General features: G+C 40.7%; 1 protein-coding gene, 1 long non-coding RNA gene and 1 other non-coding gene across 3 annotated transcripts; 1 reads left to right on the top strand and 2 right to left on the bottom strand.

The window, feature by feature from the left end:
- Positions 1–18,324: 18,324 nt before the first annotated feature.
- Positions 18,325–108,453, bottom strand: LOC107533182 (uncharacterized). The gene is made up of 3 exons (XR_001602841.2): positions 108,420–108,453; positions 89,206–89,296; positions 18,325–18,412 (listed from the first exon to the last, which is right to left on the bottom strand). It is a non-coding gene; the product is annotated as an uncharacterized LOC107533182 (long non-coding RNA).
- On the bottom strand, positions 24,169–24,272 carry LOC148091340 (U6 spliceosomal RNA). The gene has a single exon (XR_015715814.1). It is a non-coding gene; the product is annotated as a U6 spliceosomal RNA (small nuclear RNA).
- TNFRSF11B (TNF receptor superfamily member 11b) lies at positions 72,492–100,688 on the top strand. Its single transcript, XM_087825162.1, has 5 exons — positions 72,492–72,547; positions 91,022–91,391; positions 94,955–95,146; positions 96,736–96,960; positions 99,466–100,688. The coding sequence occupies exons 1-5, from the start codon at positions 72,518–72,520 to the stop codon at positions 99,852–99,854; spliced, it is 1,206 nt and encodes a 401-aa protein (XP_087681288.1). The 5' UTR covers positions 72,492–72,517; the 3' UTR covers positions 99,855–100,688.
- Positions 108,454–123,934: the final 15,481 nt, after the last annotated feature.

Genomic DNA, 123,934 nt, shown 5'->3' with positions numbered 1-123,934 from the left:
TTGATGTGAATTTTACTGAATTACAAGTTGCCAGACAGTTGGCTAAACATTATTTCTGGGTATGTCTGTGAAGGTGTTTCCAGAGGAGATTAGCATTTGAATTGGTAGGTTGAGTAAAGCAATTGACTTCCCCAACGTGGGTGAGCCTTATCCAATCTTTAGAAGGCCTGAGTAGGACAAAGAGGCAGAAGAAGGAAGAATTTGCTCTCTAACTATGGACTGGGCCTTTGGTCTTCTCAAGTACTTGGACTGGAGCTTACAGCATCATCTCTCTCAGTTTTGAGTCTTTTGAGCTTGGACTGGGACTCACACCATTGCCTCCCCTTATTCTCAGGCCTTTGGGCTGGGACTAAAACTATGCCACCAGCTTCCCTGGGCCTCCAGTCTGCAGATCGTGGGACTTCACAGCCTCCATTATCATGTGAGCCAAGTCCTTATAATAAATCTTTCTCTCTCTAGATAGAGATATACGTAGATAGATGCAGATATAAATATATATGTATATATAGATATTGATACTGAAATTGATATATCCTGTTGGTTCTGTTTCTCTGGAGAATCCTGACTTATAGTTACCCATTGAAAAAGGGACAAAAAGAAATTTAAATGCAAATTATTTCAAAAATCCCTGCTTGAAAATGCTATTTGGTTTCTATAAAGGTCAATGTTTTCAAGTTTTGAGGATGCATTAACTTTCACACATGCTTAAAATGTCCAAAGTACATGCATTTGTGATGTTAACAGTGACAGGAAAATAGTGGGAATTAGTAGAATGGTGTTAGGAGCCTCAAACTCCACATCTGTCATAACCAGATATACAATTTAGAGCAAATGACTCAACTTCAACCGCCAAAAGATATATAAAGTGAGTTGGGATGATATTTAATGGACTGTTTGAATTCCATGATTCTTTGAAAATAGGTATTCTTTCCGTTGTTTAGGCTATTCTAAATCTATTTTACTTCTTTCATTTATTTTTCAAGCATTTCATGACACATGATTATCTCTGCAGTAATAATTAAGCTAAGGATCTCATGATGAAATAATTCTGGATTATCTAGGTTGGCCCTAAATCTAATGACAAGTGTCCTTATGACACCCAAAGGAGAAACACAGGGACAACAGGAGAAGGCCATGAAGACAAGTGCTGAGGGTGAAGTTATGCAGTCACAAGCTAAGGGGCACCTGAAGCCACCAGGAACTAGAAGAGGTGGCATCTTTCCTTGAGGCTTCAGAAGCAGCTCAGCCCTGCCGACGCCTTGATTTGGTACTTCTGTCTTTCGTAACTGCAAGATATAAATTTCTGTTGTTTTAAGCTATCATATTTGTGGTAATGTGTTATGGCAGCCCTGGGAAACTAATACACCATTCTTCAGATACTCATGCACAGTTACTGGGAGGAATGACACATAAAAAAACCTAGTGCCTGACACAGACTGAGCAACATCTGTTCTTGTGCATTTTAATTATTATGTATCCAGCTTAGAAGATATCTGGAGGGAAATAAAATACAGGATATGAAACAAGCATATCCTAAGGCAAAAGTGTTTACTAGTTAAAACAGGATAGCAGCAATATGACAACCTCGCCTCCTGGAGGAATCTCCTGACAACTTGAAAGAACTCAACTTCGGACTTGGTTTTGTCTTTGTTCATCACGTAAGTATCACATTGGATTACAGTTCTATCTTGTGAGTTAATTTAATTAAATGCAATTTGTAAAAACTGGAAATTAGTCGGAGGGCTTTAAAAACGACATATTTAGAAAGCAACATGATAAACACGCTCATACGTTTATATTTTATTTTTTGTTTTGAGTTTTATACTTATAAAAGCATATTTTAAAAAAAATCAAGTGGTTTGGTTGTTTTAAAAATCTTCACCGAGGATTCGTAGAGGTGAGAGAGAAACATTGATCGGTTGCCTCCCATACGTGCCCGAACCGGGGATTGAACCTGCAGTCCGGGTATGTGCCCTGACTGGGGATTGAACGCAAAACCTTCTGGTGCCTGGATGACTCTCCAACCGGCCAAGCCACCCGGCCAGGGCGAAAATCAGATGCTGTTAACCGGCACAGGAGACCAAACAGGAGCCTCCTGCAGCTCCCATCCCGCTTCCGAGTTTCACTTCCCTAAGAAAACTATTCCAATAATTTTAGTGCTTATTTGATCTCTTTCATATTTTTAAATAACAAATCTTTTTCATCCCTAGCCCTGCCTCCCGCTCCTCACACATTTCCTTTCTTTATCTTTGTAATTTAATAATATTATCATTCTAATACAAAATTTAATGTTCATATTATCATGATGTTATAAAACTAATTCATAGCTGAATCGCATGTGCATTATAATTACATTTTGTTTCTTGTACTAATTTCATTTTCACGAGGTTTAATAATTGTATTGTTTTCTTTTGCATAGCTTTCTATGTACAAATGCCACAATAACTATTAATTCTTTGAGACTTGTCAGTTCTGTGGAAAAACGTAAAACGTGCAATTAGTTTTCATTGCTTTCCTTAGAAATATCTCTTTTGAAATTTTCAAGCTTCTTGTTTCAGCTGGATATAGTATTTGTAAGGCTTGTATAGAGATATTATCTTAAGACTTGTCTTTATCATTGTCTAGGAATCTGTGTTACAACTTTTTCTGTATCCAAAAAAATTTTTTTTCTTGGTTTCATCCCTCATTTTATTGTAGCATGCCCTCCAGTCATTTCCTAAAAGAGAGTGAAGCTGCACATACATTTTGAGACATTGCATGTCTGAAAATCTGATAATTCTACCTCCAAATTACGTAATATTTTGGCTAGGTATAGAATCCCAGGTTGAAAGTAATTTTCACACTAAGGTGTAAAGATGTTGTTCTATTTTCTTCTAGTTTCCAGTGCTGCTGTTGAGAAGTTCGATGTCATTCAAATTCTCTACTGAATTCTTTGTACAGAACATTTCTTTTCTTACTCTGGAAGATTTTAGGAGCTTTTCTTTACAGCTTGTGTTCTGAAATTTTAGTAGTATGTCCTTAATATTGGTGTTGTTTTTTTTTGCATTCACTGCATTGGATTATTTGTAGTTACTTTTCTGTTGCTTCTTCTAGTCTCTGTCATTTTAGATTATTATTTTTTTATCCCAATATGCTATTTTGGTGACATTCTGGAGGGAGAGAGCATAAATATGTAGAATCAATCTTCCACTTGGACTCAGATATTCTGAAGATTACCTTTTAATATACTTTCAAAAAACTCCTGTGTATACATGTGTTAAGTTAAGGTTCAACATGTCTATTCATTCCCCTAAAAATGAGTCTTGGGGAGAGAATTCCAGGTATGACCATGTGAAGAGATCAGAGCATCCTTTCCACATAACATCAATGAAGCTAGACAAAATTATAAAAAATAATATCTACAAAGACAATAAATAGCTAATATATGTATAAAAAAGTGCCCAAAGTCATTATTCATTCAATTCCAATGAGATACTACTACACACAGAAAAGACTGGTCTTAATAATAAAAAATGTGAAAGTACTAATGTCGACGGGGCGGTAAGGAAGTAGAACCTTCATTCACTGCAATACTGATGTAAAATGGTACAGTCATTTTGGAAAACAGTTGGCAGTTTCTTAAAAATGTAAATCTAAACTTAAAATTTAACCTAGTAATTCAACTCCTAGATACTTACCTAAGAGAAATTACAAATACTTGTACATAAATGTTCATAACAGTATTATTGATAGTAAAAAAGTGGGAACAACACAAAAGCCCGCTTGTGTTGGATTTTGTCTATCCAGTGGAATATGACTGACTCAGTTATAAAAGAACAACTACTGATACATGCGTCATGGATGATGTCTCCTCTCCAAGTGATGCTAAATTAGGGAAACTGGAAACAAATCACTACAGATTATGTATTTCCTTTTACGTGAAATTTGTAGAAAAGGCAAGGCTCTAAAGACATTAAGGAGATGAGTGGCTGCCTAAGGCTGGGGGTGGAAGCAAAGATTAATTGCACATGGGCACAAAGGAACTTTTGGGGGTGATAGTTGTGCTGAGAAACTGGATGACACTGCTGGTTGCACAACCATATACATATACTCAAAAATCTAACTCTTTACTTATGGTTGGTTAACGGTATGGTATATAATTTATACCTCCATAAAACTGTGTGAAAACCCTAATATTAAAATTGCATCCCAGAACTCTTGGAATATTTTAATTCTCTAGTAAGGTTTATAAGCCTGGAAATTATAAGACAAACTTGGTTTTGCCTCTACTTTGGAAAGCAGTCTTTGTAGATTTAGTAAGTCATTAATCTTAAGACCGTTTCCAGTTCAGTAGGTACTGGTTTAGTAGTACACCTAAAAGGAGTGTCTTGATGTGAGGCTTTTTCAGTTAAAGCAATCAATAGAAAATCAACAGAGAAAAGGAAAAAAAAAAGTTAACATAGATACATAACTAAGGGTTGTTTTAAATTTTTAAGTATAAATTTAATTACAAAAATTAATTACCTTAAAGAGTGCAGGTATCCCCAACCTCTTTTATTTACTAACAGATCAATACCTTCTCCTGGCCCTAATGGAGTTAGAGGCAAATTCTTGATTTTCACTATTTTTACTCTGTGATTAATTGTATACAGTAATCTCTTGAATAATATTGGATGAATTCAAATTGATAATTGTAAAGGCACATAATGATGGGAGTCTGAGTTTACATTATAGGAGTGTGTGTTGAAAATGCATACATTCATCTACTCGTCCAATATCTAAATGGTGGTAACATCTGAAGCTGCAATAGTCCATTAGAAAGTCTTTTCCTTAAGGAACTTATCATCGTTTTGCTGAGAAGACAGAGAAGTTTAAAAGTAGTGGCCATTTCTTTTCTTTTCTTTTTCCATTTTGATAGGGATAAATACAAGTATCCAGTTCTCATGGGGACCCAGAGGAGAGGCACCTGACTTAGGCTTGGTGGATCAGGAAAGGTTCCTTTGGGGATGTTTCCTGGCAGGGTTTTGGAAAACCTGTTCAAGTTAGCCAACCCAAGTTGAAAAGGAATAAAAGGAAGGTATTTCACAAAAAAAGACCAGCATCTGCAGTCTGGTTGAGAGAAAGAATGACGCGTGTGGGAACTGACAGTAGTCCACTGAGGCTAGAGTGTGGAACTTGATGGGGGACACGAGGCTCAGGCTGAAGGTAAGGACCAGGTCCTGAAGGGCATTGCCTGTGCTGCTCAGGAGCTGAAAAATATCCTAAGGGCAGTGGGAGCCCATGAAGGCTTTTAAGACAGAAGAGGTCACTATCAGACCTGAATCAGAATATGAGAGCTGTGTCAGAGATGTAATAGAGACTCAGCAACAGTGATTTACTGACTTAATGAAATAAGAGATGTTTTGTTTGTGTGTTTGCTTGTTTGTTTGTTTTGAAATAATAAGAAATCTGGAGGCAGAAAATCCTAACATATTAGTAGTACCATGTTATCACCAGGGACCAAGATTTCCACTTTCTGCCTTCACCATATTTTATATGTGGCTTTCCTCCTCATTGTCACAAAAGGGTTGCTACAGTTTCAAACACTGCGCCTACATTCTAGATGGGACGAAGGAAATAGTTGTGTTTAAAGGGCTAAGAAAACGAGACAGCTAAGTTAGCCACCTTTTTAAAGAACCTTCCTGGAAAACCTCTGTGGGGAAATCCACTTACATCTCACTGGCCAGGATTATGTCCTCTGGGAGCAGCAAGGGAGGCTAAGAGATGAAATATTTTAATAGGTGAATCAGGGCTTTGGAGGTAAGAATATTAAGGAGGCAGCCTGTAGCCTCACTCTATGAGCACCCTGAACTTGAGCAGTGGCAATGGGAATGTAAGGAAGCAAATAGGTTTTGTAAAGAGTGGAAGTAATCAGACTCGCTGATTGTTTGGGAATGGAGTGTAAGGGAAAGGAAGGGGTCAGGGTGATTCCCAGGTTCCTTGTCCTGAGCGCAGGGAATGCTAATTTTGGGGAAAATATGATTAATTAAGTTTTGGATGTGTTAAGCTCAACACCCTTCTGGAATATTGAAGGGGAGGTATCTGATGGCCTAAAAAGTATAGATTGGAAAGTCATCCACATATAGATTGTAGTTAAAGCCATTGGGATGGATGAAGTCTCGAAAGAATAAAAAGTGTGAAGGAAAGAGTCAAGGTATTTTTTTTTTTTTTTAAGGAAGAATCAATAGAGTTTGAGAAGTTGTCAAATCTGTGCAGAGAAAGAAAGTTCACATTTTATAACTGGGAGATTCTTTGATGCTTTTGGCAGCACACACAAAAATTAATAGTTTATAGCACTTTTTTTTTTCTTTTTGACAAGGCATTTTTATTCTTTGTAGTCAGCTCAAATACATGATCTCTTTTAAATTGCTTTATGCTCTCTAGGACAAATAGATGATTAAATTGAATATGTTTAATAGAAACTATGTTAAACAGCAATCGTGACTTGACATCTAAGAGGCCTGAGCCCAGCTTTCAGTTCCATCACAGATTTCGCCTCTGGGAAGATTATTTAGTTGTTCCGCATCTTGGCTCTCCATCTTTCAAATGGAGATTCATGCTTTGCTTGTAGAGATGGGTCTAAAAATGATTCATGGTACCTGAGATCTGGGAGACAGGCGCCAGATGCAGGCTGAGTTACTAAAGGACATCTTTGCCTCTCTCCTTGGTATATCCAGAGGTCTGGGATAGGGATTCTTCAAGGTAATTTCTGCTGCTCACTCTTTCTTTACCCCTTCCTCTGAGAAGCCTGAAGCAGCAGGGTTTCCACACAGACAGAGGAGTATGTGGTTGACCTGTCCTTGTCTGACACCCAACACAGAAGAGTTAAGAGAGACTATCAGGCATCTGTATAACTGATGAAACACAGAATACAACCTATTCCTGGGAAAATAGTTTCTGCCCTATGGAGATAAATATTTATTCCAGCTCTGCTGGGAAGCATGTGCCTAATGAATGGTATGCTCATTTTTTAATGGTCTGTTTATGTTTTAGACTTCACATCATGAAGTTTGGTCACTTACATCTTATGTAACTCTCAAAACATAGTTTCATGAAATACTTTTGAAAAATCTAAACTTAATTATCAAATAAATACCCTTCATTTTCTAAAGCTCCCCAAAATGATTCTAAAATTTCTACTTCAGAACATGCATAGATAGCGAAGTCTCTTTTACTCAAATAATTACTTTTTCTTTCAAAAGATACAAAAGCTAACAAGGACATGTTGCAATGTATACAACACTGAGTGATGATTTTGTTGAAATATGAGCATTCTGTTGATAAAACTATTTTTAAGCATGTTAGTTTTAGACGCAAGAATACATCACAGAAAATGGAAGCCCAAGTTTAGGGACTCCCAGAAACGAGGTGGGGTGTCTTTCTCGATACCATGGGGATATGTGCTCAGGCTCATGTTTTCTAGCAGGGCCATCCCCCTGAGCTCAACTCAATTTGGATTTTGTTCTTTCCTTCAATTTCAGCTCCATGATGTTTCTGTTAAGTGGCTCCTCATCTGCCACATGCTTCCTGTATGAACATCTTAAGCACATGTCTGTTAAAATATAACCATCCTTTCATGACTTGTTTGAAATCTGTTGATATGGGAAAATTTCCCTGATGAATAATCGCATTCATGAGTTACATCCTTAAAATAAATTATTTCCAGCTGATAGACTGAATTAAGAAGGAAGGGAAAAATAGATGCCACTCTGTAAGTTCGTCTGTGTGTCATCCATCACACGAAGGACCTTTATTTCATTTTTATTAATTGCAGTCCTGAGCAGTGGATAATATCTGCACTTTACAAATGGGGAGTTGGCTTTCGAAAGGTTTAGCACCTTGCCTAAGGTTTCAGGGAACAGTGCTGGAGGCAGGGTTCACACCCTGACTGTAGACACCTGCTAAGAACAATGGCACACTGCCTCGAGCACCCTTCATCACTGTGGGTGTTAACCACACAATCTGGAGGCCAGCCACCTGAAGGTCCTCAGGTTTCCCTGCTTGTGGGGGTCACAGTGCTCTTTAATAAAATAAAATTGTGTTGAGCCTCCGTCTTGCAAACTTCGCCAGCTATTGCCCTCACTGATATGGCTGAGAAGTCAAAGGAACTTGCCTTCTTAAGCTCTAGTTACTCCCATGGCGGCTGCAGCCGTCTCTTCAAGCCTCCGGCCTCTGTCCCCTGTAGCTGTCCCCTGTTTTACCACATACAGAAACCAGTCCTACTCTTTGATTTCCAACACAAGGTAGCTATAGGCAGCATTTTTCTACTGAAATGCTGACGATAACAGAGGGTGATTATTTCAAAGGCACATCAAACAACTTAGAATTGAGTCTTAGCCATTCCTCTTCTTCCAAGAGCTCTAGCCAGCAACGACGCAGGAATTTCCTCTTTGCTGTCTTCTCTCAGGCCTTTCCTTCCCAACATTTTTCTCTAGAAGGTTACTTCTGGTCCTTCCTCTTGGTTCCAGGTGCCCCCAATCTCCCTCTTTCTTGGGCTGCCAAAGAAGCTTCAAAAGTTTTTGTTTTATTTTCATTTTGCAGATATTTTTGCTGTGTGCCTTCCATTAAATTTGCCCAGTGACTTCTAAAATCAAATACCCCCCTTTTTCCCTTAAGATACTCATTGCTATCAGCAACACTTCTTTCATTAACTTAAAATGTAAATATACTTATTTTTCCATTCTCTGAAAATGGAATGGGCACAAAAACATCATCGAGGAACCTTGGGAGAGAGAACTGGCTTGCTCTGCTGATTGTAATTTGTTCCCAGAGCTATTCTATTAATCTGAGATCCTCACTGACTCTGTGAGGAAATGGAGACTCGGGGACTTTAAGTGACATAATGAATTCATATAACTAACAAGTGAGTTCAGAGCTTAGAAATGAAGGTCAGTAATGATAGCTATGGTAGCTTTCAAATTAAATGAGATAATGCCTTGGATAATGGAAGGAGTTGTCATATTTATCTATAAACAAGTCACTAAATCCAGGCCAGAGTCACGCAGATATGCTTCCACAGCTGTGGAGAATTCCTTCACAGCAGTGACCAGGATGTGGACTGATTTTTCTGCCTTTTAATCTCGAAAAATATATATATTTTTAAAAGGGCCTTAGACTCACACGGTCATTTTATTTAATTTTGCATTGTCTTAAAAGGTAGCAACTTTATTAAAGTAAAATAAATTACTAAGCCAAAAAAATGTTTTCCTAAGAAAAATATCCAGACATTGAATTAGACTATAAATGTGTATATGCTGTTTCTTGCAGCCTCTTTCTAATGATTTATAAGATTCCTTTGGAGAGAAAAATCTCTTCACTGGCCAACTCCTGGAGAAATCGTATCACTTTAAAGCTCCCAGAAGATGATTTCAGCAGGAAACCATGAAAATCAATTATTATCGTTACTGTAGAAATTCTTCAGAATTATGACAAGAGCTTTGAAAGCAAATGCTTTACTTCCAGTAATCTCATAAAAAATACGACAGTCAAGACTTATGAAGTGCTATGGACATTCACTTTTACAAGTGCTTTACATATATGAACAAGGTTCTCACGGAAAGCCAAGTAGGCAGGCACTCATCGCCAGGAAGCAGGCCTTTAGAGGTGGCTTCCATGACTGGTAATGGTGATCTGAACTATGAGGACCAGCAGTCAGCTTCAGAGTCTCAACTTCAGCCTTGAAAGTCCTACTGCATCCCCTGCAAAAGCTAGTTCAATGGTACCAATAGTGTATTCTCTGAAAAACGGGGGAAATTGAATGTTCGATAGTTGAATTCTTGGATTACTGATGGAGACAGAGTAGTGCTAGAAGTTATAGTGTGGTTCTTTTCCTGGTGCGATCAGTGCCGAGATGACTTTTTGTTTCTTCTTTGGAACCAATTATACAGCCTCCTCTAACTGGTTTTATTTACTGATTTTAGAGATTGAAAGGAAGGAGGGTGGGGGAGAGAGAGGAACATTGACTTGTCCTGCTTATCTATGCATTCATTGGCTGCTTCTTGTATGTACCCTGGCTGGGGATAGAACTTGCAACCTTGGCGTACAGGGACGACACTCTAACCAGGGCCTAAAAGGAAATTCCTTTGATTCTGCAGGAATTTATGAGTACCTACTCTGTGCCAAGTACTTAATCTAATCATTGGAGATAGTACAACAAACAAGACTTAGTCCTTGAACTCTGTATCTATGAGTGTTTCTGTTTTGTTTGTAAGCTTATTTTACTCAATAGATTCCACATATAAGTGAAATCATGTGATAGTTGTCTTTCTCTGCCTGGCTTCTCTGGCTTAGCTTAATACCTTCCAGGTCCCTCCATGCTGTCGCAAAAGGTAAGACATCCTTCTCTTACAGCCAAGTGGCATTCCATTGCGTAAATCTACCACAGCTTTTTATCCACTCATCTTGAAAATCCCTTTCTGTTCAAACCCAATCAATAACAGAGACCAAACTTTAATAATATTATTTTGCTATTCAAAAGTGAGTCAACTACTATTAAGAGCCTGAAAAGGAAAGTCCAAATTGCATTTTGAGCTTTCGTTTCTCTGCCTTTCTACTTCCTGATCCCTATAATTCAATTGACGCTTTCTTGCAGGTACACCAAATAAAAGACTCTCCTAACTTGATCTAGAAGGCTAGTAGCTGGATTTGACACAGCATATGTTGTAACATACTATTGGTTACTGAGTACACACAGAGGCTTGAGACAGCTGGCCATGGCCACGCTTTTGGCTTGGAGTTGCGCCCTGAACTTCCACAGTTGAAATGAATCCATGATTTTCTGGCTGCCTGATCCACTACCCATGTGGCAAGAGAGCCAAAGTGGTAAACCAGTTTCACCAAGGCTTAGATGTACCCCAAATGTTTACCTTGTACACTGATCCATATACTCTTCTATTTGAAGGTGGCTGCTCCTTTGTGATAATAATGAATTATCTCTTTTGAGATGGGGTCTATTAACATCTATTGGTATATATTCCTCCTCAAAATACATTTTTGAATAAAGTCCAGGATAGGCATGCTTGATTACTTAAGAGAGCTAAGTCAGCTTTCTTAAGGGGCTTCCCAAGAAATGATGTTTCTAAGGGCTCATCACATTCTTGGCTGACTTCTTGACATTCAAGTTCATGCCTGTCACTTCATACCAAAGCTAAAGGTAAGGTAGAAATTCTATGGTTCAATGTGTGTAGGGGCCACTGACTAGCCCATGAAGCCTTAGGAAGGTAGTTTATGGCTCAGGACTAGGTTTAAATGAAAAGAAACTTCATTCCTAAATGGGCAACATCCTGGAATCCGTTTTTTGTTTCCTTGCAAGCATTTAAAGCAAGTATCACATAAAAATCATGAAAGACTAAGATAAAAATTGCAATTGTTTGAAAATCAAGCTTTTTTTTTTCACATTCAGAAGAATTCTGACATCTCCAGCTTCAATTTAGAGCTGAGATGTGTGGGGTCAACCGTTTGAACTTTCCATTGTTTCTTTAAGAGGCACCATTAAAAGGATGGGTTGGCTCCCATAAAATATGGGCAAAGCAGCTGTTGAAATCAGATGCAGCCAATATTTATCTGGATGATAAATTCATGTCAAGAATTCCAATTTACTGTACATCTATGGACTTATGATACCCACCATTAATCACACTCTTACTGAGAGAGCCCATTATCATCTGTACATAGCTGCCGATAAAGCAAAAACAAGGGTAAAATACAAAGAGGTTGCTATGTTGAAGGCTGCTGATTCCAAAGATGAGTGACACATGTTGGGTAGGATAAATCTACAAATAGCCTGGATCAGACATCAGGCATTATTTGAAATGAAGAACTTCACACTAACTAAAAGATAAAAAGAAAAAGATCATAGCTGGAGACAGACAGTGGTCCTAAAAGTTATACAACAGCATGATTCATTTCCAGGAGAAATCAATGTCAAGATGACTTTTTTCCTCCGTCAGAAAGAATAATGAGCCTCCTATAATTAGGTAAACTTTCTCTGTCCTATCACAACAAACCATTAAGCCACAGTGAGGCCACTGACACATCTAGCCCTCAACCAAAGCTATAGTATTTTAATCTAAGTACAATGCAAAGATGCATGAGTCAATCTACCGTAAATTTTCAGCAAATAGTATGTGTCATTGGAAATAACTTCTGCTTTTCCAAAGACCGTAGATTTATTCTGTAGGAGTTTTAGAAACAAGCAACAACAATTTTAGCTAAAGCAATTCCCTGCGCTCACTAAACCATAACTGTCTGAAACTAGTTATTTCTAGAATTACACAGAACCAAAATAGCAAACATGTAAACAGAGAGCTATGGGTTAGAATTCATCAAATGAGGGGCGGGGGGAACGTTTTCAATCTTAAGGTATAAAATATCACATCTGTTAACTATTTATAGATGCCCAATTTTAATGCACAATTCAAGCACTAATTAAAAAAGGTTCTCCATAAATAGAAACCAATTTGCTGTGTGTGCAGAGTGAATTATACAATCAACTTCCCCTAGCTATCTGTTTTCTCTTCAGATGCTGGGTCAAAATGTAATTGACCTTTGGACTTCTCATTAAAACTCAGCAATAGAGGCTGGAAAAATGAAGTTGACTCTATTCATGCCATCAAATAGGATTATAAGCATATCTAATCCCACCGTCTTAGCTTTCTCTATTGTCAACGGGTTGCTAGGCTGTGGTCTCAACCAACTGGGGGAAAAAGCAGGGTTGAACTGCTTGGCCATGATGCATTTTGTCGATTCCACACATACAGGCAGTCTTAAGTTTGCCACTGAGCTAATAAAAATGTGAGACAAGCAAGTGATATCTCTCCCAGCCAGGACACTGGGATGGAGAGATGGGCTTTCATTGTTCCAACCTTCTGTTGTTAGATTGTATTAATGCCTCAGGCAAATTCCAGGAGGAGAAATTCTTTGTAGTGCTCGTTTCCCTTACCTTCTGAAATTTCTGTGGAAATACTTGTATCACTGAGAACTTGGGACTAATTGGTGGGGGGAAAGGAAGGCAATGCATTTTCCTGGGAAGAAATAAAATTATGGAAATGTATTAACAAGTCTATAGAAGTCAAAAATTGGAGCTGGAAAGAAGCAGAGATAGTCCCATTCAATCTCTTTAATTTATAGATGACAGAAATGATAAAACGCAGAGATAAAGAACAACTAACCTCAGGTCACACTTTGCTAAGACATGAATTAGGGTCTCAACTACACGTTCAGTTTTTTCAGCCACAGCATAGCTTTACTTGTTCATGTACTTTCATTTTGTTGGTTAAAAACCAACAAAAATAAAAACAGAAGTAAAATTCTCATTGAAGACATCTTGCAAAGCCACACATACGTGCTTGGGTCTTTCTGGCAAGGGTTAGCTCTACTGTGGCCATTGCATGTGGTCTTGCTTATTTTCAAGTACAAAGTATTCCCTGCCCCCTTTTTGTAATCCCAAACTCTTAGGATAGTTTTTGTATATTTCCTTACAAGAAGTCAAATTTTAGAATGTATCTTCAGGTTCTTTGCAAATGAAATATGGATCTTTACATTGAACATGACACTTGTGCTTTAATTAGGGTGACCATATAAGTTATCTCCCAAACCATACATTTGTGAAAGCGGATGGGGGTGCTATTGATTATTACAACAGGCAACAGGTGCAGACCTGGCCTATTATTGGCAAACTAGGACATGTGATGTCCCTAGTTTTAGTGTTTTCAACATCCGTAATAGGAAAAATTCCCCTGTACACTCAGGTATTTGTTTCTATTTTTTAGTTTTCTTGATTTTTTTTTTTTTTTTAAGGCAGCATTAAATAGTGGAAAGGTAAAAAGGAATAGACAGGGAAAGATCTGGTGGTCAAAGTTCTACCTCTAACTGGGAGACCTTTAGCAAATCACTGCCCTCTTTTGGACTCAGTATTTGCATCTATTAAAGGATGGGGTTGGATTAAGTCACCATTAAGTTTTCTTCTAGCCATAATGGTCTAGAACTTCTATGCTCTCCAAATTCCCACTCAACATGTGTATCATGTATCCATATGTGTATATAAAAGAGAGGTCAATTATGAAAAAACAGAAAGTTTCAATAAATAAGAAAATAACCAGATTTTCAGCCCAAAAATATTCTGTTGGTAGTTACCTTTGAGAGGAAAGTAGAATTGGCCCTGGCCGGTGTGCTCAGTTGGTTGGGCATTATCTGGTGCACCAAAGGTTGCCGGTTCGATTCCTGGTCAGGGCACATGCCCAGACGTGCAGTAGGCATGCAATCACATCGATGTTTCTCTCTCTCTTTCCCTCTCCTTCCTTCTGTCTCTAAAATTCAATAAAAAAAAAATCTTCTTTAAAAAAGTAGAATTGTTTACCTATATTGAAAGTCACACCAGACACAATGTTATAGCAACTTGGTAGCTCAGGGACAGACAGGAAATGTGTTTTTATGGGTGTTTTTGGCAAAACTCTACAGCTTAGGATACCGGTGGTTTTTTTGTTACAACAGAGTCTTTTATGTGGCACAGTCACATTAGACGCTGTCTGGTTGCTCTTGGTTACGAAGGCTTTTTCCTATTTGACTCACCTGCAATTTTTAGGCAAATTCTTTGGCTTCCTGCTATTGTTTCTGGGCGTCTGCAAGACCTTGCAATTGTTATGTGTCTTCTGAAAGGAAAGACTGGGTGGTAGGAAAGTGTTACGTGGCCCATGTCACTTAAAAGGTGTGAATTATTAAAAACGTAAAACTGGTTGGGTAAGAAACACAAACAGAATTTATCAAAAATTCTAGATCTTTATCTAGTTTAATAAAGCTCCCCTTTTAACTGATAAGCGATAAGGCTTATCTGCTTTCTGCATATGTTACAGGCACAATTTGGGGCAGTTCTGTCTTTTCATATTGCTTGTCTGAAATCTAACATTTCACGAGTTTCTCAAGTCATCTTGCTGAGCCAGAGAGACAAATACAAACATGAATTTTTCTCTCTGTTATGACTCTTTAGAGTAAACTTTAGGCTCAAGATTGCTTCTTCATTTGATTACTGTGATGCATTCCTAGCCAAACTGCAGTATGAGGAATAGTTAATAAATAGAGTTGATTGAGCTAAGAGCTTGCTAATGCACTAGCATTTTATATGCAGAGTCTCAACCAATCCTCAAGATGATCCATTACACAGATGAAGGAAATGAGGCTCAGAAAGGTCAATTACTCAAAGTTTGCACAGCTAGTAGGTAGCAAAGTCACAATCCAAACCCAAATACAGTTGACTCTTGAACAACATGAGAGTTAAGGATGCTGACACTTGTGCAGTCAAAAAATCCACGTATAACTTTTGACTCCCCCAAACTTAACTACAGCTGGCCTTTCGCATCCGGAAATGCAACCAACCGTGAACACACTATTTTCATATTCCCAACCATAGTTTCTGGCACTGGTTGAACCTGCAGATGTGAAACCAGAGGACAAGAAGCACCATTTATTGGGGGTGGGGTGGGGAAGAGCCTTCAAGTGAACTGGTGCAGTTGAAACCTGTTTTGTTCAAGGGCCAACTGTATATGTGAAAGCCAACACCTGTGCCCATAACAATTGCAGCGTTATCTCAGAGTATATCCTGGGGTACCAACTCTCTTCACATTTGCACAAGACTCTGACTGGCATATCCATTTAGCATATTTGGCACTCATGATGTTCCATGAGGGCAGCCAAAAGGGCGTATGCTAGGTTCATGTTACAGATGGTAAATCCACGCTCAGGCAGGACGACTCAGTGTCCCAAAGCCAGCAAGTAAGTAGTGGTGCCAGCGACTGAACCTGTGTCTTTGGGCTGCTCCCTACTGCAAATTCCTGAAAACCAGAGTTATTTTTTTCAAAACAAAACAAAACAAAAAAATGAAGTAAAACCAGAAAAAAATTGAAAGCAGAATTAGTCAATTATAAATAAACAGGGAACAGTTGCCATACTAATTACAAATACTGGAGGCCGGAGGTACCATTTAACAAATCCTTTCTCCCCCTCTTGCCTGTTTCACATCCCAACAATGTCTGGCAAATTTGAATTTGTGACAACCTTGATATATCTTTAGTCTGGAATAATACATTGGATTAATATAACCCAAACCTCTATGACTCCCTCTGTCTTCCATGCACCATGTTATATTGACTAGTCTGGTTTCCCTACCAAATTTCTTACAGGGCTTCCCATAGAATGGGTGCCCATTAAAACTTTGTTAAATAAAAACAGAAGGTATTTTAGCTAAGACATGCAATAATAAGATTTATTGAGTTCTTAGTTTTTAATATATGCCAGGAATTCTTGTAAGTACTTTAGGTATATTAAAATATTTAATCCTAACAGCTATCTTATTTTACCCCAATCTCATGGGTACCAAACATGAGGCACAAAGAATTCAGGTAGTCTGCTGGAGTAATATTATAGCAAGAGACAAGGTTTGAACTTAGTGCACTTAGTGCACTTTAGAAAAACTAAGATTTTAAAGTTAAGACTTAAGGATTCTGTTAGGCAGTATTCTTTCAGACACTGATCCATTTTATAAAAATATTAAAAGTATATCAACAGTATTTTGCTCCTAAGTTGATGTGTTGGGTGAAGTATGTAAAAAAGACCTTCAGGTTTTCCTACCAGAATTAAATAGTACTCAATCTTTGGAGATCAGAGCAGGAAAAAATGCTGCTGTAACAGATTGTCTGCTGAGGATATGACAGCAAGAGCCAGCATTAGGCAGTAAGTAACAACACGGGCCTTGGAGCAGGTAAAACTAGGCTTGAGATCCAGGACCATTTCTGTCTGGGGCCAATTTCCCCAGAGTCAGCCCCTAGACAAAGATTTTAGTGTCCCTGGGGCATGGTGCCAAACTAAACGTGAAGCTTCACCCAGGTTATGTCCAGGCACACAAACTATGATCTTCTATGTTTGGGACTCATTTAGTGTTACTTACTATCCATTTACCCTGTTCTTTTTTTCTGGGGGACTGTCCTCTTTATTTACTTTATTTTATTTTTAAGATTTTTTATTGATTTTTTAAAGAGAGAGGAAAGGAGAGGGAGAGAGAGAGAAACATCAATCAGCTGGCTCCTATACGCCCCCTATGGAGACTGAGCCCTCTCTGGGCATGTGTCCTGACCTGGATTGAACAGCAACCTTTCGGTGCACAGGATGACACCAAACCAACTGAGCCACACCAGCCATGGTGTGACTGTCCTTTTTAGACTGTGTCACACTGTCATTTGCCCTGTGGCTTCCAGGTTTGAGCTTGCCAAATAGGGGAGCAGCACCAGTTGAAGATCAGAAAGTGGGGAGAGAGAGAAGTCAAAGTATTCCCTTCGCAGTCACCCTGCAGGGCCAGAATTTGACAGACAGCGGTCCTTCCCTGTTAAAAAGAGAATATGGCGCAGATGAGGCTGTTGATGTCAGCAGGGACCAAGGAACTGGTCTATACTTGTCACAGACTGTGACCCTGAGACTTTAGGAAGAGAATTTGGTGATATAATTTAATGCTGTTAGTCAAATGGTTGTTGTTATATATTTAATCATTTATATTGTAATTCTATGTATAATAGTTATTAAGCAGTCACGTACAATTGCAAAGAACTTAAAGAAAGCTAATGTGATTGAAGATGAGAGAGAGAGAGAAGCATTGGAGGGGCTGGTGAAATAGCAGGGCCAGACAAGGCAGGGTTTGAGAAATGAGCTCTACAATCAGGGGTGTGGGCTGATTAGCTCATGAATAAAATATTAATGACTGATCTACAAGACAAGATTTCACAAATGAGTGAGTGAGAAAGAGAGGTAGACAGGTGTTACATTACCATTCAGACACCAACACCCACTGATTCACACACATTGCTAAAACAAGGTTATATACCACCTTGCATAGGAAAAGGAAGGGTGACTATAACATAAACTCCTGTGGTATTTTAATTGGTTGTTTCTTTAGTTCAAGTAGTACTAAGATGAAATTTCCTCATCCCACGGATAAGAAAATTTAAAGGAAGGTTGATTCCCAGTACACCCTTTCTCTAAAATGACAAGAAGCTCCTAAATCACCTATTTAAATCCCCTGGTCCATTCTCTAACCAGAGCAGTTTTTGACATCCTTAAGGGGAAGGTGATAGAGGAAGCAAAGGTAATATTTTCTCAAGTGTAGTGTCGGGGAATTTACTGTGTATGCGAACCTATTACATTCTCCCAGCAACTTCAGAGAGGTTGAACAGTGCTCAAGGTTATCTAGCCAGAAAGGGCAGAACTGTGATGTGAGCCCAGGCTGTTCTCATATCAAAGCCCTAGTTTATTCTGTCTCACCATGTTGATTTTCATGCTCTCTCTTCAGCATCAGAAGAGTGAGAACCCACTTTCTTGCTGCATCTCCGAAGTTAAAGGATGTGTCAAGAAGAGCCTAGAAAAGGGAAAAAGAATGTTAATCTCCTATATAAATTCCACCTCTACTTGTTGAGTTTGTATTATGTGCAGATTCCAAGATAGGGTCCAAACCCTCAGGCAGCTAGACAAACAAGTTGTTATAGTTAATACAGTCATTTAAAAAATACAATTCAATGTGACCATTGCTTTTATAGAATGAGTGTTTACTGGAGGTACAGAGAAAATTTCCAAGAATAATAATCTAGATTTACATGAACAAAAGAAAATAAGTCTCCCTCAAGAACTTTCATACAATATATAGATGCCTGAGATGATCAATTTAGGGTTTAGACAATCTTGGGGACTGAGGATTTATAGTACAGCATGGTGACTATAGTTAATAATACTATGTTGTATACTTAAAATTTGCCAAGAGAGCAGGTCTTAAGTAATCTCTCACACACACACACACACAGAGAGACACTCACTCACTCACACGAAAAAACATCAAAAAACAGGTAACTATAGGAGTGGCGGCTGTGTTAATTAACTTGACTGTGGCAACCATACCGCAAATCATCACACTGTACAATTAAATATATAAAATTAAATTTTTAATGAATAAAGCTGGAGTTTTAGAAAACTTTGGAGACTGCAGGAATGGAAACCTCCCATCACCTAGAATGCCATTTACACATCTGTAACTCTTCCAATCACTATATAGGAGAACCCATTGGAAAAGCAGAGCTAACTATGGCTTCATCTCTAGGGCTCATCTCTCATAAAGGCATTAGAGCCTAGCTATTTTCCAGAAGGAAATCCCCACCACCAGTGCTGAATAATTCATTAACAATGAAGAAATTGTCTTAACTAACAATATAGAACGTCAAGTTCAGAAATAAGAACCATTTCTTTCTGGCATTTATTTACTCATGCATTTATTAAACAATTAGTGAGGTGCTTCATCTGTGTCGGGCACTATTCTGGGTTCTGCTGAAACTGTGACGAATAAGCTAGATATGGACCTTCCTCTCAGACAAATTGTAAAATAGCATAATTAAGAAAATGAACAAGATAATGTCTGACCAAAAAAAAATTACAGACTTTGCTCCTAGGTATGTGTAAAAATTGTATGGCTTCTTATCAGGTTTGCGATGGGTAATTCTTGAATTCAGTGATGACAGAAATAATGCCTGCACTAAGGTGACTTGAGATTTTTGCCCCTTGGAGGCGCCTCGTCACCCTTTCAACCCTCCTCTTCGCCTTGGGAAGCTGAGCAGGGTGGGCCCCATCGGAGGGCATGTGCTCTGGCTTCTGCTTGGCTAAGCCAGTGGGAAGCCCAACAACACTGGACTCCTGTGATCCCTTGGCCCTCAGCTGGAGGTTACCGCTCCTCTCCGTGACCCCTGAGGTCCCATAGGTGCCCCCCCTCCAGGGCGACTCACGGGTGGCAGCACCCAGCGCTGGGGCCGGCCCGGGTCAGTGCAGGGCCCCGCGGGCTCCCCTGTGTGCACCTGCACCTCGCAAGCAGTCCTGCAAACGGCTCTTTCTCCAACTGTCCTGTTCTGCGGTGTCTTCTGCTCCCTGCTGGGACCCTGGCTAAGACAACACCTTTGCTGTATCCCAAGTTTCTGTCCTTCGCTTATTTATTTTGCTGTTGATTGAAACCATCCTCAACCAGGGGGTAGAGGAGGGCTCACAGATAGAGATGATTTAATACCTGCCTAAAATAAGCCTTCTGAAATACTTAGAGGGAACTTAATATATCTGTCAAAACCTAAAATTCACTTACCTCTTTTCTCAGAATTCCATGCAATAAATTTACCCTGTTCATCACAGCAATATTTACAATAACAAAATACAGAAATCACTGGTTAGATACACTACGGTTCTTCCAAACAACAGAATGATTTGCTGATGTTAAAAGGATATAGTAGACTCTATGTAATATCGAAAGTCTCTAAGATATGTTAAATGAGAAATCAAAGTACTCGATAGTATGTTATATAGCTATTTGTGTAATGAACAGCATACATGTGAGTGGGTCTATATATAAATATATATTTTGGGGTTTTTAATTAACACTTGGAAAAATTTTTTAAAGGGAAACCTTTGGGAAAAGATGCTAGGGAAAAGAGATTGTTATTTCACATTCTTTTAGCTTTCTGCATCTATTTTATTTTTTTAAAAAACCATGTGCTTAAATTAATTTTTTAAAAAATGTAACAATATAAAGAAGCAATCTCAACCCCTTATTTGCTTAGCTTAATAGAGGAGTTCTGATTTCCACAATTGTAGTCATTCAGAGGAAATAAAATAATTCCCTAAAACAAATTTATAAGGAGCAACACCAGTACATTAAAAGATGTCATGTGTAAAACCTGAAATGGAAACATTTTACTCCACTTATTTCACATGAAAATCTATTGAAACTGACTTCAAAGGCTGAGCCACATGTCCTGACAGCCACCCAGGGCCTGTTAGCAAAACCTCTGCTTGTTTCCTCTCTTATTATTTCTGCAATACAATTATAACTGGAAGTCCCTAAACCGTGTAATTGTCAACTAACTTTTGGAAAATGCAAATGGTTGACCAGGAATTTAAAAGGAAGGCCCCTCCTACCCCTCTGAACTTTGTGGTGGTCTTTGGGTGCCAAATGACCTAGCTCAGGCAATCCTCAAAGATGAACCAAAGAAGAAAATAATTTTCAGGAAGGGTTTCTCTGTGGGCAGCAAAGATCTCTGAGAAGGAATCTATATAGTATTATTTCCTTTTCCCAGAATTTATTGGCATCCACCCATTTTCCACCGGAAATTAACATCCTCATGTATACAGATAGGCCTGATAGCTGAGCTCAGCTGGGTCAGCCCATTTTTGTACAAAGTATATTAATATTCTGTCCATGCTTCAGGCACTCATTAATCCATCACAGTTTCATATCTTTTCTGCCTGTTCCTGCTTTTCACAAATAATAACAGCCAACCCTAGATAGAAGATATTCCGGCGTGTACACAAAATACTAGCTAATGCAATACAAAGCCATTCCAAGCTCAAATTGCCTTCTAGAAGAATTCCTATGAAAGGCATTGTAATTCCTGATGAAACTTACATGCATGCAAGCTTACCGCATTAATTATTTTCCATTCTGTTTGCTTATTGGTGCAGCATCTGTTGCTGTTGTTACTCATGTTTGCTGTAAAGGGGCTAAACATGCAAGACAGGCAAAAATGTCTTGTGGATGTCTTGCCCAATGGACAGGGAGCACTGTGCTATTAGTATTACTTCTGGTCACTCAGATTACTAATCTTTGCTATTTTAAAAAATGTGATTAGTTCTCACCTATTAAACTTCAGCCAGGCACTGGACTAAGTGGTTTATATATATTATTGTATTTCAACTTCATGACAACCTGTGAAATAAAGATTTTGATTCCCATTTTACAGATGAGAAATGGAGGTGTAGGAATATTACCTGGGGCCAGACAGCTAATAAGCAACAGAGCCAGTGTTTTGACTTCAATGTTTTTCTGTTTGTTTTTTAATCCTTACCTGAGGACATGCTTATTGATTTTAGAGAGAGGGGAAGGAAAAGATAGAAAGAGAGAGAAACATCTACCAGTTGCTTCCCATACACACCCTAACGGGGATCAAACCCAAAACCTTTCGGTGTACACGGGACAACGCTCCAACCAGCTGAGCCTGAGCCACACCAGCCAGGGAATGACTTCAATGTTTGTGTCTTTTCTTCTAAACCCCAAGGGTAGGACTAACATCACAGAGCTTTAAATGACAAAAGGGTTCACTTTTATAAATCTCCAATTAAGGAAATTACCAAAAGCCCCAATAACTTGTTTGTACCCAAATGAGGCAGCAATTATAAAAGACCAATGTTAGAAACTGCTGATAACTCCAGCCCTCACTTTTCTGTCCCCACCTGCAGCTTGAAAAGACCCTTTCTGTGGTTTTCCTGGAAATCTTCATGTTCTCCAAATCTTTACTCAGAAGAGCTGTTACTCTACCAGATTTGGGCAGCGAGATAAAAGAGAGATGACAAAATTCAAGAGAACACTTCACAGAAAGTCCCTTTCTGAATTGTTTTAAAACAGACAGAGACCAAGAAGACCTTAGTTTATGGACGACAAGATTTTCCTCTTCTGGAGAAACTCACTGCTCCTCATAACAAGAAAAGAGCAACGATCCAAATAATTCCTCAGGCTGAGAATAAAGGCACAGCCAGGACAAGGCCTTTATTAAATGGATGAATTACGCCAATGATAAAATTTACTGGGCAACGGTCTTTCTTCCTTCCAGCGACATGCCTGTCCTCTCAGTATACAGTGTAGATCAGTCACCATACCCCTGAGCTCAGAGTCACTGCCAGAACCAACATCCCATTATGCAGTCAAAAGCCATAGAATGTCAATGCTCGAAGGGGCTACCCCCCCATCTCTAATTTCAACTTTTCCAATCTCTCCCTTCCCCTTCCATACCTCAATTTATATTTTTACATATAAAAATGGTGACATGACTGTTGCCCTGCCAATAAATAGCTAAATAAGGGCTCGAAGCCAGGTTTCTAAATTCCTAATCCTCTGTTCTTTCCCCCAACAAAGGGAAGACTTCGCTTTGAATCCTGGCTAACTTCTTAACAGAGTGATAAAACTCTCTAAGCCTCAAATTGCCCCATCTGTGAAATGGGAAGAATAATGGTACTTGCCTCAGAGGTTTGTTGAAAGGCTTAAATGAAATGATGCCGGTGAAGAGCTTAACATAATGTTTGATACACAACGTCAATTTAATATCAATTATTATTATTATTATCATTATTAATTCAATGCTTTCCAAATCAAAGTCTTATTCTCTAAGATGTGACACATCTGGGCTTTAAAAATTCCATTTGTCCTCATGAATGTGCAATTTCCATTGCAAGTTAATTAAGGTCAAGATAGATCATAGAAATCTGTCTGTAATTATTCCTCCTTTTCAATCTTCTTTGAATTAACTTCATCATAATCAGAAGAAAGGATTCTGGATGACCAGAGGAAGCATTTGCAGTAATACACAGGGGAATGGGAAGTCACTCTGGAGATGGTCTTGACCTTCGTTCAACTTCCCATCGCCTTCAACTCCATGTCCCTTGGCGCTTATCAGCACCACCGTTCACCAGATGATTTACCGAGGTCAGAAATATGGTGATCTTTGACTTCTGCTTTTCTGCTTTTTCATCCAACACTTCAGGTTAATCAGGGACTTAGTCCTATAAGTTTTATCACCGGAGTCGGTGTCTAATTCATACTGTCTCTCCATTTCCACCACGGCATAAATGTTGACCCTTAATATTTATCATTGTAATTATATAATAATCTCCTATTGCTGGCCTCTAGACATTTTCCACACTGCAGACAGACGGATCTTTCTAAAATAAAAAAATATGATTGTGTTGCTGCCTTGTCAAAAATTATTCAGGGGCCCTAATTTTCCACAGAATAATGTCTAAAATCCTCAGCAAGACATATAAGACAGAAGTTCCTCTCCAGCCTGAATTCTCACTAACACCCATCTCAAATTGTATGTTCCAAACATACAGCAATACTTATAGTTACCCAAACATAGGAAGATTTCTGACCTTTATTCCTTCTAACTAAAATGCTCTTCTCATGACACTATCTTATTGGATGATTAACTTCCATTTGTCTTTCAAGACTCAGCTCAGACTCTACCTCCCTGAGGGCAGCTTCCTCTGCAACTAACAGCACCCTGTTCTCACTTCCCTTGCCTCATTGCTGTGAATTTTACATACTTCTATTATTGTACTATTTTGGAATTTTTTTTTTAGGGGCCATGCTAATCTTCTCTGTATCGTTCCAATTTTAGCATATGTGCTGCCAGGGCGAGCACTTGGAATTTTGTACTTGTCTCTTTCCTCCACTAATGGGAACGTTCTTGGCTAGAAGATTGATGTTTTCTTATTATTGGTACCCTTGCATCTGTCCTAATACCTGTCAGAGAGTATGTACTCCAAAGATCTGTTTTAACGAATGAGAACCTTCCACACTCTGGTGACTAATAATCATTTGTCACATTATATTTCATTTGGTCTGCATAGTTCAGAGATGGAACTTTGGAGGAAGTTCCATGTGCCCTTAGTTGTGGAGTGGCTTCTCACAACCCAAAACAGGGTGTGTACAACCACAACTCCAAGACCTTTAATCTGGTCTGGAATATGATGCAGTGGCCCCACCCTACATCTTCCCTTCCAAAGAATACACTCAGCCTTTGGGTATGGTTTCCATCTGGGATGACTACAGCCCCAAATGATGTGATGTTATCTTACAACTTCCATCCCGCCACCCCAGTTATCAATGTAATTTTGAAATCTTTATAAAAAATAGGATGAATAATTATATATACTTTTCTACATAATATCTCAGAATTGTAGGTAAGGGGTAAGGTGGTAATTGCCTTTAATATGAAATATATTTAGTTCCATGTTTCATAGCTTTATGAAAATTATTGATGGGTAAGACCCTATTTTCTCAAAAAAAAATTTAAAACAACTATATAATAGTAAGTAGTATTTATATACCAAATGTTTATTCTAAGCTCATTACATGTATTGACTCCTTTAATCTTCCCAATAACCACAGTAAGGTGACTACCATTAGTACCTATATCTTAGCGATGGAAACAAATGCACAGAGCCAATAAATAATCTGTTTATATTCATATGGTTAGTCAGTATTAGAACTAGGATTAAGAATCCAGAATGGACCACTGCAAAGTATTGACACACTTTTATACTGTGGACTGCATTTTTTAAATTTAGAAATATTTAAGTTACCTTACAAATATTAAATTATTAATGATAGGTTAAAAATCTAAAACTACCTATGCTTCAAAATACAATTTTTATTGCAGTAAAAACATTATACCCAATACTACATATCTGATAACCTTAAAAGTCTTGTTAAAAATGATGATCACAATTAAAATATTTCCACAATATCCAACCATGTGGCTTCACCCTTTCATGCTTTCATAATCCATTGTCTGCACTGGTAGGAGGTAGATATGTGAGTCCAAGCCACCAATCATCTGAATGGGATTTGGACCCTACACAGGGAGGCGCTAAAGGAAGATAAATAGGGATGTATTCTTACCCCATCCCTATTTCCCCAAACTGTACATTTAGCTGAGGAGGAAACTTTAGAATTTCTTCAGACATAATAACAAGAGGCTTCCTGGTCAACCTCTGTTGCCGGCTATGAACTTATATAGATTTGTTTAGAGTTGAAGGGGACATAAAGATTTTCCATTAATCAACGAGGGCCCGGAGAATGCTTAGCTAGAGCAGTAGAAACACAATTAGCCTTATATTCATTCTTGATCTTTGGCTCCAAGTTGCTTAGGGATAGCTCTTTGTCTTCTTCAATAATACTCAAAGTTCCTTGGAACTAGGGGACATGTCCTCCATTTATTTTCTGTTGCCCCCGGGACATGGTATGATCCAAGGCACTTGGATCATATTTAGAGTGGGACTTGGGGTGAGATACGACCTTTGTGAGTCAAAACTTCTCCATCTAACAGTGAGAGTGGTGGACAAGATGACTTCTAAATGTTCCTTTAAAATTAAGTTGCTTTTCTTGTGCGATTGCAGTCCTTGTTACCATCATATCTGTGATACCTCCTCCTTATTATCACAGTACCGCAATACTTACCCCTTGAAACACGAAGAGTGAATGGAGATTCCCATTCAGAGTTGGAAGATCCTATTGTCCACATTGCTGGTGGCTTCCCAAACAATCTTTCTGGCTTCAGTTTGGGCCTTTTAAATCCAGTTTTCATATATAAATCATAATGGCCCTTGCAAAATGGAAATCAGATTTTTTACTCCCTTGTTTAAATCCACATATTGCCTTTGTATAAAGTTTAAAAGTTTAATATGAATTACAAAGCTCTTCAGGATCTCTGTGCTCTGAACCACGGTGCTATACTCTCCTCTAGCTTGGGTCCCTCCAGACTAGTTAAATGTTATCTCTGTTACATGGTACTATAGCATCCCACACATCTCCTATGAGAGGTCTTAGCACACTGACTGTCATCATTTTCTGCTGTGACAGTCATCCCCCACTAGTTAAGCTGTAGGCTTCATTGGGAGAAGAACCATATTTGCCTTTGTTCATCTTTTAAGTGCTTGCTTGCACCTAGTAAGGTTAACGTTTAGTAGATACTCAACAAATAATTATTGAATGAATGAACAAATACCATACTACCATTAACAGTCATTATGATTTTTATTCCTGTCAGCAAGGAAAAATAATGTTTATCCACCTGAGATGATATGACCACATGAGTTAATCTTTGAAATGGCTCTCACATTCTCAAAAAAAAAAAAAAAAAAGATTATGACACATTCTCATTTTAGACTAGAGATAACAACTCTTCAAGTGTCATACACTTGACATTTCACTTTTTCCAAAAGTCTGTCCTTTATACTACTGTGCAATTTCAATATGATATACGATATGTATCAAACCTTTCCTTAGTCATTTATCCAGCAATTATTCATTGACTATGCCAGACACTCTCCTAGATGTCAAGGAAACCCAGATATATAAGACAAGGCTCTTTTTCTTGAGGGGCTCATACTAAATGGAAGAGACAGGCAGATAAAGACAATCACACTCATATGTTCTAAATACTAAAATACATTTTCTCATTTAATCCTGACGTGGACCTTCCAATGTAAGCTAAGACAAGGCTCTTTTTCTTGAGGGGCTCATACTAAATGGAAGAGACAGGCAGATAAAGACAATCACACTCATATGTTCTAAATACTAAAATACATTTTCTCATTTAATCCTGACGTGGACCTTCCAATGTAAGCTGAAAAAAATCAAGAGTACAATTGGCCCAAGTCCACTCCATTAATAGGAGTTAATTTAGGATTCAAACGTAGGACTGCCCAATTGCAGACCTTACCATATCACATTGTGATACATTATGTTAGGTGCTTTAATCCAGAGGCAGGATAACAGAGAAAAGAGAGAGAACCATTTCCCCACAGGCAGAGAGGGAAAACGGTTCGTGTGCATTTGTGCACTTATATAGATGCGCTGGAGAAAGCTTCATAGAAGGGAAGATATTTTACCTGTGGAGAGAAATTAAACTCACAAAACAACTGAGCAATTCAAGAGCCTGATAAGATGAGCTAAAAGTTATTAGCTGTTGCTGGAGAATTAGCTACACAGAAGGAGGTAGGAAGAGATGAAATGGTTGTCTTTCTGCTACTTTGTCTTATTGGCAATGAGATTTTAAGAAGGAAAACGATGGATTTGAATCTGTATAAGAGATTGTTAGCTATTTATAAAGGATTGTTTGGAAGGGAGAAAGACTGAAAGCAGAACATACGATACAACAGCAAATAAGAATTTGAACTAGGGAAGTGTTGTTGGGCCTGCAGAAGAGGTCGCTAATAAGAAAGATGTTTTAAAAAAGCATTAATAGGATTTATGAGTTGAATGTGGGCATAAGTCTAGGCTGAGTTTAAGGTTATAGTTTGGCAATGTGTTCAATTTAGCTCTGGAACACAAGCTTATTTCTGCAACTGTCTTGAGTGGTTATGAAGTAAAACAATAACACTTACTATGTGCCAGATATCATTTTAAGCAATCACAACAAACCCATGTGATATGTACTATCATTATTCCTACTTTCTAGCTGTGTAAAGCGAGGCACAGAAAATTAAATAATTTTTAATAGAGCTATGGTAATGAAAACTGTGAGGCTCTGCCCAGACTCCCTTTAGGACCAGGACATCTTTCCTTAACGGCTGGCAGTACTGTTAACAGCCCTCAGCTCTCAGCCCCATTAAGGAAAGAGAACCACTTTGCCCAAATAGCATTTGATCCCAGATCTATTGGTTGTAATAGCCATGGTTTTGAACACTTTTCTATATAGCTTTGCAAAAGCAAAGACCCTAGGCAATGCCCAGTACTGCAAAAATGATTCATAAGTAGACAAGGCGTGACTTCTACCTTTTGTAATATTCAAGGTGTAGAAAAGTCATTCAATAATGTTGCACTTGAAATGAGATGAGAAACTAAGAAGAGGTTGGACCAGTCACCGTCAAAATCAAGGGAAGGAAACATTTCAAGAAGTAGGAGCTAGTCAAGTCACATCACCGAAGGAAAATTAAAAGGCCTAAGGACTAAATCATGCCCAATGGCTTTGGCAATGGGAAGGTTGGAGCAGAGAAGCGACCTTGGTTGATGTGACACAGTGCAGGCATCAGCTATGTCGCTGTGTTACAGAAAGAATGGGAGCGTAAAGATGAGGAGTGATTGTAAACTATGGTGTCAAGGTGCTTGGCGGGCAAGGGAGCCAGGGTAGAGCCGTAGTGTTTTTTTTAACATTTCCCACGTGTCAAGGTTGAACCAGGTCCATGTCTGCTGCATACACACAGGGCACCTAGAGTAATAATGGCTTGAATCAATCTTAAGCAAACAACTGAGCCTCTGTGAACACTTCTTTGGCCTCGCATCTCCTTTCTCAAGAACTGGAGGTTCCCAAAAGTGAATTCCCAAGACCCACGCTGTGATGTGGTCAAGCTGCGTGCTTAGTCACTCTGTGCCTGGTGTCCGCACTGTCCATTTTTTGCAAGCCAGCCTTTCCCTAACGCCTTGCCCTGCCATTAGCTCTGAAGAACACCAGGAACTGTTTCAGGTAAGAAGCCTCCGGCCTAAGGCCACAGGGGTGGGTGGCCCAAGGGAATTAACCACAGAAAGTGTTTCCCACGAACCCACAGAGCACAGAATCCATGTCTGAAATGCTGGTGTTTTTCTGTGCTTGTTTCTTCTCAGCACAACACAGGACCAGGCGTTACGTAACAGAGGCAACAGCAGCAAAACCTTTAAAAAATAATCTCCGTGGTAAATTTGAAAGCAAATGTAGAAGACTGGAACATTTCTCATTTTTCCACTCAGTAGACTAAATTGCCACATACTTCAGTATCACTTTCTCTCCATTTAGCTTTGGAGAGCAAAGATCAAATGCATGACCTCGCAGTCAATTTCAAAATTCTGGAGGAAATAGACTCTGCAAATTTCAGCTGGAGACCTGAAAAATGGTACCATGCAGACACATGTGTTACTGCAATTGTATGAATATCATATAAAAAGTGGGATCTTTCTGTTATTATGATAATCCATGGAAATTCCCAGCTCACTGTAACTTCATTGGGTTGAGAGATTACATGTCGATGGTCTTGCCTAGACCTCTTGTGGTTCAAAAAAGAGTAGTGTGAGAACTCTTAACTTTGATAAGTCATACATCTTCCCTCAGTTTCCCTCCTGAACCATTGTAGTTAGATATAACTTTTATTCCATAAAACTTGGAAGCAAAGAGCTTCATACTAATCTCTTTCAGTAAATCAGATGACCCATTCTGGGCTTCTATGTTTCTGGCAAAAGTGAGAAAATGTAACCAGGTTTCAATATGACACCTCCTTAGTGTCATGCAGGAAGAGTAGAGGTCTCATGCCGTCTAAAGCATTTAATGAAGGGCCCTCAGCCCACCAGTCCTAAAGGCAGGTGGCTGCAGATCATTGACAGGAGTGTGTGTGTGTTAGTGTGTCCATGTGTGGGGGGTGATTCTACCAGTATCCAGCATCCAAGGTGCTCCAACCAGCCATTCCCATCCTAGGTAACACACTTATCCTGGCCCTACAAGGAATCCCATCATTAGAGAAAACTAGTAAACTGTTATCTGCCCCAATCTCTGGGAAGCTCTAAAAACAATTAAAAATATATTTTTTCCTAGTTTGTTCCACTTCCACCTTTCCCAATCCTTGCAGCCTTTGTTCATAAAAGGTGAGACCAAAGATCCCAAAGAATCTCCTGGGGGTGTATAGAAAATAAATTCTGGGTACCCTTCGATTTTGTCCTTTGGCAGTAGCTAAGACTGCTACGCCTACCCAACCAGAAGCATTGGAAACACAAAGTTCAAATCACTTTCCTGGAATGAGAAACCATGAGAACAAAACAGACTTAATATCTAAACTGGACTATTTAATTTTCTCCTCTCAGCCTTCATCACATTGGCATGTGAACATGTGTCTGACAAATGCCCAGAAAGCATAAGCATCCCTGTGGGCTTTTGACCTGCGGTGCCTAGCTCTGGACAAAGCAGCTGGAATACAAGACTGTCATGCACGGTTCTCAAACAAAGCCGCCACAAAAATCCTGCTTCTGCCTATTAAGAAGCTATTCATCTGATTTCAAGCGATGATACATAATTGCCGCTTTCACAGAATGTGTTGACATCAAATAAGTTGATTAAAAGACACAGAATGTGATGCTGCTTTTGCTGAGAGACTTAATGATTGCAATATGAATTCTAACAGAAAGAGCATCATTGTTCTGTGTCACTAAATGCTATCCACTCTTTCAACATCACTGAAATTTAAAACCAGAATATTCTCCAATTTTCATAGAAAGCACAAAGGGAGAACTATGCTGACTAGTTAATGGGTTTAGAAACTCGAGGTTTTAAACAAGTCTTTGGAACATTTATAGCCTCAGCTTTAGTTCTGTTCATTAAATTCTATTGCCCCATTTCTCTTTCTAGATCTCTCTCTCTGTCTCTTCCATTTAAAAAGCATTCTATGCCAAGCTCTGTGCTTCTCTCTAAAGTTTTTCTTGAAAATACCACCGTCAAAAATATCTGGCCAGGAATAGCATCCGTTTATTCATTCTACAAATGGGATACACAAATGAAACAAATAGACATCACTCCTTGCATTTTTTGGAATTTGTATTGGGAGAAATTGATAGAAGATAGGCAATAAATAATACACATAATAGATAAGTAAATGATTATATCATGATAAGTGCAACAGAAAAAAATGCAGCGGCGTAGGTAAGCACTATCAGGAAGCAGGGAGTGGGCGGGCAGCTTGCGGTTATAAATAAGGGGTTCAGGGTGGGTTTTATTGAGATGGTGATGCTTTGGCGAAGGCCTGAAGCAGCTGTAAGCACAAACCATGCAGGTGTCTGGGGAAGAGCATGGATTACAGAAGCTGCCCCCAGCAGAGCAAAGGGCCAGTGCAAAGGCCCTCAAGCAGGGGAGGCCTATTAAGAGGAAGGTCAAGGCACCCAGGGTATGGGAGGGAAGGCTACAGGTGGATGATGTCAGGTAAACAGAAGTGGGGTATGGGGACCCTCCTGGACACTTTGAGGATTCTGGCCTTTACTCAGAGTGCAATGGAAGCCACCAGAGGCTTTTCAATAGAAGACAGGATTCGTTCACATTTTAAAAGGATTATTACTCTGACTGCTGAATTGAGGACCAGCTGGGGAGGCAGCCACAGTGGGGAGGACTAGTTAGGAGGGTGAAGAAGAGGAGGTGGTGAGACATTCTCACGGGGTCACTTTCTCTTTATCGACTGATTGATCGATTGATCGATTGACCGATTTTTTGAGAGAGGAGGAAGAGAGACATTGATTTGCTGTTCCACTCATTTATGCATTCATTGGTTGATCCTTGTATGTGCCCTGACTTAGGGTTGAACTCACAACCTTGGGGGATCAGGACGGTGCTCTAACCGACTGAGCTACCCAGCCAGGGCACTTGGTCACTTTCTCAATCTGTTTTGAAAGAAGAGCCAACAGGATTTCCTAAGAGATTGGACGTGGGGTGTGAAAAAATGGCTGGCCTTTCCCAATTCCATTGTGCTGCATGAATGATGAACTCTCCTCTCTTTCTCACTTTGAGCATTTCTTCCGCCTAGTATTGAAATCATTGTTATGTAATGCTAATATTTATATTTTTGTATCTTTGCTATTTCATGCATCACAGACTTAACAAGGAAAAAAAAGGTTTAAGACTGCCTGAGTATAGGGGTGGGCCCCCTTTCTAAAAGAGGGTGTTTATAGTCTCTTTGGTTTTCATTTGCTCTCCTTTTAAAAAAACTGTCCAGTGTTTGAACTGTCACAAAAACAATAGAATCCGTACTTGTTTCGCAATTTATGTAGCTGATTTAATTTCCTTTTGACAATTCCATCACAGTACTGACAGTTACAGCTTTTATTTTTCCTCTGAAACATCAAGATATTATATTTGGATGTTGCTGGGAGAGAGGGGAGAGGAATCTTGGCATCTGAACAAGATGACTGCCAGAGGGAGGAATACTAACCGTTATATGGTCTTCCAGTTTTTGTCCCAGAGTCAGTTTTATGGGTGATGATGATATTACCTGCCAAGTGTATATAGATTGCTTCTCGGTTGACTGTGCTGTTTTACCTGTATAATTCTCACAGCAAACCTGTGAAGTAAGTAGTTTTGGCTGCATTGTGCAGAGGAGCATATTGTCTCAAGGAGGTGAATTGATTTCCCCAGTCATATCACTAATAAATGACAGAATCAGGCTCAAACTGGGTTCACAACTTAATTCTCATCACAGTTCTTTATTTTTTTTTAAATTCTCACCCGAGGATATTTTTTTCCCATTGCTTTTCAGAGAGAGTGGAAGGGAGATAGAGAGAGAGAGAGAACCATCGATGTAAGAGAGACACATAGATTGGCCACCTCTCACTTGCACCCCCATCTGGGCCGGGGATTGAGCCTGCAACTGAGGTACGTGCCCTTGGCTGGAATTGAACCTGGGACCCCTCAGTCCTTGGGCCAACGTCCTAACCACTGAGCCAAACCAGCTAGGGACCTCCTCACATTTCTACTATGGGATCTAGGCATGTTCCTCCTTGTTGCAAGTTGATAGATCTGGAAAGAGAAGGTAGATCATAAATGAACTTTGTTCAGTTTTACAGTCTTACTAGGATTGGTCTTTCCAAAAACAAAAGGTGGTGGTGTTCAACAGGTTTATAGGATCTCAATGACCTTGACCCGAGTTGCAAACTCAGCCAGGACGTAACACTGCCTTTTTCATTTGCCTCCAGGTGGAAGTCTTCACCTCTAGCAGCTCCAGCAGGAGTAATTCTTTCTGGTGTCTGTGCTTTGATCACGGAGGACATTCACTCCCTGCCCCTAACTGCATTAGCGAGCCCCTGTCTTAGCTATAATCACCGTTGTGGTTCATCCACAGGGAGTCAAGTTCTGTGATGGATGAGAGGACCTGTTTATGAAGTCTGCAGTGCTACAAGGTCCTTTAAGAACAGTTAAGTCCTGTTAGCATAAATCTGCAAATAATTGGATACATGTCTCCTTTACAGGCTAGGAGAATAAAAAGTCACCATCTGCCTTTTCACAAAATAATATGAATGGGCTAATGCCATGGATTTAAATTGAGGCAGCTCCTGAAATTAGGGAACTAGAAGGCACAAAATTCGCTCCATCAGGAATTTATTGATTTTTCCAATTAATATTGAAGGTTTGCTCCTAAAATTTTTGCTTACTAGCTCAGAAATGAAGTTTGCCAGTGGATTATAATGGACATGAATTGCTATATGCCATGTATCATCTACAATGTCAAAATGACTGACTATGAGCAACTCCTAGTTGCTTAAACACTCCTCAACTAAGGCAGCATTATCCGAAAAGATAAGAATTTCACAGCATGGAATTCTTGTGAATTTTTAATGACCCCAGCTTAAAGCAAACAAATGAAAAATCTATTTCTGGGTGAATTTAATTTAAATATAATAAAAAGAAGATTATTTTCTTAAGAAGGACTTGGTACATTTTTAAAGAAATGAAATTTAATTAAGTACAATTTTACAATTTTTGGAACAGACTTAAGTTTGCCAAGCTTTCAGCCTAGGACACTTAAGGATATATATAAGGAAAAAAACGTAAAGAACCTTCACCATTATTACACTGACATTTGTGCCCATGGTAACACTGGTTAACACAGAAAGTATTTGATAACTTAGCTACTTCTTGTATTTTCCTTACTGAATTTATTGTATTTCTTAGGTAAACAGAGTTACAGAACAAACCTGGAAAACATTTTTCTGACTTTGGAAAAATGAAAAACTTCTGTTTGAATAGGAGATATTTTATTGATGTATTCCAATGCGCTAAAACAGTGCATGGTAAACAGTGAGGTCCTCAATAAATATTTATGGAGCGTTGGTTAAATAAATAGATGCCCTCTTTTTCTCGCCAACATTCCAATCGTTTCAGCAAATGTGAGCACCTACCCTTCGCTAAGCAACATGCTAGGTCCTAGGAAAAGTTGAATAAACCAAAGAACTAGAGACGCAGGTCCCAGCTAGTGACCAGGGAGAACAGGAGAAAAGGCGATAAAGCAGAACCTGGGCTACGAAGGAGCCCTCTGTGGTCACGGAAGAAAAAGCTACAGTCTGTCTGTCTGTCTGGGGAAATCAGACATTCAAAGAGGGTAGGATGCTTGATCTGACCTTTGTGAGGCCTACTGACGAATGAATGAAACCTCACAGGATCAATAATGAATCTGTTTACTTTTTCTTCAAAAGTCAGTAGTTGGTCGCTCTCGAAGAAGCCAAGTAACATCACATGGAGACTGTAAGGGGACTGTCGAGCTTTGTTGGGTTTAGATGAACATGTACTAAGTGCCAGGCGGTGTCTGTGCCCGGTGCTGGGCACACCCCTGGCCTAGAGGAGCTCCACCCTGCAGTGTGGGCCCGTCGCCCCTCTGTGGGCTGGACAGAACTCCCCTCCCGCAGGAAAACAGTGCAGCTGAGGCCTGAGGAGGGAGAGGGGCCAAGTGGAAAAATGGGAGGGGAGTGGAAGGAGGGGCGGGCTTCCAGGAAGGGGGGAGATCATTGTGTGAAGCCGCCCACTCCCAGAGCATCCAAAGACCAATTTCTTGGGAGTTTTTAAAATGAATGAGTTCAAACGCAAATGGAAAACCGGTTTTCCTGTCACTCCTCCCCCACCCTCGGGCCCTCCCTCCGTGGAGCCAGCTGACAGGCAGCAGGGGCCAGGGCTTGCTTTCGGGCACTCTCCTCCCACTGCCCCCGAAGCTGCAGCCACAGGTTTCTTGGAACCGCCAGGGCTGTTTGAACTCCGGCTAAAACTGGCCATGTGTTTTGAGTCACATCGTGCAAGCATATTTATACCATCTGTTTATGACACTTACAGGTGGACATTATGATTCATTACACATACGGCGCACTAAACATAGACGCTGGAAAGCCCTGGGCCCGGTGAGGACCGTTCCTTAGAACTGTCCAGCTTCTCAAGCAAAACCCTTAGCCTGGTGAAAATGTTTCTGAGTATTTCATAAAATGGCCATGGCAGGGGAGGGTGAGAAGGAGGGTGGAGGAAGGAGGGTGACAAAATATATACTCCGGTGACCAGCTATGGAAGATGCCCCTTCCTGGGGGTGTGCACTTGTGCTAAATAATCAGAAAACACTTGCTCACTCTGGGGTGAGAAGGAAGGATTCTGTTCTAAGACAATTACTTCTTTCTCCACAGTAATGTTGCCTTATGATTTGGACTTTATATATAGTTTGTGGTTTTTATTTCATACACAGATAATTCCTTCATTTTAAAAATCATATTAGGACCATTTGGTGACAATATACACAGACCTAAAAAATCAAGCTACAAGACGTCATCTGTTTCATTGTTTTCAGAAACTATTCCCCTGTCCATAAATTAGGGACACTGCCACCCCACGCCAAGGTCCTCTGTTTCAGCCAAATGTGCAAACTTTTAACAGTTTCATTAACATCAACAACTCTGAAAGCAGCTTCAATACGCAAGTATCTCAAAGTCAAGCTGTCTGAGGTGGACCCTTCCCCGTGGGGTAGTAGAAACATCCAAGAGCCAAGAAAGAAAGAACTCACTGCTGTACTCAATTAGTGAGAGACCATCAAAGTAAATAAGGCAATACCTTTAAGAACACACACAAAGAGGGGGCGGTGAAGTGGAACAGATTAAAAGAAAAAAGAGAAATCTGTTTTTGCGACCAAGTGACCCCAGGGGTGAAGAATAATTTCTTCTTTGGGACAATTTTACTTAAGGTCTTCTAGAAGGTGGCTCAGGGGAAAGGATTTCTTTTCATGTCTGCGGGGAACTGATGAAGTTTGCAGGAAACACAGGCAGTTGAATTCCAAACCAAGTACAGGAGGTCAGTTAAAGGAAGCGACTTTAGAAGTTTTTACTCCCTCCTAGAATACTAATGGCTTTGAAAAGCCCCGTGGTCACGAGGTAAGTCATTTACATTTTAGGAATAAGAGACAGTTCAGAGGAGAAGCTCATTAACCCCGTGTCAACTCGAGATGGCTTTCACAGAATTTTCCCGCTCCTTAAACAGACAGCTCATCTTTCAGAATTGCTGTTAGTCATAAATACTTCAATAACTATTTCTGGTGTTCTAATATGTGGCAAGGTTTGAGTCAGGCTGAAGGAATGTCCAGATTACGGAGTAATCGGACTTCAGCTGTGGTTTCTGGCTTCAAGAGGGACAGTGAGAAAAATATTAGATAGTTATATAGTTAGAAACAACGAATCACAGAAGTATGAGCATAGTGCTGTGGGCTCCTAAAGGAGTAACTGTATCTGGAAGAAGCAATGCGTAAGATAGCAGTTTCCTAAACTTAAATCTCAATCAGAAGTTCAGTGTATATGTTGCAGGTATCGCTAAACCACTGCACATGTACCTGTGAAAGGGGAGACTAATCCATCACTCACTCACCCCCACGCAGCTGAGTTTCAGCCTCAGAGTCCTCAACACAGTCGCCCACCGCCAATAACTAAGAGCTGGTATGGAACCTACTGCTAATCTGGCTCTCTACAAGTGTAAGGGGTTGTTATAGTTTCGAGAACAGTTGCCCACTGTCAAAGGCTATCAGTTGGACAAATTATTTAAAGGGCACAAGACAAGAAACCAGATGATGCAAATTCACGTCCTAGCTCTGTGATGGTCGCCAACCCTTTTACAGCAAGAACTTCTTTCCTTTTCAGAAATGGGAAAATGTTGCCTGCCGGAGGAGATTCTGGAAGTGTTAGATGCTAAATGTAAAAGTATCATATATGTAAGTACTTTGAAAGCTGAAGTGCTAAACCAGCACACGAAGTCAGTTATCATGATATTGTTCCTCAATTACAGGGTTACAGGGTGGGGCAAAAGTAGGTTTATAGTTGTGAGTATATTCTTGTATTATTATTTATTAATTATTGTATTATTTTCCATAGGAATAGCTGTAAACCTAATTTTTGCCCCACCCCATACTCTTGATATTATGGTTTTGACTAATCTTTCCATAGGATTCTGAGAATTCTCCCACAGCCTGACTCCCCTTAGTTCCCACCTTGCAAAATCCAGGATGAGTACAGTGTGTTAAAATGAAAATCAAAGGTAGCCTTAAAAGGGAAAAGAAGTTTAAAAGGTTAAAAAATGAAAGAGGGAAGAGATGGGGGAATTCCTGTGTAATAGCTTAGTGATTAGCCAGATTATGTGGATGTGAATCCAGCATCTGCCACTAGCTGTGTGACCTTGGGTGAGTTACTTAATCTCTCTGGCCTCATCCACAAAATGAGGTTAATAACAGAACCTCACAATAGTTTCATAATAGTGTTGTAAGGCTTGAAGGATATAATGTGTAAAGCTTACAGAACAGTGCCCAAAACAGCACACAGTAAATATGAGCTGTGTTTTTATAGACTAAATAGGAATGTATGGAGTACCTTCTACGTGCCAGACCCTCAGCAGGGTGCAACTGCTTCCCCCAACTCTTGTCAGACGCCAGGTTTATTCAGTGTAGGATGAACACCCCAATATGCTGAAACTGAGGACAGTCTGCTTTTCTCATCAAGAGAGCTTTCTTGCTGCAGGCAAAGATCAAGGCTGTGTACAATCTGTGACCTTAAAGATGCCTAAAGATAAAATGCTGTGTAAGAAGATGCCAGCTTCCCTCCCTCCCTTCCTATAATTTTCTTTACGAGTTCATTATGCATTAGAGGTTGTGCTAGAAATCTCAAAATTTTATATTATGGTGAATCCCTCAGAAATATTGGTAGCTTTGATATTGCCCATAAATTCAGCGAGTCTTTAGAAGACAGTTTAAATCATTCTGTGAAAGTGTAAATTGATTCCTTGTAATAAAGCACAAAAGGTCAGTTTTCTAAATTCTAGTTTCTAAAACAGTGGTCTCCAAACTTGTTTGAATATTCACATCTGTAATACTTTCAACAATAAAGATAAATTTTTTAAAAAAGAACCATCAAATATATGGTGCCGGAAAATGATCTGAATTTGGGTGGTAGGCATACAATGCAATATACAGATCATATATCATAGAAATGTACATTTAAGGCCTATATAATCTATTAACCAATGTCATCCAAATAAACTTAATTTAAAAAAAGTTTGAGGATTCATCTCCAATATAGTTATAGAATTAATTTATAAATTTTATAGGACTATCGGTGTAGGTGAAGTCCTGGACATACAGAGTTCACTCTGGGTATGTAGAGCTTAACGGATGGGATGGAAATTTGGAGGTATATATTCAATAGAGAATTGGGAATATTAGTGTGGAGTTCAAGAGAGAAACCTGGGCTGGGTAGAGTTGGAATTAACAGGTGATAGCATACAGGTGATATGCTGAGAGAGCAATAACAACAACCTCAGAAAAACTGCTACTCAATCATAGGGTTCTCTTAAGAGTAGTACTTAGCAGATGTAAGTAAAAATGGAGAAGACTGGAATTGAAGCAACATAGGTCAATGACACTAGAAAAGGTGACACAGGATTCCTGGGATCATAGCTGTTGGGTTCCCCCCTCCCCTTGGATCCTATAGTTGGAGTAGCTAGAATAAATGGTGGGCCTCATCGCTGAATTAGGACCTCATTTGGAGGGAACTCTTTCCCTAGGGGTCAAAACAGTTCTCCAGCCCAGAGAACTGGCTGTGGTTGAGCCTCGACCCATGAACCTGGAGGTCACAGTTCGATTGCTGGTCAGGGCACATACCCGGTTGTCCCCGGGTTGCCGACTCAGTCCCCAGTAGGAGGCATGTAGGAAGCAGCCAATTGATGACTGTCTCTCATCATTGATGTTTCTATCTCTCTCTCCCTCTTCCTTCCTCTCTCTGAAATCAATAGAAACATAAAAAAACAAAACCAGTTCTCCACATTTAGATTTCCTATACATAACAACAGCTAATCACTCTGGAGTGCTTAATATAACAAGGTATTGTTTGAGTCTGGAGCTTCCCCAAAAGTATGCTGCTTGTTGTGAGAGGGTTATCATTAGGCTGAACATATGTCCTGGTTTGCCCAATAAAATGCCAGCTTCTGCCTAGTGTACCAATCCCAGTGTTATTATTCATATGCCCAGTTTCACTTTCAGAAAGGTCCATACCTGCATGATAGAGTATACAGTCCTCCTAATTATAAATGTGCTGGGATGCTGATCCCCTCAAAGAGGCTGGACAGCTTAGGATACTTGGGAGCTCCGAGCTGGTTTCCTGGGGCTCCATCCATTCCCTTCAATGTGTTAGGTGAATATTACAGTTGTCTATGTGCGCTAAGGTGCGGAAAGGGTAGAGAGCCTGGACAATGTGCTTGGTCTCATTATCTGAGTTTTAGAGACAAGGATATGGGGTTAAGTGGCCCCACAAAAATCAGACAGCAAGAGAGAAGATAAACATCCAGATCTCTTTAGATGACTGCGCTGCTTCCCAAGCATCCTCCTCTGAGGAGGGCATCCAGCTAATCCGTCCTGTGCTCAGTGATGCCATTCCCAGGCTCACTCTGCTTACGCTAAAATAATTTTATGATGATGACAAGAGAAAGCATTCATCTTTTCCCACTACCAAAAAGAGAAATCCTCCTTCTTACTTTTTAGAAACAATAGTGCCATTTGGAGCCCAACAAAATATTTCAGAAGAGCCTTAAAATCAATGAACTAGAACTTGATAGAGTGTAATTTATTCTGCACACCATTTCGTTTATGTGGTTTCTGACATTGAATCTTCAAGTCACATTGAAACGCAGCTTTCTTATCAAGCACACTCTGAAAGTCGCCTGACTTAGAAGATTTACAAAAAGTAGTGGAAAAACACAGCTGGTAAAGACTTAGAGTTCTTCTCTTTATTGCAATTGGTCACACAATTCTTTTAAATATTTACCGATGTATTTCGGTCTCTAAAACTAGTTATGTTATTTAGCCAGAATATTTCTCTTTGTAAAGGGCAAATTCAATTGGAACTAAATCAATGAAGAGAAAATGAAATCATATATGATTATGTAAAGAACTTGTCCAAGGTTACTCAGTTACTAAGTGACAAAGGAAATCAAAGCCAGGGTTAGATGACTACAAAAGCCTGGGGCTTTCAAATGATGTTCACAGCTGTTTTCAGTGATTTCTGTCCCTAACCTGGATTCCCTTCCTCATGAGACTCAATTCCTCAGAACGGATCCAACTCCTTTTCTTTGAATTCTCCCTCTAACTACAGCTTCTTATTGTTTCTCTTCCTAATTCCAACTGAATTTTTTCTTCAACATCATGAAAATTGTGAGCTCCTCTATCCCCTCTGTCTCCCTAATAATTAACCTATTTCTGGCTTCACTTTCCTGTAATAGCTAGATAGTATCTTTTGGCCAGCTATTTTACCAAAGTTTTCCCAAAACTGTGATCCTGTCTTCTAGCTAAGCTGGGCAAACTTCACCCACATTTTTAACCAGATTGCTTTGTAACTGAGCAGATTAGAATTTACAGAGACTTAGAGGCATTTGATCATTGGGAAAGCACAGTAAAGCATTGTAAATAAAATGCCATTACCCAGAAAATCTGGTCTATGTGGCCTTTTTATTCTAGTCCATTAAGTGATTGGTTAAATATGTTTAAGAGATAAGTCTCAGTACCCCACCCACGGTTGTTCAATAACATTTGAGAACAAATATTATTTAATACCTTAATGAAAAAGTAATTTGTTTACTCATAAAATTTAAAAAGGCTCTCCTAGTCATATGAAACTTCTCTTTTAATAACCAAACATCTTTACATATTTTATTAGGAAATGTTTAAATTAAGCTGCACTATTATGATATAACAGTCTTAAGAAGTAGTAAACTAATGATGTTTTCTTAATATTATTTTAAAAGATCTTTCTATTAAATTAATAAAATTTATCAAAATAAATAACACACACTTAAAGTACTAAAATTTTGTGAATATCCACACTAAAAGTTGTATGCATTCACACATATTATCATGTCAAATATATAGTTGTATGTTGATATTTATAAAGAGGGACTGTAAACAACTGGACTGATTTTTCCCAGACCACCCATAAATATAATCCCAATTTTATTATTCCCTGAGCCTTGGCTTGTAAGACACAGGATAACAGAACTAAGCTCATATTTGTAAATAGAAAACAAAATCTAGAAAAAAAATTGATCGGCAACATGAATACGGTTTTGTATTTTGCCTCTGCCAAAACCTGACTGATCTTTTGGTGTCATAAACTCCAAATCATGAACTTTAAGATTATAGAGGAGTTGTAGGTTATTCCAAGTTTCCAATTTCAAAAACTGTAAGTAGTTATCTTTACTTCTTCCTTCAAATTTGTAAACGAATACGTGAAGCGTAATGTTAAATAATAATTCTTACTTGTAGCATTACTGTTTTGGCTCGTGCCTGGTAAAAGTAAAATAAAGAACCAGGTTTAGGGCTAGATGGATTCAAAGAATCAATAAGCTTTGCAAAGCCTCCTAATCAGGTAGAATTGTTCAATGAACATGTATTTTTTGAGCACCCCAGACTGAGAAGCCACACCTACCTGTGCTTTAGCCTACTGTACATAAGTTTTTATGCCATGACACATGGTCCATGAACACTTGAGAGTTTCCATACGGTGGAAGACACCCAAACACTCACCAGGTATAAAGTGTGTTGTGACCAACCAAGGAGAAAGGTCTATGGCAAAAGCACAGCCTGCAAATAGATTCCTTTATGAGGCAGTGAGCAGAGCTCAGGCTCAGAATCGTTCAGAGCTGGGTCATCACCACCTTGCTATGTCCTTTGAAGTACAAACACTTTGAATCTGTTTTCTCATTTAAAAATGAAGACGCTAAGGTTTAATTCATTCACAGGATCCAGTGAGGATTAAAGTGCCTCCCCCATTGTCGGTGCTTAATAAGCAGTATTTGTTTCCACTGCAGCCCCCTCAATAATCCTAGTTCATTTTGGTTAAAGATGTCACCCTGCAGTAAGAGAGAACAGTAATCCCAACTGGACATTTCCTTAAAAGTGCAGTGGAGAGTAATTAAAATCAAATATGTACTGTTGTTTTGCTCTTTGTTTCAAACGTATTCATCTTATTTTATTGTTGACACTATTACGGATGCCCCCATTTTCTCCCCTTTACCCCCCTCCACCTAGCCCCTGCTCCCCTCCCTGGTGTGTGTCCATGGGCTAGGCATATTTGTTCTTTGGCGAATCTCTTCACCTTTTTTTTTTAAAAATCCAGTCCCCCCACTCCCCTCACTTCTGACCTTTGTGAGTCTGTTCCATGTATCCATGGCCCTGGTTCTATTTTGTTCATCAGTTTATTTTGTTCATTAGATTCCATATATAAGTGAGATCATATGGTATTTGTCTTTCTCTGTCTGGCTCATTAATTGTAAATTTCAAGGCCAGAAAAACTATATGGAAGGCATTAGAATGTTTGTATTCCTCAGCCCACTTAAGGCATCTTTTCAAAAGTAATTTGATTATGCTTGGTTTGAAGAGGAAATTGCCTCTTGGATAGGTATTGCTTTGATTTCCCCAAGAGGATTTTTGCTGATAAGTGAGCATAATCTCATGTATCAAATGCAGAGACTTATTTAAAAATCTGCCTCTTTTATTCTTTTAAAAATGCCATCCTTTATTCATCCGCATAATGTTTTTTCTCCCTCAAATAGCCCCTACCTTGTTAGAAAAGACCGAAGAAAAAAGATTAGAAAATGAACTGTATTAATTTTCAGAATCTAAAAATCTGCTTAAGATTCATTTTCATAATTACAGTTTACACAGTTATCTTGGGAGAGAAAAAGCTGAGTGTTTCCAATTCTCTTATATTTATAAAATTAGAAGAGGAAATGGCCAAAATACTTAAATGAGTATCCTTTTGTGATAATCAAACTGATAAAAGAGTCAACAATCTTTATCAGTAGAAGAGAATTTTCACATATCAGTGGCCTCTTAACTTTTTACATTGTTTTAAAATTGTAATTCTTAATTTGTAAAAGTTAGAACTTTTAAAAATTGTCTTACTTCTAACTTTTGTAAATTGATTTCTAATCTTAGAAGGCACTTTAGGTTTATTGTTTCATTTTGTGAACAATCAGCAACAGGGTGTTGTCTTTATACCCATTTAGCAGATGGCTAGAAACTGAGTCACAGATGTAAGGAATCTGTCTAGAGGACACTTCAAACAAACAGAACAAATGGCTAGAACTTGAGCCTCGGTCTCTTGACCTCATACACCAAGTTCTTCTCACTACCCACCTTACTTTAGATTTCAAAGACCTTGATTATTGCACTGTGTGCCCACCACCCAAAGTCAAACCATCTTCGGTCACCATATATTTACAGATCATGTATCATAGAAATGTATACTTAAAATCCATATGATCCTACTAACCAATGTCACCCCAATGAATTTAATCAAAACGTTTTTTAAAAAGACCTTGATTAGAGTCCCACATTAGTTATTTCTGGGTAAGCAACTTTGGATAAGTCAACTAACTTCTCTAAAGCTCAAGTATTTTTTCTTCAAATGGGGACGATGACATCTAGTTTCCTCTCAAGGTTTTAGAAAGAGCAAAGGATTTAAAGAATGTGAAAACACCTTGTGCTAGTTTTTTGTTTTCTGGTTCCTGAAGTCAAACATCTGACATTTAAGTCATTGGAGGCTGATTGTCCAGCAAAATAGAAGGAGCATGACCAGTGGTGAGCCTTTGGTCTAGAATCAAGTCCATGTTTATTACTTCTTAGCTTTGCAATCTTACCCAAATTTCTCATTTTCTGAGGCTCAGTTTCCTCACCTGCAAAACTGACACACACAATAAATACTGATCCATGATCTATCCATATTTGCTTTTTTTTTTTTTTGGTTGAAATGGCTATTACACAGGATAGCCATTTATATTCAGGATATTTGTTTAAAGAGACATTTAATATGTACTCGGCAAAGGCATACTTGCCTTCTCTAGTGTGTCCGAGTTTCATTTTTTAACTGCAAATTCCATCCTCATGTTACAGAGAGGTTAAGCAAATTAAAATAGAAATAATTCATATTCTTCTCAGTTAACAACAAAACATAACAAGAACATATCCCAAAATACAAACAGATGATAGAAAGACCCAAGAGAGAAAAGAAAAGATCTCTATGAAAGCGAAACCTTTGCTGGGATGTAAAAGGATGGAGAGAAACAGTGGTTTTGCTTGCTGGGTGACGGGCAGACTGCTGGTATGGTTTCCTTGCACCAAGTTGTAGACTTGGGCCACCTCAGGAGGTGGGAGGCCTACAAGCCACAGGAATGACTCAGGTGCCATGACAGGTCTCAGAGCACCTTGCTGATGCAATTAGCTTCTTCCTCAGACCCAGTAAAGCAAGCCACCTATGGCCAAGGTTGAGCACTAAAATATCTATTTGCATTCTTTTAAAAAAAATGTATTGAGGTAACATTGGCTAATAATATATAAATTTCAGGTGTACAAGATTATAACTCGGTATCTGTATACTCTATTGCGTGCTCACCAACCAAAATCTACTTTTCTTCTGTTTCTATATATTTGACCCCTTCACCCAATTCAGTCTCCCACCACCCCTCCTCCCCTCTCATAACCACCATTCTGTTGTCTGTATCAATGAGTTTGTTTTCTTTAGTTCATTTCCTACCTTTTCGTTTAATATTTTGTTTTATGTTTACATATGAGTGAAACCATAAAGTTTTATATTATTTGATTCTCAAACATTCCTTCTTGCTAAAGCAGCACATGGTAAAATAACAATTCTGTAAATACAGCAGTAGCCAGGATTTGTAACTGGCTATCACCCTCCCAAACAACTTTGAGGGGACCTGGCATCCCACCATGAAACCTGCTGACACTCTGGCAGAAAACAGTTCGCTTCAGGTATCTGCAGCCGAGTTATTTTGGGTCTGTCACTTACCAGCAATGTGGCCTTGGGTGGGTCACTTAACCTTTATGGGCTCCTATTGCCTTATCTATAACTCTATGAGGCAGGGGCTAAGTATTGAATATCTGCCAGATCCCTCCTACCCTAATATTCTCTGATAGAACATATGAACCGATAACAAGGATTCTCAAACTCAAATTCAATGTTGTATCCAATTCAGAATGCACTGACCTGCTGTTACTAGATTTAGCATATCTGTGGAGAGGGGGGAAAAGAAAAACAGAGTTTACTGGCAGCATGGGTGAGTCAAAAGGCCAAGCTATTTTTGGTAAAGACCACTAAACTGGCTCAGGCATTTATATGCATTTTCTCAGCAATAGGACAAAAGCATCCTGCTCAAATTCCGGGGAAAGACCTACCTACACCTTCACTGCAATTCAGTAGTAAAATAAATATGCTTAGCTGCGTAATGAAAACATGCGCAGTGAGCAGTGGCTTTGCAGCACTGTTTGTTAGGCTTCTCAGTCTGCCAGTCTTTAAGTTTGTCAAGTGACCTAGTCATCAGACAGGACTCATAGCTTCAGTAAAGATAAAGAAGCATTTTTGGACTCTTTTTTAACTGAATTGATAAGTCATCGCCTTAGGAAGACTTCTGTGGCCAGTGCTATGACCACTGTATATGGAGTTTGGAAGACAACTTGGCAAACTAGAGTCAGGCAGTGGTATTTCTAGTGCATGTAGATAATTATAATAAATAATAGTGTTTTCCATTCATCCCCAACATTGCTGTCATATCCAGACTACTGACATTCGAGGGCAGCCAGCTCTGCAGAAGAGAGCTAATTCTGGGAGAGAATATACATCATCACTCTAGTTAACGCTGCTGTATGGTGTATTTGAAAGTTGTTAAGCGAACTGACCCTAAGACTTCTCATCACAAGCATAAACCATTTTTTTTGGTATCTATATGAACTGATGAGCGATAACTAAACTTACTGTGGTAATCACTTCACAGTATATGTAAATCAAGTCATTATGTGCATACCTTAAACTTACACAGTGCTGTAGGTCAATTTTACCTCAATAAAATGGAAAGAAAATAATTACAAGGAATAATCATTAATTAGTTTTTTAAAAAGAGAGAGAGAGCTAACTCTGATAGCTAGTATATTAATGAGGCAGCAAAAAAAAAAAAAAAAGAGTTTTAGAAGCAGGAAATTTAAAACCAAAGTGCTGAGACCTGAATCTCAGCTCTACCTCCTTCACTCGCTCCACTGTCTTGGCAAGTGCCAGCCTCTGGGAGATGTCTGTACAGTGGGGAGAGTAATGTGGACATGTACACACGTGGGGCACTCGGCATAGAGGCTGAGGCACAGAACACACTCAGTAAACACTATCAGTGCTTTTAATCTATCGCTAAAGTTGACTTGAGGGGACTGAGAAATGAAGGCGACACAGAGAAAGCAGGTGAAACAAACAAATGTAAAAGGAGACGCTATATTATCATTTATACTATAGTATCACGCTATAGAATCATTTAGGCTCCTAATCTAGGTACCCCTAAAACCTTAATCACAATAGCAATGTTCACTTGTGTAAGCTAACAAATTTTCTATATTGATTAAGCCGTCCTGAGATAGATCTTATGCTTCTTGCAAAAGAACAAGTCCTAACTATTAGACACTTGTCAAAAATGCAACCCCCATGACCTAATGAATCCTTCTTCAAGAGTGGAGCAGAGCAGTTATGAATCTTTAACCAGGGCCCCAAGTGATTCTCCTAAAAAACCAGCGTTGTGGACTGAATTGTGTGTCCCTGCCCCCCAAACTTGTATGTTGAGGTCCTAACCCCCAGTACCTTAGAACAGGGCTGTATTTGGAGACAGAGTTTCTAAAAAGGTATTTAAAGTTAAATGAGGTTTAGGGTTGGACCTAATCCAATATGATTGGTGTCCTTATGAAGAGAGGAGGTAAGGACACAGACACATACAGAGAGAAGACCATGTGAAGACACAGGGAGAAGATGGCCATCAAAAAGCAAGAAAGAAAAAAAAAAGGCCTCATAAGAAATCAACCTTAACAACACCTTGATCTGGGCCTGGAGAAAATAAATTTCTGTTGTGTAAGCCACCCAGTCTGGGGATCTTTATTATGGAAGTCCTAGGAAACAAATACAATCAGCTTTGAGTAACGTGAATTCTGGGGCTCCCCATCCTATGCTAACGTCTGTTTTGCAGCCTTCCAGGCAAGCAGCCCTGCAGCCTCCGAGTCTCTGCAAAGGGAACCCACAGCATCCCGGTGCGGCCCTTCTGTCTTGGAACTGCTCGCTCCCTGAGGAAATCTTCCTTACTTGGTGCTGAAATTCATGTCGTCATAGCCATTAACGTCCATAACGGTAACGCTAGCGCCCTAACAGTCTAAAGTGGTCCCAGAATAACTGAAGACAACATTTTACTCCCTGGAAGTTTAAAGTTATGTATACTATTTACAGTATAATGTTTGATGTGAACAGTCTAGCTTTTAATCAATTTCAGAAATTGGATAATATCATTACTTATAACTAGCACTTTCATTTTACTGATCATTCTGGATCAAAGGTAGTTTATCACAGTTTCTAAAAGTAGATGGAGATGAAAATATTATGTGTGAGATTTTCCTCCCCAAGGGATTTTGAACTTGTGAAATGCAGTTGCCAAATGATGATAAAATCTCGATAGGTTTGGCTTCACAGTCCTTTTAGAGGTCAGGTCCTTTTGCTCGAGAAGAAAGCTTGTTGCATAGAGATGTCTATCTGCACAACACACGGTGTCTATTCCCTTAAAGTTATAGGCAACACCCAGTCAGTACATGATATTTTCACTGTTTTATTTAAAACAGTTCTACCAACTGTTTTACTGAAACAATGATTGTTTTGGACAGGTGCTGTCCAGTGGAGTTGTTTAAGCTAATTCTATTACCTGTATAATTGACCCCAAAGCCTCTCCATTTTAGAAAGGATATTTCTCAGTTTAAAGCAGAAACTGATGGTCAGGCTAAAATTAAGTGAAGGTTCTTTTGCTTCAAAGGACTCTATTGAAACTCATGTTAATCGTGATAACAGCAACAATAACAATAACTCACACCTATCGACTGCTTACTGTGATTCCAGTAGAAGACATTCAGTATACTGCCTCGTTTGGTACAATTATCCATTGAGATAGGCTATATTTACTATTTGCATTTTGCAGATGAAACTCAGAGCTTCAAAACTCAAAATGACATACTTCAGCAGAATCAAGTTTCTTACCAAGTTTCATTTGGCTTTAAAATCCTGCTCCCAATGACTGTGCATTCCACAAGGAAAATGCATAGTCAGAAGAAAGACAAATTGATCCTCTAGGCAACACCTGGAAAACATCTGTAAAACAGTGATATTAACACCTGCCTGTTGAGATTGTTAGATAAAATATAAATGTAATTTATCTGCGTATCTGGCCATAGTTCCTGGCAGATATTTCTCAAGTGCTTTATAAATGTCAATTTTCCCTCTTTCAGCAATATTTACTATGTATTTCCAGTGCACTGAACTGAGCCACACAGGAAAACCTATTACAAGTAGAGGGTACAGTTGCTCCTGCCTTCCTAGAGTTTATATCCAAGTGTAAAGGCAAAAGACTGTAATATGAAAAGGTTACAAAATAATCTATTTCAATGAGTGTACAGAGCCAGGGTTTGTCTCCAGACTCCAGTGGATTTGCATGTGTAAAATCTTGTGCTGGTGACTTTCTCTCCCAGGGTCTCAGCACCCTTATCCATAGAATGCACATCTATCTCACGGCGCTGATACGGTGATTTTAACAGATATTCTTTGTTGGTATTAATTTATGCCAGGGAAAATTGTGAGACACTTGCTTATTGTATCTCACTCATTTTTCACCATGACTTGATGAAAGGGTACTGGGTCACCATTCTCAAGTTGAGGTAACCAAGACACAGGGAGATGGGTTTTTTTGTTGCTGTTGTTAATCCTCATGTGATGATCTTTTTCCCATTGAATTTTTTTTTTTTTTTTTTTTTTAGAGAGAAAGTGGAAGGGAGGAAGGGAAGGAGAGAGAAACATTGATATGAGAGAGATCCATCAATTGGTTGCCTCCCTCATGAGCCCCAACCGGAGCTGGGGATCGAACTTGCAACCCAGGTACACGTCCTTGACCAGGAATCAAACCCAAGACCCTTCGGTGTGTGGGCTGATGCTCTAACCACTGAGCAACACTGGCCAGGGCAGGGAGGTAGATATTTGACAAATGTCACATGGCCAGTTGTGGTACAGTTGGAAAGCCATCCTAGGCAGTATGGCTTTACTGGATAGTCTCTTAACGCACTATACAGAGTCTCTTAACACTCTAGATTATAAATGATATATGTGAAGTTCCAGAAATATTTTAAATGCTCCAAAATGCCATATTTATTGTAGTGCAGTCATGCACCACTTGACAGGCTACTTCCTGTGCAATGCATCATTGGCAATTTGGGCCTCGTGCGACCATCACAGCGACAGCTCACGCACTCCTGGGCCACAGAGCCCCTGCGGGAGCTGCACGCACCGTGCTTTCCGTGGCTGGCAGTGCAGCAGGGTCGCTCCCACTGGCACCACCGCAAGCACATGGGGCTTGCACTGTGCTACGGCACTGCGACAGCTCAGTGACCAGGCCACAGGGACTCTTCAGCTCCATTACCATTTTACGGAATCACCATTGTATACGTGGTTCTTTGTTGACTGAAGCATCGTCATTCGGGCACAACCGTATCAAAGTGTAAAAATAAAAACAAACTCATTTAAAAATTCTTTCTTAGGCTGAAGGGAAAGGGCAAAAGGCTGTCCGAGTTGTGAAAGTGGTAACGGCCTGGAGCTCACTGAGCAGCACGGTGCTCTTTTGACTCCCTAAAGGAGAGAAGGCTCTAAGCCTCTGAAATTGACGGCATTTCCTGCCTCTATGTCGTTTCAAAGAATGACTTTTGACTTGATGACTTTTCCCACTAGCTCTGGGCCACTCGGCAGGCTTTTTCTAACAAAGGTCCACAGATAAATCCTGTGTGGCTGACGTGATTTCCTTGAAGTTCTCAGTGGCTAATCTGCCTTGATGTGGTTCCTTTCATGGTTTCATATGGCACTTGTGGTACATGAGTGGGCATGAGGTCCCCAGGGTCATATTGCACCCATTTGTTTTCTTTTCAAAATGAAGATTGTGTTTAAGTGAAAAAATATGTTCCAGGAACAAATTATTTCCCTTTGAAGCTCTATCTCCTAACGTGACATTTGAAGGTTTTGTGGAGAGAAATAATTTGTATTTTTACATATTCCTCCATGTTAACTTTGCCCTTTTATTTATGGTGGAGAGTGAGAAATCCAAATCCACCCTCCTTTCTTTAATATTAAGACGGGTTCTATTCAGAGACGCTTGTAGTTTTTAAAAGTCACTTTCCAAATTATATAAGCTATACAGTGAGTCCCTATTCCTGAGTTTTACATACATATTTCTGTAATTAAATAATATACTTATGATGTTTTAGAAGAGAAAGGAATACCTACTAGTATTCCATTTATGAGTGATACATTTTGACAGGCTCAATTACCAAAAGATGTCTTAAAACAGGATACTGATCAGTGAGAGGAGGGTGTAGTACCTAAAACCATAGCATGGTGTCTTACTTCATTCCAGCTGCTATAACAAAAATGCCATTAACTGAGTGGCCTATAGACAACAAACATTTATTTCTCACAGGTCTGGAGACTGGGAAGTCCAAGATCAAGTCACTGGCAGATTTGGTGCCTGGTAGATACCTACTTCCTCACAGGTAGTATCTCCTCCCCGTGTCCTACATTGTGGAAGAGGCAAGAGACCTTTCTCAGGCCTCTTTTATAAGAGCAATAATCCCTTATAAAAGTCTCCACCATCATGACTTAATCACCTTCCAGAGGCCTCACCCTTTAATACCATCACCTTGGGGGTTACTATGTCAACATATGAATTCGGAAAGATGTAAATAATCTATAGCACATGGGCTTCATAACCATTATCAAGGAAATGAAAAGGCAAGCCACAACCTGGGAGAACTTACTGACCCCACATATAGCTGACAATGGATTGGCATCTAGAATACATAGAGAACACTTACAACTCAATTATAAGTTGCAAATCCAAAATTTTTAAATAGGCAAAAGATTTAGCCAGCCGCATCATTACAAAAAAGTATTTGAATGGCTAATTGGCACATGAAAGATGCTCAACATCATTACTCAGCAGATAAATGCAAGTTAAAACCCCCACCAAAGTGAGAAGTCTCTACTAACCATTAGAATAACTAAGATTAAAAATACTGATGATACCAAGTGATGGCAAGAATTTGAAGCAACTGGAACTCTCATATATTGCTGGAGGGAATGTAAAACCAAACAGCTGCTTTGGAAAACAGTTCAGCAGTCAGTGTCTTATAAAGGTAAACATACACTTGTCATATGACCCAGCAATTGCACTCCTCGGTATTTACCTAAGAGTAATAAAAACATATCACAACTTCTACATGAATTTTCACAGCAGCGTTTTTCCCCCCTTAATAGTAAAATAACTAGAAACAGCCCAAATATCCAATAGTTAGTGAGAAGATAAATACTGTGGTACATCCACACTATGGAATACTACTCAGAAATAAACAGGCGCAAACTACTGATACACAAAACAATGATGAATCTCAAAACTACTGTGCTAAATGAAAGAAGCTGGACATGAAAGAGTACCTACTTCATGATTTCTTATATATGAAGGTCTATATAAAATAAATTGAATATTTATAGATTAGACAAAAATCAGATAAATGGTTGCCTGGGACCAGAGTGGAGAGATTCAGTGAGATCAGGCACAAGGAAACTTTCTTGGGTGATGTATATATTCTATATCTTGATTCTGATGATGGTTACATGAGTGCAGACATTTATGAAAACCCATTAAACTGTACACTAAAATGTATGTATTTTATAGTATGTAAATTATACCTCAATAAAGCTGATTTAAATAAATACAATACTCTGGGAACAAATAAAAATACAAATGGTTATCTTGGAAGAGATGGAATGTTTTTAGGAAAAAAATACTTTTATCTAGCGCTTGACAGAATTCCATGTACTGTGTAAGTATTCAACTGGTTCTATGATGCCTCAGATGATAAAATATAGTAACAATGATCTTGGGAGAATATAAGTGAAAGTGTCCTGAAAGCTGGACATTTTTTACTTTGATACTTGAAAATTTTCCAAATTTTCTGATTTGATAAAATGGAAAAGTCTTCTATAACATTCGAGAAGTTTTGACACCATATTGACTTAGTACTATTAGTCTAATTACAACTCCCTTTGATAAAAATTGATGTTTAGTGATTTCTCTTGAAATACCTCAATTATGAAAGTAGAAATTAAATTTGTGTTCAAATATTTATTAGAATGGGAAAAACAATGGACTGGGTTCTATCTGTGGCTCAATGTTGTCTGGATACATGAACTTGGAATGAGTTGCCTCTATGCAACTCCATTTTGTAACTGGTAAAATCAAAGTATGGGTTAAATTTCCAGGTTCCCCTAGTTTTTAAATCCCTCTCTTAATTGCCCTAACTAGCGACTGGGATACCATGTTTGGTCCTAGAAAAATTTGTGGAACCATAAGAGGGCAGCATTCCATTGACACAATTTCCTGCTAGTGCTCAGTACACTGAAATAACAGGGCTTGGAGACTGGCATAGCATATGCTGGCTTTAACCCCCTTAGGACTATGTTAAGAAAAGTAATTTGTTGATTTTAAGTATGAACATTTACATTTGTCAAAATTGGAGTCAAAGGAGAGTCCTGTTACTATTTCCCTGGTTATCAGGCTTCCATTTACTTAAATTGAAGAGACTATTCTTCTATCTCATCAGTACTATGACATATTAAAGCACACTTGTCAACCCAGCTAAGTGGGGACACTTAGGGCCAGGATGTAGATTTATAAAACAGATATTTTCCTATGGCTTGTGTGTAAACTGCAGAGTATATAGTTGCAACTAAGAGTTCAAAATCAGTGTTAATCAAAAGAAAACGGATAATTGATGAAAGAGAGGTTGCTTGACAATAAGAGGAATTTCAGTTATTTGAGTCAGTGTTTCAATTGTTAGCCACGGTGTCCGCCTTAGAAGCCCAGCATCTATCAGGATAGAGGACACGGGAGCTGGCTCAACTCAAGGTTACAATAACAAATGCATGGCTTTCGGAACTAAACATCCTCTTCTCTCTCTTCTGTCCTCAAAAGTGGTTCATCATCTCCTGGCCACACATCTCAATCTGGGTTCGGAATGCCCCTTATCTCTCAACGTGGCACTCAGTTTATCTTACTATACAACGAAATCGCTTCCATCTTTCACTGTTAGAGAAAAGGAATGTTCAATAGTTTGGAAAAGAAAGGTCTACGTACTGAGAAATTGAGGAAACTTTATGAGTTATCAGCTATGTCCTTGCCCAGAGGACAATCGGTCACCTGTTGGCTTATCAGGGACGCCTGAAAGAATTCATTTGACTTGTTTCAAATCACTGTCTTCGTCACTCATTAGTGTGATATCCCATGATAATGGAGAGAATATGAGCAGATGAACAACACAATGATTAGCATTGCTCTTCTATGAAAAAAAAAACCAAAAAACGTTTACACCAGAAATAGAGAAACTTGCTTGGCCAAAATTACCCATGAGATAACACAGCAGAATATAAGTTTGTACCTTGCTGCAAGACCAGAGCAAAGCCATACCTCAAAATGAGCAAGTGTCCTTTGATTACAAACGCTGTTTTCTAATTATACCCTGACTCCATTTTGATATTTAAAACCAGTTCTGATGTAGTGTTAGGATGTTAATAAAATGTAAATTGCTAGTGTCCTGACCTTCTGCTTTATTGCTTCTCTTCAGCTTTTATTACAGAACTGTTATTGCTATGGAAATGTTAACTTCCTGTTTGTGATTCTGGAGGCCTGAAGGGCATGGAAGTTGGCCAGTTTAGGTTTTATTAGAGAGCTACTGAGAGAAAAATGTCTGCAGTTTTTTCGTTTTGCTTTGTTGCAGTTCACTAAATGAAAATTTGTCCATTAAAAGTAAACTCTGTGGTCAATGCCACAGACATGTCTCCCTTTTCTCCTGGCAACAAATGATAAAACTTAAACTGATTTAGGTTAATTTCAAAGCTCCATAATTGCTGCAGCTAAACAAATATGAATCTAACCATTCTCAGAATGTCTGTGCCTCCCTGGAATACAAGATGATCGCAAGGGTAAGACCGGTGGCTTTTCCAGATGAGCGTCGTCATGGCTACCACCCCTGGAAGAAGATGACCGTGCTGAGTTTGAGGCCTTGGCTTTCCAGGTTCCTAAGTTTGATTCTGCGAGTGTCCCTGCATTTTAGCGGAGATGCTGCCTTATTCACAGGAATGTCACTTTACTGATTAGTAAGGAAGATACTGACAAGAGTGAGAAGGAACAAGTCTAGTGATCAGAACACACATGTCCAATAACCCTCTTTTTGCGGACTTTCCTAGGAGCAAGGCAATTAGAAAACTGAGTTAGTGATAGACAGCTGCTTGATGACAAGGCAGTGAAGAGACTGAATGTCCTTGAAGGAATTCTCATCTTAATTATTAATGAAGCTACACCTCTCTCTAGTGATCAGAACACAGTACTTTGGTCTATGCTCTTAGATGATTAGAGGCTAATTATTAGGAGAAATCTGTACTCTTTTTTTCTCCTTCTGATGTGCTTGTATTTACTCTAACTAATCTCCCCTTTATTTTACCAACTAGGTCACCTTATTTATATTGCATGAACAAAATAAACAAAGTCTTTGCTCCATGGAGCATTAATTTGAGTGGTGAAAAGCAGAAAATGAAATGTGGCATATCATATTCTAAGTAGTTAAAAGATAATATTGAGAATGAAAATAAGGAAGGGTAAGGAGGCAGAGAACAATGAAGGAATTTCTGTTTACAGACAGCACGGTCAAGAAAGGCCTCTCTCAAAACATGACATTGATGCAAAAGCCTGAATTAAGAGAAGGGCGGGTAGGCCAAAGATGTATCTGGGACAAGATGACCAGGCAAAGTGAATCACAGTGCAAAGGCCCTGAAATGGGAGAGTGTTGGGTGGGTGTGAGGAACTAGGAGAAGATACAGAGATAGTGGCTGAAGATGTGGATGGTTAATCACCATTGTGAAGAATTTAGAGTCTATTTGAATTAAATAAGAAAGAGCTGGAAGGTTTGAAATGGAGTTATAACATGACCCGATTCATGCTTTAAGGGATCTCTCTGACCACTGCATGTGAAATAAGCTGAAGGAGAATGTAGCAGGCAACTCCTCAGATGGTATCCAATGAGCCCTGCCTTCTGGTATTCATACTTTTGGGTGTGGGCAAAAGCTGCGACTTGTTTTAACCAACAGAAATGGTAAAGGTGATGGAATATTGCTTTAGCGATTAGGTTATATAAAACTGTAGCTTCCATCTGGCTAGCGGATTCTCTCTATTGCTCTCTTGACTTGGGCATTTTGATGAAGCAAGAAACAACATTGGAGAAGTCCATATGGCAGAGAAATATTGATGGGAGTGGCCTCTGTCCAACAACCAGTAAAAGACTTGGACCCTCTGCCCGACAGCCCTTAAGGAACTGAGCCTTGTCTATAATCATGTGAGCGTGGAAATGAATCTTTCTCTAGTCATACCTGTAGGTGAGACCTTCGCCCTGGATCACACCTCAGTTGCAGTCTTGTCGATTCCCTAAAGCAGCAGACCCAGATAAGCTGTGCCCAGCTTAAAACTACACCAAGAATACAGAAAAACTGTATGTTTCATTTCAGAGCTCTCCTGGTCATGAAGAGGAAGCTGATCATCAACTCTCTTAGAGTTCTCCCCTTTCCTTCTCTGTGAGGTGGTGAGAAAAAGCCTGGGAGCCCCAGAGCACTCTGTGAGGTAGAAGCCAAGCCAGAGACATTGCTGCCCAACCCAAGCTGTTCACTGCTGAACTCGATATGAAAGGACGTTCTGCCTTGATTTTCAAAGCCCAACACTTCTTCTCATGTGGGAGCCGGCAGAGCTGCAGCAGGGACCTCTGCCTTCCCACCTCAGTGGAAGGAGGCCCCACACCGCAGAGCTCAGGCCCTGTATGTGCTAGTAACCCAGTGAGGATCACACTGTGCGTCACCAAAAGCCATGTTTCCAGGAAGGGAGGAAGGTAAACAGCCCTTTGATGTGCTCCTTCTCAGCTTCTGCAGAAAGCGATGCTAAGACTATAGCTCAGGTGGGTCCAACACACTCAGGGTAGATGGATGGCGATCAGGATGGTAAACATCAGGCTTCCTTCTGATCTGATGGGATGGCAGGGGCTGGGCAGAAGGTGAATTCATATGGATGAACTAGGTGATGGGTTTCAGCGCAGGCCACCTCAGAATATGCCACTTTGGCATGTGGATTATTTCGAGCTGAACACAATCAAGGCCCAACAAACTCAAAAAGAGTTTATCTCCCTTTTAATTGCCTGAAAGAATTTAGATGGGGGGGGCTATAAGCAAGAGAGCTATTACCAGAGATAACCTTTGACATCAAAAGACTTATCTGTGTGACATGACAAACATTTGTTCCCACCTTTCTGTGAACTGTCTTCCTTCCCTTTGAAGTCTGGACCCCTAACTCCTTCCCCTTAGCTCAGAATGGTCTGAGCCTCAATTGCCTGACTGTTGGGGAGCCTCCCAAAACTCTTTGTGGGACTCCAATACATCCAAAATTAAATATTTTTCTCCAGTTAATGTCTTATGTCAATTTAATTATTAGGCCAGCCCAAGAACCTAGAAGGAAAGAAGGGAAAAGCTTTCCTCCCCTCTATAGGCATGAGTTCCATGAGGGAGGGCTATTTGGTTGGGTGTAGTAGTGACATATAGGGTCAGGGAATTCAGAGCAGAAGCATTAATAGCCATGCCACTGCCAGGCAGGGATCACCTGAACCAATGTGGACCATGTTACATCTCCTGTACCCATCAGACCTTTGGTTCTTGGTTGGGGATAACTGTCCAAGGGATAACCCTCCTGTCTTGTATAAAGAGCTTTGGCCAGCCCAGCCTCATAGCTTTTCCTCTCCTTCAGGGATGTGAAACTTTCCCGATTGTTTTCCTCAGTTCTGGAATGATAGCAGGCCCAGTATAATTGTGAGCTTCATGAAGTCAGGGACATTATCTGTCCCCTCTGCGTGGGATTCACCCTGTGTGGCATATAGATGATTAGTCAACTTTTTTTGAATGAGTAAATTAATCAGCCCCCTGACCTCACCTCTCATCCAAACTGACAGGTCAGTATGTATTAAGTGCTTTACATGTGATTCCAGGGCAAGCTAGCTTGTCTGGTCGATATAAACAACCCCAAAAAGCATCAGTGGCTTAAAACAACAAAGGTTTATTTCAGGTCACCTGGGGACTCCGCACCACATCTCCCTCACTCTAGGACCTCTGTGGTTGGAGAGGACACCATCTGGAACAACAAGCCTCTGGAAGAAGTTGAAACGGTGCAGCTCTGGGAATCAGGAGTAGCACCATTAGAATTCATGAGTTCCAAATATCTTTCTGCTGGGTGTTTTGGGTGGGGGGAGTGGGGGGGGGTATGGTCTCTCCCCTCCAGATTCTATTTCCAGGATCCTGGGAGAAAGGTTCAGAAAGGCAGAGTATGGATCATATGCTTACAGTGCCTGGCAAATGTCAGCAGCTCAATAAATTGTTGAAAGAGTGAACAAACGAATGATCAATCTCTCTGGGCCTTAAATCACTCAATTTTTAAAAAGAAGATTGAATTTGATTAACTATGAGGTCTTCTTTTAGTCTCCATGAAATATTCTTTTTGTTGTTGTTTTAGCCAGAAGACAACCTGTTGGCTTTCAGTTTTGTTTATACTTGTGAGAAAAGCAAAGGAAGTTTTTTAAAAATGTTACTGTGTTCTTGTATATGTAGTTAATTTTAAAAATTGGACTAATGTAGTACCCTCTTCTAATTCCTTGTTGTGAGTTTCCATGCATAATCAACTGACACTGAGTACTTTATTAGGATCTACTAAATTTTTTCCATAGCCCTGGAGCCATCTTGCACTGTGTTTTTTCATTAGAACCCCACACATGATGTTTTCAGTAAACTTGCATTTCCTAGGATCTGGTCTTTTCCATTGAACTCAGACTTTTCCCTGATTTGATTATTTAACTGTGGCCAAATTAGACGTGGTTTCAAAAAACCACCACTACCTCTCCTGATGTTGAATTAGTATTTTAGTTTAGCCACCTAGGAGAGAAATATCAACAGTCACTCATTCAAGTGACATGCTTTTTAAAAAATGTCATCCAGTCATAGCCTGGAAAGAAAAAATGGGTTTTGCTATTCACTTGCCTGACATGACACTGATTCTTCCATTTCCATGACAATGATCCCACAATCAACAAATATCAGCTGAATGCCTACAATTCAAAAAGCAAAGGATTGCGCCAGGGCCTGAGCATGAGATCCATTAATAACTCTCCACTCTTTCTTTTCCTGTTTTGAAGACAGTTGGAGGTTTACCCAGCTACCACACCACTCACTGCTTCCCCCCTTAACACACAGAGAGTCTGCCATCCAACACAGAGGCTGTAAATGCCAGGGACATACTTTCCCAGACTCCCTTGCATTTAGAGTATGGGCATGTGCCCCAACCGTGGCCACTGAGGCCTAAAGAGCAGTCTGCTGAGACCGGAATGAGTAATAGAGGAAATAGGCCCCCACTCATCTTTTTTTAATACAGTTGTTTAAGATACTCTGCCAAGAAATTTAGCAGCTATCATGCAATCGTGAAGGGGAAAATTTAAGAACAAAAACGAATATCCTCAGAAAGAGCAGAAAAGTAGAAAGAGCTCGAGTCCTCAATGACATTTTGAACTAAACCTGGGATTTCCCTGCGTCTGTATTTTATATTATGTGGGATAATGATCGCACGTCTTATCAAGTCTATCTTCAGTTGGGTAGTCTGTATTTTGCAGTCAAAGGCAACCCAACTAATATACCGGCTTAATTCTTCTGCCGTCAAAATTCAAATGAGACATCAATGCCCAAAATAGCGTCCTGCCCACCTCATAGCACCCCACTCTCATCCTCATCAGGTGGAACAAAGCGACCCTTCCTCTCCATTTCCGCGTTACCCTGGCACACAGATGCTTACTTTCCTAGAAATCACTTAGGTTCTCGAAGCTTCCTCTCAAATCCAAAGCAATACTGTCTAGTTGATGTGACCACTTGCCCCATCTGTTGGTGGCAGACAGAGTTCAGTGCCTTTACTAAGGGGGAACTGTAGGAAAGACAACGATAATAGTTGAAAGTTTAAAAGCTTCCCCAAACTAGTTAATCTCTACCACAGGCAGTTACTGCTTTCGGTTTGATTCAGATGTACTGTTCCAGCAGTCCCTTCAACTTTAAGCTGCTTAACTGTACAAGATTCCAAAGAGAATGCAAATGTTTCTCAACATTATGGTACGAGTGCCAGCATTTACATCCACCACTGCCCTGTGGGAGCGCTGGCTTTTAGGAAATACAAAACAACAGGGGTGACTGGTTTCCCTGCCTCACTTAGACAAGTATGCGCTAGAGAGCATGAGCTCAGCTGTAGGCCCACTAGCTGGCACGCCAACCTGTAAAGCCATTTCTTTGAAAATGATCTAGCTCTTTTTATTCCTTAAGAACTGAGTAGGGCATTACAAAATTTGCAAAACCAAGCTCTTCATTAAAATCTTGAGGTCTCTCTAGGCAAAAATAACTTTCTTCTGGCTTCACAAGTTAAGAATCCATTAGAAAGAAATCATTTAGCTGCCTAAGGATGGTCTTGAGTCCAGCACCCCTGGGCACCAAAGATAACAATACTTTGATGCAGATGGGAAGCCAGCCAGGAAAGGTAAAGCTCTAGTGTCAGACTCTCCCAGCAACTCTGGCCTGGGAGTGGAGGGAGTGTAAGATTTGAGAGGAGAGGAAGGCAGGCCAAAAAAATCAACAAACAGCAACCTGTCTCATAGCCAAGCCACTCAGCCATGGCAGAGTCCTTGATGCTGTTGACTAGTTTCTGCCCCATGAAGAGGGGGCCAGTGCCCACATTGGCTGAGTCACTTGTAGTCTTCCACCTTGGCACCCACCCAGAATCCTCAAATAATCAGGCCAGGAGGAATTCTAATAATAGTATAAAGAATCCTGTAGTCTATAGAAACTTACTGTCAAGTGATAGAAATGGCTTGAAGTGAGGTAAGCAGAAGCAGCTGGCAAATAGGATGGACTATGTAACTTTTGAAAGAATCTACAGTTCAAGCTCTTGTTTAATTTTGAGTCTCTCTTGTTAACAGTGCCACCTTAGACGGGTCACTAGTCCTCTCTGAGTGCTAGTTTTCTCATAATAAAAGTGTCAATCGTATTTTAACCTATCTACCTGTCAGTTATTCGGAAGGTCATGTGATTAAATAATCCAATGATTCTTATAGATTTAAAAGCACTGTATAAATGTTGGATTTTGTCTTATGATTTAAATTGTAAAATAATAGGTATTTTAGATAGGTATTAAAGATTTCTTGGCAATATGGATATACTTTATGAATGAGGACACCATTCTTATTTAAGCTTTGGACACAGTCTAGAAGAAAAGCAGGTTCTGTTTCCAAACAATTAGCTTTGCACAGTAGTCCACAGGTGGTCCATGTCGTCCCATCCCCTTCCTCCCAATCCTTCTCTGGGCGTCAACAGGACAATCACTTGATCTTTCTGCTCTATTTACAATGTGTGCGCCATGGCTGGGCAGATATGAGGCAAAACTGAAGCAAATAATGGCTTCTTTCTGTATCACTCTGTCTTGCTCTCAGGCCAAAATAAAGTATGAAAAAGTACTTTGACAGGAACAAAGTGGCTTACAAATAGTGCCTTAAGCGTAGTTCTGATCATGCTCAAAAACCTTTTAAGCTCCACTGTCCATTAAACAACAGGAGCACCTGGTATTCAACACCATGCACACTTTCCCTTCAGCTCCTTCCTTTTCTGCAGCTGTAGCAGCAATGACAAGGCCCTCTCTCACCTGTGCCGCTCACCTTGCCCCTGCTGGGACCATGCACCCTACAGCACCCATGTTTCCCCCACCCCCTCACCAACACCCCCCCCCCCCCCACCGCCACAGTCCTCTGGGCCTTCGATAGCCTGGATTTCCCTGCCTGGAATTCCTTCCTTCTCATATCTGCCTTTCAAAAGCCTGCTCATTTTTCAAAGCCCCCGTTTTCAGGAAGCCTTTCCATTACTACCCCTCAGGAATCCCATTTCGAATGCACCTTCTGGTCCCACAAACGCTTACAGACTTCATACCGTACTTGCATCATTATGGCTTCTGACCTCCTGCGCCACTTCTTTTCTGTAACTTTTGGTTTACAGGCGGGTAAGCCCCTAGGTCCTCTCTCTAGAGCCCCCACCTCCTCAAATGATCAAAGGGAAACAGTTTATGGCAGGAAATCCCTGTGGTGCTGGCAGAAGTCAGCAACAACAAGGACTTAGCTAAAACCAGATGAATTTAAGATGGAGGAAAAACTGACCAGAGAACAACCCCAAACAAAGGTGCTTATATAATCATCATTATAATGAAAACTGACACCACAAGGAGGAGAGACCAGGGGGACCAAGGCCGGGACATTTCTGGAATGGACCATATTAGGAACAAGACCCCCTCCCAACCAGAAGGTGGAGTCAGAATTGGGCGCCACAAAGCTTAGAAACAACCTACCCTTGAAAACGCATAAAATCCCAAGAACCTACTGACCACGCGCTCAGCTCACGCACGAGTTCACCTGCATCCACCCAGATGCCCACTTTTGCTCCTTTCACAGCAGGCGGTGGCCGCATCCCTGTCCTGGCCTCTATTTCTCTGCCCGAATAAAGCTTGCTTTCGTTCTCACTGCCACTCATTGCTGAATTCTTTCCTGCAGGGGTCAAGAGCCTGCAGGTCTGGGACCTGGCAGGGGCAGGGGCAGGGGCAGGGGCAGGACCAGCCCCCTCGCCCAGAGCCGCTCCAGCCGCATTTCCACAGTGCTCAGCACAGGGCTGAATACACTGCAGGCGCTCCTGGACTCCGAGGTCTCAGCTGATTTCACTGCCATGGTTGCCGGGAGATTTTCTGCTTTGAATATCTGGTTTATACTTTTAAATAGGCAGTAACTGTAGCATGAACATTCTTTGAAACTATAAAATTTCTCCATTCAATGGCCTAGACAGCCGTGTCCACATAGCACACGATACAATCATTCTAAAGTAACACATCAGTGAATTTGATCGCAGATAGGCACTGATGTTTGTGGAGAGCGTTGTTCCAAGTGCCCTGCATATATTTTCCCACTGAATACTGGGAACAATCTAAGAGGTGAATGTTATTAGCTCCTTCATTGGGTAGATGGAGAAACTGAGACACGGAGAAATGACAGGACACAGAGCAAGGCAGCAAGGATTCAAAAGGAAGCAGTCCAGCCTCAGAGCCAGACCTGCACCCGGCTCTAATGGTTTTACTCCAATGACTTGGCCACATTCGCTACTAAACTGCCAGATCTTCATCCTGTGTTACCTAAGCCTTATCTTTAAAAAGAAAAGGCCCCAGGAAAACCCCACTTCCACACTTCCCACTGTGCCTGCCCGTGGGACTTCCGCTTTTGTCTCCCTTTCATCTCCTCCACATCAGAGCTTCCTTCCAATGTAAATTGTGGTAAGTACCAGGTTGTTCAGTACCCAAGGAGCCACTGAATCAGCCACTGTTTGTTGCTCCCTCTAACAAATATCTCTTTGAGATTCTAGGATGACTCAGTCACACATCCCACACCTGCCGGGCGGAATCAGCCGCCCTGAGATCTGAGCTGTTGTGAGAGTACACAGTTTCCAAGGGCGAGGCATTTATGGACACGGCGACTATAATGATGCAGCAGTGAGGAGAAAACAATCCCCACTTATGTAACACTGAAAACTCGGGATCACAGGCATCCTGGCCGAGAACCCAGGAAATATAAATATTGAAATATGACAAATGATGATACATCAATATTATTATTAACCAAGGTACAAACATCTCTTTAAAACGGAGCAGCAAACAGTTTCATCATATTTCAAATCAATGTCTCTCCTGGAGTCATGGGCCACGAACCTTCTGAAATTGAATGCAAAATTTATGTGCGTCTACGTACAGTTTTCTGGGCAGAGGACCTGCAGCTTTCATGAACTTGAAAAGCCCAGCCATGAGTCCTTCTCATGCCAAGAAAGTGTTCCTGCTAGGCACCGGCTGGAATTAGAACCACTAAATCATCACTCCTAGGCCCAGCCTTTGGTCTCACTGTGCGAAACCCTTCCAAAGGGTCTGGTTTAGCAGCACAAGTGTGCCTTTGCGTCTACGGGGACTCCTCCCAGCAGAAACAACGTGTCTTTTGAGAGAAGAAATCATAGCACAGAGAATGTCCTTCCTACCAGGACTAAAAGGTGACCGTGACTATTCTCAAGTTCCACTGCCCTCACCTGTCCAGTTCTTGCTGAGTGCACGTGGCACCTACAGAAACATGAACCTTCAAAGGCCATTTCATGCACCTGAGGAGGAACTGCAGTGACAGAATTTGGGCTGCTTTGCACACTGTTTATATTCCTCTGGAGCCAAACCCCATCCTTCCTCTGTCCTCTCCCTGTAGTCTAGGCTCTTTCCCTGCAAAGAGCTCTCTTTCTCTGTTTACTTCCTTGCTCTGGATTCCTGTTATGATGTCTGTCATTTATTTTAATATTTTAGCAAAGCATTTTCTTATACACACATTAGTCAACTTAGTTTACCCTCTACAGGTAGAGAGTTGCCTTAGCCCAGATTCCTATTTCCCAGAAGGAGAATTTGCATTTCATCAGAAGGCCCACATTCCAGGGATCCAGCCCTGCTCATTTCCCAGCAACACTAGAGACTTTGTTACGTAGCCTAATTATGGTAAAATAGGCTCTCATCGGTGAAATTATGGGCATTCGAGACACAAGATTGGCCAAAGCATGTATTCTCAATAGGAATGATATATTCTGCAAGTGGGCAAAATTTGTTTTGGGAGGGGTAGGGTGAAAAAGAGTCTGAGCTTTTGTAAGGGTTTCTTCATAACAAAACCCTACCTGAAAAAAATCTTACACAAGATATTTAATTTCTCTCCTTAAATTAAGTTAAATTAACTTAAATTTTTTTCCTATGAGGGCAATAAAGAAAAAAAAGGGGGGGAAGTACTGGACTAAAGTGTTTTAACATCGTCTATACGCTTGTAGGAATTCTTTGCATTTTATTTTTAGGATCTGTGAGTATGATGTTAGCTGTGGCTTGTTATAAGTGGCCTTTCTATACCTGATTTCTTGAGCATTTTTATGATATGATGTTGAATTTTGTCAAATGCCTTTTCTGCATCTATTGAAATGATCACATATTTTTATCCTTTATTGCATTTATTGATTTATAGATGTTGAATCATCCTCGCATTCCAGGGATAAATCCAACTTGATCATGGTATATGAGCCTTTTAATGTGGTTTGCCAGCATTTGTTTGATGATCTTTGCATCTGTGTCCATCAAGCACGTTGGTCTGTAATTTTCTCATAAGAACCCTTGTCTGGCTTCAGCATCAGGGTAATGCTGGCCTTGTAAAACGAATTTGGAAGTATTCCTTTCTCTTCAATTTTTTGGAAGTTTTCAATGGAATGGTATTAATTCTTCTTTAAGTGTTTGGTAGAATTTGCCTATTATGTTATCTGGTCATAGGCTTTTATTTGTTGGAAGTTTCAAACTCTGTACTAGTAATTGTCCTGTTCAAAGTTTCTATTTCTTCCTGATTCAGGCTTGGCATGCTTCTAAGAATTTTACCATTTCTTCTAGGTTGTCGAGATTGTTGACATATAGTTGCTTATAGTCGCATCTATGATTCTTTGTATTTCTGCGCTATCAGTTGTCATGCTCAGTAGTGAAAAATGAAAAGTCTTTCTTCTAAGAACAAGAACAAGACAAGGATTCCCACTCTCACCACTTCTGTTCAACATAGTGCTGGAAGTCCTAGCCATAACTATCAGGCAAGAAACAATAAAATAAAAAAAAGTAAAATGGTTTCTATTTGCAGATGTCTGGCCACATATGATTTAAATCTCCCTCTCTTTCCCTTAGCTCTAGCCTCAATGACACTTCATCCCTCTACCTGGGAGGCTCTGACCCCACCTCTGGAGTGGGCAGTATCTTCATCTTTCCGTTGTCTAACCAGAAGTCACTTCTTCAGAGGACCCTTCCCTCAGAAGCTCTGCTAACTAAGCCCTTTCTTGGCCAGACACCATTACCTAACTTACATTATGGACTTCAGCTTCCCTATCACTCTCTGAAATTGGCTCATCACTATCTGAAGTTCATTACTAGGTTTACTTCATCGCTTTCTCCCCAACTTTTGTCTATATCAGGGGTATGGTGTCTGCCACCTACTAGGTACCAAATGGGTATTTGTTGAATCAGTGGAGGATAAATTATTTTCACTCAAATAGATTTTCTTTCCTGGTTTTGTTAATAGTGTCCCTTCAGCTGCATATTAAATAATTTCACTCCACTCTTTAGCTTAATGTTCAGCTAAAGAAACTCTTTTAAGCTCAGCCTTTTGTTCCAGAAAGCAATTCTCTCTCAAGGGCTAGTTTCTCTGAAAACTATCTCATCAAAACCTTTGCTTCTAAGGGTTTGTTTTAGTTAAAGGAGGGAGTTTCCCCAATAAAAGCACCTAATTGGCTATTAAGAAAATAGTTCTAAGGGTTCTTATCTATCATATTTTCCTTAGTCAGGTGCAGACAAATTGCATGGGGGCTGAGAGAGGAGGAGAATCATAATTGACACTAGGGGTGAACAGATTACCTGAAGGATTTTTGAAGAGGAACTCTGAGTGGGCAGGCAGTGCTCTCTAACACTCTTCTGATACAAAGTTTTATTTGTTCAGAAGCCTCCGAGTGAGTGGTTGTTTGGGATATTAATCCTTGCTTAATTAAGGAACCAATTTCTTGGGACCAAGTAGGCACTAGATGGGTATCTGAGTTTCAGGAAACCCCGACCGGAGTGACTAGGACAACTGGGAGACAAGGTCAAGGTGTTTACAAGCAAGGAGTGATGTCTCTTCCTTCGGCTGCAGAGTACAGCAGAAACTCTGTAATGGTCTGTTGAGATTTTTGTTCCTTTTTCCCAACTTCCCCACCCAAAAGTATCATGAATTTGGCTCTGTCCTCGACAGAAATTTCAAAGAGAAAATTGTGATGTGTGTTGCCTGCGCAGAAAGGCTTGACCTATGTTTTCCTCTGCTCGAGTGGGCAGGGTGTACTATGCTATTTAATGTAACAGATCTCTTCCATTAAAAGACTTTATCAGAGAATGGCAAAGATGTCCTTCCTGCTAGCAGCCTGCCAACCTCGTACAGCCAGAGAAGCCAGAATGCGTAAATGGGCGATGCACTGTAGAAGCTTTTGTAGCGTGAATCACACCTGCTTGAACTACGGAGGCTATTTCATCAGATTGAGGGGTTCAGAAAAGGAGAAAAAAGGAAATTTGAGGGAGAAAAAAAGAGTAACATTACAGTTATATATACGTAACATTTATCGAGCATTATGTAGTAAGTATTTCAAAAGCCTGCATTGCCTTGAAAATTAAGCATGAGATTATGAGCCTTAAAAGGAAAGCAGAACTATACTACCATAGATTCAATTGTGTCCAGTCCTCCCAATTCATACGCTAAAATCCTAACTCATAATGTGTCGGTATCTGGAGATAAGGCTGTTAGGAGGCAATTAAGGTTTAATAAGGTCATAGGGTGGAGTCCTAATTGGGTAGGATTGGTTGCCTTATAAGAAGAGGAAGAGGGAAATAATTCTCTCTCCAAACACACACAGCAAGGAAGTCACGTGAACACTCAGCTAGGTGGTGCCCGCCTACAAGCCAGAAAGAGAGGACTCACCAGAAGCTAGCACCCTGATCTCAGACTTCCAGCCTCCAAAACTGTGAGAAAATAATTGTCTGTTGTTCAAGCCATCCAGTCAATGGTATTTTGATATGGCAGCCCAAGTTGATGAAGACTTATTCCCACCCTCCTCTTCTCTTGGGCAGATAGCAGTTGCTAAATCCTGAATTGCTAAGCAGCTCTCTTTATAGATCTCAATTTGAAAAACCAGACTCCCCACTTAAAAAATGCAGTGCTTCTTCAAATATGGGTGACAGGGCATAGTATTAACTTATTTTGGCTATCCCCCCTAGAAGTGGTAAGCTTAATATTAAGAATATCAATAAGGTATTTGGGAAATGACTTGACAAAAACTATCAAAATGTAAATTACATGTACTTTTGTCCCAATGGCACTTCAAAAATGTATCCTGAAAGAGTCCACTCATGTAAGTGTGCAGAAATGTATGCATAAGGCTGCTCATTGCCACATTGTTTAACAGAAAAAAATATTGGAGGAAGTCAAATTGTCCGTCAGTAGAGCACTAGCAAAATAATTATGACACACTCATACACCAGAATATTGTGCTACAACGAAAGAGTAAGACATTTCTATATATGTTTGTGTCCATCCTTGGTCTGTTTGCCCCTACAAAACCATCCCTTGTATCACAGGAGAGCCTACGAATGCTTGCTGCACTCCCAGGTTCCCACGTCTGCCGGCTCCTGTCTATGTTTGGCCAATAGAAAGCTCCAGTAGGAGATTTGAGGAGCAGTGTTTTTAACAGCAACTCTCTCTGCTCAGAGCTCAGATCCCACTGGACAGAGTCCTTGTGGTTCCAGTTTCCTCCAGGTGAGCGAGGTCCCTAACATTCCTCTGCCCCTCCAGGTTAGGGGAGGTAATAGCTTCACACTGTTACTTATCTCTTGGTTGCCCTCCATCCTCTGACTTCTCAGGAATTCTATAAGTGAGGTAACAATCCCATGTGTTAAGTTCTCTCTTTTGAAGATCTCAGACACAATGCTGGTATGAAACGGAAACAATGTTGAGTGGCAAAACCTTTGGAACACTATAGAGTATGCTGCTTTTGCATGAAATAACAGGATGTCCCTAAACAAGTGCTTGTTTATGATGTGAAAGATCAGGCAAGAATCATTAGCAATAGTGGCTTTTATAAGGGGCAGTGGAGGTCTGATGCGAAATGGAGATTGACATCCATAGTATATGTGTTAATACTACTTGTGTGTTTTTTAAAACCATATGTAGGCATTACATTTTTTAAAAACCTAGTTAAGCCAATACTTTTCAGTTTATGTTGTGATGTTTAGTTTCAGAAGGTTTTCTCTTGCAAGTCTGTGTTTGAATCTATGACCGTGAGAGGTTGGCAGGGTGAAGAGCAGAGAATTTCTACCTCACAGAAGCTAAAATGATCATCACTCTCATGCTTAAAACCCTATAGTGCTTCCTACACTATCTGCTCACCACTAGTTAACACACTCATTTTACAGAGGTTTGGTTTAAAATCACACTGGGTCAGGTACCCACAGTCCTGTTTATAATTACATATTTGTGTGACTGTTTGATTAATACCAGTTGTCAATGAAAGGTTTATTTTAGTGGATGAATGACAATGTTAGAGTCATAAAACCATTGTGTGGGGACTCAGAACTAGGACCGACTGACCCCCTAGTCTGACACTTTCAAGGAGATCCTTAAGTAACTGGTGACTTACTCAGCCAGCAAGTGCTTTGGCTAGACAACCTTGCCTTTCTGTACATTATTTTTTTAAAGCAAGTACACATCCATTTCCGTACATAGTCTATGACACCTTAAAAGTCAAATAGCTTTTGTCTAGAACATTAATACAGTTAAAATTGTGTTTGCTAATGAAGAAACTGGCAAACATTAGTCTAAACATCAGTGAAAATCAATAGGTCAGCTGCATGGTATTTCTTCTCCTTTCCTTCTGTTCCTTCTCCTAAGAAATCAGAAAAAGCTTCATTTTAATCACAGTGTAAGAACCAGGAATATGCTCTCGTTCTTCAAGTTAATAACCTTTCACAGTCATAACCTCAGCACTTGTATTTCCTATTTTCAGGTGAGGGAGCTCAGATGTAAGATGTTCTAGACACTTGATCAGCCCTTTCAGAGCCTCCTACACGCCGTGCCTCCCGCATGACCTAAATCAATTCCTGTCCCAAGTTTCAGGCATTCCCATTAAGATGAGGGTTGCGAATGCCCTTCCGTACCAGGCGCTTTGCTGCTGTGCTGTAGAGATGAGGCGCTTCCCTGTGGAGTTCCCAATCCTCTGACATCACTTCTTTAAGCCCTAGGAGTGGCTGAAATGGAGGCAGGTTCAATCAGAAATATGGGCAGGGAACATATGTTTGACATGGGGCCTAACTCAGAAGAACTCAGGGAAGAGAAGATGAAGATTATCTGATGAGGTGTCACCTGGAAAGTCAGCATCACATGTAGCTGGTGCCCAGAAACATAAGGTTAAATTGACGAGACAGTCTGTTTAATGTCACCGATGGCCTCTGCCAATGAGGGATCTGTCACAGGAAGATGAATGCAGTCTGCCAAGCCAGTGTTCAGACGTCCCCCAGGCCCCCGTGGACTCAGTCGGGAGGCCCTGGGTCCATTCCAATTCAAGCTGAAGATGAACTCTAGCTTCCGAGTGTTCAGGGGCTGCAGCCCACAGTAGTGGGTCACATGGGAAGACCCAGGGGACTGGCCAGATTGCTCCGGGAAATGAAATGACCGATAACTCATAGTGTCTGTTTCCTGTCAGTGGGTGATTAATAAACCGCCTACAGTCAGGCCCTGAAATACAGAGTCAATACACAGTCTATTTTGTGACTCTAGATAAATGGTGTCCCAACTTTTCTCAAGATTACAGCTAATTACCTTTACACACATACACCAACCGCCGCTATTAGTATTTATTGAGTGGTTACAGGGAGCCAGAAGGCTGAGCTAAGAGCTTCAAGCAATACCACAGGAAAGCACACGATTCCAGATCCTCAGCACAACGGCCAGAGCAGACCACAGAACTCCGGTTGCTACCTTGTCCCCGCCTACCATCTCTATGTGCTGTAACTGTCCCCTGTCCTGTATCCGCCGGTGTAACAGAAGCATGTGTCTGTTTCACTTTTTATCCAATCCCAGAGGTTTCCCTGCTTCGCTTAATCTCGCCCCCTTAACCATACCAACGGTGGATTTCATGTAACCCTGCTTATGTCTCCTCCTTTGATTCTAATGTATAAAATAAGCTGCAAAACTGCCATTCTTCGGAGCATTTTTTCAATCCTTTGAGATTTTGTTCCCTGGCAATTGTCGTCAGTTGGGCTCAAATAAACTCATAAAAATTCTCTACATGTTTGGACGTTTCTTACATCGACAATATTCTATTTCAAGAAAAATGCCTTCAAATACTATCCTAGGCAAACATTACCCTCATAAAAACAATAGTACAGCTGTTTATATAATGTTTCACTGCTAATATTTGAAGTTACCCAAGTCTCACGTTAAGTCTAAGTGTTAGTAGGGCAGGTTGCAGCTGTCAAAACTGAAGTCCGAACGTTGAGGGGCAGGTCTGGAGTCATACGACGCTGTCCCCACTGACTGAGCGTCACTTATTCACTAGTCCACTTAAGAAAGCAGCATGCTGCTGTGTTCTGGCATTGGAAACATAAAGATGAACAGGACCTTCTGTCTTTTTTAAATTCACAATCACAGCAGAAGGCTGATACTCTTCTCTGAATATTTTCCTCCTGGCCTACGGATCCACTTGGAAATCCTGGTGGCACCATGCCCATTTGAAGGGGCAGAAGCTCTGAGCCCTGCTGGCCACCACTGTCCCCTTTCCTGACCCTTTCACCTTTTATCCTTGAACTTGGGGAAGGGCAGAACTTGCCCTTTTCGAGAGACATATAGCTGGACACTTGGCCTTGTTGGGGAAGCTGGCTCTGCAGTGGCATTTCCAGCCTTCTGTAAGCAGAGGGTTCTGGTGAAAATTCGAGAACTAATTGGTCAACCACAGGCCCTGGAATGGGACTACATTTTAGAAGTCACAGAGTCCAACTTTCAGACAAGCAGATTTGGGGAGTGCATGGGGAAGGTAAGATCCTTTTGTAAAAGCACCCAACTCTGTCCATAACTTGGGGACAGCGGAGTAACCTTGAACAGGCGACTCCAGAAGTTCAGGGTGTAGGACATTAAGGTTCCCATGGCCCTTTGCTGAGCAAGGCGTTGGCGAAGAAGAGCGGCCAAGCTACCCCACAGCCTGCAAGGCTTTTCGCACCCCAGCAGGAAGCTTTTCCTCTGCTGATTCTCTCCAGCTTTAACCGTCCCAGACAACAAGAAGTGAATGGGGAAAACAATGGGATTTAGAACCACAAGTTACAAACTCTAGGTTCTGAGACAATGCGGTGCGTCCAGGAGAGGCCTTGGCACTGGATCTCTCGGAAACCGCAGAAGAAAGGGGTCAGGACCAGAGGGGCACAAAGTGTCTGGGACGGACCCCTGGCTGCGCCCCAACCTTGGCTGAACGCACTCCCGGGGTGGAGGAGCCCCAGGGCTCCCCCGCGCGCGCCCGGCCTCCCGCCCACCGCGCGCCGCGCCCGGCGGGAAGGGGCCTGGAAGCCTCGGAGCCGGCAGACAGCGGCGCCTTGTTCCGCGCCCCAGGGCTTCCCCGCCCGCCCGGGCCAGACACCGCGCCCCGCCCCGCACTGCCCACCCCGCGGGCGGGTCTTCCCGCCCCGGCCCCGAAAGCGTTAATCCCGGAGCTCTCCTGCCCGTCCCCTACCCGCGCCCCCACCGATCCCGCCCCGGGTTCCTAAAAAAGGTGCCGAGTGTTATCCAGATGGGGTCTGCGTGATCAAAGCCCCGCCGAGGCTTCCTGTTGCGACACTATATATACGGCGATGACTGCGCGGGCCGCCGAGTGGCACCGCCGCGCTCGCCCCGCCGCCGCCTCGCAGCGCCCGCCCGAGGTCTCCCGGGGGCCACGATGAACAGGCTGCTGTGCTGCGCGCTCCTGGTAAGTCCCGGCCCCGCAGCCGGCGCCGGCGCCCGGGCACCTGGGGGCTGCCGCCGCCGGGCCTCCGCGCCCCGGACCCCCCGACGGACGGGTCGAAGCTCAGCCCCTCTCCCAGGAGGGATGCGGGGCCCCTCTGCACGGGAGACCCCTTTCGAGCTAAACGTGCTTCTCCTGGGTGTCCCTCTACGCTGGGAAGTAACTGCTGCGCCTGTGGAGACGCGAGAGGAGCTCTAGAGCTTTCGTGTTTGGATGGTTTTTATCCATTTTACTTACTGTCTTCGTCTCGGATAATTAACGCACTCGTGCAGGTCAGACCATCCTTGCTTCGTTAGCGCGGCCACTCTTATGAGTAACAATAAAGGAGTCCCTCAGAGTCAGAGTAAGTTGGGAGATGTCAGTCTGTTTAAAACTGTTATAATTAGAATAATCGTTGGAAACAGTTATATGATAGATAAAACATTAGGCTCATTGTCTCCACTTATGCAAATGTTATGGGAAATTTTGAATAATTGGCACAAGAGAAAAGATCGCACACACTTCTTAACTGGGCAGTTTAACGTTTTAATACAATTTTATTATTAAAATGGCTTATTCCAGTTCTCAGTTCCAATATAATGGGGGAAATATTGGTGGGCTAATGTTAATTATGTTCTAAAATATATTTAAATAATTGAAATTGAGCACTACATAGGGCTGAAAGTTATTTTTAATATACTATTTGGAGAATTCTGGAATCTCTGTGACTTGGTTTAGCTCCTTTTTAAAAAAATTAGATATTTGACCAATTAAGTCAATAAGATTTGAAGATTCTTCTATGACCAGTGACTTATTTCCTCTATATCACTAAACTGAGGAATAGATTGAGAAATGAACCAGACATTCACAGAAGGATAGGAAAAACCATATTTAAGCTACATACTATTTTGAACCTGTTGGAGTAAATGCTTGAATTTCAACGTCCAACCCACAGTGAATGGAAGGCTAAGAAGTTTCCCAATTACTTTCTGGGATACACAAACGTAAATAAATGAATAAATAAGTAAATAAATAGCAAAGTCACTAAAGAAAAGGTAGGTTGGTCAGGAGTCCACATATAAGTATGCTAATTTTATCTACTGCGTATATATATCTCCACCAATGTGGATACCATGGAGAACTTTTAAAAAGTAATTATTAAAATATAACACACATAGAGAATTAGGCAACTCATAATGCCTAATGAAGTTTTTCAAAGTGAACACTTGTGAGCTAGCACCCGGATCAAGCAACACTATATATATTACCAGCACCCCAGAAGCTTCCTGGGCTTTCTCCCTGTCACTATTATGTTCATGGACTGAGTAGTCAATATTCTGCTTCTAACACCATAGATGAGTTTTGCCTGTGTTTGAACTTTATATAAATGGGCAGTATGCACTTTTTTGTGTCTGGCTAATTTCGCCTAAAGTTCTATTGTGAGACCATTTCTATTGTTGGATGTGCAGTAGTTTGTCCATTTTTACTGCTGTATAGTATTCCATTGTATGTGTACACCACAGTTGCACTCATTCTACTTTTTGGCTAGTATAAGTAATCCTTCTATTAACATGAGGACACTTTTATTCTTCCTAACATTTACTATTCTGTCAAATAGTTAATTAATGATATACATGTTGTCAATGACTTAAATTTCAGGATTTCCACTAAATTTTATATATGTGTGTGTGTGTGTGTGTGTATATATATATATATATATATATATGGTATCTTAAAAAATGTATACACGCTTAACAGCTGATAGGTCAATTGATGTTTCTTTCTTTTCAGATTAACCCATTTTAATAATTAATAATTATTCAAAGTGTGGGGTACACCCTGTATATATACCTAATAATGTGTTCATAAATAAGTAGACAAATGTTTTAATATGTGGTCTGTATAAGAAGATAGACATATATGTAGATAATACTAATTATAGATGATACAGCATTATCAAAAGAGACAACTTTGTGTCTTGAACATAGTTAATACCTTAAATAAAAGGAAAGCCTTCCCTTTCCTTTTCTGTAGTTTCTAAGATTGCCTTTATTTTATAAATGATTGAAAATGGATACTTTGTACTTACATATAAAGAACCCAAATGCCCTTTTGTAAATACTGAGGTGCAGTTCTAGGATCTGGAAGCATTACAGATATTTAATACTGTGTACCAGGCATGCCACTGGTCACTAGGGATGGGGTAAAACAAGATGGGCACCATTCCTGTGCCCATGGACCTCACAGCCTAATACAGAAGCAGGTATTGGACAAGTAATTGTACAGGTATTGAGAGTAACAAATGGGGAAGTGCTGGGTGGCTTGGGAATATAAAAGATCCTGTCCTCTAGGACTGATAAGGGAAGGTGCAGTGCAGTAGGTTTCAGGTGGACCAAAATCAAATACCGGTACCGCCACTTACGTGATAAATTATGGTGGGCAAGTTACATCTTTACTGAGTGTTGGTTTTCCCTTCTTGAAAATAGAGATGATGATACACACACATGCTAGATAACCACATGAAGTTCCAGCTTTATATTAATCCCAGCCTCTAGCATTATGCTCACAGATAACTGTAGGACAATATAGAAGCAAGTGAATTATGTATATGAAGTGCGGATGGTGCTCTGAGGAGGGAGAAAGGGCCACTAACTATTACCTTGAAGGAGGAGTAGACTGTTTCATTGTTGGAGATAAAATCAAGGTGTCCTGAAACCTAAGAAGTAGGAAACTAAAATTCTGTGGCGAAGTCGAGTTCTAGCCTCTTTCATGAGAGCAGAGGGTGTGCTGGTAGGCGAGCAGGGAGGGGTGGATCACTGAGGTGAACGCCATGGTTCTGGGCTTTCTGGACCGCTCACTCATGGAGTTCAGCAGAGAACCTCTCTGCAAGGTGAGGGAGTCACATCACCAAGACATTTCTTTCATGGTTGCCCTGGGACCACTGAGAACATCCTGGCCCCAGCCTAGATTTTAACTGGTGGCTGAAACTTTCCCCCATAAGTGCCAGAACCATCCATTGGCCTTCTTAGTGCTAAGCTCTGAGTTAATATTATGATAATAGGACTTGGGGAGGCAGGAGAAGGGGTAGGAGAGAGTAGATGCTTTTTCTCAGAACTACTGCCGGATCTGTCAATCTGCCTTAGTGTGATACTCCTAAGACTCTTTCAGATTTGTGGTTGTTTTATTGTTGTTTACTTTGGTTTCCTCCCTGTTCCCCCCACCCCCCTTGAGTGTGTGTGTTTCTCTAGCCTATTTATTTGTTTATTTATTTTAAGAGAATGGTCACTGTGAAGTTTCTAGGAGAATCTGCCATACACTCAATCCAAAACAGCCCCGATCCCTGTCCCTAGCAACCGTCCTGGCCTCTGTCGCCTAGCAACCTCCAGCACAATCCCTAATTTCAGTGTGGTCTTTAATTTTACTTTTTAGGCTTAAACCACAGTTGTCAAATGCCATGGGTTTGGAAGAAGGCATTCTGTGCTAGATGTTGTATCCACTTCGGTCTAGAAGGGGAGCTATGGTGGTGTCTGTCAAAGGGCCACTAAACACACGCTCAAGTGTTCTTGCTCTCCTAGTCACTGACTTGCCTCCCGGGGTTCCCTTTAAGCACCCCTTACCCACAGCCTGCATGTTCCCTTTTCTGAAAGCTTTCTCTGCAGAGCATTATTCCCATTAGCATCTCATTAACCAACAGCATTTCCTTTAGCTTAATTTTCTCCTTTGTAGCCAATAAAAAAAAAGAAGAGGACTGGGAAGTAGTTTGAGGAAAAGAGCAATCTTATAAAACTTCATGCTTGCATTATTCAAGGCCTTGACTAAGGATGGTTGGCCATCCCTCATGTTGTTACTATAGAGCAGAGATGCCAAGATTATCAGCGAATTTGTATATTTTACCTTGGAGGGCAGTAGTTCTCAATCATATCAGACTTCTTCCAAGGACTCTTAAAGTAAATCCTTTGTAACAACTCCCTTGCCCTCTTGAAATGAAATTTAGAGTACATATATTTTACCTATGTACATAATTTTTGAAACTCAATCCACCAGCATAACTATACTATAAAGGAGAAATAAAAGGAAAGTAATTTATAATAAAATAAGCTTCACTAGAAGACATAATGAAATAGTGATCTGTTGGCAGCTTTATGTACACTTGCCATGAACAGGCCATTAGGAATAAAGACTGGAGCACGTGTCTCACTGGGGCTCAAAGTCATGATCAGCGTTGGCTTTGGTGCTATGATTTTCTGAAATGGTGAATAAATCTTGCTAAGGTTTCAAATGAAACAAAGTAGCTTCTATCAAATTTTATGTTATTGAATTCTGGGAAAATCCAGTATGTATAGAAAGCATGCAAAAACCATTTTGGGTCTATATAAAATGGAATTAGAATCTAGGGTGAGATAATGAAAAACAGATTTGTCAACAGGACATTTGAAAGTGTGTGGGACATGAGCTTATTCTTTTTTAATTTTTATTTTTGAGAAAGAGGAAGTGTGTGTGGGGGGGAGAGAGAAACATCAATTTGTTGTTCCACTTATTTATGCACTCATTGGTTGTTTTTTGTATGTGCTCTGACCAGGATTGAACCTGCAACCTTGGCATGTTGGGACGATGCTCTAACCAACTGAGCCACCTGGCCAGGGCGACATGGGCTTATTCTTGATCATTCAAGACACCTAGCAGAACACAGCACTCCTGACAACAGAAATCCCCCCAAATTTCCAGAACTTTCAGGGGCTAGCACCATTCCTGTAGCAAACCAAATATGAGCTCTTTGCAAACATAGATTTCCCTCTTCTTCGTATTTATGCCTCCCTCCCCCCAGGTCGTCACAGTGCCTGACACTAAGTGTGTGTTTGCTGAGTCAAAGGAGCTAAGATTTGCTTGTGTGTTGTATAACCTACCAGCATTTTCCATGGATGTTCCAACAGAATTTACCTTATTGCCCGAGACTTAATATTCTAATGTTGGCTTTGATTCTTTCCAAGATAGAAATATAACACCCTACCCACCTGACCAGTATTTAAATATTCTTTTGTACATTTTTACTATGAAGTTCATGAAGGCCCATTCTTAAGGGAGAAAAATAAAGAGGTGCTGCCTAAGCTTAGTTGAACCTGCCTTCTGGTTGACTCAGGCATCCAGTGTTCATTTTTGGTTTTGATACATTTTATATGTTTGTAAAATGTGCGAGTGGAGATAGATATCAAGTAGGCGTTTGGATTAAAAAAAAAAATTGGAGCTCTGTAGAAGCCCTAGCTGGAGCTAAAAAGCCAGGTTATCAGCGTAGAGCGGGTTTGGAAAGACGTGGGGAGATGGGTGATTTCACCTGGCGGAGAGGCGAGCAGGAAGCCCGTCCAGAGGACGTTTCCGATACTGATAGTCTGGTAAACAAAATGCAAATATGAACAATAATAGCAGCCATGTTTAGAAAAGAAAACAAAAATCAAAATAAACCTTAGCAACCCACAATAGCAGGAACTAGGGGATCGGAAATCCTCGCAACATCTGTAAACTATCTGTGCAAGAAGAAAGAGTGAGGTATGGCCAACTTGAAATAGATACAAGGACAGTATTTTTATGTGACATGTAATTAGTTTTTGGAACTCACTGCCACAGAATATTTTGGGGTAACTAGCATAGAATGTCTAAAAAAAGAATTCTTTTAGACAGTTGTAAGGGATAAAAATAGTGTTACAACACATTAGGCAAGAAGTTGTGTGGTACCCACTCCCTCTCGCATTTACCTGGCCTCTCTAAATTAATGTTCCAAAGGTCAGAACAGTCCACAGACGCGCTAAAATGGTTTTTCCCAATGACAAGGTGACATAACTTCCTAGGTCTTGGGTAGATTTTTTTTCACCCCAATTTCACAGAAGCACCTGAATCAGCCTGCCCATAAATGGATGGAAGATGCAGAAGGAAATGCAAGTCATTCCTGAAGCTCGCCACAAAAAAGTAATGTGCTCCAGTTAGGCTTGATTGATTACCTCTTATTGTGATTTAAATAAAAATTCTCTCTCTAAAATTATAGTTTTAATACTGTGAAAACATTGTTTAATTTCCTTGAAGCATCTTCTATAAAAATAAAAAGAATAGCCTTAGGACTTTCACTTCAATTTAGTCTGTACCTTGGAAGCATTTTCTGTAAGTGCCTCTTAAATAATCAACCCTAAAATAGAAAAATAGGTGTCAAGATGAATTTAGATTTAAAGCAAGACAGTAGTTCATCTAAGCTTTGTGACTGCATTTGGTAAATTCAATTTTCTTCTCTGGTCTTTGATCCAAAAATCTCAATTCCCTTGCCACATAGTAATGTTACTTTATTGAAAAAAAAAATTTCTTTTATTCCTAGAAAATATGGTATTGGCACCTTATTCCTTACAAAGTTCCCCCTACCATTAATTGCCACCACCATCAAAAAGAAAAATAATTTAGCGATTCAGCTGTGGGGTGTACTGACAATAAGACCTCTGCAACAACAGACGAGGCAAGAGATCTAATTTCTCAGTTTTGCTTTAGATTCTAAGGTCTACTTGGTGACTACACTTCTTTAGGTCTTACTTTTCTCATCTCTAAAATAGAGGTGTTGGACTAGGTGTACGTGGAAGGCTTTTTGAGTCTTAAGCTCTGTCATTGCAAAAATGAATTCAAAAAAAGGTTGATTATACTGCGTATTATTTACTATTCCGAACATGCAAAAATGAAGTGGACTATTTAAATAATAAGTATTTAAATAAGTATTTGTATTTAAATACTTAACTATTTAATTTTAATATTAATATTAAAGTTTTAGAAGATATATTTAAATCAAACTTACTTATTCCTAAAGGAATGTTTTGCTTTGTTTAAATCTATTTTGTTGCAGTTGTCAAAGTCTCTTCTGCTCAGCCAGTTTCATGTGTAAGAAATTCTGTTGAAGTCAATGAGACACAAGAGGAAGCAGCTCTCAAAATGTCATTCACTTTTAAGTAGTAGGACTTGTTTTAGGGTCAGAGATTGTTCTTTGAAACCAGAAACCATTTTCCCACTCGGAAACAAGTCCTCGCTGTCGTTAGCTAGCACGCATAGAAGTCATTAACGTGCCTGTTTAGATTCCCTCTAGTGAGCAGCCAGGTCCAAGACATTCCCTCAGGACTTACTGCAGAGGTATAATTACGGGTCCCTAGCAATCTCCTTATTCTCATTGAGCAGAATTTCCTTTGAGTTTGTAGTCATGATGAAGTCCTCGACAATTGCACACCTGCCTTTAGAATAAAGTCAATCCTTCAGGCGGCATGCGCGTGACAGTGAGGAGGTCGGCGAGGCCTTTAAACGCTGCGCCCAACACTCCGCCTGGCTGACGGACAGAAACCTCTCTCCCGCGCGCTCTGTTTCCTGTCTCTTCTTTTAATACCCAGTGAAGAGAAAAACACCAAGTAGATTGTGCTAAAACTAAGGTCAACTAAAAAGTATGAATGCTGTCTATTGAGCCACGTAGCTGTTAATGCTGTACGTAAATTGTTCTCATTTCTCCTCCCTTCCAGAAACTTGGGAAGATTGTGCCTCGTAGCTGCCTTCTGGTGGGCAAGGGGGTTGGATGGTGTGAACAGTTCTGACCAATAAGTTACTTCGGAATTACAGCGCTTAATTGCCAATCTATGGCCCCCAACATTTTTTTTCTCTTTCCTTCCTCCACAATAAGCCAGCCGTGTTCCAGATATTAGCTGCTGTATCACCCTAGGTCTTTGACAGAGGCCAATGCTAACAGCCTTCAGGGGACCCATTAGGGATGTACTGTGAGTGAGATGTAAACCTTTGTTATTTTTAGGCCACTGAGGTTTTGAAGTTGGTAGCACAGCATAAAACCCAGCCGGTCTTGACTAATACAGTAGTCAAACCCCAGCCATCTCTCTGATCACTGAGGGGCAGTAACTGCAGAGAGCACTTAAAAATCACAAATGACTAAAATCTATGGTTTTAGATTATCAATTTAAACTCCTTTCCCATCAAAGGTATTGTTAGCAGGACTCATGTGCAAGAACCTCTTCTGATGCTGAAATTTCAAAATGTAGGGAACAGAGATTACTTAAAAGCTGGCCTTCAAAATGAAAAGGTAAACAGATACTTAACAGGAGAGTCTAAATCAAACACCCTATTCTGGAGAGTAAACAGACAGGGATCATGTTTTTTCTTTTTATCGCTTCCAAATGACCCTTCCTTTGTAGAGGTTCACTCATGTTCCTCTTCATCAGGACAACTTCTACCCACTTAAGCTAAGCCAAAAGGAGGAAACCATGAAAGAGAAGGACACCATTCTTAGAATAAATATATGAAAGTCACACGCAATGATTCACATAATTTTCACAAAAATCCTATCATGCAGAAATTAGTATCTATTTTACGAATGAGAAAACTGAGTCATTTTCCCTAAGGTTGGTTAACTAGCTAAGTTTTTTCTGCCCTATTGGAGCTTAGATATAGTTACTGAGTCCAGTGAAAAATACCCATAAATCAGAGCTGAGCCCCTGTGGATGCCTTCCACCCAGAGTTCTCCTCTCTGCTGGGGTCAAGAATGCCCCAGGATGGGCCTCAAATCCACAAATCCGTGGACAAAGCGATGCCAATGTATTTTCATCCCTTCTCTCTCCTCAGCTCCAGGGGGTGACCATGATTTTTGTTTGTTTTGAAAATAAATGCCCTGGCCTCTTTCTTGGACATAGTTCTAAGCCCAGATTCCTCAGGGAACAGAGCATGAGGCAAACACTTAGGTTTTAGTACCTTATTAGAAAGTGCAATCCCAGGGAAGCGAGAGTGAGCGAAAGAAGCGTAGGGCGGAAAGGAAAGCAGAGCGGATTCCAGGGGGTGCAGGACTGAGAAGCTGCTGCCTTGTGTAAAGTGTAACCAGTTGCTCAATCTCACAGGACCATCTTCCAGAGAGGCTGTGGGAACTAACTGTATTTCAGGACAGGGAGAATTTAGTCATCAGGATAGCTAGATAGGCAGGCAGGCAGGCAGGCAGACAGACAGTGTCGACCAAAGAATGTCCAGCCCATAGAAAAGTTCAATAAGAGTTTATTTGAGCCAAAATTTTGAGGACATGCCCAGAAGCATAATTAATCTCAATGGATTGAGGAAATGCTCTGGAGAATGGCAGTTTTGCAGACTCTTATCATTTAGAATCAAAGGGGAAAGCATAAGGAAGGCACATGAAATTCACTGGTGGTAGCTTAAGGAGGCCAGAGAAAGCAAAGCCAGGCACATCTCTAGGACTGGGTCCAGAGCAAAATGCAGAAGGACACACTTTTTTACATCGGTGGGTACAAAGTAGTTAATAATTAACATTTACAGCACACAGAGATGGTCTGAGGGGAACAAGATAAGGGGTCTGTGGTCTCGTGCTCTGGTGCCTGCAGTTGTGTCTTAGCGGAGTCTAGGAAAGGAAATTTCTCTGACATTTCAAAGGTGTTATCCTAGGTACTTAAAAACAATGGAAAGAGCTCACAGAAGGTAAACTGACCTTCCCTAAGAGAGCTATAACCTGGGACAGGACTACCTGCTATGGCTGCCCCGTTAGGGATTTAGGATCAGTCCACACTGTGTGGTTACTTTCGGGTCACTAAGCTTGTCAGGCTTGCCAAGTAGACCCCTGAGCTTGTCAGATTTATTACACAGCCCCTTTTTTTGTCCGCGATAGGCCAATAGATAGACAAATCTTACTGAATTTTACATTGGTTGTAGGCACACAGTAAATGTCTACCTGCTTAAATCAGTTGCTGTTTTATTTCGCTTCTACTTCTTGTTTCTATTCCATTTCATAACCACCATGGTTTTTCTTTTCTAACTTTGACCAGCTGCCCTTGCTTATATATCGATTGAGCTTTAATCCAGGTCACTAGCAACCAAAAGAGATTCATAAGATGTTGTGAGCCATGTGCTGTCTTCAAAGGAAAACACTGTAGAAGTAAAATGGAATTTAAGAATTGATGTTCAAAACTATCAGCATATTAAATGCATTGTCACATCTGAGCCCCAGATGCCTGGGATTATAGATGGAAAACTCAGTTGTGATCCCACCTTATGCTTATCAAGTGGGCCCGAATGGATATAATTATAAGGAAAATTGTAATCAGCCTTGCTGTTGAGTTGACATTTTTAGAACTGATGTTATATCTCAAATCTGGTGATTAACAAAAGCCCAAGAGAAGAAATATTAAGATCTGGAAGCCAAAACATGTGAGATTTCTACATACATTCCTTGGAAAGTTTTAAGTGTTTACCTATATTACAAGTTCTTTTTTCAGAGATTTTTCCCCCCCTTTTATTTATTAACCTGTCAAATGTTAATTGTCTGTAACACTCCTGAAGCACTGAAAGCATCATAAACAAATCTGTCCTGACAGTTCTGATTGATTCCAAAAATAAACAAGCGACTGCTAATTAATTTAAAAGCCTTCAAACAACTAAAGGAAAGTCTGACAGAACCCAAAAATACCGCATTTTTAAGTTAAGTTTTATTTGGAGACAGTTCATCAGCCCTAAGGGAAGCAAAATAGTGTAGAATTTGGTCTAGTGATTCATCTAATAAATCATAATTGCTTGTGTTTTCTTTCCCCTGTTTGCCTAGCAAAAGCTGTTGGGAGCAAGTCAGTTCTGTATAGATGCACAGATTTAATTCATCTGCTCTTACTTTCTACCTACAGATATAATCCTCAGCCAAGTAACTGGTTGATGTGAAAATTATTAAGCAGTGGTAGACCCTCAGGTAGGGAACTGGCAGAAGCAGATAAACCTCCCAAATGAACAACTTGCTTTTTGCACACCTGTAGAATGGAAGCTAAATACAAATGGAATAGTTCATGTGAAATGAAAGATGCTTTTAAAAAAAATCTTCCTTTAGGATAATTGTCATCACTATCGTTTTACAAATGATAAAATTGCAGATTTTGTGCTTGTCCTTGCAAATTTATCCTTTACATATGGCTATTTATCTGCGTCTATATAATTATCAGTGATCCTAATTACACTTAGTAGATATTCATTCACTATATCTATTGAACTGAATAAAATTAAATTAGCTATCTTGAATACTTGCTATGTGTACTAGACTCACTTGGTGCTTATAACCCTGAAAGCTGTGTCCTTAGCTGCATTTCTGTGCTGAACTCCCAGTACATGTGTCTAGTTGAATCTCGTGGATGGAAGCTGTTCCAAACTAAATTCATAGTCTTTCTCCATACCTGTCTCCTCCTTCTGTCTCTAGTTAATGGCAACACCACATACCCAATGGTCAGAGTTTGTGGGCATGATCTTCAGTTGCTCTTTCTAGTCCCCCGTCCCCATGCGGTCAGCCAACAGAGCACATCTGTCCTTCCTCTCCTCCCTTCTAGTGTCTAACATCAGCCCCTCCTCATTTCTGACCTGGTTCTCTCTTGAGTCTTTTTCTGATTCTCTCTCCTTTCTTCTGCAACCAATTATTTTGCAGTGATTTATGAGCATTTTACATCAGGCTGGGCTTTCAGATGAATGTCCCTATGAAACAGGAACATTAGCTTATTCAATCCATCGCTTAGCAGTATTTCCAGAGCATAGTAATTGTTTCAATAAGTGTTTGCTGAATAAATGAATAAATGAGTTATTTAAGGAATGGAGGAAAATACAAAAGAGCACTACACTGTAAGACTGTAGAAAATCAAATAAACTAACCTCCATAGGAAAAAAGGTTCTTCGTGTGTGTGTTTTAGGCACTCAATGTATATTTATCAAACGAATGAAGAGTGAAAGAATGAATGAGTGAATGAATAAAGCCCTATAGATGTAGCCCAAAGCTACTCACAACAAACACTGCTTTATCTCATAAACTCACTGAAAATGTTCCATTCTATTCTGTAGCAGGCTTTGATGTAAAATATTGGAAGAAAGGTTTTAAAAAAAAATAAGCTTTATAGTTCACACTACAAGAGCTCTTTAGGAAACTCACCATGATATATATCCTAAATGTTTCTTTTCTTGGCCAAGATGAACTGTAAAATGGCATGGTTTCCCAACTGACCAGAAGTTTACCTAACTCTGGATAGTCCTCAAATAGTTTTCTGCGGCAAAGATCATGACGAGGGATCACAAAAGGAACTCCCAAACCAAGTAGTTATTTCAAGCTTTGCGTGGGCTCTTTTTAATGAATTTTCCATAAAAGGAAACCCACTGGGTCACTCATGGTTCTGCATACCAGAGGGCAAGCCCAGCAGTATGGGATTGGCTGCATTGCATAATGCAAAAATAAACTTGCCGGAGGAAGTGCATTCTTCTCTTGTTCTTGAGAAAGGAGCATGCACCAAGAGAGTGCTGTAGTCAAGTCACTTATTGTCTGACACATGTCCTTCTCAGTGGCTTTGGGCAAGGGCTAGTCTTAGCACAAAGAAAGAAAAGTCAATGTCAGTTCATCTGGATGTTGGGAAGGCTTTGGCTGATCTTCAAACTTGCATGATATCCTAACTCTATGCTCTTGAGTCTAAATGAAAAATTAGCACCTTAGAGCTACTTTTGGACTGCATGAAGCTATAGCATATGTGAGAGCATTTGGTAAATGTTAAAGGATTTGGCCAAAAAATAGTGTTCTGTGGCATATGCTCTGAGTTTGAATTCTGCCTCAGCTAATTGTTATGACTTGGGATGGTTAATTACTCATTCTAAGGCTCATTTTTGTAGCTGGTGGAGACTTGATGATAATGGTAAACATCCTAAAGTAGGCACAAACCAAAATATTATAAAGATTATTTTTTAGTCCAGTGCCTGGCACAGAAGATTTAATGTGTGTGCGTTACACTGCAATAGACAAAACAGAATTCTGTCTTCATGTTGCCCATTTCGGCTGCCTGCACATACTATTACCATATCACTATACTTTGTAAAGTGGGGAATTTTCATTAGAAATTGTGTTTGGGATTAAGAAATGGGTGATTAATTGAAAAATCAGTTAAAGCTTTTAATAATAAAAATTATATATACATATCTTAAATACTTTATTTTGACTTAAAACATTTAAAAAGTGCTTATTTGCCTGTATTTTGAGATCTGGCCAAGGCCTTTCTTGGAATTGTGTTTGCTGACATGACCCTTATCTATAATGTATAGTCCATACATTTCAGGCAAATTTAAAGGTATTTATGAAATAAATTGACCATATAATCCTCCTAGATGTTTTCACCATTTTGTTTTTACAATTGTCTCCGCTACCTCAAGTTTATGATAGGTTTCTTTTTTCTTTTCTTTTCTTTTCTTCTTTTCTTTTCTCTTTTTTTTCTTTTCTTTTCTTTTCTTTTCTTTCTTTCCTTTTCTCTCTTCCCCTTCCTTCCTTCCTTCCTTCCTTCCTTCCTTCCTTCCTTCCTTCCTTCCTTCCTTCCTTCCTTCCTTCCTCCCTCCCTCCCTCCCTCCCTCCCTCCCTCCCTTCTCCCTCCCTCCCTCCCTCCCTCCCTCCCTCCCTTCCTTCCTTCCTTCCTTCCTCCCTCCCTCCCTCCCTCCCTTCCTTCCTTCCTTCCTTCCTTCTTTTTTGTAGCTCATCTTTATCAAGTCATCCCCAGAGCATTCCATTCACTTTATATACAAAAAAGTAATTCCTTTTTCACACCCATGTTCATTGGCTTTCACACTGGTTCGTCGCACTGCCTGCCGATAGCCACGCTTCAGCATACACAGGTACCTATGGCCCGCGAGCATAAGCAGATTCAGCGCCGACCGCGCGACTGCCCCGTCAAGCACGCGGCTGCGCTAAGGCAGGCGGGCTGCCGTGCTCCAGGGAAGGCCGCGCTGGGATGCAGGGCGCTGGCGCATCCGCTGGCTTTACGGAGGGGATGGAGGGCGTGGGTGAATCTGACAAGTGGAGACTGGTCAAGAGATTCCTGCTCTAAAAAGGGGTTTCGCAGATAAAGCAGTGGAGCAAGGAGGTAGGAAGGGGCTTAGAGGAGGACATTTGTTTCCAAGTTCAGCTCTGTCAAACCCCAGAATCCGACAGTGACATGGCTAGAAAAGGCTTTAGAGAGCCACTAATTCAGCTGCCCACCACCTTCACACACTCACTACCATCATCTGCTGACGTTTGGTAGATGAGGAAAGATGTGGGGTTTGAGAGAGACAGTTCTTTAACACTGTCCAACATTTAACATGGAAGGTAAGAGGAAGAACAAAGCTATTACAGATGGAGCCTCCACTGTCCTTTCACGAAAAGAGGCCTGGCGGCTCCAGGAAGGCTTCCTGGACTGGTGGGAAGCACCAGACTGGAGGGCTCTGCACCAAAGGACAGACAGATAGGGAATGGGGAGGGGGGCAGAAAAAATGGAGAGAAAATTCCATTTAATTTTTTCTTTTAAAGTCAAGCATGAAACATCAAAAATAGAGTGGCCTCCTCTGCAAAAGGCACTTTAGGCTTCCGCAGACACACCCATGCACACGTCCTGGCTTGAGCAGATGTTTCTTAGTGGTTATGCAGTTTACACAGAAGAAAAATGTTTGAACTCTTATCAGTATTATCATCTGGCAAAGGGGCTAGAGGCAATGTTAAGGCAGCCTGCCTTCCTATGGCATCTCTCTCATTGCATTTCCAGGAAATGCAAAAGAAAGTAAGAGAGAGGGCTGATGAAGCATTCTATTAACTTGCCCGTCCTCTGTACAGTAAATGGTTCCAGAAATTTTATGTGGGAATTGGGGCTAACCAGAGATTGAGACCTAAACATCCAATTTTGGCCACACAGAGTTCTGTCTTTTTACCAAAGTGGAAATTTTTCAAATAAAACACAGAGGCCCCATAGAACTTACTGAAAACAAGCCTGCAGTTCCTCAGGGCTTTCCTATTTTTTTAAAATACATAGGATAATTCTATGCAGTGGCCTTGGAGAAATTGTCTTCAGTAATACAACTGCTCTCTAATTCTTAAGTCAACCTTATTTATCTTTTTCTCTCTGGATTCCTTTCACCTCAACTTCTCTGTATTTTTTTTTTTTTTTTAATATATCTTTATTGATTTCAGAGAAAGGAAAGGAGAGGGAGAGAGAGAGAAACATCAATGATGAGAGAGTCATTGATCGGCTGCCTCCTGCATGCTCCCGACTAGGGATGGAGCCCGCAACCCGGGCATGTGCCCTGACTGGGAATCGAACCCCGATCTCCTGGATCGTAGGTTGATGCTCAACCGCTGAGCCACGCCTGGCCGGGCAACTTCTCTGTATTTTGAAGAAATGATAACTAATTTCCAAAGCATGATTTCAGGAAACCAACAGTGTCATGTCCAATTGCCTAGAAAAACACAAATCGATGCAGCATTCTTGGTCCAATCTTGTATTTTTGTGGCTCCTTCCAGGGAGGAATACAGGCACCCTCTGTGGGGTTTTCCCATCCCACCCTCATCACTGCTTGGTAAGGGAGGAGGGAGTCAGCCCTGAATAAGTGGGCACAGCTGAACCACACTGAAATGGGAAAGGGGATGATGGGAAGTCGGGCTTGGGGAGGTCCCAGAGCTGCCAGCCCTACCAGGATGGGGCTCACTCAGCAGTAGCATGCAAGACAGGCGCCTTGAAAGCAACAGATCCTTCAGGAGTGAACAGCAAGAGAACGAAGCATTTCTCATTGCTTTCCTTGGCTTTGCAAGTTGCACCAGGAAAATTTTATTTCCTAGCATTGAAGATTTTAGAAGTATTTGAGCCAGATCCACACAAGGGCCCTTGAAAGACATAGCAGAATATATTCAAATAACCAAGAAGCAACATGCCCATTTTGCTTTGTTTCTTTTAAACAATGATTGTTATTTGTAATTATTTCTTTCTTCTCTGCTGTCTGCCTCCTCCTTAGACTGTGAACTCCTGAAGGCACAGAACATCTTTGTTTTGTGCATCACCAATATATTTCTGAAAGATTCGGAGCAAACCAACACTCTCACCCTGTTCTGGTTCATTTCCTTCTTCTAATGTCCACCCACTCCAAATGCAAAGGAACTCTTACCCTTTGTGACAGACAGCATGGATGGACCTGGAAAGTATTATGCTAAGTGAAATAAGCCATTTAGAGAAAGACATACCGTATGATCTCACTAATATCACTAATATGTGGAATCTAATAAGCTGACGAACAAAATGGAACCGGAAGCATGGATACATGGAACAGACTAGCTGGTGCCAGAGGGGAGGGCTGTGGGAGGATAACTGGATAAAGAGGTGAAAGGATTAGCTAAAGAACAAAGATGCTTACCCCATGGACACGGACAATAGTGTAGTGAAGGCCAAGGGAGGGGAAGGTGGGCAAAGGGGAGAGAAATGGGGAACATCTGCAACAGTGTCAACATTAAATTTTTTTAATTAAAAGAAAGAAAGAACGAAAGGAACTACAGGAAAACTTAAGAACATTTTCCCCAGAAAGCGTCATGTTATGAGGGTTTCACCCCAATTTTGTGCTATATTCTGTGTTTTGTTGGTTAGGAGCCCTTCACATCACAGCACTCTGCAGATTTCTCTTGTATAAAAGGTCCATGGCTCTAAGTGAGATACTTTGCTCTTTGCTTCTGGTTTATCAGCTCATATCAGGTCCCGTCAGCCTTGATGCTTGTTGTGTTCCAATAAGAAGTGAATGAAATTACTCAGATTAAAATGCCCAATGCTTATAAAAAAAGAGGCCACCCTTACCTTTGTCACTCTTAATTCCAAAGGGAGTGCCGTTTCCCTAGCTTGGCATGTTTTCCCCAGGTCAGGAGGTTTCTGTGACATTTCCTGAGTTCTGCAAAGAAGAGAGTTTGGAAAAATTTACTGTGTTTGGCCTGCCACCTCCCCAAAGCCTGAAAATAGTCGATGTTGATCCCTTTCCCAAAAACAAATAATAAAAACCAAACAAACCACCCCCTACACACAAAGAACAGTTTCTTCTGAGCGTGTGTTTCCTGCAATTAGTGCAAATAACTACTTCAATGCTCCCTAGAAGACCCTTTGAGACCTAGAATATAAGATGGAATACTCAGTTGGAGATGCCCTCCCAAAGCAGCACCTTTGCTTGCAAAATCTTGCTGCATAGAATTCTTCCTGCCATATGTATGGATACTTATGAAACCTTTCCAGCTCCCTGAAGTTGTCCCCAGTTAACCTGAAGAGAAGTGGTCATTTAATTTTCTAGACACCATTTCCCTATGAGAGTTAAGACTGGGCCACATGATGTTCTGCAGGAAACATCAGTCTTAAAATTCTAGGACTCTTTCCAGGGGATTGCAAGCACCATGCCTTACTCACCAGCACATCCCTGGTACATTCCTGGTAGGCACTCAATGCATATTTGTGGGATGAATGAATGAATGCATGATCAGGATGATGACTGTTGGTGTCATCATACAAATTTCACACATTGCCACCTCTTTACTTCACTATATGTTTGGAATCATTAAGTCTTAGAACGGGTAAACTAAAAGGGAGATATAACCTAGTCCTAGACATAGCTACTATGACTTCCCCACTTAAATATTGTAATCCCCCCTCCTCACCTCCATGTCTTCCATCTCTTTTGTGTGTTTCCCCCCCAACACTTTTCTTCTAATGTGTTATTGACCTGTAGTTTGTTATTTATTTTCTTACTCCCACAACTGGATTGTAAACTCCACAAGAACAGGGTTTCTTGCCTCTTTTACTCCCTGCTGTCTCCCCATGGCCCAGAATAGAGCTTGTCACATATTAACAGCTCAGTAACTACCTGTCAAGTGAATAAGCAAAAGAATAATTTATATATATATATCTTTATTGATTTCCGAGAGAGAGGAAGGGAGAGGGAGAGAGATAGAAACGTCAATGATGAGAGAGAGTCATTGATCGGCTGCCTCCTGCACGCACCCTACTAGGGACTGAGCCCGCAACCCGGGCATGTGCCCTGACCGGGAATCGAACCTCGATCTCCTGGATCCTAGGTCGATGCTTAACCACTGAGCCACGTCCGGCCAGGCAAAGGAATAATTTTTGAGTATGGACTCCATACATCAGCATCACTGCAAGAGTTTTTCTTAAATCCCCAACCCATTTCCACACCTGTGGAATCAGAATGTTTAGGGATGTAGATCCCAGGAATCTACATTTTTATCAAGGAGGGTGGTATGGCTCTTCTGAGAACTACTAGTTCATCCAACTCAGTCATCTAGAGAGAATCCTGAAGCCCAGGGAGATAGTGTCTTTGAGGCCATGTGGGTTATTTAGTGCTGCATCCCACAGTAATAATTTCTGTTCTGATGAGCTTTCTACTCCAGGCCTCTATGAGCTGGACTGACTTAATATAGGTGCGCGGCCATCACCACCTGTGTCTTTGAGATTAAGCTAACAGAGGCAAGAATGGTGCCTCTGAACTCACTGTGTGGTGCTGCTCAGGAGGCAGGAAGCCTGTAAAGGACTCTTTGATTCTTGTGACATCTTCGCACAAAAGAACTGCCCTGTTTCCATGCTGGCATTGCTGCAGTTTCCTTTCTTCTTTTAGTTCCTGGACATCTCCATGAAATGGACGACCCAAGAAACATTTCCTCCGAAGTACCTTCATTTTGACCCAGAAACCTCTCACCAGCTGATGTGTGACAAATGTCCCCCCGGCACCTACTTAAAACAGCACTGTACAGCGAGGCGGAAGACCGCGTGCGCCCCCTGCCCTGACAGCTACTACACGGACGCCTGGCACACCAGCGACGAGTGTCTGTACTGCAACGCGGCGTGCAAGGAGCTGCAGTACGTCAAGCAGGAGTGCAACCGCACCCACAACCGCGTGTGCGAGTGTGAAGACGGGCGCTACCTCGAGGTGGAGTTCTGCTCCAAGCACAGAAGCTGCCCCCCCGGGTTTGGGGTGCTGAAAGCTGGTAGGTGCCACCTTTCCAGCACGCTGCAAAACCGATTAAGACTGTGTAAAGTCAAGCAGTGGGGAACGTTTAAGGGAACGCTATTGTCTGAGGATATTAAGGATAGCAAATTGCAAAGGTAATGGAACCTGCTGGATACGCGCTCTGTGTCTGGCGTGCTGCCAAACGGCCCTTTCTCAGAGGAATTCTCTGCCGCTCCAGGGCGATTTAGTGACAAATCTCAAATGCAGCAAATTGCTCGCTAATGAGATGCATGATGGATTGCTCTTTTAGAGGGACACACTCGGGGTTGCACTGTTTATAGCTGATAGATGCCTCCATGTTTCACTTCAGCATGGACAGCTTCAAACTGGGATGCTTTTTGACAAACATCAGAAATCTTCATTGATACCAAGAGAGTAATTACGCTGATATTGACGAGGCTCTGCAGTGTTAACAATGAGCAGTTATAATTAATTACGCAAAAAATGAGAATAGCTAGGGGAGATGCATTTCATGATAAAAAATGAAGCTAGTTCTTCCTTTGGCATGGGAGTCGAGCGTCCGGGATGATAAAGACGGTAGCAGTATCTCATCGGAGAGCTTATGCTTTATCTTAGACAGAACAGATTGTCAAGCAAGAGTAAGTACTTGTCTATAAACAAAGGACTTTCTCTGCATTTTGAACAGCGTAGGTTAGGGCTGGTGTGCGCTGACTCTTTCAAAGCTGCAACCCACATTTTTTTCCTCTCACATTCACGAAGCTTCAGTGTAGACTCAGAGCTTGGGAAAAATGAAGGGGAATTCGCTTAATTTCTGGAGGAAGTAGTAATCAGTGCAGATTCTGATTACTCAGTTTGAAGCTGTATTTCTCAGCCTTTGCACCACTGACATTTTGGGCTGGATAATTTGTCTTGTGGGCAGCTGTCCTGTGCATTGTAGAGTGTTTAGCAGCATCCCTGGTCTTCAGTCACTAGCTGCTCCTCCCCCAGTGGTGACAACCAAAAACGTTTCCAGACGTTACCAATTATTCCCCGATGGCAAAATTACCTCTGGTTGACAACCACCGGTTTAGAGGATGCTAATTATTTGGAACTATTTTAACTTTCAAAAGTTGTGATATACAGAGTCTAAGTTATTAGATGACAAATACAAAGCAAGCATATTCAAAAACTGAAACCCATTGTTTCCTAAGTTGTGAATCTTGCAAAATTAATCACAGAAGGTGCAAATTGCATGAGGGTTTCTTAAAATATCTCTAATATGAGTATTCGAGGGAGAAATTGATACCACTTCCTAGTTTTTATTGGATGATACTTTGGGACTCAAAAGCTAAGCCAAGTTGCAGGAGGGAAAAGCCAAACCCAACAAAAACAAATTCATTTGATGCAATTCAGTAAGTTGTATATGTAGAAAAATTAATGAAGGGACTAGGCAGCTTGGAAATTAGAGTTTGGGGGGGGGGGGAAGGAAATTGCAAGGATTTACTCACATAAGCATGGAAATCTGTTTGCAGAATGAAGTAAGCTAGCACCACTCTCACTCCCTAAAAACCCACAGAGCAGCTCCTCATGGATAGTAAGTTTCCAGCCCAAAGAGAAGGAAGAACTATGCAGTGTTATTCTAACAAGTATTTATTAACCATTCTTTTTTGTTGTAGTTTTGAAGTCAGATTGTTTCTGTATTTTACTTACTTCATTCTCTCTGTTAGTCTTATAATTCCTATGTCATTACTTAGGGCCGGCGTGGTAAAATTCTCAATGGTAAAACAGAACTCCTCTCATCATTACGATATTTGACATTTGGCCTGCCAGATTATACTTTGTATGTTTCCTCTGATGTTAATAAGGCCAAATCATTTACTTAGATGGATAAATCTTCCTCTATAAAAAGTTCTATCAATTATAAAACAGGGTAGTCCTATTTAGCCAGGACATTATATAAAGCCTCCAAAGACATTAAGAAACTTGACTTCTCTCATTCTTGGATTTCTTTTGTTAAAGAACTTTAAAGGCTAACCTACCTGAAAGAATGTCTTATACTGATGACTTTCTCACTGAGATGCATGCAAAGACACAACCCGTCAATGTGTATCAGAAGAACGACAGGTTCTTCTTTGTGCAGTTGGCTTTCCAGAACATGTGGCAATTGGCAAAGGGACCCCTGGATCCATATGCCCAGGTTCACTTATTTAAGGGATATTAGCAGTGAAAGAATACTATGGACTCTCTGCCCAAATACCTTCACTTGGGATACTGTAGAATTTGGTGTGGAGTTGCATGTCCTTTAAAAAGAGGAATATAGTAAGAAAGTACTTTTAAAAATAATTAGCTCTCTTTGTAAGCTGGTTCCTAAGATGTCACTGCAATACCGAAGGTGGCATTTAATATGTGAAGGTTTTCTGCCTGTGGCTTCCCACCTCTTTTTTTCTGCCAGCGCTTCATCATTTTTACTTGTCAATGCATCATTAATCCCTTTAGAAGAAGCAGGAGATAAAACTAGGATCAAACCATTTTGCTCTTTTTTCCTCCCCTGGATTTGATACAATGAGGTGGGAGGTTTGAATTTTTAATAACTGAAGTTTATTAACTTCCGGTAGATTTCATTTGTCTCTTCTGCATTTGTTATCTTTCACAAGCAGGCATTGGCCTGTAAAAGCTACCTGGGAGCATTGCCGTCTAAATCTGTTCGACTAGCTTACACTAGATGGAGGTATTTTCATATGCAAATGCACTGTAATGTATGATTTATCCATGATCATAGAGGCAGGGGTTTGAAGGTATTTAGTTTTAATAGCATCTTTAGTTGTCGACTGGTTCAAGTGTGCCTACCAGTGATTTCTCCAAATTTGTCAAGTATTTTTCCACCATGAAATAAAATGCCCTTGCAGTCGCCCTTCCCTGAAATTTTAACGACCAGACTCTTAAAACTCAACAGTTTAAGCAAACGGTAGGTCATCTTCCATTTACTGTATAGCTTAACTGCAGGCTTATGCTTTTGAGTCAGTGGCCAACTTTATTGCCACCTTCAAAAGTTTATTATAACACTGTAAATTTTTACTTCTCAAGGTTAGTATACTTATGAGTTGCTTCACAATGATGATTCAGGAGAGAAAGAACTTCGGGAGGGACTGACTGGAATTTAATGGCATAGCATTAGATGGGTACTGATTTTAGAGAAGGAACACAGCAGTTCTACAACAGCTATCTTGATGCTTTTCCAGGATAATTGTGTAAAGAATGTGTGGACAACAAGACCCACTGATGTTGTAGCTCACACAGGACTAATGAACACCCTCCCTTCTTTCCTTCCCTCTCATATTTTGGACGTGTTTTGTAGGTAACAGAAAAACAAACTTGTGTTTGTATTACTAGGAGGGGAGACCGCCCACAGGGCTAACTGTAGTTTTGTTCTGTGTAATGAAATGAAAAATGAGAACACCTGAAGTTTGGTGCAACATTAATAGTAAAAACATAGCAACACAGCAGTTAAAACTAAGCGAAAAGGCTTCTACAACTTTGTTGAGAGGATGTCTGCTGTGAAAGTATTTAAGAAGGTGCTAAATGGTTTGGTATTTTCTGTAGGAACCCCAGAGCGAAATACGGTTTGCAAAAGATGTCCAGATGGGTTCTTCTCGAATGAGACATCCTCGAAAGCACCCTGCAGAAAACATACCAACTGCAGTGCCTTTGGTCTCCTTCTGACTCAGAAAGGAAATGCAACACATGACAACATATGTTCTGGAAACAGTGAATCGGTGCACAGATGTGGAATAGGTAATTATCAATCAGAACATCAGCCTTCGTGCCACCTCTAAGTTGAATACAACACCCTCTGGCCACCTTTTTAGTCAAGCTCATATTTTCCCTTTCTTGATAAATTGATGACAAATCAGAAATGGAAAACTGGCTTTGTTACCTATAGTATTACAGTGTCTATTACATGAAAGTTCCAAGTTCCTCTTGTCCTAAACTTTTTATTCAAGAAGGGTCACTAGCTCCAAACTCAAATTGCCTGAAGGCATCCCATGTCGGAGATGACACTATTCAGATGGTGTCCTCACCCTGTCACTCCTACCACTAGACTAATCTCACATCTTCTACCAAGGATTCATTACACCACAGATAATCTGTCTTTTAGCATTTAGCCAAACATGTCATGAACCAGCTTGACTCTCCCCAAGCATCTATCTGTATGACACAGAAGTATATGAAGCATAGAAATGTGGATTGGGAGATTTAAGGTTGCATCCAATCCCAACATTTTTTCACTGTAATTGAAATCTTAGACAAGTCATTTAGCATTTCTGCTTTCTTATCTAAAAAATGGAATCAGGGAAGGGGTAGTAAGAGGAATGACTTCTAACTTTAACATTCTCTTTAATACATTTGAAATTTTATTTTTGTCATTTATTGAGCACTTACTGTCTGCCAGGTTCTTTGCTATATGGACTTTAATCTTTTCAAAAACACTGTTAAGGTTGCTCAAGTTCAATATAGAGCATGAATGGCAGAGCCAGGATTCAATCCCAGGCCTGATGCACCCAAAGACAAGCTCTTAATCCCTGGGATACAGTGACCCTACCCAGACATGCAGGCCATTGTACCTCTTTCCTAAATGATATTTGTGTGTGTGTGACTATTTTCTAATTTAATATATGCTTATATATTTATATATATATAAAATATATCTTTATTGACTTCAGAGAGAGGAAGGGAGAGGGGGAGAGATAGAAACATCAATGATGAGAGTCATTGATTGGCTGCCTCCTGCACGCCCCCTACTGGGGATCCAGCCCACAACCCGGGCATGTGCCCTGACCGGGAATCGAACCACGATCTCCTGGATCCTAGGCTGATGCTCAACTGCTGAGCCACGTCTGGCCGGGCTATATATATTCTTATTCCCAAAGGTAAACTATGTGTTTGTGTATGTACAGAAAATAATACGCTATTCTAGGTTACTTTCAAGCTCCTTTCAAAGCAATGGTTATATTTGTTTTGGTACTGATCTTGAAGTATCTTGTGGGCACTAGTACACCTTTAACAGAATGTTAATATTTACATTAGGTCATAGAATTTGTGCTGTAATTTATTTATAGCAATATTATGTTCTTATTAAACATTTATTAAACTTTCTCCCCCAAAATGCTCTAAAATAACATTAGAAAGGACATAAGCCCAGTTGGATTGGCAATCTACCACTAAGACCAGTCAACAGAAGGTTGATTTGACTCAAATTTTGCATCTTAGCATACTGTATCTTCGAAAAGTCAATTGTGTTAGGTTTTAAAATTTGGATATTGCCCAATAGACTTCCAGGAATCCAACTGTTGAGTAAATCTTGGTTTCCCACCTTCCTTTAGATGTCACCCTGTGTGAGGAGGCATTCTTCCGGTTTGCTGTTCCTACCAAAGTCACCCCTAACTGGCTCAGTGTCCTGGTAGACAATTTGCCTGGCACCAGAGTAAACGCGGAGAGTGTAGAGAGGATAGAAAGACGACACAGCTCCCAAGAGCAGGCTTTCCAGCTGCTGAAGTTATGGAAACACCAAAACAAAGGCCAGGATACGGTCAAGAAGATCATCCAAGGTATGATAACCGGAAATCAACAAGTCGATCAGAAATCAAAGATGCCGTCGGGTTCTAGTCATGGGTTTAGTTGTGTGCATGATGTTTTCCTTTCGGAATTGTTGTTGGACTGAAAAAGTCTTCACGAAGTGTCGGTGTACACGCTGATCCTAGAGCAGTCATGCAGGGTTTTATTCTCATTTCCTCCACATGTTCCATCCCTCTTTCTTGTTAGTGTATAAAGAAGCCATGAGGCATTTCAAGGGCAGGGCTAGGCCTCAGGAAATCTGCCTTTAAATCCCTCAGCAGTTTTATTAGCATCCTCTCTGACCTTCCTAGAAATTCTTTAACCACCTTGAATCTTACCTTGCATTTCCACCAAGAAGCTCTGTTGTATTTATTTGGTAATTCTCTCTAGGGAGCCTCCCAGTGTCTTCAGATAGCCTCTCATTAATCCTCGAAACATAGCCTATTTTAAAATTACCATTTTAATAGCATATGTTGTAAGGATTAATGAGATAAGGTCTGTAAAGTGATTGAGTTTCTTGGAGAAAAGGGCTAGTTAAAACCAGGTTTTAAGAGTTTTCTAAAGAATGTCTTTTAGAAAGTGAGTGTGGTGATGATGATGATGATAGAATCCAAAGGGAAAATAAATTTCATACAGTGTGTACCATAAGCTTTAGGTTATACAGGGGGAAGAGTTCTGAATTCAATTAGCAATGGAAGGGTATGTCACGAGAAAATGAGGGAGGCTTTTCTTAAGGCAGACAGTGGCAGTGAGAAATGCCCCTGCCTCTTCCCTACTGAATTTATTTGGTAATTCTCCCTGGAGAGCCTCCCAAAACTACTGAGGAGCCCTGGCACTACCCTGAAAGCCTCACAGTTGAAACTGAGGCAACAGACGTTAGCAGACTAACATTTTTGACAGCTGAATGCTTTCACTTGTGCAAAAGTAAACTTTTCTTCTCTTTTCGGCAAACAAAATGTATTCTTTGAATGTATAATTAGCCCTGAAGCAAAAAGAAGGGGAAGCAGAGAATCAGAGACTGTTAGCATGGGAAGGGACCAAATCCCTGTTTTATAAATGAGGACATTTCAGCCCAGAAAGATGAACTGAACTTGCCTTAGGGCTCAGATACCAAATGACTCATGTCATTATTAGAAACATTAGTTACTCCCTCTTATGTTTATGTCCTAGCTCATTACGGAAATGTTCCCCAGGCCGTGTGTCTCACTGCCTTCCTCGGCCTCATACCATTGTGTTTTTAGATTTTCTTCTGTGGTTGGTGGGGATCCTCCCGTGCCATTTATTAAGACCATCGGAAGCAGCGAGCTCTTTGAAAATAGCCCACACGCCAGATATCAACTCATGAGAGTTTAAAAAAAAATTTTTTTATATACCTTTATTGATTTCAGAGAGAGGGCAGCAGAGGGAAAGAGAGACAGAAACACCAATGATGAGAGAGTCATTGGGGATCGAGCCCGCAACACGGGCATGTGCCCTGACCGGGAATCAAACCTCGATCTCCTGGATCCTAGGTCGATGCTCAACTGCTGAGCCACGCCCGGCCAGGCAGTAATGAGAGTTTTTATAGCAAAATAACTAACTTAAATCCTTTCTATTTCTCTGAAATACTAGGGTTTGAATTTCCCAGACATTTTTTTCAAACTGAGAATGATGTGTCTGTCATTTTCTACACGTGCTTTTCAAAATTAGAGCTGCTCACGATGCTTTGTTGGCGGCCTAGAACGCACAGCACGTTATCTTATCCTAACACAGTAATAGCTCAGTTCTCAGCTATTAACTAGCATCGCTTAAGCCCCCACCCCCCGCCAAAATAAATAAATAAGTGAATGAATGAATGAATGAATGAATGAATGAATGAGTGAATAAGGGAAAGTTTGTCCTCGGGGCTGTGAACTGCAGAACCCCCGCCCCCGGGCAGCCGGTGGCACTGGCAGGACACGCGCGGCATTGCAGGATGCGCGCGGCATTGCAGGACGCGCGTGGCACGGGCAGGATGCGCGCGGCGTTGGCAGGATGCGCGCGGCACTGGTAGGATGCGCGCGGCATTGCAGGACGCGCGTGGCACGGGCAGGATGCGCGCGGCGTTGGCAGGATGCGCGCGGCACTGGTAGGATGCGCGCGGCATTGCAGGACGCGCGTGGCACGGGCAGGATGCGCGCGGCGTTGGCAGGATGCGCGCGGCACTGGCAGGATGCGCGCGGCATTGCAGGACGCGTGTGGCACGGGCAGGATGCGCGCGGCGTTGGCAGGATGCGCGCGGCACGGGCAGGATGCGCGCGGCATTGCAGGACGCGTGTGGCACGGGCAGGACGCGCGCGGCGTTGGCAGGACGCGCGCGGCATTGCAGGACGCGTGTGGCACGGCCAGGATGCGCGCGGCGTTGGCAGGATGCGCGCGGCGTTGGCAGGATGCGCGCGGCATTGCAGGACGCGTGTGGCACGGGCAGGACGCGCGCGGCATTGCTGGACGTGCGGCTGACCTCTCCGCTTGGCCCGCAGACATCGAGCTGTGCGAGCGCAGCGTGCGGCGGCACCTGGGGCGCGCGAACCTCACCTCGCAGCAGCTGCGCAGCCTGATGGAGAGCTTGCCGGGGAAGAAGGTGGCGCCCGAAGACATCGAGCGGACGGCGAAGGCCTGCGCGTCGGGCGAGCAGGTCCCGAAGCTGCTGAGCCTGTGGCGGGTGCAGAACGGCGACCAGGACACCCTCCAGGGCCTGGTGCACGCGCTGAAGCGCCTGAAGGCGCCCCGCTTTCCGCAGGCGGCCGCGCAGAGGCTGAGGAAGGCCGTCCGCTTCCTGCACGGCTTCGCCATGTACCGGCTCTATCAGAAGCTGTTCGTAGAAATGCTGGGGAACCACGTCCAGTCGGCAAAGATAAGCTGCTTGTAACCGGAGGCGGCCGCTGGGCCGTTTCCTCCCCGTGGACCAGGTCGGATGGACGAGTAAACTGTTTCTCAGGTTCTCAGGCACTTGAGGGGGGACAGTGGCTCCTTTCTCACTGCCCAGGACTCCACTCGGCCCCAGGCACACGAAAGCAAAACTATGCTATGGAGAAAGAGCCAACTTCTCCCCCCAAAGCTCAGTAAGCCCCAAATAGTTTATCCAACTGGCAGATCTGGTCCAGTATCTACTGACTATGTTTCCCCCCCTTATTACTGCTTGAAGTAATTCAACTGGAAATGAGAAACTAGGCTGCGTGGGGCCTCGCTAAATATGGGAATGTCTAACTTCAGGAGCTTTGAGATCGCAGCTGTCTAGAGGCTTTTATGAAAAAGCCATTTCTTCCCTGTAAAAGTACTAATATATCTGTAACACTATTACAGTATTTGCTATTTATATTCATTCAGATATAAGGTTTGTACATATTATTGTCCTAAAGGGAAATCGTGTGGACTTAATTTTAGAAAGAAAAATTTTTATATATTCTGTTTATTATGACAAATGAAAGAGATAAAATATATTTTTTAATGGAAAGTTTGTAGCATTTCCGAAGAGGTACTGTCACTCTTCCTGTGTGGGGTGTTTTTGTAATATAATTTTACCTATATAAGCTATGATATCATTTTATAGAGAATACATTATTTAGTCAATTGTTTAATGTTGGAAAGTGTTTGAAATATAAATTATCTGAATATTAGATGCGCTGAGAAATTGAATGTACCTTATTTAAGAGATTTTATGTTTTTTTGCTATATAAACAACATCATTAAAGTTTTCAAATTATTTTTCACTGCTTTTCCTCTTGTTTTTATTTGAATGGGATATTAATGGTTCTGAGTTTTTATAATTTTCTCTGTTCTTATATCACCAGGACCACCTGGGAATTGTTAAAAATGCAGATTTCTGGGCCAAGATATTGACAAACTTTGGTGAGAAGGGCAGAAACCTGCATTTGTAACAAGTTCCAAAGCATTTATTATTATATTAAAACTGGAGAACTTTTAAAGTCAAGCTTAGCATACAAATGGTTCAAACCACCAGTTTAACTGCTGACACTAGCATTGAGACTCCAACTATGTAAGTTATTTTGGTTGCAAGTTATAGAACTTGGCACTACCCTCCTGTATTTTTTAAAGACACCGTGAAAGATTCAGTGGGAGTTAAAACAATCCACGTGAGTCCAGACTCACTGTATCCTCTTGTACATCCAGAAGCCTACATAAGTTGTAAAGTATTTCTGATGAGTCAGTATTATGGACTAAAGCAATTTTGAAATCCTTATTCTAGAGCCGTCATGAAAAATATTCAATGAAGTCTTTATTTATGTAACCATGTTTTTCTATTCTACCTATTCCATTAAGCATCTTTTTAAAAAAACATTTTTTATTGGTTTCAGAGAGAGGCAGGGAGAGGGGGAGAGAGAGAGAAACATCCATGATGAGAGAGAGTCATCGATCGGCTGCCTCCTGCATGTCCTCTCCTGGGGATCGAGCCCACAACCTGGACCTGTACCCTGACCGGGAATTAAACTGTGACCTCCAGATTCATGGGTCAACACTAAACCACTGAGCCACACCAGCCAGGCTCCAGTAAAGCCCCTTATTCAATAGATCACCTTCAGTATTTTATTTACATTTTGAAAATCTAATTTGTTAATTCAGTGAAAAAATACTTTTGAGTGCCCAGAGTACTGAATTCAAATCACTTTCTACCCAGTTCTAAGCAAGAGATGTGGTGGCAAACCATTGCTACTCTCAGGAGCATAACTTTAGGGTGTTTTCATTTGCTATTTGTGAAACTGTTCCTGTCAAACACAGCAGTGTTTATGTTAAGGCGTAGAGCTGAGTGTGAGAGAAAGGGAACGTGCTGAGAACAGAGAATTCTGCACTCTCTTACCAGTGCAGAGGTTGATAACCCTGGAAGTAGCTCCTTTCCAAACACTCAGCATTTTTGCACATGTTCCCTAAACTGATGCCCAAACTCAATGTGAGGGATAAACTTTTACTACTCTCTTCCCTTGATCAAGGTTTATAACATTGGCTATAATTAGTGTAATTATGATTGTTGATATTGAATACAACTATAATTCTTTGACTTTCTTGCTAACGTTTTCCAGATTTCTCGCTCCTCAAGTCTAGGAAACCATGAAACAGGGATTTAAGGGTAATCATAGCCTGCAACGATAATCTCTGTAACCGAGTTTAAATACATCTGTTCTGAAAATGGTTATAATCTAGTTGGGGGGACATGATACACACACGAAAGAGTAATTGCTAATACTAGATAGTATATACTTAGTGCCAACTGAACTGTATAAACACGGCACAGTCATCAAATGTCATATCACAGTAAGTTTAGCTGGGTCTTATAGATACAGAGGGAAATAGATGGGATATTTTAGACATAAGGACTTGCATTGGAAAAGCCGTAGGGGCTAAAACGTGCATAACATGTTAAGAAAACATTGTCTAGTCTCATGCAGTTTATATAAAAATCCAAAAAGTAATATAAAATAAACCCATAGAAATTTATTACCAACACACTGTGGTTGCAGTAGAAAGGCCGATTGCTTTGTCTACCCAGAACTCTTCGTTTTAGTCTGGTAAGCAGCTCCTTCTTTTAGGGAACTGCTTTCTCCCACCACACCCCATAGCCTCTCTTTCTGCTCACCCCAGTCCTTCACCATCGCTGTTCCAAGTTGTTCAATAAGACACCTTTCTGAGGATCTGTGCATTTGGAATTACTTAGAATTGTTTTTCTATCCAATGGAAAGCTATAAAAGTGTAAACCTAAAGCTGCCGGAGGCCACAGAGAAAGGAATCTAGCAGAGGGAACCTGGAGGAAGAGACAGGCAAGGAACCCTGATGATGTTCCAGCCCCCAGCTCCAGCCACATCCTTACTTCCCGTTATTTTGTTTTGTGAACCGCTCACTTCCCTTTATCATCCAAGCCAGTTTCTGTCATTCCTAAACAAGAGTCCTGACTAATATGTGGAGTAAATAAGACATCCCCGAACACCAGACAGAGATGTTTGGATTTGGGGAGCTCACTGTGACAACTGTGAGGTCTTTACCACCTGAGACTCTTTAATTTTCTATTTACCTAGAAACACAATAGGAGCCATTGAGGTTTGAAGAGAGGTATTGGTGTTTGCAAAACAACATTTCAAGAGATTATTCTGGCAGGAAAGTAGAGAATGGATTAGAGGCTAGAGACAATTACCCCAGGAGAATTGACTATTAAAATGGTTCAGCCATGAGGTAAACAGACAACTCAGACTGAGGTGGGAGCCTAGATGGGAAAGGAAAGGTCACATTAAAGAGCCATTAGTCTTTCCAGAAGAGTCACCACAGGAGGAGGACCATCACTGGGCTTTTGGTTATGACTAATGGGTCAGGATCCCTGTCTTTTTCCAAGTATTTAATACAAAATATATCTCTCATTTCCTTGGGCCTTCTTGAGTCTTTTCCCAGGGAAATCCACCTCATCTTTTGAGACACAAAAGCTTAAGTCATACTTCCACAAATATTCGTCTAACTAAAACAAAGACATCTTCCAAACTGACATTTCTATAGCAATTTTGGTTTTTCATGACTCACTGACTTCAGACAAGAGGAGGTAAACTGGACAGATCATGCATAAAACCTGTGTCATTCTTGTGGAATCGTAGGTCTCTGAGAGACAACATGAGGTCATCTGCTCATCCCTCCTGCCTTGGCCCAGCAATTCCTAAATCACCCTGAAGAGTGATGACCTCGGATTTAAGCATTTTAAAAATAATTGTATTGCTATAGTGATTTCCCCACTACACACACTCATACTGACAGAGCCAATACAACCCAATTCCAGGTCTCACACTGAAACTGAGACTAGGCAGAAATGGTTTCTTTAATAGAAACTCCTACTTGGAATTATACGCTGTTCTGAGTGTTTGTTATAAGCATCACTTGGGATGTTTGTTCAAAATGCACATTCCTGCACCTTTCAGAAAGCTTTTGATATCATGGATCATGAAAAAGGTGCTAGAATTCTTACTGGGCAGTTCTGAGAAATACTGTATCTAATCCTTGAGGATCCAAATGAGGCTGGGAGAAATTAAACTGCACAGCTGGTAGAAGAACTCAGAGCTCCTGTCTTACTAAGACTCCTGGGTAACTGTGTTTCTCTTGATGAAGATGAGGAACAACTAGCTTTCCCTCTTTGGGTGACTTAATCATGCTGTGCACACATCTATCATTGCAATGATCACCTGGCTGCTTAACTGTCTCCCTTGATGCTAATACTAATGGTAATAACAGCAACAGCAATAATAATAACCATTATCATTTACTAAATGTTTTCCTGTTAGCCCCAGATTCTGGACCCATTTATGTTCTGGAAAAACAATGTTCCATAAAGCCAAAAGCCATGAAGTTACTAATTTACCTTCAGATTTGCCATTGCTTGTACATTGACCCTGGTTTTCATAGTAAATGCCCTTTATTGAGAACTTGCTAGGAGCATAGCCCTACACTTGGGACCATTATAGACATTATCTCATTAAATCCCCAAGACCCAATTAGCTGAATCTCCCTGACCAACTTATCTCATCACTATATTACTAAATCTTAACAGCCCTAGCACTAGCTGACTGCTCCTGACACCTCCCATTCTTTTGTTGGGGTCTCTTGTTATCTACTGCTTGGACTGGGTGCAATGTTTGCCTGATCTAGTCCCAGATATCCCAAGTTATACATCCTACAATGATCTATCCTGATTACACATTTGGATTTAAGCTGGAGCTGCCAAACATCACTTCTGAAATAGGGTAACAGCAGGAGTCAAGACAGAAAAAGTCACAATTCTGAAAAACAGAAATCCACCAGCCAAGAGTAATGGTTTTGTATGGAAAATTACATCTGCTTTTTGTTGAGTCTGGATCAAATTTTTCCCTCCAGCAGGAGACCATGCCATTCTCAAGGATCTGCTTTGGTTGGTGACAAGATGTACTCTTCTATTAAGCACTAGTGGCAAGGAGAGCATCCAGGATATGACTACTGAGAGGAGATGGCAAAGGAAGCAAGCTCTGCTGAAGCCTCCACAATAAATTTCTGTTTAAACCCAAATCATGAGGTAGAGACTGGGTATATAAATATAAATTAAAGCCAGCAGACTTGCACTTGGGTGTAACTGGTACTATGTATTTTTTCCTAATTATTTAAAATTGGCTTTGTTGACTAAACCACATTTTTAATAGCATAATAAAGTTTCTAGAAAAAAATAACATTTGATGGACTCTGGGAATAAAAAGACAATAAGAGCAGTTTCTACCTAGAAACAAGTAGCTGTCTTTCTCTGAAGCGGGCCCACATGGGTCAGTAAGCCTTTAGCAAAGGCTTTGGAGTGAGACACAGCTCATTTTCAGTCCTGTTTCTTCTCCTAAATAGTGTGATTGCTTTGGGCTCAGCCTGCCTGTCTGCATAATCAACAGAGCAAACCTCAGGAGCTTCTCTGGATACTCCATGTTTCTCTCGCAGTACTTGGCATAGGAAAATGCTGTTTCTTTACACTTTTCTTTCACAAGGGAGAAATTCACAGAGATGTTCTCAGCCATTTGTGTGACTGTTTTGAGGAAAATGATAAGGGGCCATTCCTTCAGAAAACGCTGCTGGTTATTTGGTTCAGAGCAGAGACTACTTTCCCACAGAATGGAAGAGAGGCAAGTCAGGAGAAGATGATGAAAGAAATGAGAAGGTATCCGCAGGCCTGGCTTCCATTCTGGGCCCCAGGCCTGCTGGGAAGCGCACTGTGTGCCCGTGACAATGGTGCTAGGCAGGGTCTGGACACAGGGCACCTATTGCCTGGATGGCTCATGACCAATGGGGCACCGAGCAGCTGCAGGCATGGTAGGAATGCTCTCCCATCACATGCTAGAGATCATGAAATTTCCATTACAGTCAGACCCTCTTTAAAACAAAACTTTCTAACATTGGAGGGGTTGAATCAGCCTATTCCCAAGTCAGAGTTTGTGGAGTGTTCAGCGAAGTTGTATCCATCACTCTGACTTCCTTTAGATGAATCGGGATAAAAGAAAATCTCTCAGAAAGAACCATTCCAACTGGAAATAATCTTAAAGAACAGCAGAAAATAACATTCACCGAGCATCTGTCATGTGCCAGGATCTTACCCTTTTAATGTTCATTCTCTTAACAGCTCTATGAATTGCCCTATAATATTCCCATATTAAAGATAAGGGGCTATGGGCCAGAGAGAACAGGTTACATGCCCAGGGTTTCACAGCAAGTAAGTGACAGAGAGAGAATTTGAGCTCCATTTTGTCTTTAAAACCCCTGATATTTCATTCGACCACACTGGCCCACAGACACTGGGGAAGTCAGTGGGCAGTTAATTAAGAACTGGGCATTTGAAAGTTGTATTTAAGGTTCTCTGCATTTTCTTTTTGACCTAGTGTTGAGGGGAAACTCTGAGTTTTGCCCGCAGATATCTGTCATGTTAGTGTCCATCTATTGCGTTTCCACCCAAGCAGATGAACAGAAATTCAATTCTCACACTAACTAGCCAGAGTTAGCACAGACCTTGCAAAGTAAAGGCAAAGTCCTCCCTCCACAAACTGCCCTCGTCAGAGGCCAGCTGTCAGCCACATGTTTCAGGGGTCCCCAGGCCACACATACTCTGACAGACTGGCTACAAAAAAGGGGTTCTCACAACATCCTCAGGTTTGATAATTTGCTAGAATGATTCTTAGAACTCAGGAAAGTGCTATACTTATGATTACTGTTTATTATAAAGGACACTCTTAGGGGCAAGATGTGGGAGGGTCCTGGACACGGAGCTTCCATGCCCTTTCCACATGGAGTCAGATGCATCACCCTCCCAGTAGATCAATAATGTGTTTACCAACCAGGAGGCTCCACAATTCAGAGTTTATATTGGGGTTTCATTACATGAGCATGACTGATTGAACTCAATTTCCAGTCCTCTTCAATGCAAGAAGTTAAGATAGCTAAAACTCCCAACACTTTGGGCAACACTGTTGGTCTTTCCTTTGACCAACCCCCATGCTAAAACTATCTAGAGGGCTACCATGAGTCATTCTGTTAGCATAAAAAAGATATTCTTTATCACTTGGGATAGTCCAAGGATTTAGAGTATCCCTCGTAGGGACCAAGACCAATCAAGTTATTTATTACAGCCCACCACTCTATCCCTCCCACTCCCCAAATTTGTTGCCCGTTTTTAGCATCCTCAATTGTGTCAGGCGCACCACCAACCACCATTTAAGCTAGCCACACCCGAAAACCTGGAGCTATCTTTGACTCTACCTTTGCCTTTCCTTTGACACTCTCAAGTAGGATAATGTCCACTGGGCTGATTTTCTTCTCCAGGTTTGCTGGATCCACCCTCTCCTCTTCACTTCCACAACCACCATTAAATTAACACTGCCCTTCAGAATTCAAACCCGCAGGAGGCTAAGTCGTTGGTCCAACTTCTTGACTGAGCTGCCTGCTCCCGCTTCATTTACTTCAATCCTTCTTGCATCATGCAACTATCAGACCAATCTTCTTTAAACAGCCAAGTAATTAGCAGTAATTGTTCCTCTAAGCAGCTTGTATGAGAATCCTTTTTCATGCTACCATAAAGTCCTCTGAGACATCATGTTTTTTGCCTTTTGCTCAAGGGAGAATAGAAAAACCACCAGAACTCCAAATGGGCTTGAGGAAAAGCACCCAGGATGGTAACTGGAATGAGCACTGCATCTAGAGTCCAGAAGGCTTGGGTTTGAATCCTGGCTCAACTTCAAGCTACAGACGCCAATATGGTAGAAGCATTGCATAGGGCAGGGATGTAAGGTACTCAGTACGTAGATGATTATACACAGAAAATCTAATCTGCAGTTTAAATGGGTATTTTTCACTTTTACCACACATTCCTCCAGACCTTTCCTTTTTAAGGCACTATATTAACTTTCTATTGCTGCGGAAACAGATCAGCATAAACAGTGGTTTAAACAATACAAATTTATTTTCTTATAGTTCTGGAGGACAGAAGTCCAAAATGAGTCTCAATGGGCTAAAATCAAGGTGTCGGCAAGAGCTGTGTTCATTCAGGACTCTCTGGGGTAGAACTTATCTCCACGTCTTTTCCAGCTTCTAGAAGTCCCCTGCATTCCTTAAGCGCCTTCTCCATTTTCAAAGCCAACAACATTGGGCCAAGTCCTTTCAGGCTGCCATCTTTCTGTTTCTCTTCCTTCAGGCTCCTTCTCCCACTGCCAAGGACCCATGTGACTACACTGGGTCCACTGGATAATCCAAGCTAATTCCCCATTTTAATATCAACTGATTAACAACCTTAATTCCATCTGAACGCCTACTTCCCCTTTGTCACATAAGGCAACATATTCTGAGGTCCCAGAAAATAGGATATGAACACCTTTGGTGGGGGGAGGGCATTATTCTATCTCATGCCAAGTTCAGGGAGCATATTACCTATAAAACTTTCCCCAATAACTCTTACCTGTAGTGTTTTCTTTGCTCTAATCCAGTAGTTTTCAATCTTGTCTGCACGTTGGATTCACCTTTAAAAAATATTAATGTCTGGGTCCCATTCTTGAGCTATGTGGATTAAATTGGTCTAAGGTGTGATCTGAGCAAAGAACTTTTTACAAAGCTCTCACAATGATTCTAGTACGCAGCCAAGACTGAGAACCAATGCTCCAGAAAGTTTCCATGTTTTCATCTTATCTGTTAATGCAGCGAGAAGGTATCATATGACGATCCAAAGGAAGACTGCATTCCAGCTGCCTGTGTTCAAATCTCTTGGCTCCACTTTGAACTAGTGGTCAGATCTTGAGCTCTTTAAGCAGTCATGTGATGCCTCTGTGTCTTCACTTGTAATCTGGGAAGAAGAAGAATGCCTCATAGAGTTGTTGAGTAAACTAGATGATGTAATGTATGTAAAAGTGTTTAGTGTAGCTCATGGCTCAGAGTACGTTCCCAAACAATATTAGCTCTAATATTGTTTCATTGTCATTCACCTTATCTTTGAAGTTCACCTAGATCTGCCTGGGCATCACCAACCCCTCTTTCTGTGGTTCTCAAAAAACACTTGTTATTTAAATGGTAAAAAGCAAGCAAGTATGGCCAAACCATGTGATTGCAGCTCTTTGAGCCATAACTTTTTTCATTTTATTTTTAGAAGAGCTTGGTCATATCTTTGCTTTCCAAGTATTTTCAACCAGTGTAACCTGGATGCACATTAGAATCATTTTGGAAACTTTAAAAAATTACCAGGCCCAGAGCCTGTCCCCAAGATATTAACTCAGGCATCAGTTTCCTTCAGCTCTCCAGGTTATTACAATACACAGCAAGGGGTGAGAATCTGAGACCTGGACCACATGTCTACAACCGTTGCATTCTGAGTACTTCTAATGAAGCTAATGGCTTATGTGTGGGAATTCCATGGTGAGTCTATTTAATGTAAAAGAGTATAGTAAAGGGAAAGTAAGGAAAAAGAAAGGGCAAAAAGTAAAAAAATAAAACAAAGGAGAAACCAGAAACAGAGAAAGACAGTCACCTATGCTTACAAGGTATCTCTTGCCCACTTGTTGGCATTCACTCTACATTAACTATGTTCTCCCATCTCCAGTAACCCTTTAAAGACACTTGGGTATCCTTGAGCATAATCTGACTAGAGAAGTGGAGATTCTGTGCCTTTTCCAGAGTATCCGCTCAAAATACCTTAAAGCGAACCTGAATCCAGAGCCGCACAGATTTGTTCTGTGGCTACTCAGGTAGGTAGTATTGGAAGAGGTATAAAAAAAGACTAAGCTAAAAGTTTGGGGCTTTTCCTTAAACAACTCCAGAGAGGAAATTCCTTGCTCACCCTGGGTAGTGCACAGGTCATTATGGGGGCTGCAAGGAACATGAGTCAGAGGAGGCAATTACTCAAGAAAGTTGCCCAATCTCCTGATATCCGGTGGTGGAGGGAGCTCTCAGTAACCTCAAGGTGACTCCCAGGCATCGAATGCCAGCCAGTCAATGGCATTGGGCAGTTGGTCATAGCACACAGAACTTTCTCATATGTTGCAAAAAGATCCACGGCAAAAATTGTCATAAATTGAATTTACATATCTTGTTTCATTTATAACATCCTTTTTTATTCATGACCTTATCTGACTTATTTTTCAGGGAAAAACAAGAAAAACCTTTGTAAGGTGCACAGGGCCGCTATTACCCCTGTACTTGAGATAGAGTCAAGTCCTAGGCAATGAGTGGCTGAGTGGTAGGGACAAAGGCTTCCGATCTTAACCATTTTCTGCGTCACTCCTTCCTTAACAAAAGAATTAATCATGGCATAGATGATTACAAAATAAACTAAAAGTATTTAAAAAGAACAAATCCTCAAGCTGATGAAACTCAGCTTCCATAGGGTACCAGTAAGGCTCCATCTAAAAACTTCCCAGGAAAGGTGAGCTCAAGGAGCTATTTTTGAATCATGGCAAGTTCCACTGGGAAATAGAAATTTAATGTAAACAATAGTTTTTACAAGAAAAGGGAAATATATATACACACGTGTTTAAACATACCACTGTACATATACTACTTCTGGAATAAAAATGAAATCTCACTTGCCAAATGCTACTGTGATAAAGATCACTCCATTAATACTAACTACTGATTACGAAATATCTGAATAGAAGAATAATGCCAGATTCTTAACATGCATTAACAATCTAGTCCTAACAGCTGCCCTACAACATAGGTAACTCTTGCGAGGTAATTCTCCGTCACCGTACAAGCAGACTGAGGCCCACCAGCCAGTGCCCCGCAGCTGGTGAGGGCAGAGCCATGATTCAGACCCAGGACTCTGACTCCGAGCTGATGCTTTTCCGCTGCTCTCTGCCATCTCCTCAAAGCCCATAATTAAGCACAATAATACACTCTTTACCAATGAAAAGATCTCATGCACAAAAGTGACGAGACGACTTTTGGTTGATGGGCGTCCAAATATGCGACGGATCCTTTTTCTGGAAACCGCATTTGGCATAAGGGGCCTAAAGTCCAGACAGTTTCGATGACGGAACTCAAGGTCTCCGTGGATGTCGGCCTTGAGACTGAAATAGCTCTGAGCCCTCCCGTCCTGGCGTCTCCCCGCCACCCCCCTCAGCGAAGCTCAGACTGCCCACAGGACTTGCAAGTGGGTGAGGTGACAAGCTTGTGGGGTTTGAAACAAGGTACATTGTGATCTCCGTCTCCATCCCAGTAACTATTTCCGCTGCTCTCACTCTCTCTGGAGCTTATTCTCGGCTCTGTAAAACTTCATGCTTGTTTGTTTTACTTTCAGCTTTAAAAAGGACTCTTAGCAGCTGTTCCAGACTTTTATGAAATTATCCATCGCCACTTAGAGCAATTCAAGGGCTGCTGAAAGGAATGGCTGTGTGCGGTGCTGCTTGAGACCAGATTTCAAGTGGAACTTGGTGATTTTGTGTTGTTCCAACATCACTTTGTACCTGTCTCTATCAAACATCTTATCTGGGGATCGTGACTCTTTACTTGCCTGTCTCTGCCACCTGACTATAAGTGTTTCTAGAACAGAGACCTGTCTTCTAAGACAGGAATAGGACTGGTTGTGTTTCATTCATGTCTCTATTCTCTGTTTTCTTCAAATGCCTAGCACAAAACAGACGAGAGCTTCCCAGCTTCTGCTAATTAATCGTTAGAACCAACCATATGTCACTTAAAAACCCATATGCCTATTATGCTGCTTCCCTAAGTCTAGGATAGGATCCAGGCATTTGTAGTTTGCAAATGCTCCCAGATGACTCTGATGTCCACCCAAGACTTAGAAACACTGCAGTAGGCCCTTGGTAAAGTGTGTTTGTGAAGGAATTATCCATCCTCTGTACCTGGGCATATACTTTTCTAGATGAATCTCAGGTACCTCCTTGACATATGGTGCTTGATTGGATTGCCCGGGTCCTGTCTGGCTGGATATACCTCATGCCTATCCATATCCTGGTGTCACTGTAACATTAGGAAGCAGTGTATACACTTGGGGATCAACTGTGTGTGGCTATCTCCATGTGCGATAGTATATAATAGGCAGCAGAGAAGAGCCTGATGGATGTAATGGGGTAGAACAATGGCAGAGACCTTTCAGGCAGACCTAGTCTTCCCTCTCCCCATGTTCCCAAGACACCAAGCGCATACCTCTGGAACATTTTTCTTAACTTCTTTGGGATGAGCATATCTGGGCTCCAGCTAGACCGTGCCCCAGCTAGACCCTTGAAGGCAGAGCTTTGCTATAGCCTTAAACCCTGTCCTAGTGTCTGCCACATAGTAAGCGCTCAATAAATATTTAATAACTGACTGACTCCATTCAGACTGACTGTCTGAACGAATGAGTGAATGAGAGGATTGAGGTAGGTGGAAAAGAGGAAGAAAGATATTCCTACAGGGATGGGGGTTAGGAATCAAGGTGTTCACAGGTCTAGAGAAGAGAATGAGCTTGGTACATGTACAAGGCAAGATAAAAGAATCTGTGATGATACCTGCTCCATTTGGGAGAGAGTTGGAGGCCTCTGTGGTCTGTTCTCATTGGATTTCTAACAATGGGTTCCTGCGCTGTGTAGGAGAAGGGTCTCCTGGGAATTAAGGTAGAGTGATTCCTAATTCAGCCATACATTTACTGTTATTATCGAGAGGGGGAGAAAGAAAATGACAGGGAATATTCATTTAGTATCTATTTTGTGCCTGTTGCTTTGCATATCCTATCTCCCTGAATCACAACAATAGCTTCTTGTGCTATTACTGCCACTTTTCCAGTGGAAATTAAAGTAAGAGAGTTTAAATGACTCTTACTGCTTGTACTTTTCCCTGCATGCTTTGCTGCTTTCATTCACTTAAGCTACATGGGCCTCAGTGTCTGTACTTTAATATGAATGGATTGTGCCCGATTATGTTTTAGGCCTTTTCAGTTCTAAAGTCAATGTGTTTATCTTTGTAGGGGAGTTTCTCAACCTGAAGGCAAGTTCCTTTGAACTCCATAAGTACAATACCATGCACTGTTCAAAAATTGCTTAGTGAATATAAGAATTGAGTTTAATCACCTAGGCAGCTCTGGGAAATAAAAGACAATATGACATTTTGCTTTAGTTAAAAACATTTGCTCACAGTTTCTGAACAAACCTGACATATTCCTGTTTCAAAAGTGAAGAACACTTATCAAAATTCTGCTCTGTGTTCAAAGGCCAGCTCAATCCCCCTCCTCCATGCAGGCCTCTTGGGCTACCAATGAACCAGTCAATGTGGTAAGAAGAATGAGATTATTCCAGTTGACTTAGAGGGAAGAGTAAAATGAACGATGAGAGGCAATCTCATTTCTAATATTATTTCCTTGTGGGGATTTAAAGAAAGAATGGTCCAGAAATGCTTTTCCTTAGAATCTCTTGGATTCAAAGGGCCCATTATTGCCCTAGAAATAAAGTGACTAAGTCTACATCACCTCAAGCTTTTAGGATTGTTCACTGACTTCATAACCGGCCTCTGCTCTGCTGTCACTTACCACTAAATCAGAATGCACCCAGCCCCCTCACAAGGAAGATGTCCCTCTGCCTGGAATAGTGGCGGAAGGTGACTAAAGAGCACCGATCTTATTCATTCCTTCTCTGCCTGAGGAAACTCTGAAAAGGGTCAGGCCACTATCCACGCAAGCAGAGCCATCTGCCTTATGGAAACACATCTTTCTAATGCATGTTTGTTCATCTTAGCAAACTAGAAAGAATTAGCATCATGTAACCAAAGCCACAAAAATTAAAATTAATGATCTCTGACCTTCAACATAGATGACTAAGTAACATGTTATCAATTCTGGGTCACTACGCTATATGAATCGCAGTGAACTACTGCTCCTGGAACTTCTAAAATCTGACAACAATTTTTTGTCCTTTGAAGTTTATCACTCACTATTTGCTCACTTTAGTATCCCTGACACTTGGCACAGTGACAGAACGAGTCATTCAGTAAATGTTTGTTGACTGAACCCAACAATCAATGGATTCAGCTCTATTTTTTTCTTTCTTTCTTTCCTAATATGACTCTGAAAATGTGTCATGAATATAATAATCACATTAGCACTGGAAAGTCTGAGTCATGGAGCAGAAGAAAGCTGTGCCCTCTGCGCTCTGTCAATGTTTCTGCAGTGCCACTTGCAATACACTTGTTTTTACATGCACCTGTGTTTTTTAAGGGAGGTGACTGCCTTACTCATCTTTGTATCGTCAACACTTATTATTGTGCCCAGCATATAATAAATTTAGTAGATGTTTATTGAGTAAATATATTTCTGAAATGATCACTGTGCCTACATTGACTTCCTGCTCCCTCCTCATTACTATCTTAGTTTGCTTTTGAATTTTTAGCTACTTCTTTGCTGTATTTAGATAGGCAGCTTGTGGAAAATTAAAAGTAGTTCTTACAAAAAGGAGAGACTCCTGATATAAATAATCTTATAAAAATGCTTTTAAAACTGCAAAATCCTAATGCTTGAAGAAAACTCACAGATCTTTCAAATGTAAGTAATATATTGAGAATCTTGCCTAGCAATAATATGAAATTGGTATGTCTTTTTTATAAAGAACAATATAATGTATTTAAAAATGGAGACAGAAAATATATAGAAACAATCATTACACAGGAGAAATTAAGACGCAAGGGTGGGGGTGACTGGATAAAAAAGGCGAGGGGATTAGCTAAAGAACACATATGCACACCCCCTAGGACACAGACAGTAGTCTAGTGAAGGCCCAGGGCAGGGGAGGTGGGGGTGGGTGAAGGTGGCAAAGGGTGGGAAAGGGGGCACACCTGCAATTATGTCAACATTAGACATTTTTAATAAAAAAGACACCACCACAAGGAATCAGCATATAGAAGACTTTTCACACAAGTGTTGGTAGAGATTGTGGGAGTCCAAGCGCTCCCATGGCCCATCAACAGGAATGTAGACGGGTGCCATAATTCTGAAGGACCGTCTGGAATTACTGGCCGTGTGTGCATGTATCATGCAACCCAATACCATGTCTACTTAGTCCCTCTACAAACACAGTTCAGGAGTATATTCACTGCTCTCTATTTGTAAGAGCAAAAGATTGCAAACAGTATTGTTTCCAATTCTCTGGGGAAATTGCTCTTCCTTTATTGCCTTGGGCTTTTCGAGGCGGTCTCTGACCTCCTGGGATTGCTGTAGATTTGTCAGTTTTCTATTGTTTCCAAGAGTTTTTCTTCAAGTGGTCATGCCTCCTCAGGTGTGTTATTTGGTTTGGTTGGTTTTGGTGGATGGGACTTTGTGTTTGTAAAACTGTTTCTAAAAATAATGTGAAGTCAAGTGTGTTGGTCTCTTTTCCAGAGATTTATCTTTGCTTCCACCAAGAACTTTAGCAATCTTAGATCATCTCGATGCAAATGCAGGAATTAAGAGTATGTGACCAGTCCCTTTGGAGGGCTTACCTGTGGGATTCATTTTTACTCCTAGGGTTCAACTCTTTGGAGTCCCATCCCAATGTCGAAGGGGTGCTCAGGGCTTCCCTTCCTGAAGGGTCCATGGGAATTTGGTCCCTATACTCTTACCCATAAGACTAGGATCAAAATTTTGAAAAACACTACATGTCCATCAATCAATAAATCATGGTACATTTATAAGATAGAACATATTCAGCTATTGAGAACATATTCTTTTTTTCGAATATGTTTTTATTGATTTTAGAGAGAGAGGAAGGGATAGGGAGAGAGAGATGGAAGAAACATCGATGAGAGAGAAACACTGATCGGCTGCTTCCTGCACGCCCCCTCCTTGGGATTGAGCCCACAACCTGGGCATGTGCCCTGACTGGGAATCAAACCGGTGACCTCTTGGTGCAGGGGGCTACACTCAACCAACTAAGACACAGGTGAGAAGGTATTCTGTAAGATGGCTCTAAACTTTATGGGCAACAGTAAGAAGACAAGAAGGAAATCAAAGTTATCCGTGACTAGTTGAATTGCGTAACTGCATAAAATTGGGAGATTCTATTCAATGTTGGCGGACCAACCTGAATGATGGGCATTGACATATTTAGTTCAACATATATGCATTGAACATGCTCTTCTGCATACAGTAGGGGCTAAAAACCTATTTGGGGAAAAAATAAAAAAGAATTAGATTTAAATGTGTAGATTTCAATTATCCTTGCTGGAACTGTTCCTATCTTACCTTTTACCAAGAGCTAAGCTGCCTCTGCTTACAAATGTAATAAAAAAAGAATTTGTTCCTTGGAGTAGAAATAAAATTGACTATAAAAAATCAGAGTCCGTGCTATTATTACTCACTCCTAACAGAACTGTGATTTTAGAAACTGCGAAGGGCTGCCTTCTCTCTAATTCGAGAGGATGTTCCGGCCCACCAAATGGAAAATAAAACCATGTTCAGCAGCAGCCAAGGAGTTAAGAAGCTGGTATAAAACTGTGCCTTCCTCATTACTTGCAATGCATGGTTGAGATCATTTGAAGTAACGTCTGGAAAACTTCTACTAAAACAATCATAAGGTGGGTTGGGAATTTATGCCTTTTGACCAGGTCCACAACCCACATCTGCCACAGTGAATTTTAATTGAATATTATTCTAGAGAGGAGTTCCTTTGCTAGTATTAAGTCAGACAAAAAGCAATTTCGCACTGCATTATTCATCATTCCAGTATAAATAAAAATAGACTTCGTATAGGAAACTACTTTTCAGCAAGAAGAGGGCTCCTATATAACCAGACTACCCACCCCAAGGTTTGGGCCTAATGTTACAAAAATATATGTGACAAATGAATAAAAATTTTATTTCTAAATCACTTTTCCCATAGTACAAATAAGGCAATGTTTTTTCGTTGTGCTATTTATGATTTCAAAGCACTGTTTTTATTTCTATAAGATTAGGGCAATGTTAATCAAGCCATTCAGGGTATACATATAGATCATTCCACCTAAAATTTTGATTAGTTGCATTATACAGTATATGTCTTTATGATCTACCTCCAGCTCTGTCTTTAAGTTCTACTGTGTATTTCCATGAAAAGTGGAAAGCGGTAATTGACCGAGTCAAGAATGTAATTACTCAAATATGTAGGATTTTTTCCTTAGAATTTATCAGAGAAATGCTTTAGCCAATTAAGATAGGAATCCATTTACATTTTTAAGAATGTATGAGAAAAGGCAGGGATATTTGACATTTATTGAGCATCTACTATATGCCAATCATTTTTGATATATATTCTCGCCCTGAATGGTCAATTCTATAAGTAACTATTGTTGTTCCCAGTGTGAAAGATGAGAAAAAGAAACTGAGAAGCCATGGAAAGGAAGCAAAACTAAACATTCATTGAGCAAGTGAATACTAATGTGAGGAGTACTTTATATTTATAAATGCATTTAAAATTACATATCCATATCCATTTTACAATTAAAGAAATTTACTCTCAGAGATGTTAAATAATTTGCACAATAGCACACACCTCGTAAGCAGTTAACTTGAATTAGAGCCCGAGTAAATCTGATTCCTTGCATTTCCCCCAGTTCTATCATAGTACGTCAGCATAAATCCTTTAAATACAGCCTCGACCAGAAGCACTGAAGAATTTAGATGGCTTCCTGCCAGCTTAAGAGGAAAAGGTTGCCATTCATAAAACTGCCATATTCTCCAGCAGGTAAAGGCATCTGGAAATATTTTCAGAATGAAATGTATCCCTATTTAAATAAATCATATTAATTAGAGTAAATGTTAGAGCCATTGTCCTTGGCTCAACTGTATGTTCCAATACAGGCCTAGTCACCAAATCTACTCTATTTTAATTTCTTTCTGTCTTTCATTTTCTTTCCTTTTTTTTTCCTACTAAAATTGTTGAACACTTATTGCTTCATTATAATTTCTTTTTAATTCATCTCTTTTTTTCTAGATTTGGAGATACTTCAGATCAGATACCTCGATACAGTCTAGACATCTAACTCCTGACACTTAGCAGGCGCTCAATATAAACTGAAAGGACAAGTGACTGAAAAAATGTTTTATGAAAACACGCCTCAATCATTTAGCTTGACAGACCAAGTCCATTATTAAACAAAAATGTAGCCATATCTTTCAACACATCTTGACTCACACTAGTAGCATTAAATGTATGTTGATACCTTCCTTCCTAGTTCCAAATGAGAACACTATCTCCATGTGCTTACCATCACGAAAAGGCCGTAACACTGGATTGTGAGTGGCCTGCTCCTTAAAATCCCTTCTTCCTTTCCTTTCCTTCCTTCCTTCCTTCCTTCCTTCCTTCCTTCCTTCCTTCCTTCCTTCCTTCCTTCCTTCCTTCCTTCCTTCCTTCCTTCTTTCTTTCTTTCTTTTTCTTTCTTACAAAAGTTTTCCTTCCCATTCTTTTGTTTTTAAATGAGACATACATTTTCAGGTTGCAAATTTAAAAAAAATACTGGGAAAATACTGGGAAGACCATAAGAAAAGGATATGAAATACGGAAATCTCAAGTCATAAATAATGAACACAATTAAATAAGTGCGCTGCCCATCTCTCAACCTCTGAGCCAAGTACCATATTCCAGGATTTAAAATGAAGGAGGAAACCGCAGAAACTGATACTAAGCCACAGGTACAAAGAAATCTCCCCTAATTCTATTGTGTTCTGAAGACATGAATATTTGAGTGGGCGGTGCACCAGATAAGCACACTGAAGCATAACTTTGATTTATTATCAGGACAACTAAAACTCCGGAGGAGTGCTGACAAGAAATGAAGACCTGGAAGAAGTTAGAGACGTCCCCAGTTCTGGGTTCAGCCTATTTCCCCTGGAGGTTCTACAAGCCTACAGCAACATCACTTCGAAGACGTATCAGATCCAACAAAGATGATTAAATGAAAACAACACTGGATGTTGCAGACTACCTTTGGAAAAAATGTTTTATGAAAACACGCCTCAATCATTTAGCTTGACAGGCCAAGTCCATTATTAAACAAAAATGTAGCCACATCTTTCAACACATCTTGACTCACACTAGTAGCATTAAATGTATGTTGACAGCTTCCTTCCTAGTTCCAAATGAGAACACTATCTCCATGTGCTTACCATCACGAAAAGGCCGTAACACTGGATTGCGAGTGGCCTGCTCCTTAAAATCCCTTTCTTTCTTTTTCTTTCTTTCTTTCTCCTTCCTTCCTTCCTTCCTTCCTTCCTTCCTTCCTTCCTTCCTTCCTTCCTTCCTTCCTTCCTTCCTTCCTTCCTTCCTTCCTTCCTTCCTTCCTTCCTTCTTCTTCTTCTTCTTCTTCTTCTTCTTCTTCTTCTTCTTCTTTCTTTCTTTCTTTCTTTCTTTCTTTCTTTCTTTCTTTCTTTCTTTCTTTCTTCTTTCTCTCTCTCTCTCTCTTTCTCTCTCTCTCTCTTTCTTTCTTTCCTTTCTTTTTTTTAAAATATATCTTTATTGATTTCAGAGCGAGGAAAGGAGAGGGAGAGAGAGACAGAAACATCAATGATGAGAGTCATTGATCGAGCCTGCAACCCGGGCATGTGCCCTGACCGGGAATCGAACCCCGATTGCCTGGATCCTAGGTCGACACTCAACCGCTGAGCCACGCCCGGCCGGGCTCTTTTTTTCTTTCTTAAAGTCTCACTTTACATAATATATAATATTATATAGTTTATATAATATAGACTATATGCTACATAATTATATATTCTAATATAATATTATATTAATAACTCTATATAATGCCTAATTATAGCATTATGGGATAGAATAGAAACAGAGTTGGAAAAGAGTTCCTGCTGAGATTTAATTTTTGGTCATGGATTAGACACTACACTCTTAACAATTCCCCTTTTACCAGTTCCACATGCACAAAGCCTATTTCTTGTAAATGTACCTTGGTCATCACCTTCTCTGAAGAGACTTCTGTGACCATACTCTTAACCACCAGAAAGATAAAAGCTATTTCAAAAAATACTTCCCACATTTTGTGCAATGAGATCAAGTATCAATGAACAGATAGTAATTGGGTAATCACTCTCTTGGGCATGCCACTTTGTACAAACTTGGGATTACACCTTTCACACTGTGTTGTTGTTGCTCGTCTAATGTCAGTCTACACAGTGAGATTCTCAATCACCTTGCTATAAAATCACATTCATTTTTGTCCCCAGTAGTGGACACTGTCTTGACTGGCCACCTTTACTGAGCAGTGCACCTGCCTCCCAGTTGCTGTGAGTCTTGACTGCTAATAGCCCACAGTTATCTCTCTCTAGAGAATTGTGTTTGGCCAAGGGGATCCCAGAAATGCCTAGGAGGAGAGCCTGCATTAAATGACTGGATGATTCAAGGGCACCCAGTCCCAGCCTCTTGACTCAAGGTGAGACAGATCTGTGGCATTTTTCATACTCCAGAGCTCCCCTGGAGATCAGGCTGAGGCTGGACGTAGCTGAGTCCATATCTTTGTTTCTTTGTTTAACTTCTTCCCCTCCCCTATCTGCTTCCCTGAGGTCCTTACATGTTTCTCCCTGAAAGCTCCCCATCAGTAAATCACTTGCACAAGAACTCCCATCTCAGGCTCACTTTTAGGAAATCTTCCCTAAGACATAGTTCTAAATGCACTGATTTCTGTGACAAAATTATCTTTTTCTCCTATTCAGCTCTGAGAGTCCTAAGAACAGAAATGATTTTTTTCTGTTCATCTTTTCATATACTGTACCCTATTCAGTGCTTGACAGATAAACACTAAAAAAATGTAAATTTGAATTAATATGTGAGTATATTTACCTCATTCCTTATTCTCATCTTGTACTGAACAGAGAAATCCTGGTGAAAAAGAGAGATGGGCCTAAGAATTATCATTTAATACCAACCTTCCTCTAAGAGCAAATTAATATGAATTGTGGATAGAAGTTGTAAGCTCTGGAGTAAGGGGTATAAGAAAAACCCTTTCCCCAACTCAAACCCTATAATAATGCAGGTAATTAAACAGTGGTGCCTTATCAATTGAATAGATTCATTGACAGTAGCTAATGGCCATATATCAAAGCCAAATTTTCCTTTTTTTTCTTTTTCAACTTCCTCTGAGAATATTTTCCAATCCTCACTTTTATCTTACTCCCATATTAAATCAGCATTAGGCTGATAAACATGGAGCCAACTTCAGAAAATAAAGATGGGGCATTTTCTTAGTAGTAACATAGTATATCATCAGAGATTAAAACAAATGTGGAGCTCTGGTATCCCTGGCAAATGATCCTATTTCTCTTCACTAAGGAAGATAGATCAGATTTTACCAAATGAATTAAAAGATTCATCTAGAAGGACAAGAACTCCTCCATTAATCAAGAGATTGTGAATATATCTGAATTAATGTGAAGGGCATAAGTTTCTTGATCAGTGTTTCTGCTTCAGCCTATCTATGTCTTACTGATAAAGCAGAAGAATTTCCACGGGTAGAAAATGGAATGATACACTCAATATTCTAATTCCTGTTACTAACTGATCATCTTTAAGTTTGACCAAGAAAGCCTAAAAATAATTGACTCTTCCTGAGTACATTTTGTTTGGATGTAGATATAGCCTCCTGATGAGAAAAGGCTTATTAAGTTTCTCTTACTCAAACTTGTGGCAAAAAGGCAAGATCTACCTCTCAACACAATAACAAAAAATTATTCAAATACTGTCTCTAAGTGGATTGACTGTTTGGGAACATTTGTATTTGGTCAGCTTCTCTGGGAACCTCCGGCCAATTGTAGAGTTATGACCCAAACAAATGAGACACGGGGGTTGGTGGTAAGAAGGGGACAACATTCCAAAGAAAATTGGCTTTTAATATTGAGTTAGTTGCCATTTAACCCAAGTAATGTGCTGGACATGTTGAGTATGTTTCTCATCTACTCTTTACACTAACCCTGACAAGGTGGCATTTTTAATCTTCATTTTACAAGTGCTAAAACTTGGTTTTACAGATATCAAATAGCTTTTACAAAAATCACATAGCCACTAAGTAAGTAGATTTGGAATCCAAACCAAGGACTTTGCGTAACAAATCCCATCATCTTTCGACTTGAGTGCTCTACATCAGGTTAGCTAGTATTTACTAAGGGTCTGTTTGTTGCTGAACTCTTAAATCTTGGCATCTCTGTGACTCAGGAACTAAAAGAGAAATTTTTGTGGGCCCTCCCTCTCTTTATGGCACCAGAATTTATAATGCTATCACTCTTCAGCTCTATAACCTGCTAACTAACAACTAATACAAGATTTGTTGTTTCTTCCAACACTACAGAGGACAGGCCCGTCCTCTGACAACAGCTGTCCATCAGTCTGGGCGCACTGCTTTCTGGGAGGTTGTTCTTAACTTCTGTAGGATGTTACAGTACTCACTTAGCCTAGAGATGCTGCATTGTGATGACTTTAGGGTTTGAGATCTACCTTCTGCTTAGCCCTCCATCTCATCAACTTTTCATAACCTCTGCTCCCTTCATGCACGAGTTCCTGTCTGTCCAGCTCCTACCCCTATTACATGGAAGTAGGAAGAACGGGACGGCAGTGTGGTGTATTAGTCAAGTTCAGGCTTTCAGGCTGTATTTGCAAACCTGACAAAGCACTTTATAATCTCCATTTGAAAGCCAAGTTGAAAGAAAAGACTTATTAAATCTGTATAAAATAGACAAATGAGTAAATTATTGCTAATGACATGACTTTCCATATTTCTCTTCAAGGCTGAACCAGAACAAATTACTTTCATTTTAAACAATAAATTCATTTTCCCAATACCCAGGATACCTTACTAATCCATTTCAGGTTTTCAGTATAATGCAGATCCGTCTACATTTGTAAAACAAAAGACTTAGTTGCAAGAGAAATGAGGGGATAAAAAAGGAAGGGCTACATTTCCTAGTAACATGGAAAAACCATTAAACCAGAATTCATTTTAAACAAGTTTCTGCTAGACAGTGTGGGTTGAGTGTGATTACTAGTTCTGGGAACCCATTACAAAACAAATAAAAGTTAAACATTGCAATGGAAAATTGATACAGTGAGTTGAATTCATGTATCTGTTGAATAGCAAATAAAGCTCAATTTTGGCAAGGAGTGTTTAGGATATCTGGGGAGAGGATTCCATCCCAAGGATGTAGGTTAGAACAAGTCAGGTTAAGAAAAGTATACGGTTCAGAGATGGAATTTTACACAATCATTCAGAATGTGATGGATTTATACTATGTTGATTTAGCTCAACTGGAACAGAGTTTCACAAAATTTCTTCCCCTACATAGTTCCTGGTTAGCATGAAGTATCAGCCGCGTTCTTTTTGCTTTTTGGAGAAGGTCAGAGCAGACAGTGAGGCTCTTTGCAACTTATACACACTGTTGCTCGTTGCTCGCTCACAGGGTTGGGGTAGCAGCCCCACCCCCTATGGTTCCTACAGCTCCTTCCAGACCCTCATTTGGCTTCTCTGACTCCTGTGCTAGGTGCAGATTAGCTCCCATGATGAAGGGCACTAGCTTCGCCCACAGGATACCCATCTCATCAGTGCTGCAGGTATAAAGGCAGGGAGAGACGGTCACAGATTTTAGCTCGCACTCTTGCGCTCCATCAGCTTTGCGGGTTCCTATCTGGGTTCGCTCCCTTCTCAACTGCCTGCCCTGTGGATTTTTGTCTCCACCACCAGACTCAGAAGCAAATGCCTCCCATAAGGGTTTAACCATGTCCCACAACTGTGTAAGGCCAAGCCATCATAATAAATCCCATATTTAGATATTAATGTATCTTTGGAGAGGTTGTGTCTCTCTGATTAAACGCTAAGAGAAACACAAGGTGACGTCATTAGAACGGGGGAAAATTGGAAAGATAATTGGATAAAGCATCTTTCATTACTCAGAGGAAAGGCAATACCTTTGACTAAGCCACAAAGTTCTCCATAATGCTCCACAGAGGTTAAATCTGTTCTATGTAAGGCCTCCAGGTATGCGCTGAGGATAGAACAGTC

The sequence above is a fragment of the Miniopterus natalensis genome, chromosome 16, assembly GCF_054644295.1.
Source record: "Miniopterus natalensis isolate mMinNat1 chromosome 16, mMinNat1.hap1, whole genome shotgun sequence".
Classification (NCBI taxonomy): domain Eukaryota; kingdom Metazoa; phylum Chordata; class Mammalia; order Chiroptera; family Miniopteridae; genus Miniopterus; species Miniopterus natalensis.
The sequence above is the reverse complement of the archived record's forward strand: the minus strand, read 5'-3'. Positions and strand labels throughout refer to the sequence as shown.

What these genes read in the sequence shown, in the direction of transcription:
- TNFRSF11B (XM_087825162.1), top strand. Translation starts at nt 72,518, where the DNA reads ATGAACAGGCTGCTGTGCTGCGCGCTCCTG. An exon ending in GTTTGGGGTGCTGAAAGCTG is followed by an intron (nt 91,392 to 94,954) that starts GTAGGTGCCACC and finishes TATTTTCTGTAG; the next exon opens with GAACCCCAGAGCGAAATACG. An exon ending in GGTGCACAGATGTGGAATAG is followed by an intron (nt 95,147 to 96,735) that starts GTAATTATCAAT and finishes ACCTTCCTTTAG; the next exon opens with ATGTCACCCTGTGTGAGGAG.